Source organism: Oncorhynchus clarkii, chromosome 3 (assembly GCF_045791955.1).
Source record: "Oncorhynchus clarkii lewisi isolate Uvic-CL-2024 chromosome 3, UVic_Ocla_1.0, whole genome shotgun sequence".
Lineage (NCBI taxonomy): Eukaryota > Metazoa > Chordata > Actinopteri > Salmoniformes > Salmonidae > Oncorhynchus > Oncorhynchus clarkii.
In genome coordinates, this window is record NC_092149.1 from 72,316,807 (window position 1) to 72,423,150 (window position 106,344).

Sequence of the window (106,344 nt, forward strand, 5' to 3'; positions counted from 1 at the left end):
AAACATTTCCACTGCATTTCAGCCCTGCCACAAAAGGACCAGCTGACATCATGTCAGTGATTCTCTCATTAACACAGGTGTGAGTGTTGACGAGGACAAGGCTGGAGATCACTCTGTCATGCTGAATGATTTTAAATAACAGACTGGAAGTTTCAAAAAGAGGGTGGTGCTTGGAATCATTGTTCTTCCTCTGTCAACCATGGTTACCTACAAGGAAACGCGTACCATCATCATTGCTTTGCACAAAAAGGGCTTCACAGGCAAGGATATTGCTGCTAGTAAGATTGCACCTAAATCAACCATTTATCGGATCATCAAGAACTTCAAGGAGAGAAGTTCAATTGTTGTGAATAAGGCTTCAGGGCACCCAAGAAAGTCCAGCAAGCGCCAGGACGTCTCCTAAAGTTGATTCAGCTGCGGGATATGGGCACCACCAGTACAGACCTTGCTCAGGAATGGCAGCAGGCAGGTGTGAGTGCATCTGCACGCACAGTGAGGCAAAGACTTTTGGAGGTGGCCTGGTGTCAAGAAGGGCGGCAAAGAAGCCACTTCTCTCCAGGAAAAACATCAGGGACAGACTGATATTCTGCAAAAGGAACAGGGATTGGACTGCTGAGGACTGGGGTAAAGTCATTTTCTCTGATGAATCCCCTTTCCGATTGTTTGGGGCATCCGGAAAAAAGCTTCTTCGTAGAAGACAAGGTGAGCGCTTACCATCAGTCCTGTGTCATGCCAACAGAAAAGCATCCTGAGACCATTCATATGTGGTGTTGCTTCTCAGCCAAGGGAGTGGGCTCACTCACAATTTTGCCTAAGAACACAGCCATGAATAAAAAATGGTACCAACATATCCTCCGAGAGCAACTTCTCCCAACCATCCAGGAGCAGTTTGGTGACGAATAATGCCTTTTCCAGCATGATGGAGCACCTTGCCATTAGGTAAAATGATAACTAAGTGGCTCGGGGAACAAAACATTGATATTTTAGGTCCATGACCAGGAAACTCCCCAGACCATAATCCCATTGAGAATTTGTGGTCAATTCTCAAGAGGCGGGTGGACAAACAAAAACCCACAAATTCTGACAAACTCCAAGCATTGATTATGCAAGAATGGGCAGCCATCAGTCAGGATGTGGCCCAGAAGTTAATAGACAGCATGCCAGGGCAGATTGCAGAGGTTTTGAAAAAGCAGTGTCAACACTGCAAATATTGACTCTTTGCATCAACTTAATTTAATTGTCAATAAAAGTATTTGAGACTCATGAAATGCTTGTAATTATACTTCAGTATTCCATAGTAAAATCTGACAAAAATATCTAGACACTGAAGCAGCAAACTTTGTGAAAATTCATAATTGTGTCATTCTCAAAAATGTTGGCCACAGCTATACACAATCCATGTCTCAATTGCAGTGGTGAAAAAAGTACCCAATTGTCATACTTGAGTAAAATTAGAGATACCTTAATAGAAAGTTACTCAAGTTAAAGTAAAAAGTCACCCAGTAAAATACTACTTGAGTAAAAGTCTAAAAGTATTTGGTTCTAAATATACTTAAGTATCAAAAGTAAATGTAATTGCTAAAAATATACTTAAGTATCAAAAGTAAAAGTTTAAATCATTTTAAATTCTTAATTTTAAGTAAAGCAGGCGGCACAAGTATGTTTTTAAAATGTATGGGTCGTCAGGGGCACACTCCAACACTCAGACATAATTTACAAAAGATGCATTTGTGTTTAGTGAGTCCGCCAGATCAGAGGCAGAAGGGATGACCATGTGTTGTCTTGATAAGTTGGTCAATTTTCCTGTCCTGCTGGTTGTCAGGTAAAATGTATGGAGTAAAAAGTGCATTATTTTCTTTAGGAATGTAGTGAAGTAAAAGTAATCAAAAATATAAATAGTAAAGTACAGATACCACAAAAAACTACTTAAGTAGTACTTTGAAGTATTTTTTACTTAAGTACTTTACACCACTGCTCAATTCTCAAGGCTTAAAAATAATTATTTGGGGCCTCCTGAGTGGCGCAGTGGTCTTAAGGCACTGCTAGCTGTGCTCTCTAAAGATTATGGGTTCGAGTTCAGGCTCTGTCGCAGCCGGCCGAGACCGGGAGACCCATGGGGCGGTGCACAATTGGCCCAGTGTCATCTGGGTTAGTGGAGGGTTTGGCCGGCAGGGATGTCCTTGTCCCATCGCGCCAGGTACACGGTGTTTCCTCCAACACATTGGTGCAGCTGGCTTCTGATTTAAGTGGACATTGTGTCAAGAAGCAATGCGGCTTGGTTGGGTTGTGTTTCAGAGGACGCAAGGCTCTCGACCCTTCACCTCTCTCGAGTTTGTACGGGAGTTGCAGCGATGAGACAAGACTCTAACTACCAATTGGGGTGAAACAAAAAAATATAGAAATAAAAAATGTTTTCTTTAACCTGTCTTCTCCCCTTCATCTATGCTGATTGAAGTGGATTTAACAGGGAACGTCAATAAGGGATCATAGCATTCACCTGGTCAGTCTGTCATGGAAAGAGCAGGTGTTAATGTTTCTTATACTCAGTGTACTGTAGATTAAATATATTTGTAAGATAGGCTACTTTAATACAATAGTGTGTGTTCTTTGTCTTGTTGCTCGTTTTCTTGGCCCAAAAGAACAATAAACAAAGAGTGGTCTGACTGCCAGTGATTTTCCACCAAGGAGGATGATATCATTGGTTTCAGCTGGGGAGGAGGAGTGGCAGATGACTGATCGTGACCAGTAAGATGAACTGTTAGATCCCTGTGGATTAAACTCTCTTTGAGGATGTGAGACTGAGAGACTGAGACACTGTTGACCCAACAGCAGCAGAGGTTCAAATACCACCCTGAAGGCAGCATATATACACTCAGAGGAAACAGGGAGCTTTAATCAAGGAATTACAGGCATTCATTAGGCTAACTGAGACCATGAACAGCAGAAGTGCTAATGCATGGACAGCTAAATAGAGAGACGTGTAAGAGTATCACACATCCATTTGAAAAACATATTTTTGCCATGTGAACAGGCCATAAATGAGGTTGTGATTTGGTTTGGTTATTAACAACAACATGGGGATACTCTTAAATGTTTTCCCTGTCCACTTTCAGAACCACTGGAGCATTACTTTAATTAACGAGGAAGTGTTCATGTGTATTGTCTCAGTCCACATTTCCTGCTTGTCTTCATTAGAAATGAAATAGGCCTGAAATACTAGACTAGAGTTCCCTGAATTTGGCTCGCCTGAGGTTTTATTTGACCCTTCAAGTTTTCTGAGCAGAAATGTTTTGTTTTTGTTTTTTTAATTAGTTGGACATAAAAGACTGTAAGAACATGAGGATTTTAATTGAAGAAATCTGTTCAAGTATTCCCACGTATAATAGAGAGACACGTGATTGCATACAAATGTAAGCAAGGTTTGAAATTAGTATGTTTTAGTGAAAATTATATCTGTTTGGGATTCTTGCGGTCAATTTGCAGTCTACATATTATTTGTAACTTTGTTCCAGCCGCTCAATAAAAAATAGTCCCGGGGCTGAATCTAGTTGCGGATGCCTGCACTAGACCCTTCTCTGAGTCAGTCTTATCATGAGTGTGGGACATCATATGCACTGTTCCTTTTCTGTTGACCTGTTGTTTATTAGGACACAACTCAGACAGAAACCATGATCACGGCACACTTATGGCTGAGATTAGTGTACCTTGTTAACCCAAATGAGAGAAATGAGCACGTTTTGCCTCTCGGGATGTTTTCCTGTGAGTGGCTCACTGTGAGAGGCTTAGTGTTCATGTTTTAGTGTTTATTGACTCACCTCTTTCATGGCCAGTCCAGCAGTCAACACTACATCTGTTATTTTACATTTGAGTCATTTAGCAGATGCTCTTATCCAGGGCGACCTACGGGAGCAATTAGGGTTAAGTGCCTTGCTCAAGGGCACATCGGCATATTTTTTCATCTCGTCAGCTCGGGAATTCGGCTATTGGCCCAACGCTCTTAACCGCTAAGCTACCTCTCGCCCTTTATCCAGTCATTCATGGAATATCACTCATACCGACTCTTCTCATACCAAATCTCTACCATTGACTGTAAGTATTGAGTGGAATGTGTCAGTGTCACAGTGAGAATACACACAAAGCTAGAAGTGAAAATTAGAGTAAATAGTAAAAATGACCATTCATTTTTCTATATGTTTAAAAAGTATGAAGCAATTTGTTTGATTTAAAAGCGGTTTTACTGGATATGTCAGGCAAGTCACACTACTGTGGAAAATTGCAGAGGGGGAGTGGAGACAGTGAAGGATGATAGTGAAGGATGATAGAGAAAGATATAGAGACTTATGAGAAACTGATCCGGCCTGCTCCTTGGCTGCATCATCTGTAAAAAAGCCTTGCATCATCCAATCCCGTCCAATTTTTGAACAGATTATTAATAGGCCCCAGGGTTACATATGAGGCACTAAGCCCCAGGGATTCATGTTAGACAGTGAATTTTGAACTTTCAAGAAGACAACCATGTTTATTTATACCCTTTTAATGTGTGAGGACAATACAAATCAAATACATTCAACACAAGTTTATTATTTTCCACAGGAACTTTATTTGTTGATTTCTTTCTAAAAAATAAAATCTGTAAAAATAGCATTATATATATATATTTCTCTAAGAAAAAGAAACAAATCTCTTCTCAATAGTCTACCTGATTCTCAGAGATATATACAATAGCCCTCCATTAATCAGACTCGGAACAGGGGATGGTTAGCTAAGCCTACATTTGCAAAATAAAAACCACCACGTCTGAAAATCACATGTCAATCTTCATAGATCGGCTATTGATTTGCTTTAGCATTGCACACGAAGACACATTTGGTATGAATAGGTTTCTATGAAATACAGTACGAGCTCAAATCAGATAAAATTATAAGCCATTTAAAAATACAGCAACAAATTCATGAATATATAAAAAGGGTAAAAAAAAAAAAAAAGGGTAAACAAAAGATTTTAAAAAAACAGCTGGGCTCGTGTGGTTTAATCACCAAGTTAACAAAGTAGCTTACTGAACAATTTCACAACAATAACCTTGAAAGAAAAAAAAAAACATTCAGTCAAACACCGTGAGAAAATCCAAACAGTAGCTAGACTAATCATACACAACACATTATGAAAATGTAACCATGAGCATTAATTGATATGTTCAATTCTTTGCAACGCTACAATACAGTGCAAAAAAACAAAAAAATCTATTCTCATGTCAATTGTCAAACATATTTACATTTTTATATTTAACAATCTACTCTACAGCAACTCACCTAGGTATTCTTAAGAATTGTAAATGAAAAGTAACTGTCCAAACATGAAAACAAAAATATTTTTGTAAAAACTCAAAGCATTTGCAACCACCATATATATCCACACCACATTTGCAAACAATGTATAAAGCTAATAGGAATAAAAATACAAAAAAATCTCAACACTTCAGGAGTTTTATTCCCCATCTAATGGTGGTAGAGTGTGATGCTTTAGTGTCACTATACGGTGGCACCTGCATAACACTGCATAGTCCCTGCATAACTTCCAGTTGGTCCTCTGTAGCTCAGTTGGTAGAGCATAGCGCTTGCGACGCCAGGATATTGGGTTCAATTCCCAGGCCCACCAATTTGTAAAATGTTTGCATGATCATGGGTTGCTTTGGATAAAAGTGTCTGCTAAATGGCATATACAGTGCCATCAGAAAGGATTCAGAACCTGTAACTTTTTCCAAATTGTGTTACTTTACAGCCTTAATCTAAAATGTATTAAATTAAAATGGTAAAAATCCTCAATCTACACACAATACCCCATAACAAAGTAAAATATAAAAAACAGAAATACCTTAAGTATTCAGACCTTTTGCTATGAGACTCGAAATTGAGCTCAGGTGCATCCTGTTTCCATTGATCATCCTTGAGATGTTTCTACAACGTGATTGGAGTCCACCAATGGTAAATTCAAGTAATTGGACATGATTTGGAAAGGCAGACACGTCTATAAAAAAGGACCCACAGTTGACAGTGTAAGTCAAAGCAAAAACCATGCCATGAGGTGGAAGGAATTGCTAATAGAGCTCAGAGACAGGATTGTGTCAAGGTACAGATCTAGGTTAAGGGTACCAAAACATTTCTGCAGCATTGAAGGTCCCCAAGAACAGTGGTTTGGAACCACTCTTCCTAAAGCTGGCCTGACCAAACTGAGGAATCGGGGGAGATAGGCCTTGGTCTGGGAGGTGAAAAAGAACCCGATGGCCACTCTCACAGAGCTCCAGAGTTCCTCTGTGGAGATGGGGGAACCTTCCAGAAGGACAACCATCTCTGCAGCACTCCACCAATCAGGCCTTTATGGTAGAGTGGCCAGACGGATGCCACTCCTCAGTAAAAAGGCACATGACAGCCCGCTTGGAGTTTGCCAAAAAGCACCTAAAGGACTCAGACCATGAGAAAGAAGATTCTCTGGTCTGATGAAACGAAGATTGAACTCTTTGGCCTGAATGCCAAGTGTCACATCTGGAGGAAACCTGGCACTATCCCTACGGTGAAGCATGGTGGTGGCAGCATCATGCTGTGGGGATGTTTTTCAGCGGCAGGAACAGGGAGACTAGTCAGGATCAAGGGAAAGATGAACGGAGAAAAGTACAGACAGAGATCGATGAAAACCTGCTCCAGAAGACCTCAGACTGGGTCAAAGATTCACCTTACAACAGAACAACGACCCTAAGCACACAGCCAAGACAACGCAGGAGTGGCTTCGGAAAAGTCTCTGAATGTCCTTGAGTGGCCCAGCCAGAGCCCGGACTTGAACATCTCTGGAGAGACCTGAAAATAGCTGTAAATCAACGCTCCCCATCCAACCTGACAGAGCTTGAGAGGATCTGCAGAGAAGAATGGGGAGAAACTTCCCAAATACAAAGTGTGCCAAACTCGTAGCATCATACCCAAGAATACTCGAGGCTGTAATCGCTGCCTAAGGTGATTCAACAAAGTACTGAGTAAAGGGTCTGAATACTTACGCAAATGTGATCTTTCATTTTTTTATTCATTTGTTTAGAATTTTTTTCTTCAAAAACCTGTTTCCTTCGTCATTATGGGGAATTGTGTGTAGATAGAGGAAAAAAATAATTTATGAATAATTTAGAATAAGGCTGTTACCTAACAAATGTGGAAAAAGTCAAGAAGTCTGAATACTTTCCGTAGGCACTGTATTATATATTATAACAAAAAGGCCTTGAGCAGGTTTCTTAAAATTGGCCTACAAAAAATAAAAATAAAAAAATCACAAAAGGGTTTTGGAATAACACAGAAGCAGATTAATAATCTCTAATATAAACAAGGAATTCATACTTCATCTTATTCACATATGCTGATAAGCATATCTAGTAATCATACAGTAGCATAGAAGTATATGGAGAATCTGAAGAGCACTATTAGGAGACCACAAAGTGCTTTGGAGTTTGATTATTTTAATGTAACAAGGGGGAGAAGCTTCAATCATTTTGAAAGAATGACTTCAAAAAGCTCAGTGAATCATTTTTCGAAAGATGCACTGTAAATTCTTCAGATTCACATCAAATCTCAGAAAATTGTAACTGTGCCTTTGAAACAATCCCCAACAACCCCTAATTTGGTCCAGTCTATAGAGAGAAGTAGACAAACAGGAATATTCCCAACGAGCAGACCAGAAACAGCCCACTGTTGAGCAGCAGTTTGGTTCTGGGTGGCTCATACAGCATCTCTATGATGGCTCTCTCATCCTCTTCTGTCCTTTTGGGATGGGCATTGTATGCTGCTTCTTTAAACCCACAGAACCACTCCAACAGATGCATGCCCCTCCCACCCTCCCCACAACAACCTTCCTCTGTATGCATGAGCCCTGCGTGACTATTATCAAACTGGTTGGTGGGCGTTGCTGGAGACGTTCCTGGGGTTGTCTCTGAGCTGGGGGTCGCAGGTTCATGGTCATTAGGCGGCGTTAGCAACGTGACGTCCTCCCCCTCTAGACACCTAGCTCTACAAATGTCTGGGGGCAGATCCTTATAGAGGTCTCCATTCCCATTCAACTGCACAGGGCTCTTATCTGTCAGCTTGTACATCTCCTCACGGTCTTTGGGGGGAAGCTTTCCAATGTTACGCAGGCCCCATAATGTGGTGGTGCGAATCTGCTCCTCATCCGGAGGAGGGGTGCAGAGACTGACGACCACAGCCACCAGTCCAGATACCCAGAACAGCCCAGCAGCCACATACATGTAGTGGACATGTGTGATGAAGAAAGGCCTGTCGTCTGGCTGGTCACAGGGAGGCTCGCGATAAATAAACGCCAGAATCAGCCGGGTGGTGCCCAGCACGAATCCGGTCATACCGCCCCAGAATGCACCTCTTTCATTGCAACGCTTCCAGAACACGCCCAGCATGAAGAGGGCGGCGATGGGCGGGGTGAGGTATCCAGCTACTTCCTGTATGTAGAGATACATCTGGCCACCCTGCATCTCGATGATGACAGGGATCCAGGCGATACTGATGACCACCATGAACACCACGAACAGCCGGCCCACCAACAGTAGCTCTTTTTGGGATGCACTACGCCTTGCGCTCTGGTAGATGTCCAGGGTGAAGATGGTGCTAGCACTGTTAAAGATGGAGTCCAGATCACTCATGAGAGCTGCAATCATCACAGCCATCATCAGCCCTCGCAATCCCATGGGCATCACTGACATGACAAGCCGCGGATACGCGATATTGGAGCAACCCGCCTTAGAGCCGCAAACAGCCAGGCAGTGCTCTGGCCCGATGCAGGCAATCTCATCTGCAAACAGGATCCGGGAGATCATCCCGGGGATGACGATAATGAACATGGGCAGGACCTTCAGGAAGCCAGCCATCAGCGTGGAGCCCTTGGCATGGGCAATGTTCTTAGCAGCCAGCACCCTCTGGACGATGACCTGGTCGGCACACCAGTACCAGATGGAGGCTGGGGTTTGGCCCAGAAGAAAGCCAGGCCAGGGGATATCCTCATCCAGCGGGCCCCGGAGGAGCCGCAGGGAATCTGGCTTGGGCTCAATGCGGCAGGAAGCCGAGTAGGTGAAGTTCCCACTGGCCAGGATAGCTGTTACATTTGGGACAGCTAGCATGTACTTGGTCCGAACCCCTTCAAGACCGCCGACCTTGATCAGGCTGATGATGGTCAGGCTGAGCGCTCCACCGATCATCAGCACGGCCTGGAGGGTGTCCGTGTACATGACTGCGACCAGGCCACCAGTGACTGTAAGCACTGCGGTCATACTGATGAGCAGGATGATGGACAGATAGAGGTTCCAGCCCAACGACTCCTGGATGAAAAGCGCCCCGGCGTATAAGTCCACAGAGATCTTGGTGAAGATATAGAGCAGCACAGAAAGGGCAGCAAAGTACACCTTTAGCCTATTGCCTCCGTAGCGTTTGGAGAGGTACTCCGGCATGGTGTACACCCCAGAGTGGATATACACAGGTATGAACACCCAGCCCAGCAGCTGCAGCAGGAGAAGAGCGTTAAACTCCCATGCTCCCACAGCAAAGCCACTGGCTGCTCCCGACCCCGCCAGGCCTATGAAGTGTTCACTGCCAATGTTACTGACAAACAGCGACGCTCCGATCACCACCCATGTCATGGAGCGTCCCGCCAGGAAGTATCCACTAACTGTGCTGCGGTTGGCCTTCCACATGGCGAAGAACCCGATGCCCAGCACCAGGATGAAGTACAGAGCCACCACAGCTATGTCCGCTGCCTCCATGACACCTGTACCCATACTCATTGCGAGTGCTAAACAGAACTACTCGAAAAACTGAAAAGTCAAGGTTTAAAGTAACAGAAGGGCAATAAAAACACTATCCTTTGGTTTGCTGTCTACATGGACGCTGTAGTATCCACCATCTGGTCAAATTCACTAGGGGTGTGTGCGTTCGGAGGAGAATCTACCAGCACTGAGGACGCTCCAGTTTTAAAGGAGGATGCTGCAGGCCTCCAGTCTAGTATAGCCTAGAATTTACATTCCTGCAAGACAGCAAGGACAAAACACTTGATTAGAGCCCTTGTTCGACAGGAAGTGAGAAAGGTGACACATTTATGCAAGACCTCTGAGGCAAAATATCTGAGAAAACAAAAATTAATCTGATTTTACTGGTCACATACACATGGTTAGCAGATGTTATTGTGAGTGTAGCGAAATGCTTGTGCTTCTAGCTTCCACAACATATACATAATACACACAAATCTAAGTAAAGGAATGGAATAAGAATATATAAATATATGGAGGAGCAATGACAGAGTATAAATACAGTATATACACATATGAGATGAGTAATGCAAGACATGTAAACATTATTAGTGACTAGTGTTGCATTTATAAAGTGGCCAATGATTTCAAGTCTGTATGTAGGCAGCAGCCTCTGTGCTAGTGATGGCTGGTTAACAGTCTGATAGCCTTGAGATAGAAGCTGTTTTTCACTCTCTTGGTCCCAGCTTTGATGCACCTGTACTGACCTCGCCTTCTGGAGGGTAGCGGGGTGAACAGGCAGTGGCTTGGGTGGTTGTTGTCCTTGATCTTTTTGACCTTTCTGTGACATTGTGTGCTGTAGGTGTCCTGGAGGGCAGGTAGTTTGACCCCAGTGATGCGTTGGCAGACTGCACCACCCTCTGGAGAGCCCTGCGGTTGAAGGCGGTGCAGTTGCCGTATCAGTCGGTGATACAGCATGACAAGATGCTCTTAATTGTGCATCTGTAAAGGTTTGTGAGGGTTTTAAGTGACAAGCCAAATTTCTTCGGCCTCCTGAACATTTCCACCTTCTCCACTGCTGTCCCGTCGATGTGGATATGGGGGTGCTCCCACGATCATCTCCTTTGTTTTGTTGAAGTTATTTTTCTGACACCACACTCCGAGAGCCCTCACCACCTCCCTGTAGGCTGTCTCGTTGTTGGTAATAAAGCCTACTACTGTTGTGTCATCTGCAAACTTGATGATTAAGCTGGAGGCATGCATGGCCATGTAGTCATGGGTGAACAGGGAGTACAGGAGGGGGCTGAGCACGCACCCTTGTGGTGAAGGTAGGAAACAACATCTCCACTTTACTGATCCTCAACACTGGGGCACCACCTGTGGGTGGCCTGTCAGGAAGTCCAGGATCAAACTGCACAGGGTGGGGTTGAGACCCAGGGCATCAAGCTTAATGATGAGCTTGGAGGGTATTATGATGTTGAATGCTGAGTTGTAGTCAATGAACAGCATTCTTACATAGGTGTTCCTCTTGTCCAGATGAGATAGGGCAGTGTGCAGGCAATTGCATTGTCTGTGGACCTATTGGGGCGGTAAGCGAATTGAAGTGGGTTTAGGTGAAGTGACCGGTAAGGTGGAGGTGATATGATCCTTGACTAGTCTATCAAAGCACTTCATGATGACAGAAGTGAGCGCTACAGGGCGATAGTCATTTAGTTCAGTTACCTTTGCATTGTTGGGTACAGGAAAAATGGTGGCCATCTTGAAGCATGTGGTGACAGCAGACTGGGATAGGGATAGATTGAATATGTCCGTAAATACACCAGCCAGCTGGTCTGTGCATGCTCTGAGGATGCAGCTAGGGATGCCATCAAGGCCGACAGCCTTGCGAGGGTTACCACGTTTAAAAGTCTTACTCATATTGGCCACAGAGAAGGAGAGCCCACAGTCCTTGGTAGCGGGTGGCGTCATTGACACTCTTATCCTCAAAGCGGCCAAAGAAGGTGTTTAGTTTGTCTGGAAGCAAGATGTCGGTGTCTGTGACGTGGCTGGTTTTCCTTTTGTATTCCGGGATTGTCTGTAGACCACATACGTGTCTGAGCCATTGAATTGCCATTCGACTTCGTCTCTAAACTCACATTTTGCTTGCCTTGTGGAGGGAATAACTAGACTGTCATTATTTGGCCATATTCCCAGTCGCCTTTCCATGGTTAAATGCAGTGGTTCGCACTTTCAGTTTTACGCAAATGTCGCCATCTTTCCACGGTTTCTGGTTAGGGTAGGTTTAAATAGTCACAGTGGGTACAATATCTCATATACACTTCCTCAAACTCACTCACCAAATCAGCGTATATGCCGATATGTTACCCAGAACAAAGGAGGGCGTGTCCTGCGTTGCATATAATCGATGCGGTGCGTATTGTTGCTCCAATGTGTACCTAACCATAAACATCAATGCCTTTCTTAAAAATCTATATATTTTTAAACCTGCATATTTAGCTAAAAGAAATCCAGGTTAGCAGGCAATATTAACCAGGTGAAATTGTGTCACTTCTCTTGCTTTCATTGCACGCAGAGTCAGTGTATATGCAACAGTTTGGGCCGCCTAATTTGCCAGACTTTTACGTAATTATGACATTACATTGAAGGTTGTGCAATGTAACAGGAATATTTAGACTTATTGCCACCTGTTAGATAAAATAGGGAACGGTTCCGTATTTCACTGAAAGAATAAACGTCTTGTTTTCGAGATGATAGTTTCCGGATTTGACCATATTAATGACCTAAGACTCGTATTTCTGTGTGTTATTATGTTATAACTAAGTCTATGATTTGATAGAGCAGTCTGACTGAGCGATGGTAGGCACCAGCAGGCTCGTAAGCATTCATTCAAACAGCACTTTTGTGCGTTTGCCAGCAACTGTTTATGACTTCAAGCCTATCAACTCCTGAGATTAGGCTGGTGTAACCAATGTGAAATGGCTAGCTAGTTAGCGGGGTGCGCGCTAATAGCGTTTCAAACGTCACTCGCTCTGAGACTTGGAGTAGTTGTTCCCCTTGCTCTGCAAGGGCCGCGGTTTTTGTGGAGCAATGGGTAACGCTGCTTCGAGGGTGGCTGTTGTCGTTGTGTTGCTGGTTCGAGCGAGGAGAGGGACGGAAGCTATACTGTTACACTGGCAATACTAAAGTGCCTATAAGAACATCCAATAGTCAAAGGTTAATGAAATACAAATGGTATAGAGAGAAATGGTCCTATAATTCCTATAATAACTACAACCTAAAACTTCTTACCTGAGAATATTGAAGACTCATGTTAAAAGGAACCACCAGCTTTCATATGTTCTCACGTTCTGAGCAAGGAACTTAAACATTAGCTTTCTTACATGGCACATATTGCATTTTTACTTTCTTCTCCAACACTTTGTTTTTGCATTATTTAAACCAAATCGAACATGTTTCATTATTTATTTGAGGCTAAATTGATTTTATTAATGTATTATATGAAGTTATAATAAGTGGTCATTCAGTATTGTTGTAATTGTCATTATTACAAATAAAAATCGTCTTCTGATTAATCGGTATCGGCTTTTTTTGGTCATCCAATAACCGGTATCGACGTTGAAAAATCATAATCGGTCGACCTCTATTCAAGACCCTAAAATAATCTGTAACTGTGTATTCTTTTCATGAAAATATGTATAAATCCAATTGTAACTAGATTGAATGTGAACATTTGTGAAACATGTCCATGTTCCAATTATTTCTGATGAGTTTAAATCCATATGTGAAGATAAGTTTTCTATACTAGAGATTAGTGGTCTTTCTGTGGAATTTTATTTTCACTTTTGGGATCATTTAGAGGGACCAGTATTCAACATGTTCCAAGAATGCCTAGCTATGGGTGAGATAAATGATTACTACCACGAAATACGGAGTTATTTCCTTAACACCAAAACCTGATAAAGATCCCCTTTTCATATATAATTTGAGACATATTACATTATTAAATATAAATTGATAACTTTAGCATATGTTAATAGACTTAAAATGGGCCAAAACCACCTTAACTAAAACCCAAACTGGTTTCATGAAAAGTCTGTAACATTAGGTTAGTTTCAGACTTGATTACGCTGATTCAATTGACTCAGAGGCTATTATTTTATTCCTCGACTTTTGTAATAACTTGATACAATAGAACACAAATTCCTAAAACATTCGTTGTAAACTTTTGGTTTTGGGCCTAGCTTTGTCTCTGTTATCAATATGTTTTATAAAGATATTAATATTTCTTATTTCTTATATAATTACTTGTAACATTTAAAATATTTAATATTCACCATTGTGCACCCCAGGGTTGCCCGATTTCAGCGCTCTTATTCCTTTTAATCGCATTTTAAACAAACCTGAATTAAAAGGTATTTCAGGTTTCAGATACAGTGCTATTTCTAAAAGTTGCTATTAAACTTATTATCAAATCATTCTCTTCAGCTTCTGGTCTGGAACATAATTTAAATATTATCCACATGTAACTCAAATTACCAATCTATTGAGAATATTCCAGTGAAAGACACTGATATCCACATGTAACTCAAATTACCAATCTATTGAGAATATTCCAGTGAAAGACACTGATATCCACATGTAACTCAAATTACCAATCTATTGAGAATATTCCAGTGAAAGACACTGATATCCACATGTAACTCAAATTACCAATCTATTGAGAATATTCCAGTGAAAGACACTGATATCCACATGTAACTCAAATTACCAATCTATTGAGAATATTCCAGTGAAAGACACTGATATCCACATGTAACTCAAATTACCAATCTATTGAGAATATTCCAGTGAAAGACACTGATATCCACATGTAACTCAAATTACCAATCTATTGAGAATATTCCAGTGAAAGACACTGATATCCACATGTAACTCAAATTACCAATCTATTGAGAATATTCCAGTGAAAGACACTGAAATATTTAGGGGAGCACATGGTGAAAAACCATATTGTCCGTCAACATCTCAATTTCAGTCAAGAGATGAAAGACAAAAGAATCCATCTTTAATAACTGGCTCCAGCATGACGTCTATTGGAAGGGTTTTATTGTCAGAAGAGGGTCTGTCACGTTGTCTTCTCTGCTCTATCCCTATTTGTAGCTGATCAAACCAGCCTGAAATCAACAAACCTTTCCTAGACATTATATAGAAACATGTAAGAAATCAATAATATCAAACAAAAAGACCTGATGGTGGGCTTGAAGCACTAGATTGAATTGATATCAACAATATCTTTAAAGTAAACTGGATTTTAAAAAAAGATCCATGCTTAGCTCTGAATCTATAGGGATACTTAATTCCATCAAATTTTTATGAAAATGGTTTGTCTTCAATTTGTGGAAGTGCAACTACTCTCCAGCAAAATTACCCATCAAACTGTCCAAATTTCATGAACAAGCCCTTTCTAGCTTGAAAGTATGTTATATCCACAACTTACCCCCACACAAAACACTTCTGTGGAACAACAAAGATATTGTTGTTAAAAAACAAGTATTTGTTCTTCCCGAAGTGGTTTGAAATAAATATTATATTTGTGCTTGATTTATTTGAAAAAGGAAATACTCTTATGGAAAGTTATTGGAAACATATATACATTATAAAGAATTTAATTCTATATGCAAAGAAATACCTTTAGGATTTACTCAATTAATGAAATATCATTTGTATTTTGGAGAACATGTCACGATTGATGCACAACTTGTTAGAAGGTTCCCCCTGCTGGACAACAAATGTAATAATACATTCTTAAGATAACTTTTTAACTCCAAGAACAAGATCTCTCCTCGAGGGAAATTCTTCTGAAATGCATATATTACCGAAATTTAATGGAAGAAGGTTTGGTTTCTCCCTCACAAATTTTGTAGATAAAATAAAGTAAAAGAAATTAACTTTAAAATCTTGCACAAAACATACCCTTGCAATAACTTCATGGCTTTAGAGGACATATGCCTTTTCTGTGATAAAGGGGAAACTATTATACACATGTTTTATGAGTGTGACTCTGAAGTTGTTTTGGAGCAAGTAATTACATTTTTTATTTCATTAATAAGACATTTACAATGAAATACGTAATATGATATTATTAAAATAAAAACAAAACTACTGAATTAGTTGTTAATTTCTTCATTATCTGGTAAATGTGACATACACAAAAACAAATATTTGAAATGTGCAATACATTTTTACTTTGTATTAATTTTATTCTTACAACTCTATCATAGGTTTATACAATTGTAACCCCAGACCTTTTTTAAAAACTTTAGTTATTTTATGTTTCTTTAGAGAAAATATACAAACAGTGATGTTCTTTTTTTTTTGTTATTGTAATTTGAAATGTAATAAACACATTTTCAATCATGACTGATGGATTATGATTACATCATCCCCCGACCATTGCAGCTGAAGTCATTATCCCGAGTCAAGTTTGCAAATGATTTACTAGACAATATGATATCTTAGATGGCTATTTCTCTGGTCAGTTTTAGCATCATCAACATCTCAACATCACTTAGTATCAACCAACCTCAAACATGACCGGCCTCAATATCTTACTCTAACAGAACTGTAAGAGAAATGTCATGATCCAACAACATGCTCCCAGACAATCACTCTTCTTGTCCACCGGCACACAGCGGTCATTCTTCCCGCCTGTAGTTTACATATTTAGTGATTTCAGCCCTCAATACGTGCTGGCATAAACCCAACCGTCCGCCCTATCCCTGCCCCTTGCACTAAAATAACTCTTTGTTTGTCTCTTCAGCTCCGTGTTCATTGGACTACATGTCGCCAGCAGACCCTTCTAAAACAACAAAAACAGTTGTTCAATGGAACAGAAACGTTTGCATATGACCTGGCCAAAGTTATGCTATACTACAAATCAATTGAGGGTAGAGAAGACGGTTCCAATGCCTTCACTGTCTTAGAAACACTCGAAAGCTTTAATACTTTATTACTTGTTATGAGCATGTATGAGAATTTAGAACGTCTTATGTTATTTAAAAATACGCTATAACGCATGTGATGTAGTAATATCAATATATTGTAAGACTTGTATTACTATCATTACATGGTGGTGTGCATAGATAGGCTACCCATACAGCTGTCAGCCACAAGGTGACATTTTCTAGACAAGATGCCCCCTGATGATAAAAAGGGACTCGGGAGCTGACCGTTTAAGATACTGTATCAACATGAAACTATACCGGAGATATGGGATCAGGGCATTGTTGTCAAAGCACCATGAAGACATGTGGCACGCACCACAACCAATGATACAGCGGCAAAGGAATATTCTAGAAAGAAAGCACACGCATTGTCCCCATTTCCAAGGAGGGTGTGTAGCCTCGTAGTATTGAGCAAAATGTGTGGTTGAATTCGTCAAAAAGAATAGTCTTTGACCCTGACCTAGTAGCCTACATTAATTCCATGCATTCTGGGTTCAATAAAATAGTGAATCAAGTGCTCGACCTGCTTTTTCTTTTCTCCTTCGCTTGTCTATTCTCTACTTTTTTAGCACCCATTACCGCATTCTCCAGGCTACAATTGAAAACGGTCTGTCATCACAAAAATGCACACTCACCATTCCCATTACGCTATATTGTAGCTACTGACTACATCAATCCACAAGTTGAGGATTTGACTGTGAGCCTGCTTCTCTAGCGACAGTGGATATGTGTATCTTCCGGCGTCAGTCCTTCCGATGTAGCGATAATTCGTATTTTGTCCTCCCGTATGCTCTGTTCTCGAGCAGTTAAGTGTAATAGCACACAGGTGACTGAATAGGACAAGGTAGGCTAGGCTTTATAAGCATCGACTACGCTTCTTCCCCCTATGCCACGCCCTACACGTGTGACGTTTCGGATGGCTTCGGTCGCAACACGCACATTGGTTTTGTTCTAATTTTAAAATACCGTATTGTTTTGAGGAACAAGCTACTTTTGCGTACTACTGTAAATTAACCTTTGTTTTTGTTTTTAAACAGGAGATTGGTTTGCCTCATGACGTTCAACCTGTTAGCCTACTTGGGTGGAAATTGCCAGAAAGAAACCTCACTTTGCCTAATTAACTGACTGGGCAGGAGATCCTGCTGGTTAATCAGCTTTAACAGTTGCATAATAACAGAACAATCTGGAAACTCACACTATTGGATATATGCACTTTTAAAACCCTTGTCATCTTCCTTCAAGGTGTTAAACTTTTCAGAAATGTGCATCATTAAGCCTAGTCCTATTGCACAGGTGTCTGATGTCACAAGTGTCACAAGTCCGGCAATGTGACCCCACTCCACCCTCCAAACAGGCTACAACTCGTGGATCTATCTAGAATGCAATGGCATAGCCTAATATGGGGAGATATTTGACATTGCTTTTATGTTTAATTATTAAAGTTATTTATAGTCTCAATAACACAATGCAGTGACCGCTGGGTCTTCCATTCAGTGCTTCCATCGTTTACATCAATTTACATTGTGACTTCCATGTAAATTGGCTTCAATTAGGCTTCAATAGTAGGCTTCAATAGCCTACTTGGCCACAGAGGTAGTCCTATATCAGCTAGTAGGCTAGCCTAGAAGAGACCTGGATACGATACACAACCATTTCAATACGCAATAACATCTGCTAGATATGTGTATGTGACCAATACAATTTGATTTGATTTGGAGGAATTTATAGAAGATGAAGTCAGTGAATAGCTCCTGTCATTCTCTCTGATAAATAGGCTCTGTCTGTCTGATGTAGGAAGAGACACATTTAAGACTACCAAAATTATTCCTCCATCTCAATAGGTGGCCTACTGTACATGCAAGGATAAACCCTTCAGTTCTGCACACACATAAGTGACAATAGGCATTTGTTTTAGTATGGTGGAAGGTGCACAAGATGGGTCTGGAGAAACCACCAAGGCTGTGTCACTGCTCACCCGTGAGAATGTAGGAGGAGCACAATGAAATGCAAATGCCTCAACAATGGGCATCAATCTACACAGACACTGTAAACTACACACTGACACAATGGCACAGTATCTTCATACAGGTGATGCTGGGACAACCAGGCCTGTGTCAATACATACCTGAGGTGATATCAGCAAAAGTGCACTTAGAAGCGTTATATAAAGCTGAGCTCATGTTTTAATAAAATAGGCCTAATATTGAAACTTGAGAACCTGATAAGTACTATAATTGGCTTTGATTTAAAAAAAATAATAATTCAAATGACATCAAAATCAAATCAAATGGTATTGGTCTCATGCACATAGCAGATGTGATTGCGGGTGTAGAGAAATGCTGCCCCCACACGTTAATCCACGCAACTAAATTGTTTGCTTGTCTGCTGACGAGGTCAGTGAATTTCCACTTCCTAATTTTTTTAGGTCGAGGAAATACAATTCCGCCTATTGACACATGAACTACGTTTCCCGTAATGCTTCTCGTTTCTGAATTTACATTACGTACTGTCATGCGCAGAAGTTTTGACCTACACAGTCGCAGGAGAACATGGCAGCTTTAGGACTCGGACTGCAGGTATGACTTTCTAAAAAAACAAGAATGTTATACGATCTATGGCTCTGTTTTTAATTTGAGAATGTATTTAGATTATTAACCAGGACAAAACAGATCAATGTGCATTGTTTTGATATCGCGCAGAATGTGTTTCAACACAGTATACGCGAGGCCTTGCATGCTGGCATGAACTTGACAAGCCCGCTGGCATGCTAACGACAGCCGGCTAACTTCATCAACATTGTTAGGTACCTGGCTGGATAGCTGTCTACGTTTGTTGGGCATTTTCCTAAGACCCGATGGCATTACTGTTAAATATTGTCCAACGTCCTTAAGACGGAGGTATTATTATCGCTACATAACTTTATTGTAGAAAATGTGGTCAAGCTAACCATTTTTTTTATTATTATTATTATTTAAAAAATGTTTTAACAACAAATCAATACAGAAAGTACATGAGGGAACACAAGTACATATAGACTACATACAATGGACAATCGAGCTAGGGGGTACAATATCCCATTACAATTACACAAGGACCTTAAGGGACATACATACACTTACAATTCTAACAGCTTTTTTGTTAGAGTATTTAACTGTATTAAAATACAGTTCAATGTCTTTTTGTAGGGTAAGAATTAATTTTTTTGTTTGTAAATTTACATTTGTGTATATGAAATTTGGCCAAAAGAATAATGAAATGAATTACATAATGTTTCAGCTTATTTCTATCGTATGTAAAAAAAAATCCAACCAGTACATCTCTCCACAATAGTGTAAAATCTTCATAAATGTGTTCAATTATAAATCTACTGATGTCTTGCCACAGTGTTATTACATGAATACAATGCCAAAGTGGTCAAGCTAACTTCCTACGGCACTCCAAACGTCACTTATGAAGATCGTAATCAACCAATGACTATCTCTTCCCTTCTGCAGGTGCGTCAGTTCAGCACTTCAGTTCTTCGACAAGCTTTGATTAGGGTAAGAATGAATTAAGTACTCCTCTGATCAGTGTAATATTAAGTCAATGACGACTCGTGTGCTTTGGTAATGATGTTAACGCACGCCACAGCTTGAGTAATGTCATTGGCTCTGTGATTCAAGTACATGGTTGTTTTATAGCTTATTTTTGTGTCCGTTTTCTATTCTAGCCCCCTATCGACGTGTATGGGGTCGGAGGCCGCTATGCCACAGCCCTGTTCTCTGCTGCCAGCAAGCAGAAGAAACTAGAACAAGTAGAGAAGGAGATGGGCACGTTGTCAGTAAGTTATCCACTGCACCTCTCTCTCCTGTCTTCGTCCTCAGTCTGGCCACAAGTGTGTAATGTATATACACTATATTATCTTGGGCAGGGCTATTCAACTCTTACCCTACGAGGTACGGAGCCTGTTGGTTTTCTGTTCTACCTTATGATTAATTGTACCCACCTGGTTTCCCAGGTCTTAATCAGTCCCATATTGAGGGGGGGAGGGGGGGGGGGGATTACGCAGTGGAGCTGGGTTCACGGTCCAGAGTTGAGTTTGAGGGAACTGTGTTTACCTTTATTTAACTAGGCAAGTCAGTTAAGAACAAATTCTTATTTACAATGCCGGCCTATACCGGCCAAACACAGACGATGCTGGGTCAATTGTGCGCCGCCCTATGGGACTCCCAATCACTGCCAGTTGTGGGAAACCATACATTTGTCTGTTTGGCACTGTCTGTGGCCACAATATACTTTTTGACCAGCTTCCTTTCTCTTTCTTTCTTTTCCTTCTCCGTCAGTCTCTGATCAAGGACCCCAAGCTGTCCAGTATCGTGATGAACCCCCATGTCAAGCGCAGCCTCAAGCTGAAGTACTTCGGTGCCGCCATGACTAAGGCAAATCTCTCCCCAATCACAGTTAACCTCATCAGTGAGTTGCCCAGTCTTACTAAGTTATACTGCACATGCCACTCTTGTTCTGGAGACTGTTGTTCTGGACACTGCTGTTGTGTAAGAAAATGAAATGGGGCAGGTTTGTGGAGGATAACGTTGTTGTTCTGCTGTCAAGACTCATCTACCAAACTACTGCTTGTCTTCCTTTCCGTGTTTTCTGTCCCTCTTGACCGTTTGAAATGTTAAAATGGAAAAATCAATATAGATGTCACGCCATACCTTTTGATCGGCTAGTTGTAATCATGAATATGAAGTAAATGTCAGCTAAGAGCATTTGCTGCTCACAAGTGATCTTAATTAGATAGTGATGCAAATGAGATTAGAAAAGAGTCCTTTAAGAGTATTTTGGCTATTGTTATGAGAACATTATCACCCGTACTAATGTTAGTTCATGCAAATGAGGATGCAAATGCAATTAGTGAAAATGTTAGTTACTTGTGTCTACTGGCTAGCCTAATGTGGTTTCATTGTCCTCCTCTCTCCTCTTTTAGCTGTGTTGGCAGATAATGGCCGCCTGACCCTGACCGCAGATGTCATTGGTGCCTTTGCAAAAATGATGAGCGCTCACCGTGGCGAGGTCATCTGCACTGTCACCACAGCACATGTACGGTGACACACATACACACACTTGTTGTATATGGGATGGGTTCTCAGTGGGGTCGTACTACAGGGGTTCCATGGCCCAGATCACAAAATATATACCGTACCAGTCAAAAGTTTGGAAACACCTACTCATTCCAGGGTTTTTCTTTATTTTTTACTCATTTCTACATTGTAGAATAATAGTGAAGACATCACAACTATGAAATAACACACATGGAATCATGTAGTAACCAAAAAAGTGTTAAATCAAAATATATTTGAGATTCTTCAAAGTATCCAACCTTTGCCTTGATGACGGCTTTGTACACTTTTATCATTCTCGCATTTACTTACTTTTTTAAAATGAATATTACTAACAACAGATTAAACACATTTTTGTCCATGCAATCTGTGCAATATTTTGAGGGTACAACACAATACATTGTAATGTTATTAGGCCTAATCTACAATTATTTTATGCCAATGCAGCTGTTTCTATCACAATATCAAATGTCATTTCTGGGTAACAATTAAGGACGTTACTGTGATTGTTTTTAATTAAAATGGTCAAAAAGAAACAAATAGCTTCTTAGAATATAGCACTGGGGGGGCACTGAGCAAATATCAGGTCTGCTGAGTGCAAACTTAAACGTTGTGAAAATTCTGTGGAACTTCTGGCGCACGTTTGTGAACACTGAGGCTGTACCCGCTTTAAATTCGTTTTCACAATGGCCATGTAGGCTACTGTGGCTATTTGATCATAATGTCGGCCTAACATTTTAACATGGATATAGCTGTTCTATTTCAGCCTACAGTAGCAGCCAATGTCTGGTGTTCAATGTAGGCCTACATTGCATGAGAAGAAGAAACATGCAGGGCTTGACAGTAACCTGTTTATCCACTTGATCTTCAGACAAGGTGACTGAAAATTTTGTTTGATGCAAGAAACCACTTTACAAAATAAAATTCATTATTATTCCCATTACATTATTAGAGAATCAGACAAATTATGCTACCTATTGGCTACTTAGGCTTGCCTACTTAGGCTTGAATAAACTATCTCAAAATACAGCACTTCCCCTTTAAGACAAAAAAAACCCTCTTTACCTGACTCGCTTTTCTAGAACTGTACACGTTTTGTGCTCTTGTAGGAAGCAATCACGACCCTATTGCTGATTTATAACTGGGTTAATAACTCACTATCAGGTGCACCTGCCACCAATAGCCTGAGACTAATACAAAAAAATGTTTGGCAATCGACTAGGAATGCCTTGGTGACCACTGCTCTAGAAAGTTGAGTCAAGTTCAATCTCGTACTTCTCTCTGTGGGATAATATTTCTGCACAGCAGTCCCGGGGAAGCTGCGTGGCAGTCTCGGGGCTACTGCGTGCACACGCAGCTTAGAGAGAACATTGGACTGTCAGAGTGCTTTGAGTTGGGAGGGGGAAATGAAAAAAATAGCTGTTATTGGCAGAGAAATTTGAAACTCTGTTTCTTATCAATCTTTTAACTAATTTACCGCATGGTGATGTCACCATGGATATCTCTCCCACCAAAACAGGCGGAAATTTCAGGCTGTCTTTTCAAACAGCTCTTTCACTAAAAGGGCATTTATCAATATTTTCACAATTTCACATTATTATTCCAACCTCATAATGTGGAAATGTATATAAAACACAGGAATATCATGTTTGTCTTTAACCCTGGGCAACATGGGTCTGGCAGGCTCACAGCGGTATTTGTATCCAAAATACTCCACCAATTATACATTTTGGTATACACAACTCAATACTTATTGTATTCCTAATTATATTTTTTAAACATAAATGCACGGCCGGCCCGCTCATTAAGTGGGATTAGGCGTCCACCTATGGCGGCAGATTGACAAGGGTGGCATTTTCTGAGTTAAACTGACCAAGACGCACCTCCAACAACACCACATAAATGAAACCTCACATAATTCTGCCAAAAACAATGACAATTTCTCTCAACCAGTGGCATATTGGCTTTTTAGGTGAGTACTGATGCTGCCCTGTGATAAGCAGTGCCCACTTGGTCAAAGGCAGGGGCGCAAAATATTTTGCTTGTCCAATCCCAGCTCGCTTCTCCAGGGTGCTGTAGGAGAGACGCATCGCTGCGGCACACCACCAACATTCCGTCAAAAAAATGATCTAACATAAATTATGTAGCAGATATATGATATAGTAGAAAGAGTATATGGCCTTTTCTGTAGCTTACAGGCTGGATATAAAATCTGACAGTCATACCTCATATACTGTTTTGTATAATGCTTTTATCTCACATGAGATATTCTGATATATATATATATTTTTACCTTTATTTAACAGGGCAAGTCAGTTAATAACAAATTCTTATTCATAATGATGGCCTAGGAACGCGCAGCTTAGTGGGTTAACTGCCTTGTTCAGGAGCAGAACGACAGATTTCTACCTTGTCAGCTCGGGGATTCGATCCACCAGCCTTTCGGTTACTGGCCAAACGCTCTAACCACTAGGCTACCGCCGCCCCATTATGAGGGCGTCCCTGAGGACAAAAGGGGTCCGCGGCCCCAAAAAGTTTGAGAACCCCTGGTATATGGTTGTCAATCCAAGTTCCATATCAGTTGTAGCATTTGATTTGATATTTCTGTTTGTGTGTATAACAGCCCCTTGATGAGGCTAACCTGGCAGATCTGAAGGTGGCTCTGAACGGCTTCCTGACAAAGGGAGAGACTCTCATACTAGAGACCAAGGTGAGGCCATACTCAATTTGTGCCCTCTGTGGCACAATAAGGCTTTTCAATCATCTACCATCAATTTATGGTAGATGCAATGGTTTAGGACTGTAAGGCTAGCACTAAACAAGAACATGCTGATATCCAGTCGCATACATTGCTATGGCGTCGACTGGTGCTTTAACTTCCTGTGTTATTTTGCTTTTCCCTCCAGTCTGACACCTCCATCCTGGGCGGTATGATTGTCAGCATTGGGGATAAGTATGTGGACATGTCCACCAAGACAAAGATCCACAAATTGACCAAGATCATCAGAGATAGTTAAGTCTGTCTCGTCCAGCGGGGCATGGGGATGTTTCTCTGCCTTCTGCAACCTATACAGTGCTATGTCCGCTAAGATCCTGTCTAGTTGTTCATAATAAAATATTCTGTAACATATACTTTGTATTTGAAATATCTTTATTTGTGTGTCCATGCAGACTGGTTGTTGCTGATGGAGGGAATATCAAATGCCTGTTTTTATTAGCTTAGATACAGTGCCTTCGGAAAGTATTCAGACTCCTTGACTTATTCCACGTTACATTACAGCCTTATTTTAAATACCCCCCCCCCCCCCCCTCAATCTACACACAACACCCTATAATGACAAAGCAAGTAAATAAACTAAAATAACACATTTACATAAGTATTCAGACCCTTTACTCAGTACTTTCTTGAAGCACCTTCGGCAGAAATCAAGTCTTCTTGGGTATGACGCTACAAACGTGGCACATCTGTATTTGGGGAGTTTCTCCAATTCTTCTCTGCAGATCCTCTCAAGCTCTGACAGGTTTGGATGGGGAGTGTTGCTGCACAGCTATTTTCAGGTCTCCATAGATGTTCAATCGGGTTCAAGTCCAGGCTCTTGCTGGGCCATTTGAGGGCATTCAGAGACTTGTCCCGAAGCCAATCCTGCATTGTGTTGGCTGTGTGCTTAGGGTTGTTGTCCTTTTGGAAGGAGAACCTTCGCCCCAGTCTGAGGTCCTGAGCGCTCTGGAGAAGGTTTTCATCAAGGATCTCTCTGTACTTTGCTCTGTTCATCTTTGCCTCGATCCTGACTAGTCTTGCAGTCCCTGCTGCTGAAAAACATTGCCATAGGATGACGCTGCCACCACCATTCTCTGTAGGGATGGTGCCAGGTTTCCTCTAGACCTGACGCTAAGCATTCCGGCCAAAGAGTTTAATCTTTGTTTCATCAGACCAGATAATCTGGTTTCTCATGGTCTGAGAGTATTTAAATGGCTTTTGGCGAACTCCAAGCGAGCTCTCATGCCTTTTACTGAGGAGTGGCTCCCGTCTGGTCACTCTACCATAAAGGCCTGATTGGTGGAGTGCTGCAGAGATAGTTGTCCTGGAAGGTTCTCCCATCTATACAGAGGAACTCTAGAGCTCTGTCAGAGTGACTATTGGGTTCTTGGCCACCTCCCTGACCAAGGCCCTTCTCCCCCAATTGCTCAGTTTGGCTGGGCGGCCAGCTCTAGGAAGAGTCTTGGTGGTTCCAAACTTCTTCCATTTAAGAATGATGGAGGCCACTGCGTTCTTGGGGACCTTCAATGCTGCAGGCATTTTTTTATACCCCTCCCCAGATCTGCTGCTCGACACAATCCTGTCTCGGCGCTCTACCGACAATTCCTTCGATCTCATGGTTTGGTTTTTGCTCTGACATGAACTATCAACTGTGGGACCTTATATAGACAGGTGTGTGCCTTCCAAATCATGTCCAATGAATTGAATTTACCACAGGTGGACTCCAGTCAAGTTGTAGAAACATCTCAAGGATGATCAATGGAAACAGGATGCACCAGAGCTAAACTTTGAGTCTCATAGCAAGGGGTATGAATGCTTATGTAAATAAGCATTTTTTCTTTTTAATATATTTACCAAAATGTCTAAACTGTTTTCACTTTGTCAGTATAGGGTGTTATGTGCATATTACTGTATAAGCCTGTAATGTAACAATTTGGAAAAAGTAAAGGGGTCTGAATACTTTTCGAAGGCACTGTAATATATGATACTTGAATAACCAGTCTCAGACCAGTGCCATTGAGCAAACGTGTTGAAACACGCTGCATACTTTTTTTTTTGTCTGTCTAGTGGAAAAACATGAGATTCACTTTTCAGTGTTGCTGTCGGCAAGGTTGGGTGAAAGTCACTTCAATCTAATGAGCTGCATGTCCATTTACTCCACATTCATGTCAGTTGTAAGGTTGCTGCATGTGAAGTCAAAAGTGCAAAGCACACAAATGGATAAGAATGTTGTTACATGCAGTAGTCCAACTGATTGAGATTACCAGTACAGGTCTTGCTTCTGCAAGAATAATGATTTATTTTTTGTGTGTGGCCAGTCAATGGCTATGCCTGGCTGTTCTACATTCTCCCCTACCTTACCTATGTAAAATAGGTACCCTTTTTTATTCGATGAGGTGGATGGGCCAGTATCAACTAATTACTAGATAACTTTTTTTTATCTGTAATTCTGTTTTTCGATTTCCTCTGAGACGCAGTTCAGTGAAACTGCTACTAAACATTAGTTGCATTGGATAGCCATGATTATTCCCAAATATTGTACGCATGAACTGCTGATACATCTATCTGTGGTGTGAGTTGTGTGTTTGCATGCTGAACTGCATCAGTGAGATTGAGGGGCAGGACTGTGAGTGTGCACTATTTTTCCTTGAGGTCAGTCAACCTGACCTGCAGGTTGAAGATGGCACCAGAAGAAATGGCAGCCGTTTTACGGGCGCCTAACCAATTGTATTATGTGGGGGGTTTTCGTGTTATTTGTAACTTATTTTGTACACAATGTTTCTGCCACTGTATCTTACGGCAAAAAAGAGCCTCTGGATATCAGGACAGCGATCACTCACCTCAGATTAGACAAATATTTATTTCTTCAACAAGCAAGACGCACAGGATATGCATAAGACACCGTCATTGGCAGGAGAAAGAAATGCAGGTATAGAGGACACAGGGCGGGGTGCCTTTTAATAAGGATCCACCGACTGTGAGTGGGACTGTGAGTGGACCAATTTAGTTTGACCGTGATGTGTACGCTGAGGAACTTAAACATTTCTACCCTCTCCACTACTGTCCCGTCGATGTGGATAGGGGGGTGCTCCCTCTGCTGTTTCCTGAAGTCCACAATCATCTCCTTTGTTTTGTTGAAGTTGAGTGTGAGGTTATTTTCCTGACACCACACTCTGAGGGCCCTCACCTCCTCCCGTCTGTAGTGTCGTCTGCAAACTTGATGATTGAGTTGGATGCGTGCATGGCCACGCAGTCGTGGGTGAACAGGGAGTACAGGAGAGGGCTCAGAACGCACCCTTGTGGGGCCCCAGTGTTGAGGATCAGCGGGGTGGATATGTTGTTACCTACCCTCACCACCTGGGGGCCGCCCGTCAGGAAGTCCAGTACCCAGTTGCACAGGGCAGGGTCGAGACCCAGGGTCTAAATGCTGAGCTGTAGTCGATGAACAGCATTCTCACATAGGTATTCCTCTTGTCCAGATGGGTTAGGGCCGTGTGCGGTGTGATTGCGATTGCGTCATCTGTGCACCTATTGGAGTGGGTCGAGGGTCTCCGGTAGGGTGGAGGTGATATGGTCTTTGACTAGTCTCTCAAAGCACTTCATGATGACGGAAGTGAGTGCTACGGGGCGGTAGTCATTTAGCTCAGTTACCTTAGCTTTCGTGGGAACAGGAACAATGGTGGCCCTCGTGAAGCATGTGGGAACAGCAAACTGGGATAAGGATTGATAGAATATGTCCGTAAACACACCAGCCAGCAGGTCTGCGCATGCTCTGAGGACGCGGCTGGGGATGCTGTCTGGGCCTGCAGCCTTGCGAGGGTTAACACGTTGAAATGTTTTACTTAGGTCGGCTGCAGTGAAGGAGAGTCCGCAGGTTTTGGTAGCGGGCCGTGTCAGTGGCACTGTATTGTCCTCAAAGCGAGCAAAGAAGTTGTTTAGTCTGTCTGGGAGCAAGACATCCTGGTACGCGACAGGGCTGGTTTTCTTTTTGTAATCCGTGATTGACTGTAGACCATGCCACATACCTCTTGTGTCTGAGCCATTGAATTGCGACTCTACTTTGTCTCTATACTGACGCTTAGCTTGTTTGATTGCCTTGCGGAGGGAAGAGCTACACTGTTTGTATTCGGTCATGTTTCCGGTCACCTTGCCTTGGTTAAAAGCAGTGGTTCGCGCTTTCAGTTTTGCGCGAATGCTGCCATCAATCCACGGTTTCTTGTTTGGGAATGTTTTAATAGTTGCGGTGGGTACGACATCGCCGATGCACTTGCTAATAAACTCGCTCAGCGAATCAGCGTATTCGTCAATCTTGAAGCGTGGAATCAGATTGGTCGGACCAGCGTTGAACAGACCTGAGCACGGGAGCTTCCTGTTTTAGTCTCTGTCTATAGGCAGGGAGCAACAAAATGGAGTCGTGGGTGGGGGAGGGCCTTATATGCGTCGCGGAAGTTAGAATAACAATGATCCAGGGTTTTACCAGCTCTGGTAGCACAATCGATATGCTGATAGAATTTAGAGAGTCTTGTTTTCAGATTAGCCTTGTTAAAATCCCCAGCTACAATGAATGCAGTCTCAGGATATGTGGTTTCCAGTTTACATAGAGTCAAATAAAGTTTGTTCAGGGCCATCGATGTGTCTACTTGGGGGGGAATATATGCGGCTGTGATTATAATCGAAGAGAATTCTCTTGGTAGATAATGCGGTAGACATTTGATTGTGAGGAATTCTAAGTCAGGTGAACAGAAGGACTTGAGTTCCTGTATGTTGTTATGATCACACCACATCTCGTTTATCATAAGGCATATTTCTTACCAGAAAGATGCTTGTTTCTGTCGGCGCGATGCGTGAAGAAACCAGCTGGCTGTACCGACTCCGATAGCGTGTCTCGAGTGAGCCATGTTTCCGTGAAGCAAAGAATGTTAGTCTCTTATGTCTCTCTGGAATGCTACCCTTGGTCGGATTTCATCAACCTTGTTGTCAAGAGACTGGACATTGGCGAGTAGTATGCTCGGGAGGGGTGCACAATGTGCAGAGCCTGACCAGAAGACCGCTTCGTCTGCCCCTTTTACGGCGTTGTTGTTTTGGTTCGCCGGCTGGGATCCGATCCATTGTCCTGGGTGGTGGGCAAAACAGAGGATCCGCTTCGGGAAAGTCGTATTCCTGGTCGTAATGAAGGTGAGTTGACGTTGCTCTTATATCCAGTAGTTCCTGCCGACTGTATGTAATAAAACCTAAGATTACCAGGGGTACCAATGTATGAAATAACACGTAAAAAAATGAAATACTGCATAGATTCCTAGGAACGCGAAGCGAGGCGGCCATCTCTGTCGGCGCCGGAAGTAGTGGCTACAATCTCTATTGCACTCCAAACTGCCCTTTCACACCTGGACAAAAGGACCACTTACGTGAGAATGCTATTCATTGACTACATCTCAGCGTTCAACACCATAGTGCCCTCACCTGGGACTAAACACCTCCCTCTGCAGCTGGATCTTGGACTTTCTGACGGGCCGCCCCCAGGTGGTAAGGGTAGGTAACAACACATCTGCCACGCTGATCCTCAACACTGGAGCCCCTCAGGGATGCGTGCTCAGTCCCCTCCTGTACTCGCTGTTCACTTATGACTGCTTGGCCAGGCACGACTCCAACACCATCATTAAGTTTGCAGATGACACAACAGTGGTAGGCTTGACCACTGACAATGCCGAGACAGCCTATAGGGAGGAGGTTAGAGACCTGGAGGTGTGGTGCCAGGATACCAACCTCTCCCTCAGCGTAATCAAGACAAAGGAGATGATTGTTGACTACATTAAAAGGAGGACCCGAGCACACACCCATTCTCATGCATGGGGCTGTAGATGAGCAGGTTGAGAGCTTCAAGTTCCTTGGTGTCCACATCACCAACCAGCTAGATTGGTCCAAACAACAAGACAGTCGTGAAGAGGGCACGGCAAAGCCTATTGCCCCTCAGGAAACTAAAAAGATTTCACATGGGTCCTCAGATCCTCAAAAGGTTCTACAGCTGCAACATCGAGATTATCCCGACTGGTTGCATCACTGCCTGGTATGGCAACTGCTCGGCCTTTGATCGCAAGATACTACAGAGGGTAGTGCGTACGGCCCAGTACATCACTGCGGCTAAGCTGCCTGCCATCCAGGACCTCTATACCAGGCGATGTCAGAGGAAGGCCCTAAAAATTGTCAAAGACTCCAGCCACCCCAAATCATAGACTGTTCACTCTGCTACCACACAGCAAGCAGGAGCGCAAAGTCTCGGACCAAAATACTTCTTAACAGCTTCTGCTATGCATTGTGGACTATGCAATGCCAAGTGTGTGCAAAGCTGTCATCAAGGCAACATTGAAGAATCACAAATGTAAAATATATTTTGATTTGTTTAACACTTTTTTGGTAAATACATAATTTCATGTGTGTTATATCATAGTGTTGATGTCTTCATTGTTATTCTACAATGTGGAAAATAGTCAAAATAAAGAAATGCCAAGAGTGTGCAATGCTATCATCAAGGCAAAGGGTAGCTACTTTGAAGAATCTCAAATATAAAATATATTTTGCTTTGTTTAACACTTTTTTGGTTACTTCGCTATTATTCTACAATGTAGAAAATAGTCAAAATAAAGAGGAAACCTTGAACGAATAGGTGTGTCCAAACTTTTGACTTGTACTGTATGTTGCATGTTATGTCTTGAATCTTGATCTCAGTGTTTCCTTCCTGTCATGACAAGCACCTTGAAGAAATCGAATGCTCGGGCAGGGCTTCTACTTCTCTGACCGTTATTGTGTTGAATGATACTGTAAGTTGCTGTTCATAATGGATTATTAATGTATCTTTCTTTTGAGATAAAACTCCCACTTTTGAGATAAAACTCCCACTTTGGGTTTATAAGAGAGGTTGGGGATGGAGGGGGAAGGGAAGCGGGTGGTGGTGGGTGGGTGGGTGGGAATGAGGAAGAAGATTATGGGGAGATAAGAGGGAGAAACAGTGCGAGCTAGTTAGCTGAAAAAGTACAGTGACATTTTGTCACATTCTAGACCTCTCCGCTAATTCAAGAGAATATTCTCTGCCACTTCTAGGTGTATCAATCCATACTGTGTTAGCTGCAAAGACGGTGGTGTGCTCCATACTACATTGTAACAGTTTATACATTCACACTGGTAAGTGATACATCTGAATATAAATGATTCTTTATTCACTGGTGTAAATTAATTATAATCTGCACTGTTTAAATTGCTCAGGGAGTTACATTTTAATGTATCTTTAGATTATGTGGATATGATGGATTTTTTTCAAATCTATTTTACGGTGTGCCAGCTAATGTTCTAGACCAGCACTAAAACAACTGATTAAACTACCAAATCAACCTTGATGAGTTGAATTAGGCATGCTAGCCCTGTGCTGGAGCAACATACCTTTAATTTATATTGGCAACATGTTAAACACATGTTAATGTATTGTGAATTGTATGTTTACCGGTAGCTCAGACTAGCCCTCAAATTCAAATCTGGACCTTGAAGCCAGTTCCATAGATGTTTTTATTTTATTCTTCCCCTCTAATCAGGGACTGGTTTAGACCTGGGAAACCAGTTGTGTGCAATTCATTATCAAGTAGAACAGAAAAACTGAAGTTCTCCAGACCTCATAGGGTAAGATTTGAATACCCCTGCTCTATAACTTTCTGAATCTATAGCTTTTGATTTTTCTCTCTCTGAGGTGATGTCTGGTCCACAGGTGGTTCTGGTCACTGGCTCCACGCGTGGCCTGGGGTTAGCCATAGTGCAGGCGTTGTGCCAGGGCTTTAAAGGGGATGTGTATCTGAGTGCCCGGGACGTCCCGAGGGGGGCCATGGTTGTCGAGGATCTGCAGAGGGAGGGACTCAAGCCCAGACTCCTCCAGCTGGACATCACAGACCCGGTCAGCATCCAGGCGGCCCGGCAGCATTTCATGAAGGAGTACGGGGGTCTGGATGTGCTGATCAACAACGCAGGCATCGCCCCAAAACGTAACTACACATTAATGTTACACAAACACACACCATAAGTCTATGACACACTAGCAATACACAGCTGATTAAAATAATCAAAACTTAATGATGAGTTGGTTATTTGAATCAGCTGTGTAGTGCTCGGGCAAAAAACTAAACTAGCCACAGGACCGAGTTTGGGAAACCCTGCAATAAGAGTATTGTGTGTTAGCTGGCCTGGGATGCAGTGCCATTTAAAGTGAACTAATAGCTCCCTCTATGTCCAGGAGGTGACCCTGTATCCTTTGGCAGCCAAGCAGAACGCATTCTCCAAACCAACTTCTTCGCCACCAGAGACATGTGCAATGAATTTCTCCCTCTCCTGAAGAAAGATGGTAAACCCTTGTTTCATGGGGGAAAACTATCACTGATTTGGTAGTGTACCCAGTGATTATTTTTTATTATACGATGGGTGGGTCTAATCCTGAATACTGATTGGTTAAAACTGCATTCCAGTCGGTGTCTATTCCACAAGATTCCAAAGGTTACATCTTAAATATATTACCTTAAAATGCCCATTTATCTGTTCCATCTGACTGCTCAACCCACTGTCTCTCCGACATTTGAAACATTGTTTCAATATTCAAATTCGATTTCCAGCTGTCCAATAGTAATATATGTGTTGGGAGGAGACAGACAGGCAGGCAGCGTTTCTCAGCCAGTCGAAATCATGAATCAGCTGGCATTATTTTTATGGATATATACAAATAAATATCAGTTGGAGAAAAAGGTCAAACGAAACGACGTGCAGCTAGTTTGCGGTCTTTCCAGCTTCAGTTTGAAGTGATCGTTTTCGCTGTGTTGTTGGCTAGCTGTGTTCTGACGAGTGAGCCCATTTCTATGCCAGCCGAAATCGCGCCTTATTAGCTCATTGTTATGGATGTATCCAAATAAATGTCACTGGAAAACAGCTTAAACAAATGCGGCTACTTTGCTGTTATTCTGGCTGTACTTTTTGACGTGACTGTAAATTAGCCGTAGTTAGTTAGATAGCAAGCAAGGCATACGAATGTTGCCAGCCAGTATGGCAATAGAACATTTAGAACGAACGACTGGGTCGCGTCCATAGATACAGAACAAAAAGACGGAACGACTTGGTTGCATCTTTGGCAACCGAACCAATAGAACGAACGACCGGACGGCTTGGGTAGCAAGCCTAGATTTGTGTCAGGACTATATCTTGTGGAAGAATGAAATAGTATGAATAAATTAATAAAAATAACGTTTTAATTAAAATATGTCAATCATTATTTGAATGTATTGCTAACCCGTTGTAATAAAGTGATAATGCCCTCGAAGCCGTTGTTTGGAGAATATATTGGCGCGGTTTGCCGGCCTGAGACGAACAACACCCGTGCCAATATATCCTCCAAATACCGACTTCTCGGCCATTATTACATAATTGTACAATGGGTGGGTCTAATACTGAATGCTGATTGGTTAAAACCGCATTCCAGTCGGTGTCTATTACACAAGTTACCGCCGTCTAAATCTATGACGTTAAAATGTTTATTTACTCTGTTCCATCTGACTGCGCAATCCAATCCTCTGTCTCATCAGCCCAGCCAGGCACTTTATAAACGTGATCTCCACTATAAAAAGCATCTAGACATTATCTTGACTTCGTTTTGGGCCTAACAACACCCATGCCAAATCACTTAATTAATCTACATATGATGTTTCCTTTAACTTAACTGTATGTCTGTCTGTTATAGGGAGGATAGTGAATGTTGCCAGCATCGTGGGCTATATCACCCTCCAAATGTGTTCTCCAGACCTCCAGGCCAGGCTCTGCAGTGATGACATCACAGAGGAGGAGCTAGTGGCTCTGATGAAGCACTTTGTTGCCGAGGCCAAAGCTGGAGACCACATCAACAAGGGCTGGCCAAATTCAGTCTATGGGGTGTCCAAAATAGGCCTGATGGCCCTTACCCGGATCCAGGCCCGCAGGCTAAGAAGAGAGATGCCCCAGAGAGGGATTCTGATAAACTCCTGCTGCCCGGGCTGGGTGAAGTCTGACATGACCTATCCCAATGGGACCAAGACGCCTGCGGAGGGGGCTGACACACCTGTGTACCTGGCGCTGTTGCCTCCAGCAACACTGGAGCCCCAGGGGGAGTTTGTAGTGGATAGACAGGTACAGGTATGGGCGGGGTCACCAACAGGTGCAACAATTGATGAGGGACCCTGACTTAAGGACCCTTTCATCTGCTGCCATAATATATACAAGTAACTGCCAAAATAAAGGAAACAGCAACATAAAGTGCCTTAGTAGGATGTAGGCCTAGGGTGAGTCAGAACAGCTTCAATGCACCTTGGCATAGATTCTACAAGTGTCTGGAACTATATCGGAGGTGTGCGACACCATTCTTCCTCGAGAAATTCCATTATTTTGTGCTTTGTTGAAGGTGGTGGAAAACGCTCTCAGGCGCCACTCCAGAATCTCCCATAAGTGTTCAATTGGGTTGAGATCTGGTGACTGAGATGGCAAATGGTTTACATCGTTTTCATACGCATCAAACCATTAAGTGACCACTTGTGACCAATTATTATAATATTTTCCAAATGGGACATTATTTTTCTTTTTACCTAAGAACAGTACTTGACCTGGGCAGGAGTTCACCCAAAATGACTACCGGCACATATTCCAGTCTAAGTCTAGCACTGGTCTAAACATGCATACACCATCAGATAGAATTCATAGCAAGCAGTAGGGAGGGGGTGGGACATCGAAAGGGATATTTATATTAATAATAATAAATAATACATTTTATTTGGCAGATGCTTTTCAGGACACTCAATGACATCTTACATAAAATCGAGTGCTGTACTAAAATCTAGTTTAATTTAGGCCTATATAATGAATTTTAATTATTATTGATTATTTACTGTTAAACTAATTTTAAAAAAACTAAACAATCAGCTTATCAATTTCTAAATAAAGGGTGGGTTCTGGCTTGTGTCACTTCATACTGATACCATGTGCTGTAAACCGTAGCTATTGCTGTGTTGGCTAGGCTACACTGTGTAGGCTACTCACTGTTAGCTAGCTAAGACTCACTAGTCAACTTAGCTAGCAAAAACAAGTAAAATGGCCAAACAAAGCTCAGTGTACATTTTTTAAAAGAGACCGTGCATAGAAGAGGATGTTGGAGAATTTGCCAAGTTATTTGATATCAGTGATTTTGCCATGAAGGCCGGCCAGTCAATCACTGATTGCATTGGTCTAATCAAGGGCCTTAAAGAGATTTTCAGTACATTCAGAGACAACGATCAGCACTACAACAATGTTTTCATTCAACACTTTCAGAAATCATGCTCTTAACCACTAGACTATATCAGGGCATCATGTTCTAGTCTAATAGGTCTATGGTTTATTATGTGCCATCAACAGATTTCTGCCTACGCCACTGGATGGAGGCATTGTCATCCTATAGCCAAAATAATGGCCTGGACAGCATTTTATACATGACCCTAAGCATGATAGAATGTTCATTGCTTGATTAACTCAGGAGCCACACCTGAGTGGAAGTGCTTTCAATATACTTTGTAGGCCTTCCCTCATCAACTCGTGTTATTTTGGCAGTTATATATGTGTGTGTGTGAATTAACCATAAGGTATTGGTGTATAATAACCATTTAATAACCACATCAGTAAAGAGCAATTAAAAGACCATTGTAATTTGTCTTTTATTTGCAGTTTATCTACTGCACTGTGAAGTGTTTGCAGAGCCAGAGGATATGGTTGATGTCCACTGAATAGTTAAACACGTCACTTCATTGTCTCAAAAATGACTGTAAAAATGTAATGAAAACGAGCAACATAGGTTGATGTGCACGGAATAGTTAAACACGTTACTTAGTTGTCTCTGTAAACATGTAATGAAAACGATTGGTTGATAAAAAAGTAAACATATTAAACATGCAGCTTGTTTGCAGTTATTTTGTCAGTCCTCTTCGCCCCAGCTTTGACCAATACCTGACAGTGAATCGAGATGTTTCTAAACATCGCACATCCCGGAATGTACCAAAGCCGGGGGTGGCAGTGAGACAAGAGAGAATAATACTTTCAGATTTGAACACTGAATGCAAGAAACAGGTTTACCCACCACGGTTGACTCGTTTATTCATGAAGACGTTTAAGTGACATTGTGAGGGGCTTTTATAGCTTGTGAAGATAAATACTGCTCCTAAGCGGTCGTAGCTATTCACCCCCTTCCCCTAAGAGCAGGAAGTGCACTCTCCTAGCTCCGCTCGTGTGCATTGAATCAGCTGAGTTTGGGGATGCCACCCCTTTGGGTTTAGCAGGATCTGCTCAAGACAAATTTGGGGATTGGGAAGCGCACTCTAGACAGAACGGTTGGTTGGCGGTTTCTTCAAGCAGAACGGACGCTACATCCAGACCTGTTAACCATCACCGTTTTGCCGGGGTTGAGGGACATTTGAGAGCTTAAACCGGAGCTTGTTTTGCAGTTGGTGAGTCATTGATGAACCCATATGATGCACCTTGTGTTTTATTGTTTACCGCACCACGTGATAGCACGTTGATGCAACATTTTTCCCATTTTAATTATCTGTTTTCTCCCTAGTTCACGTTTTCCTGTTGTGAATCAATATGATCTAAATATGGTGCATTGTAGTCTACTATACAAATTCATTTGACTCGTTGGTCCACAGGAACATGATGTACCGTGGTAGTTTGGGCCATGTCTTGTGGCGATTGAAACCCGCTGTCATAATCAACTGTATGGACTGAGTGGGCAACTCTATCAGACCTACCTTTTAATCTGAAACATCAACAAACATCCAATTTCAATTATTTTAAAATGGTTGCTTTTCACTGCTTCATCAACAACATGCATGCCAGTCTTTCCTGGTTGAGGGTTGACGAGAGATGAACTGCTTCTAGTTTTTATGAGAAATAATACTGTGATGAAAGTTCCAGATTGTCTCCATGATCAAATAACATTCAACTTAGACACCCATATATACCCCACAATACATGCCAGTAGGGGTCTCTTCACAGTCCCCAAGTCCAAAACGAATTCACTGCAACGCACAGTATTATACAGATCCATCCATGGAACTAACTCCCTTTTATCTCCAATTACTCAAGCAAACAGCAAAATGACCTTTAAAAATTGGATTAAACAACATCTCATGGAATGGTGGGGACTGTAAGGGGACACACTCTAACATACAAATTATTTTTAGTGTTTTGTTGTATTTTACATTTCTGTGACTGTCCTTGTGTATCAGTGTTTTGTTACTTGTCATGTTTTTTTGTGGACCCCAGGAAGAGTAGATGCTGCTTCTGCAAAATCTAATGGGGATGGAAATAAATAAACAAAAAAAATTAACACCACAGGAAAGATGAGGAAGTGGTGGAATTTGAGGAGTTATTTTCAACAGAGCATGTAGATGATGATGTCATGAGAGTTCCGGGTCCTTTAGATCCTGTCAAAGATGCTGAGCGAGAGACAGACAGTATTTAGCTGGAAGAGCAGGAGCTTGCCTAATACATTGCCAATAACATCTGATTGGATGAAATCCTCTTCTCGCTCACTCACACACACAGACGGAAATCCCTGATTTGCTTTCTCACTCTCCATAGCCATGCCATCTTACATAATGCTGTCTGGTCTATAGAGTCACATTCAAAGGCTCTGCCATGACTGAGTCTTTAACAGCAGTGTCTGTCCCATCCTAGCAGTTCTGGCCTGTCCAATTCATATTAGAAGTCTCACAAGGCATAGTCTTATGCAATAGTGCTATATTACAGTCAGTTTCATAATCTGGTAACGAATATCTCTTTGCTCTTTGTGAGTCCACCCTCTAAACACACAGTCCCCCCCCCCCCCCCCCCCCCTGCAGGAGCAAACGTTGCAGGCTTACTGGAGTGCTCGCTGCTCCCTATCAGCATGTTCATGACACGGAGAATGAGTGTTTGACGGGCTGCTCCAGGCTTTATTCTGTGTTGAAGTTCAACTTTGGGATAAACTACAATGTATTTGAGTATTTACACGATGTAGCTCCAGGCCTAAATATTGACATTTCCTTGTTTGAATTCAAACAGACATTTTGTGATTCGATAAAATTCCAGGAAAATATGTTTAAAAACAATTTTTTGAAAGATATTTGTCTATCCACACAGTGATGTTTGCATAGGGTTAGTAGATCACTTGACAGGCTTGAGGTTGCCCTATATGCAAATCCTCCTGTATTTCTGCACCTAACCTGACCTGTTCACATTGCCTACCTACTTGTTTGTCAGGAGAGAACTTACAACATTAGCAGAAATTGGAAGAGAGACAGAAAGGAAAGAAGAGAGAATCTGACTGTGTGGATCTGTGGATGCGTCAGCAACTGTTCTGAGACTAACCTTTTCAGTAAGTTTTGTCTTAAAGGCAAAGTACTGACCTAACCTTTTTAAAGGAGAGGTTCTGATCCAGGATCTGTATTAAAGCGTAGCTTGTATTAAAGGTAGTTCTAATGGCTAGTGCTGTGTGAGAGAATGGTCCATTCACATGTTTTCTGTCCAGGGCTAGACAGACTAGGCTAGTCAATCAGTTCAGTCATACTGATATTACTGTGTTTTGTGTGTGTGTGTGTCTTTGTGTCAAAATCAAATCAAAGTTTATTGGTCGAGTACACAGTTTAGAAGATGTTATAGCGGGTGCAGTGAAATGCTTATGTTACTAGCGCCTAACAATGCAGTAAAATGTCAAACAAGTACACAAATAATTCAGATGTAAAATAAATATAAATAAATAAAAAGTACAACATAAAGAAATCAAGAACGTAACAGTAATCCAAATGCAATCTATATGTACAGTACCAGTCAAAAGTTTGGACACACCTACTCATTCCAGGGTTTTTCTTTATTTTTTAAATATTTTCTATATTGTAGAATAATAGCGAAGACATCTAAACTATGAAATAACAAATATGGAATCATGTAGTAACCAAAAAAGTGTTAAACAAATCAAAATATATTTTATATTTGAGATTCTTCAAAGTAGCCACACTTTGCCTTGATGATAGCATTGCACACTCTTGGCATTCTCTCAACCAGTTTTATGAGGTAGTCACAGTCATACCGAAATTACTGCTTTGTGCATGTATGTGTGTACCACAGCAGTAAATTGCAATTAATCTGTGTAATGCATTGAGTTTGGCAGTGATTTGCAAGATTTAGTGGCTGAGTGTGTTAGGCATTGTCGGCTAGGTCCCGAAGAGGAAGTGATGTAAGGCTGTCTACACCACTGCTTACTCATCAGTTTGGATTCCCCTCAGTGATATAATTCTGCTCCCTATAGTTATCTCAGTCTCTCTTTCTTCCTACTCTGATTCCCGTCTGTCTCTTTGTCTTCCATTCTGTCTCCACATCCCTGAGCTTGTCTGAGATAAAGGTATAGAGACAAACAGAGACAGAAATCAATCCATGTGTGTGTGTCTGTTCAGCTTGTTTCCAGGATTTCAACACACTAACGATCAATGTTGTCGAGGAGACACAGATAGAGAATTATGGGCATGGCTAACAAATAAGCAAGCAGCCCCTAGCTAACTCCTGTCAATTAGAGATGTTGACATGAGATTGCCCTAATTAATCAACTGGTTGAGCGTACTGTGATCTCACCATCCACACACAGCCTTTAACACAGACACAAAGAGACACAGAGAGCTAGAGAGCTATTACACATATAGATGGGAGGGACATGGGGTTTGGGATGTGAGCAGGCGGTTACGGGTAGGTGGATACGGGTAGGCAGGTGACCGGTATACCTCAGACAGAGTACTTTGTCATTGACACTTATTCTGACTTGGTTAGTGGCTGCCATGTTAGTGTTGCTCAGCAGCACAATGTTCTCTCCTGTTTCCATGGATCAAGGGATTTAGTTTTATAGTGCTTCCTCACTGTTGTTCTGTTATTGAAGGAATTATTTCCAAAGGGAAGCTCACCTACTACTGTCCTGGAGTGACCAGAATGAGACTCCGCACATGTGGCAGTGTCTTTAACGAAACAGCCAGGGTAATCGTTTTAGTCTGGGTAGCCATTTGATTAGATGTACAGGAGTCTTATGGGTTGGGGGTAGAAGCTGTTTAGAAGCCTCTTGGACCTACACTTGGTGCTCCGGTACTGCTTGCCATGTGGTAGCAGAGAGAACCGTCTATGACTTGGGTAGCTGGATTCTTTGACAATTTTTAGGGCCTTCCTCTGGCACCGCCTGGTATAGAGGTCCTGGATGGCAGGAAGCTTGGCCCCAGTGATGTACTGGGCCGTACGCACTACCCTCTGTAGTGTCTTGCAATCGGAGGCCGAGCAGTTGCCATACCAGGCAGTGATACATCCAGTCGTGAGGCTCTCGATGGTGGAGCTGTAGAACCTTTTGAGGATCTGAGGACCCATGTCAAATCCTTTCAGTCTCCTGAGGGGGAATAGGTTTTGTCATGATCTCTTCATGACTGTCTTGGTGTGCTTGAACCATGTTTGCTGGCGATGTGGACATGACTGCCTGGTATGATGTGATGTGATGTGATGTTCCCTACCCGTACCACCTGGGGGCAGCCCGTAAGGAAGTCCAGGATCCAGTTGCAGAGGGAGGTTTTTAGTCCCAGGGTCCTTAGCTTAGTGATGAGCTTTGAGGGCACTATTGTGTTGAACGCTGAGCTGTAATCAATGAATGGCATTCTCACGTAGGTGTTCCTTTTGTGCAGGTGGGAAAGGGCAGTGCGGAGTGCAAAAGAGATTGCATCACCTGTTGATCTGTTGGGGTGGTATGCAAATTGGAGTGGGTCTAGGGTTTCTGGGATAATGGTGTGCATGTGAGCCATGACCAACCTTTCAAAGCACTTCATGGCTACAGATGTGAGTGCTACGGATCGGTAGTCATTTAGGCAGGTTACCTGTTCTTGGGCACAGGGACTATGGTGGTCTGCTTGAAACATGTTGGTATTACAGACTCAGACCGGGAGAGGTTGAAAATGTAAGTGAAGACACTTGCCAGTTGGTCAGCACATGCTCGGAGTACATGTCTTGGTAATCCATCTGGCCCTGCTGCATTGTGAATGTTGACCTGTTTAAAGGTCTTACTCGCATCGGCTGCGGAGAGCGTGATCACACAGTCGTCCGGAACAGCTGATGCTCTCATGCATGTTTCAGTGTTACTTGCTTCGAAGCGAGAATAGAAGTAAATTAGCTCGTCTGGTACGTAGGGTTGCACATTTTTTGGGGAAACTTTCTGTGGGGAATATATGGGAATTAACGGGAATATATGGGAATTAATGGAAATATATGCAAATTAATATTAATACCATTTAAAAGTTGATGTTTTTTGCATTGGATATATTTACCATATCATATAGAGACATAAACATTTTACCTTATCATAAGTAAACATAATTGCAAATTATTTAAATCCTTCCAATATTATTATTTTTATTTTTTTTTATTACGAATTGTGACTCCCCATCCCGGATCCGGGAGCGTAATCATCGCCTGACACTAATTTGCATAACGCAACGGACATAAATATCCCTAGAAAATATATTTCTATTCATGAAAATCACAGATGAAATATATTGAGACACAGCTTAGCCTTATGTTAATCACCCTGTCATCTGAGATTTTCAAAATATGCTTTACAGCCAAAGCTAGTGTAAGTTTATTGATAGCCTAGCATAGCATTATGCCTTGCTAGCAGCAGGCAACCTTGTCACAAATCAGAAAAGCAATCAAATTAAATTGTTTACCTTTGAACTTCGGATGTTTTCACTCACAAGACTCCCAGGTAGATAGCCAAAGTTCATTTTTTCCAAAATATTATTTTTGTAGGCGAAATAGCTCCGTTTGTTCTTCACGTTTGGCTGAGAAATCGCCCGGAAATTGCAGTCACGAAAACGGCGAAAAATATTCCAAATTAGCTCCATAATATCGACAGAAACATGACAAACGTTGTTTATAATCAATCCTCAAGGTGTTTTCTAATATCTATTCGATAATATATCCGTGGGGACAATGAGTTTTTCAGTAGGACCGATTGGAGTAATGGCTACCTCTGTATTTTACGCGAGAATCTCTCTCGGAGCCACCATGTGACCACTAACGCAATGTGGCCGCCTACGGCTATTCTTCAACATAAATGCGTAAAACTACGTCACAATGCTGTAGACACCTTGGGGAATACGTAGAAAGCTTGTTGATGGCACATTCACAGCTCAATAGGGACTCATTGGAACGCAGCGCTTTCAAAACCTGGGGCACTTCCGGATTGGATTTTTCTCAGGCTTTCGCCTGCAACATCAGTTCTGTTATACTCACAGACAATATCTTTACAGTTTTGGAAACGTTAGTGTTTTCTATCCAATGATGTCAATTATATGCATATTCTAGCATCTTATCCTGACAAAATATCCCATTGAAAACGAGAACGTTTTTTTCCCAAAAATGAAAATACTGCCCCTAGAGTCGCAACAGGTTTTAATTAAATGAGTTGACTCTTCACGTGGGATTATTTCACTTAAGAACAAAAGAAAGGGAATATTGAATGATCCATCTCATCTCCCAAAAATGTTTTCAACATACATAAAATGATAGTCTAGAAACTAAAGCTTTGGTTGTCTTCCTCTCAGGCCTCCATGTCTTCTCCCTGGACCTCCTACAGTGGGGGCAAAAAAGTATTTAGTCAGCCACCAATTGTGCAAGTTCTCCCACTTAAAAAGACGAGAGAGGCCTGTAATTTCCATCATAGGTACACTTCAACTATGACAGACAAAATGAGAAAAAAATCCAGAAAATCACATTGTAGGATTTTTTATGAATTTATTTGCAAATTATGGTGAAAAATAAGTATTTGGTCAATAACAAAAGTTTATCTCTACTTTGTTATATACCCTTTGTTGGCAATGACAGAGGTCAAATGTTTTCTGTAAGTCTTCACAAGGTTTTCACACACTGTTGCTGCTTTTGGCCCATTCCTCCATGTAGATCTCCTCTAGAGCAGTGATGTTTTGGGGCTGTTGCTGGGCAACACGGACTTTCAACTCCCCCCAAAGATGTTCTATGGGGTTGAGATCTGGAGACTGGCTAGGCCACTCCAGGACCTTGAAATGCTTCTTATGAAGCCACTCCTTCGTTGCCCGGGCGGTGTGTTTGGGATCATTGTCATGCTGAAAGACCCAGCCACGTTTCATCTTCAATGCCCTTGCTGATGGAAGGAGGTTTTCACTCAAAATCTCACGATACATGGCCCCAGTCATTCTTTCCTTTACACGGATCAGTCGTCCTGGTCCCTTTGCAGAAAATCAGCCCCAAAGCATGATGTTTCCACCCCCATGCTTCACAGTAGCTATGGTGTTCTTTGGATGCAACTCAGCATTCTTTGTCCTCCAAACACAACGAGTTGAGTTTTTACCAAAAAGTTATATTTTGGTTTCATCTGACCATATGACATTCTCCCATTCTTCTTCTGGATCATTCAAATGCTCTCTAGCAAACTTCAGACGGGCCTGGACATGTACTGGCTTAAGCAGGGGGACACGTCTGGCACTGCAGAATTTGAGTCCCTGGCGGCGTAGTGTGTTACTGATGGTAGGCTTTGTTACTTTGGTCCCAGCTCTCTGCAGGTCATAAACTAGGTCCCCCCGTGTGGTTCTGGGATTTTTGCTCACCGTTTTTGTGATCATTTTGACCCCACGGGGTGAGATCCTGCGTGGAGCCCCAGATCGAGGGAGATTATCAGTGGTTTTGTATGTCTTCCATTTCCTAATAATTGCTCCCACAGTTGATTTCTTCAAACCAAGCTGCTTACCTATTGCAGATTCAGTCTTCCCAGCCTGGTGCAGGTCTACAATTTTGTTTCTGGTGTCCTTTGACAGCTCTTTGGTCTTGGCCATAGTGGAGTTTGGAGTGTGACTGTTTGAGGTTGTGGACAGGTGTATTTTATACTGATAACAAGTTCAAACAGGTGCCATTAATACAGGTAACGAGTGGAGGACAGAGGATCCTCTTAAAGAAGAAGTTACAGGTCTGTGAGAGCCAGAAATCTTGCTTGTTTGTAGGTGACCAAATACTTATTTTCCACCATAATTTGCAAATAAATTATTTTTCTAAAAAAAAATTCTCATTTTGTCTGTCATAGTTGAAGTGTACCTATGATGAAAATGACAGGCCTCTCATCTTTTTAAGTGGGAGAACTTGCACAATTGGTGGCTGACTAAATACTTTTTTGCCCCACTGTATATGTCCACCTCTTGAACATCAGACTCTGAAGCCTCATCTTCACTGTCACTTTCCAACCTTATTGAGGATGGCTCGTTGTCAGGCTCCAAAAGCCTCAAATTTGCCCGGATGGCCACCCATTTTTCAACCCTTGTATTGGTCAGCCTGTTGCGCGTGTGTGTTCCCAAACAAGGACCAGTTGCACACTAAGACCGCTGATGTTGGTGGGATTTGGAGGATGATGGAAGCAACAGGGGGAAGAGTCTCAGATCCACAAAGTCCCTTCCACCAGGTGGCTGATGAGATATGTTGGCATGACTGCCGTATTGCATCTCCTTCCCAAAGCCCTTGCTTGGAAGTGTACTTCGCCAGACTGCCAAGAACCTTGCCCTCATCCAGGCCAAGGTGGCGAGACACGATAGTGATGACACCATAGGCCTTGTTGATCTCTGCACCAGACAGGATGCTCTTGCCAGCATACTTAGGGTCCAACATGTACGCTGCAGCGTGTATGGGCTTCAGGCAGAAGTCTTCACGCTTTTTGATTTATTTCAGGACTGCAGTTTTCTCTGCTTGGAGCAACAGTGAAGTGGGCAGGGCAGTTTGGATTTCTTCTCTAACTGCAAGCAGAGTCTGAACATCAGACAGGATGGCATTGTCTCCCTCATTCTGTGCAATGGCTACTGCTATAGGTTTCAGGAGTTTCAGGCTGCTTACCACTCTCCCAAAATACATCAACCAGGAGGATCCTCTTGATGGGGCTGTCCATATCGGCAGACTGTGACATGGCCATTTCTTGGAGTGACTCCTTCCCCTCCAGGAGACTATCAAACATGATGACTAGACCACCTCAACGGGTGTTGCTGGGCAGCTTCAATGTGGTGTTCTTATTCTTCTCACTTTGCTTGGTGAGGTAGATTGCTTCTATAACTTGATGACCCTTCACGTACCTTACCATTTTCCTTGGCTCTCTTGTAGAGTGTACCCATTGTTTTCAGTGCCACGATGTCCTTGAGGAGCAGATTCATTGCATGAGCAGCACAGCCAATGGGTGTGATGTGAGGGTACAACTCCTCTACTTTAGACCTTCATGTTCGCAGCATTGTCTGTCACCAATGCAAATACCTTCTGTGGTCCAAGGTCACTGATGACTGCCTTCAGCTCATCTGCATTGTAGAGACCGGTGTGTCTGTTGTTCCTTGTGTCTGTGCTCTTGTAGAATACTGGTTGAAGGGTGGAGATGATGTAGTTAATTATTCCTTGCCTGTGAACATTCGACCACCCATCAGAGATGATTGCAATACAGTCTGCTTTCTATATGATTTGCTTGACCTTCACTTGAACTCTGAACTCTGCATCCAGCAAATGAGTAGATAAAGTATGTCTGGTTGGAGGGGTGTAAACTGGGCAAAGAATATTCAAAAATCCAATACACATTGCCTGTGAGCATCAGAGGTGAACCAGTTGCATACACAGCTCGAGCAAGACATTCATTAGTATTTCTCTGACTACATTCCTCCATTGTAGAGGTCGACCGATTAATCGGAATGGCCGATTTCAAGTTTTCATAACAATCGGAAATCTGTATTTTTCGTCGGCAATTTTAATTTTAATACCTTTATTTAACTAGGCAAGTCAGTTAAGAACACATTCTTATTTTCAATGATGGCCTAGGAACGGTGGGTTAACTGCCTCTTTCAGGGGCAGAACGACAGATTTTCACCTTGTCAGCTCGGGGGATCCAATCTTGCAACCTTACAGTTAACTAGTCCAACGCAATAACAACCTGCCTCTCTCTCCTTGCACTTCACAAGGAGACTGCCTGTTACGCAAATGCAGTAAGCCAAGGTAAGTTGCTAGCTAGCATTAAACTTATCTTATAAAAAAACAATCAATCATAATCACTACACATGGTTGATGATATTACTAGATATTATCTACCGTGTCCTGCGTTGCATATCATCTGACTGAGCATACAAGTATCTAAGTATCTGACTGAGCGGTGGTAGGCAGAAGCAGGCGCGCTTTTGTGCGTTTTGCCAGCAGCTCTTCGTTGTGCTTCAAGCATTGTGCTGTTTATGACTTCAAGCCTATCAACTCCTGAGATGAGGCTGGTGTAACCGAAGTGAAATGGCTAGCTAGTTAGCGCGCGCTAATAGCGTTTCAAACGTCACTCGCTCTGAGCCTTCTAGTAGTTGTTCCCCTCGCTCTGCATGGGTAACGCTGCTTCGATGGTGGCTGTTGTCGTTGTGTTGCTGGTTCGAGCCCAGGGAGGAACGAGGAGAGGGACGGAAGCTATACTGTTACACTGGCAATACTAAAGTGCCTATAAGAACATCTAATAGTCAAAGGTTAATGAAATACAAATGGTATAGAGGGAAATAGTCCTAAAATTCCTATAATAGCTGCAACCTAAAACTTCTTACCTGGGAATATTGAAGACTCATGTTAAAAGGAACCACCAGCTTTTATATGTTCTCATGTTCTGAGCAAGGAACTGAAACGTTAGCTTTCTTACATAGCACATATTGCACTTTTACTTTCTTCTCCAACACTGTTTTTGCATTATTTAAACCAAATTGAACATGTTTCGTTATTTACTTTAGGCTAAATTTATTTTATTGATGTATTATATTAAGTTATAATAAGTGTTCATTCAGTATGGTTGTAATTGTCATTATTACAAATAAAAAAATAAAAGATTCGGCCGATTTAATCGGTATCGGCGTTGAAAAATCATAATCGGTCGACCTCTACTCCATTGACTCAAAAAACTTGTGATTCCAGGAGGACCGTGAGCTGTTGCTATCGATAAGGTGGCTAATTCATTATTTTCACCTCGAATAGAAGTAGGGGGACTTTTATCAGAGGATGCTTGTTGTGACCACTGAGGGAACTTTATGCACTTGGCCAGAGGATTCTGCTTCTTTGTTGCACTCTTCACATATAATTTAGCACAGTATTTACAAATGTACACATATTTTCCTTTTACATTAGCTGCAGTGAAATGTCTCTACAAATCAGATAGTGCCCGTGGCATTTTCCTGTAAAGATGATGAGGAAAAAAAATTGTAAAAAACCCCAAATACAATTCCAGTTAGATGAAACAACTCATTTGTAAGATAAACGTTTAAAAATGAAACGTATGGAAACAGGTGAATTAACACTCCTCAGTTAGCAGGCTCAAGCAAGCTAAAACCCACATTGTAGCAAAAAATAACTTGTTAACCTCTCTGATCTACCCATCCCGGATCCGGTATCGTGAATACAGACTCAAGCTCATTACCATTACGCAACGTTAACTATTCATGAAAATCGCAAATGAAATAAATATGCTAGCTCTCAAGCTTAGGCTTTTGTTAACAACACTGTCATCTCAGATTTTCAAAATATGCTTCTCAACCATAGGAAAACAATAATTTGTGTAACAGTAGCTAGCTAGCGTAGCATTTAGCGTTAGCATTATCGTTAGCATTTAGCATGCAACACTTTCACAAAAAACAGAAAAGCATTCAAATAAAATCATTTACCTTTGAAGAACTTCAGATGTTTTCAATGAGGAGACTCTGTTAGATAGTAAATGTTCAGTTTTTCCTGAAAGATTATTTGTTTAGGAGAAATTGCTCCGTTTGGTGCGTCACGTTTGGCTACCAAAAAAACCCGAAAATCCAGTCATCAATTACGCCTAACTTTTTTCCAAATTAACTCCATAATATCGACTGAAACATGGCAAACGTTGTTTAGAACCAATCCTCAAGGTGTTTTTCACATATCTCTTCGATGATATATCCTTCGTGGAAGTGTGCGTTTCGTTCTGAATCCCAGGACAAAATGACCGCAACTGGAGATTACGCACAAATTTAGATAAAGGCCACCGGGCGGACCCCTGGAAAATGTAGTCTCTTATGGCCAATCTTCCAATGATATGCCTACAAATACGTCACAATGCTGCAGACATCTTGAAGAAACCACAGAAAGCACATGGTCGTTCCTGCTGCATTCACAGCCATATAAGGAGACATTTGAAAACAGAGCTTCAGAGATTCTGCTCATTTCCTGTTAGACGTTTCATCTTGGTTTCGCCTGTAGAATGAGTTCTGTGGCACTCACAGATCACATTTTTGCAGTTTTGGAAACGTTAGACTGTGTTCTTTCCAAAGCTGTCAATTCTATGCATAGTCGAGCATCTTTTCGTGACAAAATATTGCGCTTAAAACGGGCACGTTTTTTTTATCCAATAATGAAATAGCGCCCCTATAGGCTTAACAGGTTAACAAGTTAGAAATGATTTAAACACACTTTGCTATAGGCTACTATTCACTAGTTAACAAAAAATCATGAATGTCACAAATATTTTCACCCCACCCAGTATTGTAATCCAAACTTACCAGAAAGCATGTAGTCCTTGGCTCAGACAGTGTAGTAGTATGGCCTCAATAGCATCTCATTAGTGTGCAAGGTCTTGATAATCAGCTGTACATGTGATGGAAGAATGCACTGTGCATGCAGAGGGTTTCAATTCCACTGAATTGGGGATAATTTTACCAAAATATGCCACAAGACCTAGAATTGCCTTGCGTATAAAAGGTTCACTGTTATAAGCAAACTTTTTTTTAATGATTTTTAAACAAAATTCCCAAGCTTAAGTTCCCATGAAAAATTTTCTGGAAAATTCTGGAAATTTACCGGAAAGTTTTCAACCCTTTGCAATCCTACTGCTACGCTCGTGTCACTAGGCAGCTCTTGGCTGTGCTCCCCTTTGTAGTCTGTAATAGTTTGCAAGCCCTGCCACATCCAAAGAGCATCGGAGCCGGTGTAGTATGATTCGATCTTAGTCCTGTATTGACGCTTTGACTGTTTGATTGTTCATCGGAGGGCATAGCGGGATTTCTTATAAGTTTCCGGTGAAGAGTACCGCACCTTGAAAGAGGACACTCTACCCTTTAGCTCAGTGCGGATGTTGCTTGTAGTCCATGGCTTCTGGTTGGGGTATGTACGTACAGTCACTGTGGGAACGACATCATCAATGCAGTTATTGATAAAGCCAGTGCCTGATGTGGTATACTCCTCAATGCCATCAGAAGAATCCCAGAACATATTCCAGTCTGTGCTAGCACAACAGTCCTGTAGCTTAGCATCCGATTAATTTGACAACTTTTTTATTGACTGAGTCACTAGTGCTTTCTGATTTAGTTTTGGCTTGTAAGCAGGAATCAGGAGGATAGAATTATGGTCAGATTTGCCAAATGGAGGGTGACTGTGTGTGGAGTAAAGGTGGTCTAGTGTTTTTTTTTCAGTCTGGTTGCACATTTAACATGCTGGTGGAAATTCGGTATAACAGATTTAAGTTTCCCTGCATTGAAGTCCCCGGCCACTAGGCGCACCGCCTCTGGATGAGCGTTTTCCTGTTTGCTTATGACCGTATACAGCTCATTGAGTGCGGTCTTAGTGCCAGCATCGGTTTGAGTACAGCATTCAGACAACAATCCTCAGATTTCCCACTTCTTGGTTGGGTTTTCGCCTGCCATATGAGTTCTGTTATTCTCACAGACATCATTCAAACAGTTTTCTATCCACTACTACTACTAATAATAATATGCATATATTATTAGCATCTGGGACAGAGTAGCAGGCAGTTTACTCTGGGCACCTTATTCATCCAAGCTACTCAATACTCCCCCCCCCTGTCACCAAGAAGTTAAAAGAAAAAGCTTCTACAAGTTCTTGGTGAGTAATCGCTGTTCTGAGGTCCAGAAGTTATTTTTGGTCATAAGAGACGGTAGCAGCAATATTATGTACAAAATAAGTAAAAAAAAGTAGACAAAATTTCACAGTTGGTTAGGAGCATGTAAAATGTCAGCCATCCTCTCCCATGCCATTTTATGGTCCCCCTCTCCGTCATATGACTCTGCTCCCTATGCTTCTCGTCTGTCCGTCCGTCCGCCCAACTCTGATTCCCGTCTTCCATTCTTCCATTCTGTCTCCAAATCCCTAAACTTGTTTGAGATAAATGTACAGAGACAGAAATCAATCCTTGTTTGTCTGCTCAGCTTGTTTCTAGGATTTCAACACACTGACAGACATCAATGTTGTAGAGGAGACAAATCGATAAAGAATTATAGGGATATCTAACAAGCAAGCAGCCCCTAGCTAGAACATTAGAGATGTTGACCTTTTGTTGCACACACATCCAGATGATGCTGCGTACCATTTTGCGCAATGACACTGTAGGTGAGATCAAGGCATTTTCTTTGACATGTACTCTGACTTGGTTAGTGGCTGCCATGTTAGTGTTGCTCAGCAGCACAATGTTCTCTCCTGTTTCCATGGATTAAGGGTTTAAGTTTTATATTACTTACTCAGTGTTCTGTTAATGGAGAAATTATTTCCAGAGGGAAACTGACCTTCTCGAGTACTGTCCTGGAGTGACCAGAATGAGACTCCTCGCATCTTTAACGAAACAGCCAGGGAAAGCCTGTGTTTCTACGCATAATATTGTTTGTGTCTGTGTTGTGCAGGCTTTCCTATGTTAGTTAAAGCCTCTCTCTCCCACAGTGAGTCCAGATGTCTCTGTTGCTCTAATCCTGCCCTCTCTCTCACCATATGTTAGTCTCGCTCTCTCTCTTCTCTCTCTCTATATGTTTTTGTTAGTCCCTCTCCCTCTCTCTCCATGTTTTTGTTTCTCTCTCCATGTCTCTGTTAGTTTCTCTCTCTCTGCTCCATGTCTCTCTGCTCTATTACATTTACAGAGTGTACTGTGTGTACAGACACACACACACACACACACACGAAACAACCTTTCCGCTGGCAGGAGATCAATTGAACATATACAGTTAAACCTTATGTCAGTGATAATTATTTTTCAGAGCTAAATAAAATAGTTTATTGCATATCTAGGATTGTCTCCATTTCAAATTACTTTTGTCATCCCATTGGTTGTCACAGCAACCATATATGTGCGTTACTTGGGCCAGTACTTGGACTCGATGAAACTTATCTTATGTTTCACCAAGTCATGGCTGAACGACGACATGAATAACATACAGCTAGCGGGTTATACACTGTATCGGCAGGATGGAACAGTAGCCTCTGATAAGACAAGGGGTGGCGGTCTATGTATATTTGTAAACAACAGCTGGTGCACAATATCTAAGGAAGTCTCAATGGTTTGCTCGTCTGAGGTAGTTTCTCATGATAAGCTGTAGACCACACTATTTACCAAAAGAGTTTTCATCTATATTCTTCGTCGCTGTCTATTTACCACCACAAACTGATTATGGCACTAAGACCGCACTCAATGAGCTGTATATGGCCATAAGCAAACAGGAAACGCTCATCTAGAGGCGGTGTTCGTAGTAGCCGGGGACTTTGATGCAGGGTAACTTAAATCCGTTAGACCACCTTTACTCCACACACAGACACGTGCAAAGCTTTCCCTCGCTCTCCATTTGGCAAATCTGACCATAATTCTATCCTCCTGATTCCTGCTTACAAGCAAAAACTAAAGCAGGAAGCACCAGTGACTCGGTCAATAAAAAAGTTGTCAGATGATAAGCTACAAGACTGTTTTGCTAGTACAGACTGGCATATGTTCTGGGATTCTTCCGATGGCATTGAGGAGTACACCACATCAGTCACTGGCTACATCAATAAGTGCATCGATGACATCGTCCCCACAGTGACTGTATTTACTAGAGGTCGACCGATTATGATTTTTCAATACCGATTTATTGGAGGACCAAAAAAAGCTGATACCGATTAATCTGCCTATTTTTTTCTTTTTTTATATACAGTGGGGAGAACAAGTATTTGATACACTGCCGATTTTGCAGGTTTTTCCTACTTACAAATCATGTAGAGGTCTGTAATTTTTATCATAGGTACACTTCAACTGTGAGAGACGGAATCTAAAACAAAAATCCATAAAATCACATTGTATGATTTTTTTATGATTTTGCATGACATAAGTATTTAATCACCTACCAACCAGTAAGAATTCCGGCTCTCGTTCACCTGTTAGTTTTTCTTTAAGAAGCCCTCCTGTTCTCCACGCATTACCTATATTAACTGCACCTTTTTTAACTTGTTACCTGTATAAAAGACACCTGTCCAAACACTCAATCAAACAGACTCCAACCTCTCCACAATGGCCAAGACCAGAGAGCTGTGTAAGGACATCAGGGATAAAATTGTAGACTTGCACAAGGCTGGGATGGGCTACAGGACAATAGGCAAGCAGCTTGGTGAGAAGGCAACAACTGTTGGCACAATTATTAGAAAATGGAAGAAGTTCAAGATGACGGTCAATCACCCTCGGTCTGGGGCTCCATGCAAGATCTCACCTCATGGGGCATCAATGATCATGAGGAAGGTGAGGGATCAGCCCAGAACTACACGGCAGGACCTGGTCAATGACCTGAAGAGAGCTAGGACCACAGTCTCAAAGAAAACCATTAGTAACACACTACGCCGTCATGGATTAAAATCCTGCAGCACACGCAAGGACCCCCTGCTCAAGGCAGAGCATGTCCAGGCCCGTCTGAAGTTTGCTAATGACCATCTGGTTGATCCAGAGGAGGAATGGGAGAAGGTCATGTGGTCTGATGAGATAAAAATAGAGCTTTTTGGTCTAAACTCCACTCGCCGTGTTTGGAGGAAGAAGAAGGATGAGTACAACCCCAAGAACACCATCCCAACCGTGAAGCATGGAGGTGGAAACATCATTCTTTGGGGATGCTTTTCTGCAAAGGGGAAAGGACGACTGCATCGTATTGAGGGGAGGATGGATGGGGCCATGTATTTCGCGAGATCTTGGCCAACAACCTCCTTCCCTCAGTAAGAGCATTGAAGATGGGTTGTGGCTGGGTCTTCCATCATGACAACGACCCGAAACACACAGCCAGGGCAGCTAAGGAGTGGCTCCGTAAGAAGCATCTCAAGGTCCTGGAGTGGCCTAGCCAGTCTCCAGACCTGAACCCAATAGAAAATCTTTGGAGGGAGCTGAAAGTCCGTATTGCCCAGCGACAGCCCCGAAACCTGAAGGATCTGGAGAAGGTCTGTATGGAGGAGTGGGCCAAAATCCCTGCTGCAGTGTGTGCAAACCTGGTCAAGAACTACAGGAAACGTATGATCTCTGTAATTGCAAACAAAGGTTTGGTCTACCAAATATTAAGTTCTGCTTTTCTGATGTATCAAATACTTATGTCATGCAATAAAATGCAAATGAATTACTTAAAAATCATACAATGTGATTTTCTGGATTTGTTTTAGATTCCGTTTTAGATTCCGTCTCTCACAGTTGAAGTGATAAAAATTAGAAGTAGGAAACACTGCCAATTTTGCAGGTTATCAAATACTTGTTCTCCCCACTGTGTGTGTGTGTGTGTGTGTGTGTGTGTGTGTGTGTGTGTGTGTGTGTGTGTGTGTGTGTGTATAATATATAATTTGAAATAATGACAATTACAATAATACTGAATGAACACTTAATATAATACATCAATAAAATCAATTTAGCCTCAAATAAATAATGAAACAGGTTCAATTTGACTGATTCCCTGACCTGTCAATGTTTTTAATTTGCTGTTTTTGCTGTTTTTTGTTATACTCTTCTGAATTCTATGGTTTTTACTAGATTATTTGTAGTTTTTCATGTTGTTTGTCTGTAATTTTTGTAATGACTTGGTGCTGCCTATCTTGGCCAGGACGCTCTTGTAAAAATTGATTTTAAATCTCAATGAGCCCTTCCTGGTTAAATAAAGGTTAAATAAACATTTGGTTGAAATAATACAAAAACAAAGTGTTGGCGAAAAAAGTATATATGTGCCATGTAAAAAAGCTAACGTTTAAGTTCCTTGCTCAGAACATGAGAATATATGAAAGCTGGTGGTTCCTTTTAACATGAGTCTTCAATATTCCCAGCTAAGAAGTTTTAGGTTGTAGGTATTATATGAATTATCGGACTATTTCTCTCTATACCATTTGTATTTCATATGGCTTTGACTATTGGATATTCTTATAGGCACTATAAAATTGCCAGCCTAATCTCGGGAGTTTTGCAGTCATAAACAGCACAATGCTTGAAGCACAGCGACGAGCTGCTGGCAAATGCAGGAAAGTGCTGTTTGAATGAATGCTTACGAGCCTGCTGCTGCCTACCACTGCTCAGTCAGACTGCTCTATCAAATATCAAATCATAGACTTAATTATAATATAATAACACACAGAAATACGAGCCTTAGGTCATTAATATGGTCAAATCTGGAAACTATCTTTTCGAAAATAAAAAGTTTTTTATTTCAGTGAAATACGGAACCGTTTCGTATTTTATCTAACAGGTGGCATCCCTAAATCTAAATATTGCTGTTACATTGCACAACCTTCAATGTTATGTCATAATTATGAACAATTCTGGCAAATTTGTTAGGAAGAAATGGTCTTCACACAGTGAGCAACGAGCCAGGCAGCCCAAACTGCTGCATATACCCTGACTCTGCTTGCACAGAACGCAAGAGAAGTGACACAATTTCCCCAGTTAAAATAAATTGACGTGAGCAGGCAATATTAACTAAATATGCAGGTTTAAAAAAGATATACTTGTGTATTGATTTTAAGAAAGGCATTGATGTTTATGGTTAGGTACACATTGGTGCAACAACAGTGCTTTTTTCACAAATGCGCTTGCTAAATCATCACCCGTTTGGCGAAGTAGGCTGTGATTCGATGATAAATTAACAGGCATCACATTGATTATATGCAACGCAGGACTTGCTAGATAAACAAGTAATATCATCAATCATGTGTAGTTAACTAGTGATTATGTTTGATTGTTTTTTTATAAATTTAATTCTATCTAGCAATTTCCTTGGCTCCTTGCTGCACTCACGTAACAGGTAGTCAGCCTGCCACGCAGTCTCCTCGTGGAGTGCAATGTAATCGGCCATAATCGGTGTCCAAAAATGCAGATTACCGATTGTTATGAACACTTGAAATCAGCCCTAATTAATCGGTCGACCTCTAGTACGTACATACCCCAACCAGAAGCCATGGATTACAGGCAACATCCGCACTGGGCTAAAGGGTAGAGCTCCTGCTTTCAAAGAGCGGAACTCTAACCAGGAAGCTTATAAGAAATCCAGCTATGCCCTCCGACAAACCATCAAACAGGCAAAGCATCAATTCAGGACTAAGATTGAATCGTACTACACAAGCTTCGACACTCGTCGGATGCGGCAGGACTTGCCAACTATTAGCGACTACATAGGGAAGCACATCTGTGAGCTGCCCAGTGACACAAGCCTACCAAAGGAGCTAAATTACTTCTATGCTCGCTTCGAAGCAAGTAACACTGAAACATGCATTAGAGCATCAGCTGTTCCGGACGACTGTGTTATCACGCTCTCTGTAGCTGGTGTGAGTAATAGTTTTAAACAGGTCAACATTCACAAGGCTGCAGGGCCAGACGGATTACCAGGACGTGTACTCTGAGCATGCGCTGTCCAACTGGCAAGTGTCTCCACTGACATTTTCAACCTCTCCCTGTCTGCGTCTGTAATACCAACATGTTTCAAGCAGACTACCATAGTCCCTGTGCCCAAGAACGCTAAGGTAACCTTCCTAAATGACTACCGACCCGTACCACTCACATCTGTAGCCATGAAGTGCTTTGAAAGGCTGGTCATGGCCCACATCAACACAATTATCCCAGAAACCCTAGACCCACTCTAATTTGCATACCACCCCAACAGATCAACAGGTGATGTAATCTCTTTTGCACTCCGCACTGCCCTGGCCCACCTGGACAAAAGGAACACCTATGTGAGAACGCTATTCATTGACTACAGCTCAGTGTTCAACACCATAGTGCCCTCAAAGCTCATCACTAAGCTAAGGACCCTGGGTCTAAAAACCTCCCTCTGCAACTGGATCCTGGACTTCCTGACGGGCTGCCACCAGGTGGTTAGGGGTTGGTAACAACACATCTGCCATGCTGATCCTCAACTTGGGGGCCCCTTGGGTGCGTGCTCAGTCCCCACTTGTACTCCCTGTTCACTCATGACTGCATGGCCAGGCATGACTCCAACACCATCATTAAGTTTGCTGATGACACAACAGTGGTAGGCCTGATCACTGACAACGACGAGACAGCCTATAGGAAGGAGGTCGGAGACCTGGCCGTGTGGTGCCAGGATAACAACCTCTCCTTCAATTTGATCAAGAAAAAGGAGGTGATTGTGGACTACAGGAAAAGGAGGACCGAGCACGCCCCCATTCTCATGACAGGGTTGTAGTGGAGCAGGTTGAGAGCTTCAAGTTCCTTGGTGTCCACATCACCAATAAGCTACCATGGTCCTTGCACACTAAGACAGTTGTGAAGAGGGCACGGCAAAACCTATTCCCCCTCAGGAGCCTGAAAAGATTTGGCATGGGTCCTCAGATCCTCAAAAGGTTCTACAGCTGCACCATCGAGAGCATCCTGACTGGTTGCATCACTGCCTGGTATGGCAACTGCTTGGCCTCCGACCGCAAGGCACTACAGAGGGTAGTGCGTGCAGCCCAGTACATCACTGGGGCCAAGCTTCCTGCCATTCAAGACCTCTATACCAGGCGGTGTCAGAGGAAGGCCCTAAAAATTCTCAGACTCCAGCCACCCTAGTCATAGACGGTTCTCTCTGCTACCGCACTCTACCTACATGTACATATTACCTCGACTAACCGGTGCCCCCGCACATTGACTCTGTATCGGTACCCACTGTATATAGCCTCGCTATTGTTATTTTACTGCTGCTCTTTAATTATTTGTTACTTTTATTTCTTATTTTTTTACTTAACACAGATTTTTCTTAACTGTGTCGGTTAAGGGCTTGTAAGTAACGATTTCACTGTTGTATTCTACTCATGTGACAAATCATCTGAGTAAGTGTGCTCCCATCTTATTGATCCTTAATGGTGAAACAGCCACGTGTGATAGAGAACAATATGTACTGGATATAATTTTTTTTACCATTCTGCTCGATGCTCCTCAGCTCGGCAACAAAAACAATAACAACGGTGGTGTGGCTGCAAGTGGCGATGTTTCCCCCTACTGCGGATTCTGTCTTTAAAAGGTCAAACTCATCCTAGATCAGCACTTCTACGCTGAGACACTTTGTGAATAGGGGCACTGATGTTTGTTCCTCTGGGAGCATGTGTAGATGTGTTCAACAGGAATCAGTCGCCCTGTGTCCTAAATTCCAGTTGTCTGTTCGACTATTTTCAGAATTCAAGCCAGGTCAGGCAGACAAGCACAGAGCAGACCCAATCATGAATGAGCTCATTGTGTGTGTGTGTGTGTGTGTGTGTGTGTGTGTGTGTGTGTGTGTGTGTGTGTGTGTGTGTGTGTGTGTGTGTGTGTGTGTGTGTGTGTGTGTGTGTGTGTGTGTGTGTGTGTGTGTGTGTGTGTGTGTGTGTGTGTGTGTGTGTGTCACTGTGACCATATCAATTTGTGTGTGCAGGAGAAAACCCTCTGCAACATAGCTCAATGTTACAAACAGAAATCTGGGTTGTGTTCATTAGGGGACACCGTATCAAAACAATTCAATTTCAGGTACATGTAGGCTAGTACCAGGCTCCACTTTTCACTCTGTTTTCTTCCAATTTGAGCCTTGTGGACATGACCCTGATGTAGGGATTGATGTCTGACAACAAATATCTGTTCTGTCGCCCACTCTCCTCTCTGTTTCCAGTTCTCCTCCCCCTTTCCTCAGACACACGCTGAGCATGCTGGGACGTGAGTCAGGCGTTATGGATCCCGAGGAGCAGGAGCTGCAGAATGACTACCGTTACCGTAGTTACGCGGCAGTCATCGAGAAGGCCCTGCGGAACTTTGAGTCATCCAGTGAATGGGCCGACCTCATCTCCTCTCTGGGTAAACTCAACAAGGTACGGTTGACATGGCTGGTACAATTATATTCAGACATGAAGCCACTCTAGACCAGGGGTTCTTAAACTTTTTCAGCCTGGGACCAAAATGAGAAGTTCAGTGTTTTCCTTGAACCCAAGCTCATGAATGTGATGTCACCAGGCAGACCAAAATTGTAAAAAAAAAGATTCATAAGGAATAAGGGTTTGAAGTGTCTGTCCTATAAATATATATATTTTTGAACACATATTTAACCCCTTTTTTGGGGTAGGCACAAAACTACCTCCATACCATTATTTTATTTTATTTCACCGCTAATCTGAAAACAAGACTCCCTAAATTTTATCAGCATATCGATTGCGCAACCAGGGGTGGAAAGACCTTGGATCATTGTTACTCTAACTTCCGCAACGCATATAAGGCCCTGCCCCGCCCCCCTTTCGGAAAAGCTGACCACGACTCCATTTTGTTGATCCCTGCCTACAGACAGAAACTAAAACAAGAGGCTCCCACGCTGAGGTCTGTCCAACGCTGGTCCGACCAAGCTGACTCCACACTCCAAGACTGCTTCCATCACGTGGACTGGGAGATGTTTCGTATTGCGTCAGATAACAACATTGACGAATACGCTGATTCGGTGTGCGAGTTCATTAGAACGTGCGTTGAAGATGTCGTTCCCATAGCAACGATTAAAACATTCCCTAACCAGAAACCGTGGATTGATGGCAGCATTCGTGTGAAACTGAAAGCGCGAACCACTGCTTTTAATCAGGGCAAGGTGTCTGGTAACATGACCGAATACAAACAGTGCAGCTATTCCCTCCGCAAGGCTATCAAACAAGCTAAGCGCCAGTACAGAGACAAAGTAGAATCTCAATTCAACGGCTCAGACACAAGAGGCATGTGGCAGGGTCTACAGTCAATCACGGACTACAGGAAGAAATCCAGCCCAGTCACGGTCCAGGATGTCTTGCTCCCAGGCAGACTAAATCACTTTTTTGCCCGCTTTGAGGACAATACAGTGCCACTGACACGGCCTGCAACGAAAACATGCGGTCTCTCCTTCACTGCAGCCGAGGTGAGTAAGACATTTAAACGTGTTAACCCTCGCAAGGCTGCAGGCCCAGACGGCATCCCCAGCCGCGCCCTCAGAGCATGCGCAGACCAGCTGGCCGGTGTGTTTACGGACATATTCAATCAATCCCTATACCAGTCTGCTGTTCCCACATGCTTCAAGAGGGCCACCATTGTTCCTGTTCCCAAGAAAGCTAAGGTAACTGAGCTAAACGACTACCGCCCCGTAGCACTCACATCCGTCATCATGAAGTGCTTTGAGAGACTAGTCAAGGACCATATCACCTCCACCCTACCTGACACCCTAGACCCACTCCAATTTGCTTACCGCCCAAATAGGTCCACAGACGATGCAATCTCAACCACACTGCACACTGCCCTAACCCATCTGGACAAGAGGAATACCTAAGTGAGAATGCTGTTCATCGACTACAGCTCGGCATTCAACACCATAGTACCCTCCAAGCTCGTCATCAAGCTCGAGACCCTGGGTCTCGACCCCGCCCTGTGCAACTGGGTACTGGACTTCCTGACGGGCCGCCCCCAGGTGGTGAGGGTAGGCAACAACATCTCCTCCCCGCTGATCCTCAACACTGGGGCCCCACAAGGGTGCGTTCTGAGCCCTCTCCTGTACTCCCTGTTCACCCACGACTGCGTGGCCACGCACGCCTCCAACTCAATCATCAAGTTTGCGGACGACACAACAGTGGTAGGCTTGATTACCAACAACGACGAGACGGCCTACAGGGAGGAGGTGAGGGCCCTCGGAGTGTGGTGTCAGGAAAATAACCTCACACTCAACGTCAACAAAACTAAGGAGATGATTGTGGACTTCAGGAAACAGCAGAGGGAACACCCCCCTATCCACATCGATGGAACAGTAGTGGAGAGGGTAGCAAGTTTTAAGTTCCTCGGCATACACATCACAGACAAACTGAATTGGTCCACTCACACAGACAGCATCGGCTGAAGAAATTCGGCTTGTCACCAAAAGCACTCACTAACTTCTACAGATGCACATTCGAGAGCATCCTGGCGGGCTGTATCACCGCCTGGTATGGCAACTGCACCGCCCTCAACCGTAAGGCTCTCCAGAGGGTAGTGAGGTCTGCACAACGCATCACCGGGGGCAAACTACCTGCCCTCCAGGACACCTACACCACCCGATGCCACAGGAAGGCCATAAAGATCATCAAGGACATCAACCACCCGAGCCACTGCCTGTTCACCCCGCTATCATCCAGAAGGCGAGGTCAGTACAGGTGCATCAAAGCTGGGACCGAGAGACTGAAAAACAGCTTATATCTCAAGGCCATCAGACTGTTAAACAGCCACCACTAACACTGAGTGGCTGCTGCCAACACACTGACACTGACTCAACTCCAGCCACTTTAATAATGGGAAATGATGTAAATATATCACTAGCCACTTTAAACAATGCTACCTTATATAATGTTACTTACCCTACATTATTCATCTCATATGCATACGTATATACTGTACTCTATATCATCGACTGTATCCTTATGTACTACATGTATCACTAGCCACTTTAAACTATGCCACTTTGTTTACATACTCATCTCATTTGTACATACTGTACTCGATACCATCTACTGTATCTTGCCTATGCTGCTCTGTACCATCACTCATTCATATATCCTTATGTACATATTCTTTATCCCCTTACACTGTGTACAAGACAGTAGTTTTGGAATTGTTAGTTAGATTACTTGTTATTGCTGCATTGTCGGAACTAGAAGCACAAGCATTTCGCTACACTCGCATTAACATCTGCTAACCATGTGTATGTGACAAATAAAATTTGATTTGATATCGGTTACCTTGAGACGAGTCCCGCAAAACTTGTAGGGAGGGGTCTTAGAGCAAAACGGAGAACACCATCATGTTCATGAGAATCTCCCCTTTCCACAAACATAAGTTGGCACATTGTCAGTACTGACTTCTGACGACTCCCTTGGGGCTTGTGGGGGTCGTAGAGACTAGAGGTCGACCGATTATGATTTTTCGATACCGATTTATTGGAGGACCAAAAAAGCCGAAACCGATTTAATCGGCCATATTTATTTTTTATTTATTTGTAATAATGACAATTACAACAATACTGAATGAACACTTATTTTAACTTAATATAATACATCAATAAAAATCAATTTAGCCTCAAATAAATAATGAAACATGTTCAATTTAGTTTAAATAATGCAAAAACAAAGTGTTGGAGAAGAAAGTAAAAGTGAAATATGTACCATGTAAGTTCCTTGCTCAGAACATGAGAACATATGAAAGCTGGTGGTTCCTTTTAAGATGAGACTTCAATATTCCCAGGTAAGAGGTTTTAGGTTGTAGTTAATATAGTATTTATAGGACTATTTCTCTCTGTACCATTTGTATTTCATTAACCTTTGACTATTGGATGTTCTTATTGGCACTTTAGTTTTGCCAGTGTAACAGTATAGCTTCCGTCCCTCTCCTCGCCCCTACCTGGGCTCGAACCAGGAACACATCGACAACAGCCACCCTCGAAGCATCGTTACCTATCGCTCCACAAAATCTGCGGCCCTTGCAGAGCAAGGGGAACAACTACTCCAAGTCTCAGAGTGAGTCAAGTTTGAAACGCTATTAGCGCGCACCCAGCTAGCTAGCTAGCCATTTCCCATTGGTTACACCAGCCTAATCTCGGGAGTTGATAGGCTTGAAGTCATAAACAGCGCCATGCTTAAATAATTGCGAAGAGCTGCTGGCAAACGCACAAAAGTGCTATTTGAATGAATGCTTACGAGCCTGCTGCTGCCTACCATCGCTCAGTCAGACTGCTCTATCAAATATCAAATCATAGACTTAATTATAACATAATAACACACAGAAATACGAGCCTTTGGTCATTAATATGGTTGAATCTGGAAACTATCATTTCGAAAGCAAAGCGTTTATTATTTCAGTGAAATACAGAACCGTTCCGTATTTTATCTAACGGCTGGCATCCCTAAGTCTAAATATTGCTGTTACATTGCACAACCTTCAATGTTATGTCATAATTACATATAATTCTGGCAAATTAGTTCGCAACGAGCCAGGCGGCCCAAACTGCTGCATATACCCTGACTCTGCGTGCAATGAACACGAGAAGTGACACAATTTTACCTGGTTAATATTGCCTGTTAACCTGGATTTATTTTAACTAAATATGCAGGTTTAAAAATATATACTTCTGTGTATTGATTTTAAGAAAGGAATTGGTGTTTATGGTTAGGTACAGTTGTGCAATGATTGTGCTTTTTTCGCAAATGCGCTTTTTTTTAAATCATCCCCCATTTGGCGAAGTTGGCTGTCTTTGTTAGGAAGAAATAGTCTTCACACAGTTCGCAACAAGCCAGGGGGCCCAAACTGCTGCATATACCCTGACTCTGTTGCAAGAGAAGTGACACAATTTACCAGTTCAACTAAAATCATGTTAGCAGGCAATATTAACTAAATATGCAGGTTTAAAAAATATATACTTGTATTGATTTTAAGAAAGGCATTGATGTTTATGGTTAGGTACATGTTGGAGCAACGACAGCCCTTTTTCCGCGAATGTGCACCGCATTGATTATATGCAAAGCAGGACACGCTAGATAAACTAGTAATATCATCAACCATGTGTAGTTAACTAGTGATTATGATTGATTGATTGATTGTTTTTTATAAGATAAGTTTAATGCTAGCTAGCAACTTACCTTGGCTTCTTACTGCATTCGCGTAACAGGCAGGCTCCTCGTGGAGTGCAATGAGAGGCAGGTGGTTAGAGCGTTGACTAGTTAACTGTAAGGTTGCAAGATTGAATCCCCGAGCTGAAGGTAAAATCTGTCGTTCTGCCCCTGAACGAGGCAGTTAACCCACCGTTCCTAGGCCGTCAATGAAAATAACAATATGTTCTTAACTGACTTGCCTAGTTAAATAAATGTGTAAAAAATATATAATATCGGCCAAATCGGTGTTCAAAAATACAGATTTCCGATTGTTATGAAAACTTGAAATCGGCCCTAATTAATCTCATATTTCCATAGTTCGGACGCTACAGACATTTTCATGAGAAGTCCAGTTTTCGGGATGTCTCATGTTCTGACAAACACCTCTGTAGCTCGCCATCTTCCACCACAGATGTGGAAGGCCGCCATAGATATCTCCAGCTTAAACTGACTGATTTTGAAGGAGATTTTTGTATTATGTTATTTAGATTGACGCACCTGTACGTCAATAGACTGATATCTGAGTGAGAGTGACTGACCAAATCAATGGTGGCATTTTCTGAGTGTATTCATGTCCTTACAGAGTAGAAGCTAACTGCTTATTCTTTAGCATTGACGAGTTAGCCATGTTATTGGGCTCTTGGTCAGTGTATTGTACTTTCTGTGTTTGAGTGGTTCTCTGGCTCTGGGCCCAGTCACTACCTGCAGTCACTTGTCCGTCCTGCTGGTGTTGCCATGGTTGGGTCGGTCTGGTTCTGTCTGGATCTGGCTCCAAGATCAGTGGTCTGTGAGATTGGGAATGTTTTTCCATCTCATAGCGGATGCCAATCTATCAATCGAGTTTCAGAAAATAAGCCTACATCATTGTTCATTCACTTAGCCCACAATCATTCAATGGAGAGGATGATAGTCTATACCTTTTTACTTGATAATGTATTTGCTTCTAACTATTAAAGCTGTTAGAAGACAACACTTTATTCAAACTCTCATTGACCTATCATACAGAGTGTTTTGATTGCTTTTGCAGGCACTCAGTTTAACATTTCTCGTAAACTGTTCTACTGCAGTAGCCCAGAATTAGAGGTCGACCGATTCATCAGAATGGCCGATTTAATTAGGGCCGATTTCAAGTTTTCATAACAATCGGAAATCGGTATTTTGGGCGCCATTTGCAGATTTTTACATTTTCTACATGTTGTATTTATTTTTATACCTTTTATTTAACTAGGCAAGTCAGTTAAGAACACATTCTTATTTTCAATGACGGCCTAGGAACGGTGGGTTAACTGCCTTGTTCAGGGCAGAACGACAGATTTTCACCTTGTCAGCTCGGGGGATCCAATCTTGCAACCTTACAGTTTACTAGTCCAATGCAATAATGACCTGCCTTTCTCTCGTTGCACTCCACAAGGAGACTGCCTGTAGGTCACTGCTTGTGACACATTTAGCAAGAAGGATGTTTGCTTCAGAGTGTTATGGTAGAATGCCAGTGTGTGTTGATCTGTATGTGTCTAGGGGCTATGTGAGAATGAGTGAGGATCCCTTCAGGCCACTTTAATCTGTCATGTAAACAAAGCAACACTTCCAGTTCCTGCTCATCTATTTGGTTATGTTGACAGTGTCAGTACTGCATGACCTATTTTTTTGTCAATAGCCCAGACAAATGACATATTAGATACACAATAATTACCCATGAATAGTTTTTTTCTTTGGTATTCATTACAACACACACCACTAACTACCACCACAAGCACCATTTGGTACCAGGTAGTTACCCCCCTTCATCACCGCTCTCCCTCTCTCTAATCCTCCCTCCCCAGGCCCTGCAGAGTAACCTGCGCTACTCTCTGCTGCCCAAGAGGCTAATCATTGGGAAGCGTCTGGCCCAGTGTCTGCACCCAGCCCTGCCCAGCGGAGTGCACATCAAGGCCCTGGAGACCTATGAGGTCATCTTCAAGATCATCGGCACCAAATGGCTGGCCAAGGACCTCTTCATCTACAGGTGTAGGACTCATGCTAACCCATAGGATGTGTCCGTCCGTCTGTATTGTCTGTCTGTCCTGAGGTGTTGTAGGCCTATTGACCTGCCCATGTGTTAATGGATTGTGTGTTCTCCTGTACTGATGTAATATCATCAACCATGTGTAGTTAACTAGTGATTATGATTGATTGATTGATTGTTTATAAGAAGTTTAATGCTAGCTAGAAACTTACCTTGGCTTCTTACTGCATTCGTGTAACAGGCAGGCTCCTCGTGGAGTGCAATGAGAGGCAGGTGGTTAGAGTGTTGGACTAGTTAACTGTAAGGTTGCAAGATTGAATTCCCAAGCTGACAAGGTAAAAATCTGTCGTTCTGCCACTGAACAAGGCAGTTAACCCACCGTTCCTAGGCCGTCATTGAAAATAAGAATGTGTTCTTAACTGACTTGCCTAGTTAAATAAAGGTGTAAAAAAAGACATGCATTCTCCTGTACTGATGTGTGTGTGAGTTAATGTGTTGTATTGATCTCTATCTTTGTGTGTGTGTGTGTTAGCTCGGGGCTGTTCCCGTTGCTGGGCCATGCTGCAATGGCAGTGAAGCCAGCCCTGTTGACGCTGTATGAGCGCTACTACCTCCCCCTACAGAGGGCCCTACTGCCCAGCCTACAGGCCTTCATCACTGGACTACTGCCTGGCCTGGAGGAGGGGGCTGAGGTTTATGACAGGTACGCGCGTGCACGCACACACACATGCAAAATTGCAATCTACAGTGCCTTGCGAAAGTATTCGGCCCCCTTGAACTTTGCGACCTTTTGCCACATTTCAGGCTTCAAACATAAAGATATAAAACTGTATTTTTTTTGTGAAGAATCAACAACAAGTGGGACACAATCATGAAGTGGAACGACATTTATTGGATATTTCAAACTCTTTTAACAAATCAAAAACTGAAAAATTGGGCGTGCAAAATTATTCAGCCCCTTTACTTTCAGTGCAGCAAACTCTCTCCAGAAGTTCAGTGAGGATCTCTGAATGATCCAATGTTGACCTAAATGACTAATGATGATAAATACAATCCACCTGTGTGTAATCAAGTCTCCGTATAAATGCACCTGCACTGTGATAGTCTCAGAGGTCCGTTAAAAGCGCAGAGAGCATCATGAAGAACAAGGAACACACCAGGCAGGTCCGAGATACTGTTGTGAAGAAGTTTAAAGCCGGATTTGGATACAAAAAGATTTCCCAAGCTTTAAACATCCCAAGGAGCACTGTGCAAGCGATAATATTGAAATGGAAGGAGTATCAGACCACTGCAAATCTACCAAGACCTGGCCGTCCCTCTAAACTTTCAGCTCATACAAGGAGAAGACTGATCAGAGATGCAGCCAAGAGGCCCATGATCACTCTGGATGAACTGCAGAGATCTACAGCTGAGGTGGGAGACTCTGTCCATAGGACAACAATCAGTCGTATATTGCACAAATCTGGCCTTTATGGAAGAGTGGCAAGAAGAAAGCCATTTCTTAAAGATATCCATAAAAAAGTGTCGTTTAAAGTTTGCCACAAGCCACCTGGGAGACACACCAAACATGTGGAAGAAGGTGCTCTGGTCAGAGGAAACCAAAATTGAACTTTTTGGCAACAATGCAAAACGTTATGTTTGGCGTAAAAGCAACACAGCTGAACACACCATCCCCACTGTCAAACATGGTGGTGGCAGCATCATGGTTTGGGCCTGCTTTTCTTCAGCATGGACAGGGAAGATGGTTAAAATTGATGGGAAGATGGATGGAGCCAAATACAGGACCATTCTGGAAGAAAACCTGATGGAGTCTGCAAAAGACCTGAGACTGGGACGGAGATTTGTCTTCCAACAAGACAATGATCCAAAACATAAAGCAAAATCTACAATGGAATGGTTCAAAAATAAACATATCCAGGTGTTAGAATGGCCAAGTCAAAGTCCAGACCTGAATCCAATCGAGAATCTGTGGAAATAACTGAAAACTGCTGTTCACAAATGCTCTCCATCCAACCTCACTGAGCTCGAGCTGTTTTGCAAGGAGGAATGAGAAAATATTTCAGTCTCTCGATGTGTAAAACTGATAGAGACATACCCCAAGCGACTTACAGCTGTAATCGCAGCAAAAGGTGGCGCTACAAAGTATTAACTTAAGGGGGCTGAATAATTTTGCACGCCCAATTTTTCAGTTTTTGATTTGTTAAAAAAGTTTGAAATATCCAATAAATGTCGTTCCACTTCATGATTGTGTCCCACTTGTTGTTGATTCTTCACAAAAAAATACAGTTTTATATCTTTATGTTTGAAGCCTGAAATGTGGCAAAAGGTTGCAAAGTTCAAGGGGGCCGAATACTTTCGCAAGGCACTGTATATTGCAATATACACTGAGTGTACAAAACATGACATAGACTGACCAGGTGAAAGCTATGATCCCTTATTGATGTCACTTGTTAATTCTACTTTAATCAGTGTAGATGAAGAGGAAAGCCTTGACACAATTGAGACATGGATTGTGTATGTGTGCCATTAAGGGTGAATGGGCAAGACAAAAGATTGAAGTGCCTTTGAACGGGGTATGATAATAGTTGCCAGGTGCACCAGTTTGAGAACTGCAACACTGCTGGGTTTTCCACGCTCAACATTTTCTTGTGTGTATAAAGAATGGACCAAAGGACATGCAGCCAACTTGACACAACTGTGGGAAGCATTGGAGTCAACATGGGCCAGCATCCCTGTGGAAGGCTTTGGACACCTTGTAGAATCCATGCCTCGATGAATTGAGGCTGTTCTGACGGAAAAAGGAGTGCAACTCAATATTAGGTGTTCAGTGTATTTTCTTTTGTTGTTTTTGTTTTTACCCCTTTTTCTCCCCAATTTCATGGTATCCAATTGTTTTGTCTCATCGCTACAACTCCCGTACGGGCTCGGGAGAGACGAAGGTTGAAAGTCATGCGTCCTCCGATACACAACCCAACCAAGCCGCAACTCCCGTACGGGAGCGCGCATCCAACCCGGAAGCCAGCCGCACCAATGTCTCGGAGGAAACACTGTGCACCTTGGTTAGTGCCCACTGCGCCCGGCCCGCCACAGGAGTCGCTGGTGCGCGATGAGACAAGGATATCCCTACTGGCCAAACTCTCCCTAACCCGGACGACGCTAGGCCAATTGTGCGTCGTCCCACGGACCTCCCGGTCGCGGCCGGTTACGACAGAGCCTGGGCGAGAACCCAGAGTCTCTGGGGGCACAGCTGGCGCTTCAGTACAGCACCCTTAACCACTGTGCCACCAGGGAGGCCCACTCAGTGTATTTTCTTTTGCATAGATAATTTCATGATATTACGAATCCTCTTCCCCCTCTCCCCACTCTCCAGGACGGATGCATTGCTACTGAGACTGTCTATGTTGGTGGGCCAGCAGGTGTTCTATGGGGCTCTGTGGGGCAGTGTATTGGTCAGCCCTCTAGTCCGGCTGCCTGCCTCTCTCTTCATCGTCACACACTTTGACCGCTTAACCCCCCCGCACCAGCAAACACGCATGCTGGGCTATGACAACCGCCTGGTGGTGAGTTATTGTGTGTTAGTGTGAGCGAGTGTAGGGTTGTGTTGGCCATGTTGGATAACCTGTCTGTCTGTCTGTCTGTCTCTCTTTCTCTCTCTCTCCCAGGTGAAGGCGTTGTGTCTGTCTCTGCAGGACTCAAATGTTCTGGTGCAGAGGAACATGCTGGAGATCCTGCTCTTCTTCTTCTCCTTGGCCACCTGCCTGGTAAGTAACGTTAAAATAACATTTTATTGGTCACATACACATATTTAGCAAATGTTATTGTGGAGGGAGCATCGTGGTTTGGGGCTGCTTTGCTCAGGGTCTGGACAGCTTGCTATCATCGCCGAAAAATTTATTCCCAAGTTTATCAAGACATTTATCAAGACATCAAGACGTTTATCAAGACATTTTGCAGGAGAATGTTAGGCTATCTGTCCACCAATTGAAGCTCAACAGAAGTTGGGTGATGCAACAGGACAACGACAAAAAAAACACAGAAGTAAATCAACAACAGAATGGCTTCAACAGATTAAAATACGCCTTCTGGAGTGGCCAAGTCAGGTTCCTGACCTCAAACCGATTTGAGATGCTGTGGTATGACCTCAAAAGACCGGTTCACACCAGACATCCCAAGAATATTGCTGAACTGATACAGTTTTGTAAAGAGGATTTTTCCAAAATTCCTCCTGACCGTTGTGCAGGTCTGATCCGCAATTACAGAAAATGTTTGGTTGAGGTTATTGCTGCAAAAAGGAGGGTCAACCAGTTATTAAATCCAAGTGTTCATGTAGTTTTTCCACCCTGCACTGTGAATGTTTACACAGTCTGTTCAATAAAGACATGAAAACGTATAATTGTTTGTGCATTATTAGTTTAAGCCGACTGTGTTTGTCTGTTGCTGTGACTTAGATGAAGATCAGATCACATTTTATGACAAATCTATGCAGAAATCCAGGTAATTCCAAAGGGTTCACATACTTTTTCTTGCCACTGTATGATATGCGTAAAGCAGTATGTAAACCTTATTTAAGTGAATAGTCTTCTATTATTTAAAGTGGCCAGTGATTCAATGTATATAGGGCAGCACCCTCGTAAGGTTGTAGGGATGAGTAGCCGGGTGGGACCTGGCTAGTGATGGCTATTTAACAGTCTGATGGCCTTGAGATAGAAGCTGTTTTTTTGTCTCTCGGTCCCAGCTTTGATGTACCTGTACTGACCTCGCCTTCTTGATGGTAGCAGGGTGAACAGGCTGCGGCTCGGGTGGTTGATGTCCTTGATGATCTTTTTGGCCTACCTGTGACATCAGGTGCTGTAGGTGTCCTGGAGGGCAGGCAGTGTGCCCCCTGGTGATGCGTTGGGCAGACAGTACCACCCTCTGGAGAGATCTGTGGTTGGGTGGTGCAGTTGACTTACCAGGCGGTGATACAGCCCAACAGGATGCTCTCAATTGTGCATCTGTAAAAGTTTGTGAGGGTTTTAGGGGCCAAGCCGAATTTCTTCAGCCTCCTGAGGTTAAAGAGGCACTGTTGCGCCTTCTTCACAACACTGTCTGCGTGTGGGTGGACCATTTCAGATTGTGAGTGATGTGTACACCGCGGAACTTGAAGCTTTCCACCTTCTCGATTGCTGTCCCGTCGATGTGGATAGGGGCATGCTGTTTCCTGAAGTCCACGATCAGTTTCTTTGTTTTGTAGACATTGAGTGAGAGGTTATTTTCCTGGCCCCACTCTGCCAGGTCCCTCACCTCCTCCCTGTAGGCTGTCTCGTCATTGTTGGTAACTACTACTGTTGTGTCGACTGAAAACTTGATGATTGAGTTGGAGGTGTGAATGGCCATGCAGTTATGGGTGAACAGGGAGTACAGGAATGGGCTGAGCACGCACCCATGTGGGGCCCCTGTGTTGATGATCAGCGAAGTGGAGTTGTTGTTTCCTACCTTCGCCCCTGGAGGCAGCCCTTCTGGATGTCCAGTACCAAGTTGCATACGGCGGGGTTCAGACACAGGGCCCTGAGCTTAACGATGAGCTTGGAGGGTACTATGGTGTTGAAGGCTGAGCTATAGTCAATCAACAGCATTCTGACGTAGGTATTCCTCTTGTCCAGATGGGATAGGGCAGTGTGCAGCACAATGGAAATGGCATCGTCTGTGGATCTATTGGGGCGGTATGCAAATTGACGAGGGTCTAGGGTGTCAGGTAAGGTAGAGGTTCATGATGACAGAAGTGAGTGCTACAGGGCGATGGTCATTTAGTTCAGTTACCTTTGCTTTGTTGGGTACATGAACAATGGTAGACATCTTGATAGGGAGAGATTGAATATGTCAGTAAACACTACAGCTAGCTGGTCTGCACATGCTCTTAGGACGCGGCTAGGGATGCCGTCTGGGCCGGCAGCCTTGTGAGGGTTAACACGTTTAAATGTCTTACGTCGGCCACGGAGAACGAGAGCCCACAGTCCTTGGGAGCCGGCCGCTTCGGTGGCACTGTGTTCTCCTCAGAGGGCAAAGAAGGTGTTTAGCTTGTCTGGGAGCAAGACATCGGTGTCCGCTACGTGGCTGGTTTTCGCTTTGTAGTCCGTGATTGTCTGTAGACCCTGCCACATAAGTCTTGTCTGAGCCACTGAATTGCGACTCCACTTTGCCTCTGTACTGACATTTTGCATGTTTGTTTGCATTACGGAACGAATAACTACACTTTGTATATTCCCAGTCACCTTGCCATGGTTAAATGCGGTGGTTCGCGCTTTCAGTTTTGTGCGAATGCTGCTATCTATCCACGGTTTCTGGTTTGGGTAGGTTTTAATAGTCACCATTGGAATAACATCCCCTGTACACTTCCCGATGAACTCAGTCATCGTGTCCTTGCAAGCGTCAATGTTTTTCTCAGAGGTTAGAGGTTTACCTCCTCTTCCTCCACCACCTCCTCCTATTCCTTTTTCTCCTCTGTCTCACCTCCTTCTTCTCACCTCCTCCTCTCCTCTTCCTCCTCACCTCCTCCTCCTCCTCCTCCTTATATACTCTGTCCTGCTCTTCCCTTAATCCTCTTTCATCTCCTCTTCCAACTCTTCCTTCTTTGCCTCTCTATCTTCATCCTCTCCCCTTTCCCTGTGCCCCATGTAACTGTCCCTGTTATTACCTCAGGACCCAACCCAAGGCAGTATTCCTATGACTAGGGAGGACACGATCAGAGTGGTGTCTGCTGCTTCCCTCACGCTGCTCCGCAGAGACATGTCCCTCAACAGACGCCTCTACGCCTGGCTGCTAGGTAGTTAGTGTGGATAGACATGCACCACAGCCATGTTCACACACACACATACACACAATGAAGTTATGGCTTTGAGTTGTAGTCTAGCAGTAGGCCTGAATATACTTCACTATGTAGCTAATAAATGTAGTTTTTGCTAATGTCGTTAAGATCTACCTAATAAATGTATCCATGTAGCCTCAATTGTTTGCATCTCTTCTTTTAGGGAATAAAATGTCTGCCTTGATATTATAAGTGAATAACTGTATCTGTGTGTGTTGCTGTTCCCCAGGCACAGATATTAAGGGGGGTATGGTTGCTGCAGACCCTGACCTCTTCATCTCCATGGAAGAACACACAGCCTTCTACTTCAACACCCACTCCAGAGAACTCTTAGTGCAGGTTGGACACACTAGCTAACACTACTGTTGATCAGTGGCAGTATATAAATCATACTGTTCCAGATTATTAAACCTCATGAAGGACTTAAAACACCTGCCTTTAAATGCAAGTCATTCATTTTAATATGAAACCATGAAAACAAGGTGAACTTGAATTCAGTAAATACCCAGTGGTGTAACCGTGTGTGTCCTCTGTGTCTCTGTCCTTAGGCTTTGATCAACATCTTGAATCAGAAGGATGTGGAGGCGGACCCGGAGAGCGTGATTGGTTATCTACGACCCTTCCGCATCATCATCAGCCTTATAGATAAGCCAGAGATAGGTAAACACACACCTCCCCTACTTCAGGCCTCATCTCTCCCACCCCTCCCCTCCCCTTCTCACTCTCTCCAGCTGTCTTAAGCCCTCTGCTGGTAAGTAGGGTGTAGTGGTAATGATGTTCATCTCACTCAGGTCCTCTGATAGTGGGCAGTGTGTGATGATAATGATGATGATGGTGGTCTCTCTCAGGTCCTCTGATAGTGGACAGTGTGTGATGATAATGAGGATGATGATGGTGGTCTCTCTCAGGTCCTCTGATAGTGGGCAGTGTGTGATGGTGATGATGGTGGTCTCTCTCAGGTCCTCTGGTAGTGGGCAGTGTGATGATGATGATGATGATGGTGGTCTCTCTCAGGTCCTCTGATAGTGGGCAGTGTGTGATGATGATGATGATGGTGGTCTCTCTCAGGCCATCTGATAGTGGGCAGTATGTGATGATAATGAGGAAGATGATGGTGGTCTCTGGTCCTCTGATAGTGGGCAGTGTGTGATGATGATGGTGGTCTCTCTCAGGTCCTCTGATAGTGGGCAGTGTGTGATAATGATGGTGGTCTCTCTCAGGTCCTCTGATATTGGGCAGTGTGTGATAATGATGCTGGTCTCTCTCAGGTCCTCTGATAGTGAGCAGTGTGTGATGATGGTGGTCTCTCTCAGGTCCTCTGATAGTGGGCAGTTTGTGATAATGATGATGATAATGATGCTGGTCTCACTCAGGTCCTCTGATAATGGGCAGTGTGGGATAATGATGGTGGTCTCTCTGAGGTCCTCTGATAGTGGGCAGTGTGTGAGGATTAGTGGTCTCTCTCAGCTCCTCTGGTAGTGGGCAGTGTGTGATGATGATGGTGGTCTCTCTCAGGTCCTCTGGTAGTGGGCATTGTGTGATGATAATGAGGATGATGATGGTGGTCTCTCTCAGGTCCTCTGATAGTGGGCAGTGTGTGAGGATAGTGGTCTCTCTCAGGTCCTCTGATAGAGTGCAGTTTGATGATTATGATGATGGTGGTCTCACTCAGGTCCTCTGATAATGGGCAGTGTGGGATAATGATGCGGGTCTCTCTCAGGTCCTCTGATAGTGGGCAGTGTGTGATGATGATGATGATGGTGGTCTCTCTCAGGTCCTCTGATAGTGGACAGTATGTGATGATAATGATGGTGGTCTCTCTCAGGTCCTCTGATAGTGGGCAGTGTGTTATTGGAGGTGGTGAGAGCATTCTACAGCTACTGCAGAGAGATGTTGGGGGAGGAGTCTATCACCAGCACTGGCCTGACAGGCAACCAGCTAGCCAGGTGAGAGGATGGGACGAGTGGAGAGTGAACTAATATAGATGAATGATATTTATTGGGAAGTTTCCTAAAAAGAGATCGACATGATAGTGACTGCCTAGATGTGTTGTCTGTGCAGTAAAATAAAAGAGAACAAGAACGCATCAGAAATCATAAAGACGGTGAACATGCTGGTGAGCTCCATGAACAGTGAGTTCCTGTGGGACTACATTACCTGCCACTTCTGCACCTGCCTCAGGTAGGTAACGCCTCTACTAGCACCTACTGTACCTCCTCTGGAATAGTCACTGTAGCTTTGCTGTTATAAAGCATCTTTCTCCAACTCGAATGTCTTTTATGTTGTTTAGCTGATCTCTCTCTGTGTCTCTGTCTCAATAGCGACCCAGCTGACCTGCCACCACCCCCTCTGCAGTATCACAGTGACTCTCCTGCTCCCTCTGTCACAGAGATTTCCACTCTCATCATATTCCTACTGGACGTCATCCCTCTTGTACACACACACACACATGCTTCTATTTTTCCTCTTTCTCTCTCTTTCCCTCTCTTTCTTGCTCTCTCTAACCCTATCTGATTGGTCTGGTCCAATAGGAGCTCCATGCTGACATCCAGTCTCAGTTCCTGCCCCAGATGCTTGGCCGCATGCTGCATGCACTCCGTACCCACATGACCTGTCTGGACCTATTGGAGCTCACACAGGGCCTGCGCACCTGCTTCAAGGTGCTCAGTAAGATCCAGATGCCCGTGACTTATATGGACATGGAGGTGGAGTCACAGTCACAGAAAGTGAAGTCACCGACACAGGAGGAGAGCTTCAAATTTGTTCCGGTCAGTGGCTGTGTGAGTGTGTGCAGTGGTTCAGAGAAACTGGCATGCGTATGGAGAGTAGAAGGAAAATGGGAGTTAGGGATGCAGCACTACTGAGGTACTTAAGAATGGTCATGCCCTCAGGATGAACTGTCTGGTAGGTGACCTGTCTGACTGATGGATAACATTCCTGGCAGGGTTAGCCCCTTGTTAGGCTGTCTCTCATGTACTGTACTCCTCTTGTCTTGATGGTAGATCCAGACTACACAGGCCAACCAATCTTGTAATTTCACTCTCCCTGCAGATATAAACAAGGTCTGAAGTCCAGCTGTAACACTGGCCTGTCTGTCTGTCACATAAACACAGCTTACACTGATCTTTAGCTTCTTTCAGCCAGATACTGGATCACGATGGGATTTCTCTAAAATTTTTGGGAAAAAATTAGAAAATATTTTTTGAGTTTAAGGACAAGTAAACAGTCCTTTTAAGGTCATACTACCCACTCCCTCATTGGTGGTATTCTGGTTGGATCATACATTTTCTCCCCTTAGATGCAGGATATGGAGAAGGAAAGGGTCGAGGAGGAGGAAGAGGGCAGTCGGGTCAACGTTAACCATGACAACGCAGAACCAGAGGAAGAGCTGAATGGGGTTGTGGAGCAGGAGACTGGCCCGGTAGAGGGAGAAAGCGCCTTCCCACTCCTTCGGTCTGAAGACAGCGGATTGGGCATCAGCGCCTCACCCTCGGAACTGCACCTCTTACCAGGGGTGGGACTGAGCCCAGAGGGGGTGGGGATCGTGAAAGAGTGCCAGGGTGTGTGGAGGAAGGGGGGCAATGTGGAGACCATGACCCAGTGTCTGCTGGATATACTGACCTTCATAACCACCTGGTAGAGAACATGATCACATCTGGAAAACATGTAACACAGTCATCAAGCACAACATGCATCAATCAAAACGACTTGATCAACTCTCTCTCTCTCTCTCCCCATCTCTCTCTCCCTCCTCTCCCCTCCCAGGTACCTGCTGGTTCAGGTGGAGGACGTCAGGGGGCAGGAGGAGGCTGTACATCCGGACCCCGCTGCCCTCTCCCCTGGTGGGAAAACCTCGTTCCAGGAGGGCCCTCAGATCACCACGACCCAGATCAAAGACAAGCTAGCCGAGCTCTTCACCCCCAACAAACACAAACCACGCTCTATCTCGGACCCCCCTGTCCCAGACCTCCCTGTCCCACCTACAGAGAAGAAGAAAGGGCGAGTGGGCACGGGAGGAGGGGTGGACTGGGGGGCAGGGTACATGCCCCGGGGCAGGGCGGAGATTTCAGAGGAGTGCCGCCAGGCGTTCACGGCAGCATGCCACCTGCTGTTGGAGTGTACCACCTTCCCCCTGTACCTGAGTGAGGAGGAGAGCCAGGTGCTCTACAGTGACATGTTCCACCATACAGGTGACAGTATACACTTTTACACAATAATGGTTGTTTACCCATACAGGTCAGTCTATACAGCTCTACACAAACTTACTGTAGTTAGTTAGCCAACCAGTAGTCTTGCATGTCAGACTCACACAATTGAGTCCACATAGGGGAATTTGTATAACTCTACAACTCTACTCTTAACCAAAAGGTTTACTGGGGTGCTGGTTTGTCTATTCAAATGAAAAGCTTAAGCTTTAGTGTGTACTCCTACTCCTAACATGGCTTACTAACAGGGCTGAATTGACCACTTTGTTGGTTCAAGTCAGTATACTGATATATGCTTTCATGATCTTGACTAATTTGAACTCATTGAATGGGAAGTAACCAAAATATTGTTTTGTTTTTTCTCTTCAGATAGTGACGTGGGCTGCCTGCCTTTGTGGCTGAGGTCCTTGATGACCCTGTGTTGCCTGTCGAGGGACTACCAGGTGCAGCACACGGCTGTGTCCTCTCTTCTGGAGCTCATCAACCACTCCCAGTCCCTGGCCCTGGTCATCCAGGACAAGACCAGGCGCTACCAGGCCAGCAACGCCAACCCCCTGAGCGGACGGCTGCAGATGGTCACTGTACCCCCCATCTACCCAGGCCTGCTCAGCGCCATCGAGCAGAGTACAGATTTCTACCAGGTCAGGAAATCATGGTCTACCATGGCAGGGGGCTTGTATTATTGCTACATAAAGAGGGAACATAGTATGAGTAGTCCTAGCTGGTCTGACGTGTTACTCTATAATATGATGAAATGTGTAAATTTCCTTAGTGAATGTGTCATCTGTAACTCTATGTCCAACAGCATCATCACCTTTTTCATTTCTGCTGCCTATTACCTAACCAAATCAGGATCATTAGTAATCTGATGCTGCTGCGTTAAGTTGATTCAAATGAACACCGATCATCATCACCTCTAACATTTCACCTTTCATCTTTGTGATCCCATGCAGCGGGTGGCCCAGGTGCTGTGGGGTCAGCTGGATGTGGAGCGTCGAGAGCAGCACACCTCCTGTGTGGAGCTCTTCTATCGGCTCCACTGCCTGGCCCCGTCCGCATCCATCTGTGAGGACATCGTCTGCCAGGCTTTACTTCACAGAGATAAGGTACAGAACACATACACACACTAACAAGATTTTACTGTAATATCAAGACACTAGACGCCTACAGCAAAGAGCCATCCAATACTCCTAACGCATTTAAATAGCACTGAGGTTTTACATATAGCCACCTAACATATGAACAAATACTCCAGCCTAAACTCATGTGATATAACAAACAGTAAGTCATCCTCTGTGTATAACTAACATGTCAGTTACAGTGGGAAGAACAAGTATTTGATACACTGCCGATTTTGCAGGTTTTCCTACTTACAAAGCATGTAGAGGTCTGTAATTTTTATCATAGGTACACTTCAACTGTGAGAGACGGAATCTAAAACAAAAATCCATAAAATCACATTGTATGATTTTTAAGTAATTAATTTGCATTTTATTGCATGACATAAGTATTTGATCACCTACCAACCAGTAAGAATTCCGGCTCTCATTCACCTGTTAGTTTTTCTTTAAGAAGCCCTCCTGTTCTCCACGCATTACTTATATTAACTGCACCTGTTTGAACTCATTACCTGTATAAAAGACACCTGTCCACACACTCAATCAAACAGACTCCATCCAACCTCTCCACAATGGCCAAGACCAGAGAGCTGTGTAAGGACATCAGGGATAAAATTGTTGACCTGCACAAGGCTGGGATGGGCTACAGGACAATAGGCAAGCAGCTTGGTGAGAAGGCAACAACTGTTGGCGCAATTATTAGAAAATGGAAGAAGTTCAAGATGACGGCCAATCACCCTCGGTCTGGGGCTCCATGCAAGATCTCACCTCGTGGGGCATCAATGATCATGAGGAAGGTGAGTGATCAGCCCAGAACTACACGGCAGGACCTGGTCAATGACCTGAAGAGAGCTAGGACCACAGTCTCAAAGAAAACCATTAGTAACACACTACGCCGTCATGGATTAAAATCCTGCAGCAAACGCAAGGTCCCCCTGCTCAAGCCAGCGCATGTCCAGGCCCGTCTGAAGTTTGCCAATGACCATCTGGATAATCCAGAAGAGGAATGGGAGAAGATCATGTGGTCTGATGAAACAAAAATAGAGCTTTTTGGTCTAAACTCCACTTGCCGTGTTTGGAGGAAGAAGAAGGATGAGTACAACCCCAAGATCACCATCCCAACCGTGAAGCATGGAGGTGGAAACATCATTCTGTGGGGATGCTTTTCTGCAAAGGGGACAGGACGACTGCACCGTATTGAGGGGAGGATGGATGGGGCCATGTATCGCGAGATCTTGGCCAACAGCCTCCTTCCCTCAGTAAGAGCATTGAAGATGGGTCGTGGCTGGGTCTTCCAGCATGACAACAACCCGAAACACACAGCCAGGGCAACTAAAGAGTGGCTCTGTAAGAAGCATCTCAAGGTCCTGGAGTGGCCTAGCCAGTCTCCAGACCTGAACCCAATAGAAAATCTTTGGAGGGAGCTGAAAGTCCGTATTGTCCAGCGACAGCCCCGAAACCTGAAGGATCTGTATGGAGGAGTGGGCCAAAATCCCTGCTGCAGTGTGTGCAAACCTGGTCAAGAACTACAGGAAACGTATGATCTCTGTAATTGCAAACCAAAGGTTTCTGTACCAAATATTAAGTTCTGATTTTCTGTTGTATCAAATACTTATGTCATGCAATAAAATGCAAATTAATTACTTAAAAATCATACAATGTGATTTTCTGGATTTTTGCTTTAGATTCCGTCTCTCACGGTTGACATGTACCTATGATAAAAATGACAGACCTCTACATGCTTTGTAAGTAGGAAACACTGCCGATTTTTCAGGTTATCAAATACTTGTTCTCCCCACTGTATGTTTTGTGTATTCCCTCAGGCTATACGATTGGAGGCCCTACATAGGTTCTCAGTGCTGTGGCACCTGACCAGGGAGAACCAGTCAAACCGGACCATGTCTCTGAACCGATCGTTTGACCGGTGAGTACAGAGCTTGAAGTATGGTCAGTGGTTGGTCTCTGGGTCCAACAGCAGTTTGTGCTGTGGTCCCCAGTGTATTCTGCTTCGTGATTCTACAGTCGTGGCCAAAAGTTTTGAGAATGACACAACATTTTCACAAACTCTTGTTAACACAGGTGTGAGTGTTGACGAGGACAAGGCTGGAGATCACTCTGTCATGCTGATTGAGTTCAAATAACAGACTGGAAGCTTCAAAAAGAGGGTGGTGCTTGGAATCATTGTTCTTCCTCTGTCAACCATGGTTACCTGCAAGGAAACATGTGCCGTTATCATTGCTTTGCACAAAAAGGGCTTCACAGGCAAGGATATTGCTGCCAGTAAGATTGCGCCTAAATCAACCATTTATTGGATCATCAAGAACTTCAAGGAGAGAGGTTCAATTGTTGTGAAGAAGGCTTCAGTGCGCCCAAGAAAGTCCAGCAAGCGAGAGGACCGTCTCCTAAAGTTGATTCAGCAGCGGGATCGGGGAACCACCAGTACAGAAATTGCTCAGGAATGGCAGCAGGCAGGTGTGAGTGCATCTGCCCACATAGTGAGGCGAAGACTTTTTGAGGATGGCCTGGTGTCAAGATGGGCAGCAATGAAGCCACTTCTCTCCAGGAAAAACATCAGGGACAGACTGATATTCTGCAAACGGAACAGGGATTGGACTGCTGAGGACTGGGGTAAAGTCATTTTCTCTGATGAATCCCTTTTTCGATCCCCGGAGAAGACAAGGTGAGAGCTACCATCAGTCCTGTGTCATGCCAACAGAAACGCATCCTGAGACCATTCATGTGTGCAGTTGCTTCTCAGCCAAGGGAGTGGGCTCACTCACAATTTTGCCTAAGAACACAGCCATGAATATAGAATGGTACCAATACATCCTCCGAGAGCAACTTCTCCCAACCATCCAAGAACAGTTTGGTGACGAACAATGCCTTTTCCAGCATGATAGAGCACCTTGCCATAAGGCAAAAGTGATAACTAAGTGGCTTGGGGAACAAAACATCAATATTTTGGGTCCATGGCCAGGAAACTCCCTAGACCTTAATCCCATTGAGAACTTATGTTCAATCCTCAAGAGGCGGGTCGACAAACAAAAACCCACAAATTCTGACAAACTCTGATTATGATTATGCAAGAATGGACTGCCATCAGTGTGGCCCCGAAGTTAATTGACAGCATGCCAGGGTGGATTGCAGAGCTCTTGAAAAGAAGGGTCAACACTGCAAATATTGACTCTTGGCGTCAACTTCATGTAATTGTCAATAAAAGCCTTTGACACTTATGAAATGCTTGTAATTATACTTCAGTATTCCATAGTAACATCTGACAAAAATATCTGAAGACACTGAAGCAGCAAACTTGATGAAAATTTATATTTGTGTCATTCTCAACTTTAGGCCACGACTGTACTACTGTAGTGAACCTGTTCTGCTTTCCTCAGATAACTGAGATGGACTCTTTGTCTGTCTGTCTGTCTGTCTGTCTGTCTGTCTGTCTGTCTGTCTGTCTGTCTGTCTTGTCTGAGCACTATTTAAGATTGTGTGTCTGTCCCTCATCTCCCTATGACTGACTCTGTGTATCTCTGTCCCAGGTCTCTGTGCGTGGTGGTGGACTGTCTGAACAGCCCAGATGGTTCTGTGAGTGCTGCAGCCCAGTGCTGGCTGGTCAGGGCTCTCTCCCTGCAGGACGTGGTCCGCATCCTGGAGCCTGTTCTGCTGCTGCTGCTCCACCCCTCCACCCAGCGCTGCACCATCCAGAGTGTCAAACAGAACCTCACCGCAGGTGCGTGCGTGTGTTTGTGTGTGTTCTGGAGTGTTAAGTGGTGATTGTTGGAGTGTTTAGGGATGTTGCTCTCCTAGTGTGTATATGTTTTGGTAGACCTCTTTCTCTCCGTAGGTAATCTGAAAGATTTAAACAGCAGAAGTCGAAGCACCACCAAGGGTTCCACGGGTGCCATGGCAACCAGCACCCAACCAGATGAGGGTACACTGGGTCACATGATCCTGGTGGACCGGGAGGCCCTGTGGGGGGAGCTAGAGCGTGACCCAGAGACGACCAATCCAGCGGCTGACTCCACAGGGGTGTCTTGCAGTGAGAGCGAAGCCACAGAGGGGGAAGACGAGCTAGAGGAGGAGGAGGAGGAAGAGAGCGAACACACCGAGTCAGCTGACACCAGTGGTGCCCAGGTCTCCACAGAGAACTCCAGCTCCGCCACTTACGGTTGTAGCGTAGAGGAAGGAGGTGTGGTCAGCTGCCTGAGGAGGGTGGAATCGGAACACACGCAAGTGTCCGATTCGCTGTCGAGCGAGGAGGATGACCTGGAGCGTGAAGCCATGGCTCAGTCGCGTCTCCTCAAACAGGAGCGTGAGAAGCGTGAAGTCATTGACTCTCTGTTCCGCCATGTTCTGCTGTACTCTATGCCCGGCGGCTGGCCCCGCCTGCTCCACGGCCTGGCCCTGTTAGACAGTCTGTTGAGGAGCAGCGCCCAGCGCCCTCTAGTGGACGCCCTCTCCTCCACCTCCCTGGACACCAGCTCAGCCGCCCACCTCAACCTGGTCTCCAACCTTCTCCAGCGCCACCAGCAGGCCCAGGACGGAAGAGGCTTCCATGGACGCCTGCTCTCGCCCACCTCCTCGCCCTCCATTCCCCCTTCCCTGCTCATCGAGCTGCTGGTATCGCTGTGCTTGAGGTTCCTACATTCCCACTACCCGTCCTACCTCACCCTAGGTCCCAGGGAGCTGCAGGGGAACAGGGAGGTCCAGGTGAAGAGCGTGGGGGTGCTGACCCGCCTGGTGACTCAGCTGGGGTGTGTGGTGTGGGGTCAGAGGGACAGCTCCACCCTGCAGGAGGCTGGGGTCGGCCCAGAGGCCATCCGCAAGCTGCTGGCTGGGTGTAAGGTGCAGCACTACGCCCTTCTCACCCTCTCAGCCTCCATGTACATCAGCCAGAAAGGGGTGGAGAAGGACTCTGCCATGGGGAGTCTGAATCTGTTCGATGAACAGGTGGGCCTGTCTGAGGAGAGCCTGGTGAATCTTGGAGGGGGAGGGGGGCAGGAGCAATACCCCTTACAGATGGAGCTGCTCAAGCTCCTACAGGCCCTCATCGTCCTGGAGTACTACGTGTGGCCAGGGGGGTCTGGTTCAACCCCGCACCCCGATGAGCCCCGTGACACACCTGTAGCTACCCCTGCCTCCTCAGCCATGAAGCAGGAATGGCAGACAGGGGTTCTGTTCCAACAGTCCATCAAGGCAGCTCAGTACGTCCAGACCCAGCCCATCACAGCCCAGGGGATGTTTGTGTCTGCTGCAGCCCGGGCTCTGCAGCCGCAGTACGGCTATGCCATGCACCCCCACTGGGTGGCTCTGCTGTGCTCGTCTCTGCCCTACCTCGGGCGCTCACTGGGCATCATCGTTGCTCCGCTTATCACCCAGATCTGCAGGAACCTGGATGAGCTGGTCAAACAGTACGATCACGACGGGGGGAAGGCTACACAGAGTAGCAGGAAGGAGAACATTGCTCCTGATTACCCTCTCACCCTACTGGAGGGACTGACCACACTCACTCACCACTGTCTACTGGACAACAAGAAGGTGAGTCACACACACACACACTACTGATTTGGCAACATGTAGGTGGATCACTCTGCTACCCACTCAGACACACAGAGTTGAATGCAGAAAACAATTGTTTAATGTTTCCATCTGTCCCTCTCAGTCCCTGGTGGCCTGTGACCCTGCAGACGTCCGGAACGCACGCAATGCTGTGATCAAGGAGCTGCCACACATGCTCAGTAGTATGGCTCTGCTGTGGGGTGTGGTCAAGAGGGAGGAGTCCCAGAGGACCACCAGACACCCCTCCACATCCGTCTACTTCAGGAGCTCCAAGGTATGCCTGTGTTTATGTTTGCGTGGGAGTGTGTTTGTATGGGAAGTAAGTAGTGCTATGATATGTACTGCATGTGAATTTGTGTGTCACTCTGATGGTACTTGTGTGTGTGTGTGTGTGTAGATCCTGAGGCAGCGTGTGTTGGAGTTTCTGACTCCTCTGACGGGGCAGTATGGGGTGCAGCTCATGGCCTCAGTGGGAGCAGTGTGGAGCAGCCGGAGGAGCAAGAGACACACCACAAACAAAGTGAGTGTTTGAAAATTATTATTATTTATTTTTGCAACAAGTGGATGACACATACATGCACTCACACACCTCCCATCACAACAAGAGGGTGACACATGCATACATGCATACATACATACATACATACACACACACACCTTCCATCACAACAAGAGGGTGACATACATGCATACATACATACATACATGCATGCGTACGTACGTACGTACATACATACATACATACATACATACATACACACACACACACACACCTTCCATCACAACAAGAGGGTGACACATACATACATACACACACACACACACACACACACACCTTCCATCACAACAAGAGGGTGATAAATACATACACACACACACACACACACACACCTTCCATCACAACAAGAGGGTCACACATACATACACACACACCTTCCATCACAACAAGAGGGTGACACATACATACACACACACACACCTTCCATCACAACAAGAGGGTGACACATACAGTGCCTTGCGAAAGTATTCGGCCCCCTTGAACTTTGCGACCTTTTGCCACATTTCAGGCTTCAAACATAAAGATATAAAACTGTATTTTTTTGTGAAGAATCAACAACAAGTGGGACACAATCATGAAGTGGAACGACATTTATTGGATATTTAAAACAAATCAAAAACTGAAAAATTGGGCGTGCAAAATTATTCAGCCCCTTTACTTTCAGTGCAGCAAACTCTCTCCAGAAGTTCAGTGAGGATCTCTGAATGATCCAATGTTGACCTAAATGACTAATGATGATAAATACAATCCACCTGTGTGTAATCAAGTCTCCGTATAAATGCACCTGCACTGTGATAGTCTCAGAGGTCCGTTAAAAGCGCAGAGAGCATCATGAAGAACAAGGAACACACCAGGCAGGTCCGAGATACTGTTGTGAAGAAGTTTAAAGCCGGATTTGGATACAAAAAGATTTCCCAAGCTTTAAACATCCCAAGGAGCACTGTGCAAGCGATAATATTGAAATGGAAGGAGTATCAGACCACTGCAAATCTACCAAGACCTGGCCGTCCCTCTAAACTTTCAGCTCATACAAGGAGAAGACTGATCAGAGATGCAGCCAAGAGGCCCATGATCACTCTGGATGAACTGCAGAGATCTACAGCTGAGGTGGGAGACTCTGTCCATAGGACAACAATCAGTCGTATATTGCACAAATCTGGCCTTTATGGAAGAGTGGCAAGAAGAAAGCCATTTCTTAAAGATATCCATAAAAAGTGTCGTTTAAAGTTTGCCACAAGCCACCTGGGAGACACACCAAACATGTGGAAGAAGGTGCTCTGGTCAGATGAAACCAAAATTGAACTTTTTGGCAACAATGCAAAACGTTATGTTTGGCGTAAAAACAACACAGCTGAACACACCATCCCCACTGTCAAACATGGTGGTGGCAGCATCATGGTTTGGGCCTGCTTTTCTTCAGCAGGGACAGGGAAGATGGTTAAAATTGATGGGAAGATGGATGGAGCCAAATACAGGACCATTCTGGAAGAAAACCTGATGGAGTCTGCAAAAGACCTGAGACTGGGACGGAGATTTGTCTTCCAACAAGACAATGATCCAAAACATAAAGCAAAATCTACAATGGAATGGTTCAAAAATAAACATATCCAGGTGTTAGAATGGCCAAGTCAAAGTCCAGACCTGAATCCAATCGAGAATCTGTGGAAAGAACTGAAAACTGCTGTTCACAAATGCTCTCCATCCAACCTCACTGAGCTCGAGCTGTTTTGCAAGGAGAAAGGGGGAAAAATGTCAGTCTCTCGATGTGCAAAACTGATAGAGACATACCCCAAGCGACTTACAGCTGTAATCGCAGCAAAAGGTGGCGCTACAAAGTATTACCTTAAGGGGGCTGAATAATTTTGCACGCCCAATTTTTCAGTTTTTGATTTGTTAAAAAAGTTTGAAATATCCAATAAATGTCGTTCCACTTCATGATTGTGTCCCACTTGTTGTTGATTCTTCACAACAAAATACAGTTTTATATCTTTATGTTTGAAGCCTGAAATGTGGCAAAAGGTCGCAAAGTTCAAGGGGGCCGAATACCTTCGCAAGGCACTGTACATACACACACACACACACACACACACACACCTTCCATCACAACAAGAGGGTGACACATAAATACAAACACACACACCTTCCATCACAACAAGAGGGTGACACACACACCTTCCATCACAACAAGAGGGTGACACATACATACACACACACACACACACACACACACACCTTCCATCACAACAAGAGGGTGACACATACATACACACACACACACACCTTCCATCACAAGAGGGTGACACATACATACACACACACACACACACACCTTCCATCACAACAAGAGGGTGACACATACATACACACACACACACAAACACACCTTCCATCACAACAAGAGGGTGACACATACATACACACACACACACACACCTTCCATCACAACAAGAGGGTGACACATACACACACACACACACACACACACACACACACACACACACCTTCCATCACAACAAGAGGGTGACACATACATACACACACACACACACACACCTTCCATCACAACAAGAGGGTGACACATACATACACACACACACACACACCTTCCATCACAACAAGAGGGTGACACATACATACAAACACACACACACACACACACACACACACACACACACACACACCTTCCATCACAACAAGAGGGTGACACATACATACAAACACACACACACCTTCCATCACAACAAGAGGGTGACACATACATACATACACACACACACACCTTCCATTACAACAAGAGGGTGACAGATAGAGAGAGGGGGGGGGCATACTTTATCTCCTCCTCTCTCTTTCTCTCTCTCTCCATATCTCTGTAGATATTGCCTGTGTCCAGTGAGTCTCATCTGACCATTGTGGATCTGGTGAAGTCCCTGGGAACGCTCCATACAGACAACATCCTGCAGATGGTCAAAGAGGTGGTAAAGAAACCCCACCAGATCAAAGGAGACCAGGTATACACACACACACACACACACACACACACACACACACACACACACACACACACACACACACAAAGAATTGACTGTTAAACCCAGAGAGAAATGACATGGTGGTATAGTGGTCATCTGAAGGTCATAGTTGATGCAACTCCCTTCTGTCTCTCCTTCGTCTGTGTGGCAGAAGTCCACCCTGGTAGACATCCCCATGCTACAGTTCAGCTATGCCTACACCCAGAGGTAACAAACAACGACATCAACACAGAGATTCACACTGCCATGTAGTTAGTAATACACTTCAGTTCTTGCCTACATGTGATATTCTTTAACAATGTTTCACCACCCTCCTGTCTGTCTGTCTGTCTCGTAGTATTCCAGCTCAGGCGCTCCAGGAAAATGTGGCACCCCTCCTCAGTCTCCTCAGAGAGTCTGTGCAGCTCAACCTGGCTCCGCCCGGACACTTCCTGCTGCTGGGGTTAGTCGTCAACTTCTTATCCTTCTGACACATGTACTAAAATGTTCACTTGATGTCCAGAAACCGGTCTCAGTTATTGATCACATTACATATGCCATTTAGCAGACTTTTTTTTATCCGAAGCGACTAATCAATCAATGAAATGATTTTATGAAGCCCTTTTTACATCAGCCGATGTCACAAAGTGCTATTCAGAAACCCAGCCTAAAACTCCAAACAGAAAGCAATGCAGATGTAGAAGCATGGTGGCTAGGAAAAACTCCCAAGAAAGGCAGGAACCTAGGAAGAGACCTAGAGAGGAACCAGGCTCTGAGGGGTGGCCAGTCCTCTTCTGGCTGTGCCGGGTGGAGATTATAACAGTACATGGCCAAGATGTTCAAATGTTCATAGATGACCAGCAGGGTCAAATAATAATAATCACAGTGGTTGTAGAGGGTGCAACAGGTCAGCACCTCAAGAGTAAATGTCAGTTGGCTTTTCATAGCCGATCATTCAGAGTTAGAGACAGCGAGTGAGCGAGTGTGTGTGTGTGTGTGTGTGTCTGGGACAAGGTAGCACGTCTGGTGAACAGGTCAGGGTTTCATAGCCGCAGGCAGAACAGTTGAAACTGGAGCAGCATCACGACCAGGTGGACTGGGGACAGCAAGGAGTCATCAGGCATGGTGCTAGGGCTGAGAGAGAAGACAGAACACCGGATAAGACAGGAGAAATACTCCAGATATAACAGACTGACCCTAGCCCCCCGACACAAACTATTGCAGCATATATACTGGAGGCTGAGACGGGAGGTGTCAGGAGACACTGTGGCCCTGTCCGACTATATCCTTGGACAGGGCCATCCAAGCAGGATATAACCCCACCCACTTTGCCAAAGCACAGCACCCACACCACTAGAGGGATATCTTCAATCCACCAACTTAAGCACCGGTAAGCCAGTGACTCAGCCCCCGTAATAGGGTTAGAGGCAGAGGATCCCAGAGAAGAGAGGGGAACTGTCCTTTCCTTTCACCTTCACACTCCTGGGCCAGACTACACTCAGTCATAGGACCTACTGATGAGATGAGTCTTCAATAAAGACTTAAAGGTCGAGACCGAGTCTGCGTCTCTCACATGGATAGGCAGACCATTCCATAAAAATGGAGCTTTATAGGAGAAAGCTCTGCCTCCAGCTGTTTGCTTAGAAAATCTATGGACAATAAAGAGGCTTGCATCTTGTGACCGTAGTGTACGTGTAGGTATGTATGGCAGGACCAACTCAGAAAGATAGATTGGCGCAAGCCCATGTGATGCTTTGTAGGTTAGCAGTAAAACCTTGAAATCAGCCCTAGCCTTAAGTGATCAAATGTCTTGGTTCTAGTCAAGATTCTAGCAGCCGTGTTTTGCACTAACTGAAGTTTATTTAGTGCTTTATCCGGGTAGCCGGAAAGTAGAGCATTGCAGTAGTCTAATCTAGAAGTGGCAAAAGCATGGATTAATTTTTCTGCATCATTTTTGGACAAAGTTTCTGATTTTTGCAATGTTACGTAGATGGAAATAGTCTTGATATGTTTGTCAAAAGAGAGATCAGGGTATTTGTTTATTGGGACTTAGAACTAGCATCTCTGTTTTGTACGAGTTTAAAAGTAAAACATTTGCCGCCATCCACTTCCTTATGTCTGAAACACAGGCTTCCAGGGAGGGCAATTTTGGGGCTTCACCATGTTTCATCGAAATGTACAGCTGTGTATCGTCCACATAGCAGTGAAAGTTAACATTATGTTTCCGAATGACATCACCAAGAGGTAAAATACAGTGCCTTGCGAAAGTATTCGGCCCCCTTGAACTTTGCGACCTTTTGCCACATTTCAGGCTTCAAACATAAAGATATAAAACTGTATTTTTTTGTGAAGAATCAACAACAAGTGGGACACAATCATGAAGTGGAACGACATTTATTGGATATTTCAAACTTTTTTAACAAATCAAAAACTGAAAAATTGGGCGTGCAAAATTATTCAGCCCCCTTAAGTTAATACTTTGTAACGCCACCTTTTGCTGCGATTACAGCTGTAAGTCGCTTGGGGTATGTCTCTATCAGTTTTGCACATCGAGAGACTGAATTTTTTTCCCATTCCTCCTTGCAAAACAGCTCGAGCTCAGTGAGGTTGGATCGAGAGCATTTGTGAACAGCAGTTTTCAGTTCTTTCCACAGATTCTCGATTGGATTCAGGTCTGGACTTTGACTTGGCCATTCTAACACCTGGATATGTTTATTTTTGAACCATTCCATTGTAGATTTTGCTTTATGTTTTGGATCATTGTCTTGTTGGAAGACAAATCTCCGTCCCAGTCTCAGGTCTTTTGCAGACTCCATCAGGTTTTCTTCCAGAATGGTCCTGTATTTGGCTCCATCCATCTTCCCATCAATTTTAACCATCTTCCCTGTCCCTGCTGAAGAAAAGCAGGCCCAAACCATGATGCTGCCACCACCATGTTTGACAGTGGGGATGGTGTGTTCAGCTGTGTTGCTTTTACGCCAAACATAACGTTTTGCATTGTTGCCAAAAAGTTCAATTTTGGTTTCATCTGACCAGAGCACCTTCTTCCACATGTTTGGTGTGTCTCCCAGGTGGCTTGTGGCAAACTTTAAACAACACTTTTTATGGATATCTTTAAGAAATGGCTTTCTTCTTGTCACTCTTCCATAAAGGCCAGATTTGTGCAATATACGACTGATTGTTGTCCTATGGACAGAGTCTCCCACCTCAGCTGTAGATCTCTGCAGTTCATCCAGCGTGATCATGGGCCTCTTGGCTGCATCTCTGATCAGTCTTCTCCTTGTATGAGCTGAAAGTTTAGAGGGACGGCCAGGTCTTGGTAGATTTGCAGTGGTCTGATACTCCTTCCATTTCAATATTATCGCTTACACAGTGCTCCTTGGGATGTTTAAAGCTTGGGAAATCTTTTTGTATCCAAATCCGGCTTTAAACTTCTTCACAACAGTATTTCGGACCTGCCTGGTGTGTTCCTTGTTCTTCATGATGCTCTCTGCGCTTTAACGGACCTCTGAGACTATCACAGTGCAGGTGCATTTATACGGAGACTTGATTACACACAGGTGGATTGTATTTATCATCATTAGTCATTTAGGTCAACATTGGATCATTCAGAGATCCTCACTGAACTTCTGGAGAGAGTTTGCTGCACTGAAAGTAAAGGGGCTGAATAATTTTGCACGCCCAATTTTTCAGTTTTTGATTTGTTAAAAAAGTTTGAAATATCCAATAAATGTCGTTCCACTTCATTATTGTGTCCCACTTGTTGTTGATTCTTCACAAAAAAATACAGTTTTATATCTTTATGTTTGAAGCCTGAAATGTGGCAAAAGGTCGCAAAGTTCAAGGGGGCCGAATACTTTCGCAAGGCACTGTATATAGTGAAAACAATAGTGGTCCTAAAAACAGAACCTTGAGAAACACTGAAACTTACAGTTGATTTGTCAGAGGAAAAACCATCCACAGAGACAAACTGATATTTTTCTGACAGATAAGATCTAAACCAGGCCAGAATTTGTCCGTGTAGACCAATTTGGGTTTTACAATCTCTCCAAAAGAATGTGGTGATCGATAGTATCAAAAGCAGCACTAAGGTCTAGGAGCACGAGGACAGATGGTCTGGTCTGACGCCATTAGAAGGTAATTTACCACCTTCACGAGTGTGATCTCAGTGCTCTTCTGGAAGGCAGTGAGTTGCTGGGCAACCGCTTTTTCTAAAATGTTTGAGAGGAATGGGAGATTCGATATAGTCCGACTTTAGTTTTTAAAAATATTTTCTTGGTCAAGGTTTGGCTTTTTCAAGAGAGGCTTTATTACTGCCAGTTTTAATGAGTTTGGTACACATCTGGTGGATAGGGAGCTGTTTATTATGTTCAACATTGGAGGGCCAAGCACAGGAAGCAGCTCTTTCAGTAGTTTAGTTGAAATAGGGTCCAGTATGAAGCTTGAAGGTTTAGAGGCCATGACTATTTTCATCAATGTGTCAAGAGATATAGTATTAAAAAACTTGAGTGTTTCCCTTGATCCTAGGTCCTGGCAGTGTTGTGCAGACTCAGGACAACTGAGCTTTGGCGAAATAGGCAGATTTAAAGAGGAGTCCGTAGTTTGCTTTCTTATGATCATGATCTTTTTGTCAAAGTAGTTCATAAATTTATCACTGCTGAAGTGAAAGCCATCCTCTCTTGGGGAATGCTGCTTTTTAGTTAGCTTTGCGACAGTATCAAAAATACATTTAGGATTGTTCTTATTCTCCTCAATTAAGATGGAAAAATAGGATGATAGTACCCTCACTGCTGCTCTGTCTTTCCAAGCTAAATCGGAAGACTTCCAGTTTGGTGTAGCGCCATTTCCGTTACAATTTTCTGGAAGCTTGCTTCAGGGCTTGTGTATTTTCTGTATACCAGGGAGCTAGTTTCTTATGACAAATGTTTTTAGTTTTTAGGGGTGCGACTGCATCTAGGGTATAATATAGCTTCAAGGTTAAATGAAGTTCCTCAGTTTGTTGTACGCTGACGTCCTTGGGTAGGTGGAGGGAGTCTGGAAGGGCATCTAGGAATCTTTGGGTTGTCCGAGAATTTATAGCAAGGTTTTTGATGATCCTTGGCTGGGGTCTGAGCAGATTATTTGTTGCGATTGCAAATGTAATAAAATGGTGGTCTGATAGTCCAGGATTATGAGGAAAGGCTCCGAAAGCCTTTTGGAGTGGGTTTGTGGACTTATACATGTGACTATTAAATTAACCAAAAATGTGAATGTTATCTTCCATGACTGCAAGGTCCGATAGGAATTCAGGGAACTCGGAAAGGAACGCTGTATACGGCCCAGGAGGCCTGTAAACAGTAGCTATAAACGTGATTGAGTAGGCTGCATAGATTTCATGACTAGAAGCTCAAAAGACGAAAACGTAGTCTTTTTTTCTTTTCTTTTTTTGTAAATTGAAATTTGGTATCGTAAATGTTAGCGACACCTCCGCCTTTGCGGGGTGCGCGGGGGATATGGTCACTAGTGTAGCCAGGAGGAGAGGCCTCATTTAACACAGTAAATTCATCAGGCTTAAGCCATGTTTCAGTCAGGCCAACCACATTAAGATTATGATCAGTGATTAGTTAATTGACTAAAACTGCCTTGGAAGTGAGGGATCTAATATTAAGTAGCCCTATTTTGAGATGTGAGGTATCACAATCTCTTTCAATAATGACAGGAATGGAGGAGGTCTTTATTCCAGTAAGATTGCTAAGGAGAACACCGCCATGTTTAGTTTTGCCCAACCTAGATCGAGGCACAGACACGGTCTCAATGGGGATAGTTGAGCTGACTACACTGACTGTGCTAGTGGCAGACTCCACTAAGCTGGCAAGATGGCTAACAGCTTGGTGCCTGGCCTGCACCCTATCTCATTGTGGAGTTAGAGCCCTGTCTATGTTCATAGATAAGATGAGAACACCACTCCAGCTAGGATAGAGTCTGTCACTCCTCAGCAGGCCAGGCTTGGTCCTGTTTGTAGGTGAGTCCCAGAAGAGGGCCAATTTATCTACAAATTCTATCTTTTGGGAGGGGCAGAAAAACGTTTTCAACCAGCGATTGAGTTGTGAGACTGCTGTAGAGCTCATCACTCCCCCTAACTGGGAAGGGGACCAGAGACAATTACTTGATGCCGACACATCTTTCAGCTGATTTACAGGTTGAAACTATGTTGCGCTTGGTGACCGCTGACTGTTTCATCCTAACATCGTTGGTGCCGACGTGGATAACAATATCCCTATACTCTCTACACTCACCAGTTTTAGCCTTAGCCAGCACCATCTTCAGATTAGCCTTAATGTCGGTAGCCCTGCCCCCTGGTAAACAGTGTATGATCGCTGGATGATTCGTCAAAGCTAATGGTGGGAGGCTTTGGCGTCTCAGACCCCGTAATGGGTGGAGGAGAGACCAGAGAAGGCTCGGCCTCTGACTCCGACTCGTTGCTTAATGGGAGAACCGGTTGAAAGTTTCTGTCGGCTGAATGAGCGACACCAGTTGAGCATTCCTACAGCATTTCCCTCCAGAAACCATGACAAAATTGTCCGGCTGCGGGGACTGTGCAAGAGGATTTATACTACTATCTGTACTTATTGGTGGCACAGCCTGCTGCCTGGCCGGCACCCTATCTCCTTGTGGAGCTAGAGGAGTTAGAGCCTTGCCTATGGGGGCAAATTACCCTTACCTAACTATTGCGTCTGAAGCTGGGCTTTCAGCACGGCTATCCTCACCATAAGGCGATTTGTTCTCCTGTATATTATGAGTACAGTGGCTGCAATTAGAAGGCATAATGTTAATGTTACTACTTAGCTTCAGCTGGTGGAGGTCCTGTAGAACCATGTCCAGGGTGAAAAAGTTGAGCGAGGGGAAAAAAGAAAAATATAAAACGGTAATTTAAAAAATACGTAAAGTTGGCAGGTAGCAAAGTTACACTAGCAACAAAACGCACAGCAGCACATAAACAAGTCCACAAGTTGTGACAGGAAATGACGTCAGCCCTCGATTCACTAATAACTCCCCTTACAATCATGCGTGCATACATCTGTGGTCATACTGATTTGTTACTGTAGACATTGTTCCCAGTGTAACACACTCTGTTGTTTGAAACAATGTAAATGTTATTTACAAACATAAGTAGTACATCCCACATCAATAGACATGCTTTGGTTTGCTACTGTATCAGAATCAACAAGATATTATTGCACTCTAGTCTACCTCTCCATAGCTGTACAGACATCTTTCTCCTCTCCTACTACAGGATCCTCAATGACTTTGTAAACCGACTCTCCAACCTGGACAATAAGAAGGACACTAGAGACATGCAGGTAAGACATGGAGCACAGTAGCACAGCCCTAGCTGTAGCCTAATGTACACCTTCCTCTTCCACGCCATCCGCTAGGTCCGATTGAATGAAATGATGCAATATCGAACGTCCGCGCCTGTCCGCCCATGTCCACACCGAAATGTGTGGACAGGACCGGACGTTTTTTAAAACGAAAGATCGAGAGGGTACAGTGTGAGATGCATGATAATGATGGTTACCATGGCGATGTCCTGTAGGAAGTGACCCAGAAGATCCTGGAGGCGGTGGGCGGGGTGGCGGGGTCATCTCTGGAACAGACCAGCTGGCTCAGCCGCAATCTGGAAGTCAAGAACCAGCCACAGGTGTGTCCTGAGACCGAGGAGCCATCCATCAAACTGAACCTGGACCTCTATGGTAACCAAACACACACACACACACACACACACACACACACACACACACACCTGGAGACATCCCTGGCTTCTATCAGGAACAGACTGAAGCCTAATTTCCACCTTGTGCTTCCACACCATATGCTAGGTTCGCTCTAAAAATGCAATATCGCGAACATCCATTCCTGTCCGGATATGTTTGCACTTTTCCAGGACACTTTTCCAAGGAGCTGCGGATGGAAGCGGATGTTCAATTGACGTTATTTTGAAGTGGAAGGTGTACATTAGGCTTTAAAATGGGTCAGATGTCACGACTTCCACCGAAGTTGTTCCCTCTCCTTGTTCGGGCGGCGTTCGGCGGTTGACGTCACCGGCTTGCTAGCCGCCACCGATCCATGTTTCATTTTTCCTTTTGTTTTGTCTGTTTTACACACCTGGTTCCCATCTCATAATTATGTTCCTTATTTAACCCTCTGGTTTCCCTTTCTGTTTTGTGCGTGATTGTCTTTCGTGTATTCCGGTGTGTTCTTTGAGTCCTATTTTGTCCTTGTTTGGAACGGGATTTTGTTACGTTTTGGATTGAGTAAATCAGTGGTTGTTACTCTTATCTGTGTCCTGCGCCTGACTCCTTCGCTATCTTTTAGATAGACTCTGACATCAGAGCTGCTAACCTCCTTAACCACGTGACAAACTCATTCCATGGAGGGCCTAGTGTCTGCGGCAGGGCTTTCCAAACTCTATCCTAAGGACCCCAAGGAGTGCACGTTTTGGTTTAAGTCCTAGCACTACCCAGCTGATTCAAATAATCATCAAGCTTTGATGGTTTGAATCAGTAGTCTAGTATTAGGGCAAAAAACAAAGCATGCACCCCTTGGGGTCACGAGGACTGAGTTTGAGAAGCTCTGGTCTGCGGGTTTTCACTCCTCACTTTATTTATTTAATTGATGTATTAAGGTCAGTAATTAGTAAATAACTCCCCATACCTGGTTATCTAGGTCTTAATTGAAAGGAAATACCAAAAACCCGCAGACACTAAACCCTCCATGGAATGAGTTTGACACCCCTTTCCTTAACCCTCAGGACATGCTCCTCGGTAACCATGGCAACCAACCCCCGGCACCGAATGCACGTTCTACATCATTAGTTGAGAAACGCAAGAGGGCCCACCTCGACCAACAGTCTCCTCTCCATCCTCTCCTCTGCTCTCTTCAGGTCTACATTAGAGTGGACTGAGAGAGACCACAGACTTATACTGTAACCATGGAAACACAGCACTTCCTCACGACATTATGTCCCCCAGTGTAATGGTCCAGTGAGGAAAGAGGACACTATTCTCACAAAAGTGCCTCTCCTCTGGGGTTACCCATGTCAACCGGTCCCCAGTAGTGGAACTAAGTGCCCTGCTGCGTCACTGGAAGCAGTGCACCCAGGATGTGGCCTGAAGGATGAGATGGAGATCCTTCCTGCTACCATGAGGAGGCCTTGGGTCGGCCCTCAGGGCGGGCACTGGAGAAGAAAGTCATACATATTCATGATTAACAACTCCCTTCTGTTCCCATCTCCTTCTTTCCTTTCCTTTCTTTTCTCCAGACTCTGAAGCTCAGGCCAGCACTATGGTGTCTTCCTCAGCCCCCTCTGTGTACAGTGTACAAGCCCTTGCGCTATTGGCAGAGGTAGGTGTGTCCGTGTGTGGATCTGTGCACCCATTGCTCTCATGCCTATGTATGTGTTTCTATTTCTGACAGACCCTCCTCCTCTGCAGGTTCTAGCCCCTCTTCTGGACATGGTGTATCGCAGTGATGAGAAGGAGAAAGCCGTCCCTCTCATCTCTCGCCTCATGTACTACGTCTTCCCCTACCTGAAGAACCACAGTGCCTACAACATGCCCAGTTTCGGGGCAGGTGCCCAGCTCCTGAGCAATCTGAGTGGGTACGCCTACACCAAGAGGGCCTGGAAAAAAGAGGCCTTCGAACTCTACATGGATCCTCTGTTCTTCACCATGGATGTCTCCTGTGCCCCCCAGTAAGATTGTGTTTGTGCGTGTGCTTGTGTTTAAGTGTGTGCATGCCATGTAAATATTGACAAATCAATATTATCAAATAAATTGTTAAAAGAAAATGACTGTGTTTGACCTCTTCTTCTTTAGCTGGAGGGCCATCATCGACCACCTGCTGACCCATGAGAAGACCATGTTCAAAGACCTCATGAGTAAGTAGAGTAGGTGTGTGTGTGCATCCGTGTGAGTGCATTTGTGCGTGTGTTAACTGTGTGTGTGTGTGTGTGTGTGTGTGTGTGTGTATTGCAGGCATGCAGAGCAGTTCTCTGAAGCTGTTCCCCAGTGCAGAGCAGAAGCCCATGTTACTGAAGCGTCAGGCCTTTGCCATGTTTAGTGGGGAGTTAGACCAGTACCACCTCTACCTGCCCCTCATCCAAGGTGGGTGTGCTTTCTGTGTATTCTGGGCATTTATTTGTGTGTATTGACAAAGTGTGTAGACCAGTTTGTCATTCCTGGGGTCCCAAATGGGTGCACTTTTTTGTTTGTTTTTGCCTTAGCACTCACACACCTGATTGATGAGGATCTGATTAGTTGAATGAAGTGTGTGAGCGCCAGGATTTAGAAATACTGGTGTAGACCATCACATTTGATGGATAATGAGAGTGTGTGTGACATTAACATTTTATAAGGCCAATATTAATTATTAATATACAGTATAATGTAATGCGAGTATCCTATCCTCTCTCCCCTCTCCCTCAGAGCGTCTGACAGAGGCTCTGCGTATTGGTCAAACGCCCTCCGTTTCTGCCCAGATGTTTCTGACGTTCCGTGTTCTTATGCTGCGGATCTCCCCCCAGCACCTCACCTCCCTCTGGCCAATTATGGTCACAGAACTGGTGAGGAACAACCCCCACCTTGATGACATCACTTCCTGTCACTGTTGATTTCCTGTAGGGCCGGAAGGATCAAGATACTCATTAGTAAATCATGGAAAGGAAACAAATCAAGAAGCGCATTTAACTCCTTTAGGAAAACAGCCCTAGTGTTTGAAACAAACATCATTATGTTGTCATTCATTCACATTTGCTTATCTTCAAAGCTAGATCATACAATATTTTACATACAGCAGGTTTTTAAACAACCAAAGAGTTTTGTCTGCTTCGTGTTTTATTTTTTTGGCATGGAAAATATCGTCACAGCCCTAATTTTCTCATTTCAATGCATGTATACACTGTAGCGATGTACATTGTTTTCAGCAGGGAGGTGGCATGTCAAAAGAAAGTCTTTGGTAGTGTTTGTCCAGTCCTGTCTTCTAATGGTGTCTTTGATCTTTGTTTGTCAGATTCACACATTTGTTCGTCTGGAGAAAGCCTTGTCGGAAGAAAAAGAGGTGTCAAAGTGAGTCCATGATCACTCAGTCTACTGTAGACACATCAATATATCTGTCCATCTATCTATGTAGGAGACAGTCTCTCATGTAACTATCACCACCCTTTCTTTGTTCTCCCTCCTCTTTTCCTCTCTCTGTCAGGCTGACTAAAGTGGTACGTGGGTCCATGGGGATTGGGCCATTGACATTCCCCCAGCCAGAGTTGGACATGTACATGTCTGCCTGCAAGTTCCTTGACACCGCCCTGGCCTTCCCCCCAGAGAAGATGCCCCTCTTTCAGATGTGAGTGCCTCACCCTGCTTAATATCAACTTAGCATCTATATAGGCTGTGCTTAGCATGATTACAATTAAATGTTCTCTGCTCGTGTGTGCGTGTGTGTCAAGGTATCGCTGGGCCTTTGTTCCAGAGGTGGATATGAGCCGCTACAGTGGCCCAGAGAATGGTCTCCTGGAGGGAGAGCAGGAGTGCAAACCCCATGTTGTCAAAGTACTAGAAGCTCTACACCAACGCTACGGGGTAAGAGAACGCAAACACCACTATAGAGCAAGAGAACTCATGTCCTTATAGTCACCATGATAACATGACTCAATCGTGCGATCTGCTCATCCCATTCTGTTGATGTCATGTCCTATAATTCCAGGCGCTGAGTGACGAGTCGTCTACGGAGCGTCTGGAGTTCCCCCTCCTCACCCATCGCTCTCTCTCCTCCATCACCCAGCTTGCTCCCTTCCTCCATACACTCTGCTGTTCCTTCCAGGGCACATCACCCAGCAGCCCTGCAGACTACCCTGTGGCAGACTACCCTGTGGCAGACTACCCCACAGCCAGCGCCCACCAAGTCCTGAAGCGACTGGAGCACATCACTGAGGGAGAGTTCCTGGACTCCATGGAGAGTTAGATCTCCACCAAGGTTCTAGAGCTTAGAACGCTGAGGAAATAAGAACTGGAACTATAGCAATTGAATGTTGTAGAATGGCCACAACTGCTGAAAGCGATGTTTTATTATAGGCGTATGCCAGCTAAATGGCAATCTTTTGGGATGTTCTTTTGAATGATGAATTGTTTACTTTACTTGGTTGAATCTGAACACTCCATGTCTATATAGGATATTCTACATTTGAGATACCGGTACTCTAAAATAATCTAGAATGAACTGACACAAACTGGAACGGAGTGGTAGTTATTGGGCTCTCTGAGTACAAGTCTGAATGTGCTGACTTAAAGTTAAAGTAATACTGATGCTAGCTACAGTAGCTTTTAGAGGTGATACTGGTTGTAAAATAAGTACCACTGTAACAAAGGGAGTGACAGCAGTACTGACTACTGATTCCATTCCATCGCTCTACAAAGCTTTCCATAAACCTACTCCCTCCTATTAGCAAGTTGTGTCTGTCTGACTGCCAGGCTGTAATGTATTCCAATGAGACAGGAGTAGGTTAGTATACCTGCTGGTCAGTGACTATGGGAACTCTAAGGCTCTTAGTACAGGATGTTTTGGTTTTAAATGTTTAAAAAGCTCTGCTTGTCATCAATCATGATGTTGCAGTTTTATTTGTGGGTAAATTATTGAATGTGATTTGTGTACATGGCAAAACCTCTAGATATATAATAAAATAACATGCGGGTCAATTTGGTATTTTATTCAAGGGAACTCTTCGACTTCTGTCTGTTTTTAAGTGTTTTGGGGAATGTTTGGACTTACCGCTCATCATTGATTTGTTCTTCACATTTGAATGCTTAACTAAATTATGTGAATGTCTGGCCTCCTGAAAATTATAGCTTTTTAATATCAGAATTAATATATTATGGTCTGTAAATAAAAACCAATATTAAAGAATGATTCAATAAATGGAGCTCAAAATGTATATTGTGAATGTTTGCTTGATAATCTCAGAGACCTAACCCTAAGAGTCAATAACATAAGTATGCAGGTGTTATAGCTTTATCTGGGGAGGCAGGGATTTGTGTTCTGGGTAGATGCATGTAGCCTGGCTGACGAGGCCCAAGTGACTTACTGCGCAGGAACAGCTTTAACCATGCTTGTCTGGAAAGGAGGCCGTTATTGCAATATTTGATCGGAAATTGTGCAATGGGTTTGGTTCTCTCAAATGTTCGTTTTTTTGTCATCTTGGTTTGAGTAAGTTTACATGCACACTAAATGATATATTAAAGTGATTATGGAAGTAGGCAGAGTATGGCAATTCAAGGCATAAGCGACATAAGCTTTCGCTTTGGGCCTCCAACCCACCAAAAATATGTTTGTTTTGTAACTCCGTCACGGTCTCAACTTACTATTGACTGTAAGAATAGTAGAATACACCTGGTGCAATTTCCAAATTTGGTTCAAAACTTCAGCAGTTTATTTCTTATGTCAGTCACTCAATTAGCCATGCCAGCTAACTATTTTTCTATTGGTATTTAGTTAAGCCAGCTATCTAAACTTGCATGTCGACTAGGCATGCAGGGCACGTGCCCAGGAGCCCTTGCCTTTCGTGGCCCCCCCATTGATTGTGTTGATTAGTTGACTGATGTTGCTGGCAAGGTAACTGCTGTTTAACTTAACAGAAAAAAATGAAACTAGTGTTTATTCACAGTGCTGAGCTAGTATTGCAACTGACATGCAACGTTAGCTAATGTTTCATCCCGCTAGTTCAATCAAGGCTACGGTAGATATTACGTGATTTGACCTTATTTTATCTGTGGCCAAAGACCTTGAGCCTTCTTGGATGGGCACTTCTAATGTAACTCTATGGCAGCACCCAACGGGCTTGAATTTACGAGCTCTCCCAGTAGATTTTGCAGTGATGTAGTGTCCCCATGAGTGACAGAACACTGAGCCAATCATGGCGGAACTAAAGAACGTTACCAACTCCTACCCTCTGTATTTTCCGCTGGCTGCCCCACCCCACTGAGCTAGGCTGAAACTTCAACATTTTGGAGCTGCCTTACTCAAGAAAGAGAAAAAAGAGACCATGTTTGTATGAGGCTTTATTAACTCAATGATTATTGTATTTTTTTACAGTGTTTTCAAACTGATATTTGACACGTATTAATGCCAACATAACACAAAACTGAAATTGTTTATTTTTTGCTAAGAAACTTCAGAGTGTTTTCTATCCAAATCTATGAATAATATGCATGCATATCTTATATTCTTGGCATGAGTAGCAGGAAGTTGAAATTGGGCATGCTATTTATCCAAAAGTGAAAATTCTGCCCCCTTGCCCCAAGAGGTTTAACTCAATGATTATTATATTTTTTTACAGTGTTTTTAAACTGATATTTGACACGTATTAATGCCAACATAACACAAAACTGAAATTGTTTATTTTTTGCTAAAAAAGTGAGTCACCACTTAGAAGCAGCAAGAACGATGACAGCTACACTTGCTAAGTTTTGCATAGGTCTATTGGATATTGCCTACCTTGAAGGACAATTTGGAGGCAGAGACCTATAAATGGGTAATCAATACTTATTGAAAACTAAAAGGGGCGACGCTCGCTCACCATAGTAGCCCAACCTATGTGTTGTGCCTTTTCAATTTCAATTATGATTTTTTTTGTATTTTTGTACTTCGACTCACATTGGTTGAGCGCCCTTCACTTCTTTCCATTATCAAAATGTATTTACACACGCAGTAGTAAACTACAGTAAAATCATATTTAAGTTAATTTCATATTCAAGTTAACTGCTATGGGATTCTCCGTTCGCGTAGGCAGCCTACTCTATTTCATTGAGACCACACATGCTAGGCGTACTTGAACTCTCATGTCCAACTAGGAGAAGTGGGATACTGAAGTTGAAGCAGCGAATTCTGAATAATGCAAAAAAATATGTGTTTTTAATACAATATGTAGGCTAACACATACAAAGCAGAAAGAAGACAGTTTCAAAATAATCTGATGGACAACAAAAATTATTTTTATCCCAAAGTCCTCTGTCTGACCGCCCGCCCCTGTCCACAGCATTGAAAATGCTGACCGTGCCACAATGATCTCTGTCTGACCGCCCGCTCCTGTCCACAGCATTGAAAATGCTGACCGCGCCACAATGATCTCTGTCTGACCGCCCGCTCCTGTCCACAGCATTGAAAATGCTGACCGTGCCACAATGATCTCTGTCTGACCACCGCCCCTGTCCACAGCATTGAAAATGCTGACCGTGCCACAACGATCTCTGTCTGACCGCCCGCTCCTGTCCACAGCATTGAAAATGCTGACCGCGCCACAATGATCTCTGTCTGACCGCCCGCTCCTGTCCACAGCATTGAAAATGCTGACCGTGCCACAATGATCTCTGTTGGGACCAGCAGCTCTCGCAGGGATCCCGCGTGGATGCAGCCTTCTAGTGCAGTCAGTAGGCCAACACAACACTATGCTCATCATGCCTTAGCAGGATCAGACGGTGACAGGGTTCCCCGCTGGATCAGAGAGCTAGGGATGACCAGTCTACTGAGCTCAGGTCAATTTAGCAGTTTATTAACAATATCATTGAATGATACAAAGTTTTTGAATTGATGGGTAGACCTACAGTAGCTACAGTACAGCAGGTTAAGATTAAAGCTTCAGTCTGAGATCTGGGAATAATGGTCATTTCCAATATTGAACCATTGATTTTATTCTTGGATAATATAATGTATAAGGCAATTCTTTGTCATGTTTTACTGTAGGAGGATCAGATGGTGACAGGGGTCTCAGCAGGGTTAGGCAGCCAGGGAAGTCTGTGATGGAGGTGAGGTGAATTTTTGATACAGCACTTTATTCTCTCTGGGCAGCAAACACTGGTCAAGCCAGATGCTATTTTAAGACAAACCTCCAAAGTTGATTTCCAAACTGTATCAAGGGTTGATAGAACCTTTTCCTGGTGACACAAAACATGTAAAAAAAAATGTGAGGAAGACCTGGTAGAAGCTATTGATGATGATGAATAGGTACATATATGTTTGAATGCCCAGTCATGTTCATATCATCTCAGACATACATTGCTGTAGTTTAAGACCATCCATAGAACCTACTATATTCCAGTGAAACCGAATAACATGCACTCAAAAATCATTCCTCTGCTGGAGGTTTAAAGCACAAAAGGGGACATACAGTTGAAGTCGTAAATTTGCAAACACCTCAGCCAAATACATGTAAACTCAGTTTTTCACAATTCCTGACATTTAATCAGAGTAAAAATTCACTGTCTTAGGTCAGTCCGGATCACCACTTTATTTTAAGAATGTGAAATATCAGAATAATAGTAGAGAGAATTATTTATTTCAGATTTGATTTATTTCATCACATTCCCAGTGGGTCAGAAGTTTACATACACTCAATTAGTATTTGTAGCATTGCCTTTATATTGTTTAACTTGGGTCAAACGTTTCAGTTAGCCTTCCACAAGCTTCCCACAATAAGTTGGGTGAATTTTGGCCCAATCCTCCTGACAGAGTTGGTGTAACTGAGTCAGGTTTGTAGGCCTCCTTGCTCACACACGCTTTTCAGTTCTGCCCACACATTTTCTATAGGATTGAGATCAGGACTTTGTGATGGCCACTCCAATACCTTGACTTTGTTGTCCTTAAGCCATTTTGCCACAACTTTGGAAGTATGCTTGGGGTCATTGTCCATTTGGAAGACCCATTTGCGACCAAGCTTTAACTTCCTGACTGATGTCTTGAGATGTTGCTTCAATATATCCATAATTTTCCTCCGTCATGATGCCATCTATTTTGTGAAGTGCACGAGTCCCTCCTGCAGCAGAGCACCCTCACAACATGATGCTGCCACCCCTGTGCTTCACAGTTGGGATGGTGTTCACCTTGCAAGCATCCCCCTTTCTGCTCCAAACATAATGATGGTAATTATGGCCAAACAGTTATATTATTGTTTCATCAGACCAGAGGACATTTCTCCAAAAAAGTACAATCTTTGTCCCCATGTGCAGTTGCAAACCGTAGTCTGGCTTTTTTCATGGTGGTTTTGGAGTGTTGGCTTCTTCCTTGCTGAGCGGCCTTTCAGGTTATGTCGATATAGGACTCATTTTACTGTGGATATAGATACTTTTTTACCTGTTTCTTCAAGCATCTTCACAAGGTCCTTTGCTGTTGTTCTGGGATTGATTTGCACTTTTTGCGCCAAAGTATGTTAATCTCTAGGAGACAGAACGCGTCTCCTTCCTGAGCAGTATGATGGCTGCGTGGTCCCATGATGTTTAAACTTGCATACTATTGTTTGTACAGATGAATGTGGTACCTTCGGGCATTTGGAAATTGCTCCCAAGGATGAAGCAGACTTGTGGAGGTCTACAAATCTTTTTCTGAGATCTTGGCTGATTTCTTTTGATTTTCCCATGATGACAAGCGAAGAGACACTGAGTTTGAAGGTTGGCCTTGAAATACATCCACAGGTACACCTCCAATTGACTCAAATGATGTAAATTAGCCTATCAGAAGCTTCTAAAGCCATAACATCATTTTCTGGAATTTTCCAAGCTGTTTAAAGGCACAGTCAACTTAGTGTATGTAAACTTCTGACCCACTGGAATTGTGATACAGTGAATTGTAAGTGAAATAATCTGTTTGTATTGTTGGAAAAATGACTTGTGTCATGCACAAAGTAGATGTCCTAACCAACTTGCCAAACTATAGTTTGTTAACAAGAAATTTGTGGAGTGGTTGAAAACCTAGTTTTAATGACTCCAACCTAAGTGTATATAAACTTCCGACTTCAACTGTATTTGGATTTGTTATGGTCTTGTGAAGGCTGGCTGAATTCTGGCAAAGAGTGTGTTCTTTGTACTCAATCCCTCTCTTTTTCTCTGGGTGTCTACAGATTCTCCCTTCTTCCTGTTTTTATTTGTTTGGAAATGTTGATACGGCAAACTGTTATCTGAAGAAACAGTGTAACCAAGCATTTAGAGCGTCTAAGAAATGCATTGCCATTAATTGGTAAATTGTTTATACTCCCACATTGTCAAGTTATGTATTACTAGATTTTATTTATTACAATATTAAGGGTATACTGGACAACTTTCATAAGGTCTGGATGCTTCATATGGAATACAGTATGACAAAAGGAGTCTGTATTGAAGACAGGCCCTCGTCAGGGTGTCACGACTTCCGCCGAAGTTGGCTCTCCTGCCTGTTCGGGCGGTGCTCGGCGGTCGTCGTCACCGTCCTACTAGCCACCACCGATCCCTTTTTCGTTTGTCTGTTGGTTTTGTCTTATTAGTTTCACCTGTGTGTATTTTAGTTTAATTGATGTCCTTATATGTAGTGTATATGTATGTTGTCCCGCCCTTTTTTTGTGCGGGATTGTTTGGATTCATGTATTTTGGTTAATACGTGTGTGTTATTTTCGCCGGTATATTTTTGATCCTGTGTTGGATTATTTCACCCTGTATGTTGGGTTGACCGTGTTTGGTTCACCGGAGAATAAAACTGTCGATTCACTGTAACCTGCTCTCTGCGCCTGATTCCACCCACCTTGATAATACGTGACACAGGGGAGATACCTATTTAGGCAATCCTTAGCTGTGGGAATACAACCATACTCATAGTTTGGATTTGAAAATCCAAATGGGCACCTTCATTTGATGTGAATTGGTGGACTAATTCATATAAATATTTGATAACTAATAAAGTAAGATACGTCTCTAACAAGATCCTTCACAGATGTTATCCTTGTAATAGTCCTATTTCTATATATATAATTCATGTAGAAAAAGAATGTAGCTTTTGAAAATTGGAAAATTAGACTATAGAGCATTTATTTTGAGATTACTTGCATAGTAAAATATTTTGGACAGATAGGAAAATATATATTAGTGATAAGATGGGTAAACCTGTAAGTATTTTCAAATTTCATATTATTTTTTATTTGACATACATGCACAGTGACTGCCAATTCATTGTGAATTTGTTCATTTTATTGGGAGAATTTTTAATCTATAACATGAAGTTCATGGGGGCTGGGGATTGGCGCAGCATCACTACAGCCCATGGTTCGATCCCGGGCTGTATCACAACTGGCCGTGATCGGGAGTCCCATAGAGCGGCACACAATTGGCTCAGCGTCGTCTGTGTTAGGGGAGGGTTTGGCCAGGGGGGCTTTACTTGGATCATTGAACTCTAGTGACTCCTTGTGGCGGGTCGGGGACCTGCAGGCTAACCTCGGTGCTGCTGGCTTCCAGGTTAAGCAGGCGGGTGTTTTCTTCAGGATCGGTGTGTCCCCCATGGGACAGTTGAGCTAACGTAGGCTAATGCGAATAGCATGAGGTTGTAAGTAAGAATAACCTTTCCCAGGACATAGACATATCTGATTTTGTCAGAAAGCTTAAA

The 106,344-nt window shown here is 43.6% G+C and overlaps 4 protein-coding genes across 6 annotated transcripts; 3 read left to right on the top strand and 1 right to left on the bottom strand.

Moving 5' to 3' along the window:
* Window positions 1-7,175: 7,175 nt before the first annotated feature.
* Window positions 7,176-17,614, bottom strand: LOC139403301 (sodium/myo-inositol cotransporter-like). Its single transcript, XM_071146936.1, has 2 exons — window positions 17,418-17,614; window positions 7,176-10,056 (listed from the first exon to the last, which is right to left on the bottom strand). The coding sequence occupies exon 2, from the start codon at window positions 9,815-9,817 to the stop codon at window positions 7,664-7,666; it is 2,154 nt and encodes a 717-aa protein (XP_071003037.1). The 5' UTR covers window positions 9,818-10,056; window positions 17,418-17,614; the 3' UTR covers window positions 7,176-7,663.
* Window positions 17,615-19,283: 1,669 nt separating this feature from the next.
* LOC139403317 (ATP synthase subunit O, mitochondrial-like) lies at window positions 19,284-25,011 on the top strand. The gene is made up of 7 exons (XM_071146937.1): window positions 19,284-19,358; window positions 20,277-20,321; window positions 20,492-20,602; window positions 21,105-21,234; window positions 21,749-21,861; window positions 24,505-24,591; window positions 24,788-25,011. The coding sequence occupies exons 1-7, from the start codon at window positions 19,332-19,334 to the stop codon at window positions 24,896-24,898; spliced, it is 624 nt and encodes a 207-aa protein (XP_071003038.1). The 5' UTR covers window positions 19,284-19,331; the 3' UTR covers window positions 24,899-25,011.
* Window positions 25,012-31,374: 6,363 nt separating this feature from the next.
* LOC139406127 (carbonyl reductase [NADPH] 1-like) lies at window positions 31,375-36,602 on the top strand. Of its 2 annotated transcripts, XM_071148604.1 has the most exons (5): window positions 31,375-31,454; window positions 31,735-31,815; window positions 32,372-32,660; window positions 32,909-33,016; window positions 34,397-36,602. In XM_071148604.1, the coding sequence occupies exons 3-5, from the start codon at window positions 32,375-32,377 to the stop codon at window positions 34,870-34,872; spliced, it is 870 nt and encodes a 289-aa protein (XP_071004705.1). In that variant the 5' UTR covers window positions 31,375-31,454; window positions 31,735-31,815; window positions 32,372-32,374; the 3' UTR covers window positions 34,873-36,602. The 2 variants fall into 2 exon arrangements, with proteins under 2 accessions (XP_071004705.1, XP_071004706.1); XM_071148605.1 differs by lacking the exon at window positions 31,375-31,454 and having other exon boundaries at window positions 31,614-31,815.
* A 340-nt stretch (window positions 36,603-36,942) lies between these two features.
* On the top strand, window positions 36,943-99,876 carry LOC139403333 (protein DOP1B-like). 2 transcript variants are annotated; one of them, XM_071146939.1, is made up of 36 exons: window positions 36,943-37,157; window positions 58,623-58,818; window positions 65,442-65,623; window positions 66,156-66,326; window positions 68,994-69,183; window positions 69,286-69,384; window positions 72,302-72,425; window positions 72,697-72,806; window positions 73,016-73,127; window positions 74,293-74,413; window positions 74,529-74,648; window positions 74,789-74,900; window positions 74,999-75,235; window positions 75,766-76,103; window positions 76,233-76,657; window positions 77,042-77,313; window positions 77,626-77,778; window positions 79,614-79,714; window positions 81,333-81,523; window positions 81,638-83,331; window positions 83,456-83,626; window positions 83,750-83,872; window positions 86,785-86,919; window positions 87,092-87,147; window positions 87,278-87,382; window positions 94,193-94,259; window positions 94,496-94,652; window positions 96,221-96,303; window positions 96,393-96,652; window positions 96,777-96,838; window positions 96,936-97,064; window positions 97,386-97,522; window positions 97,969-98,024; window positions 98,158-98,298; window positions 98,402-98,534; window positions 98,659-99,876. In XM_071146939.1, the coding sequence occupies exons 2-36, from the start codon at window positions 58,657-58,659 to the stop codon at window positions 98,914-98,916; spliced, it is 6,987 nt and encodes a 2,328-aa protein (XP_071003040.1). In that variant the 5' UTR covers window positions 36,943-37,157; window positions 58,623-58,656; the 3' UTR covers window positions 98,917-99,876. The 2 variants fall into 2 exon arrangements, with proteins under 2 accessions (XP_071003040.1, XP_071003039.1); XM_071146938.1 differs by having other exon boundaries at window positions 36,962-37,157; window positions 74,999-75,247.
* The last annotated feature ends 6,468 nt before the right edge of the window (window positions 99,877-106,344 follow it).

Bases quoted from the DNA above. Each gene is read 5' to 3' on its own strand.
- LOC139403301 (XM_071146936.1), bottom strand. From the start codon at position 9,817: ATGAGTATGGGTACAGGTGTCATGGAGGCAGCGGACATAGCTGTGGTG.
- LOC139403333 (XM_071146938.1), top strand. From the start codon at position 58,657: ATGCTGGGACGTGAGTCAGGCGTTATGGATCCCGAGGAGCAGGAGCTG. The intron at 74,414-74,528 runs GTGAGAGGATGG...TTGTCTGTGCAG, and splicing joins ACAGGCAACCAGCTAGCCAG to TAAAATAAAAGAGAACAAGA. The intron at 77,779-79,613 runs GTACAGAACACA...GTATTCCCTCAG, and splicing joins CTTTACTTCACAGAGATAAG to GCTATACGATTGGAGGCCCT.
- LOC139403317 (XM_071146937.1), top strand. From the start codon at position 19,332: ATGGCAGCTTTAGGACTCGGACTGCAG. The intron at 21,862-24,504 runs GTACGGTGACAC...TGTGTATAACAG, and splicing joins GCACTGTCACCACAGCACAT to CCCCTTGATGAGGCTAACCT. The intron at 24,592-24,787 runs GTGAGGCCATAC...TTTTCCCTCCAG, and splicing joins CTCTCATACTAGAGACCAAG to TCTGACACCTCCATCCTGGG.
- LOC139406127 (XM_071148604.1), top strand. From the start codon at position 32,375: ATGTCTGGTCCACAGGTGGTTCTGGTCACTGGCTCCACGCGTGGCCTG. The intron at 32,661-32,908 runs GTAACTACACAT...CTCTATGTCCAG, and splicing joins CGCAGGCATCGCCCCAAAAC to GAGGTGACCCTGTATCCTTT. The intron at 33,017-34,396 runs GTAAACCCTTGT...TGTCTGTTATAG, and splicing joins CCCTCTCCTGAAGAAAGATG to GGAGGATAGTGAATGTTGCC.